Source organism: Astatotilapia calliptera, chromosome 17 (assembly GCF_964374335.1).
Source record: "Astatotilapia calliptera chromosome 17, fAstCal68.1, whole genome shotgun sequence".
Taxonomy (NCBI): domain Eukaryota; kingdom Metazoa; phylum Chordata; class Actinopteri; order Cichliformes; family Cichlidae; genus Astatotilapia; species Astatotilapia calliptera.
Genome location: NC_137438.1, coordinates 16,169,353 through 16,312,286, shown reverse-complemented (window position 1 = coordinate 16,312,286; position 142,934 = coordinate 16,169,353). Strand labels below are relative to the sequence as shown.

General features: G+C 40.5%; 8 protein-coding genes and 2 long non-coding RNA genes across 16 annotated transcripts in view; 3 read left to right on the top strand and 7 right to left on the bottom strand.

Annotated features, from left to right (window-relative positions):
• Positions 1-23,237, bottom strand: part of nfic (nuclear factor I/C) — a 28,889-nt gene extending 5,652 nt beyond the window's left edge. The window contains exons 1-9 of one of the 4 annotated variants that reach the window (XM_080292158.1): positions 22,863-23,237; positions 11,034-11,204; positions 10,442-10,618; positions 8,123-8,306; positions 6,978-7,052; positions 6,489-6,563; positions 5,306-5,438; positions 2,193-2,314; positions 1-1,453 (exon numbers count right to left, since the gene is read on the bottom strand). The exon at positions 1-1,453 is cut by the window's left edge and continues 141 nt beyond it. In XM_080292158.1, coding sequence (XP_080148284.1) covers positions 1-1,453; positions 2,193-2,314; positions 5,306-5,438; positions 6,489-6,563; positions 6,978-7,052; positions 8,123-8,306; positions 10,442-10,618; positions 11,034-11,204; positions 22,863-23,087 — 2,615 coding nt within the window. In that variant the 5' untranslated portion in view covers positions 23,088-23,237. Of the gene's footprint in view, positions 1,454-2,192; positions 2,315-5,305; positions 5,439-6,488; positions 6,564-6,977; positions 7,053-8,122; positions 8,307-10,441; positions 10,619-11,033; positions 11,205-19,959; positions 20,340-22,862 lie in introns of those variants that run through there. The other 3 variants (XM_080292159.1, XM_026146267.2, XM_026146268.2) reach the window with 3 other exon arrangements.
• A 13,826-nt stretch (positions 23,238-37,063) lies between these two features.
• Positions 37,064-38,408, bottom strand: LOC145421620 (uncharacterized). The gene is made up of 2 exons (XR_013902995.1): positions 37,854-38,408; positions 37,064-37,747 (listed from the first exon to the last, which is right to left on the bottom strand). It is a non-coding gene; the product is annotated as an uncharacterized LOC145421620 (long non-coding RNA).
• Positions 38,409-53,786: 15,378 nt separating this feature from the next.
• On the top strand, positions 53,787-64,780 carry lrrc40 (leucine rich repeat containing 40). 2 transcript variants are annotated; one of them, XM_026146837.2, is made up of 15 exons: positions 53,787-54,544; positions 56,047-56,228; positions 56,870-56,943; positions 58,412-58,541; positions 58,701-58,824; positions 60,019-60,158; positions 60,342-60,514; positions 60,801-60,891; positions 61,191-61,236; positions 61,446-61,548; positions 62,367-62,474; positions 62,602-62,712; positions 63,104-63,181; positions 63,906-64,091; positions 64,436-64,780. In XM_026146837.2, the coding sequence occupies exons 1-15, from the start codon at positions 54,403-54,405 to the stop codon at positions 64,539-64,541; spliced, it is 1,794 nt and encodes a 597-aa protein (XP_026002622.1). In that variant the 5' UTR covers positions 53,787-54,402; the 3' UTR covers positions 64,542-64,780. The 2 variants fall into 2 exon arrangements, with proteins under 2 accessions (XP_026002622.1, XP_026002624.1); XM_026146839.2 differs by lacking the exon at positions 63,104-63,181.
• Positions 64,781-66,060: 1,280 nt separating this feature from the next.
• LOC113008911 (uncharacterized) lies at positions 66,061-81,125 on the bottom strand. 2 transcript variants are annotated; one of them, XM_026146840.2, is made up of 5 exons: positions 80,913-81,125; positions 68,863-68,931; positions 68,683-68,764; positions 67,148-67,227; positions 66,061-66,656 (listed from the first exon to the last, which is right to left on the bottom strand). In XM_026146840.2, exons 1-5 carry the CDS (start codon positions 80,955-80,957, stop codon positions 66,618-66,620), a joined length of 315 nt encoding a protein of 104 aa, XP_026002625.2. In that variant the 5' UTR covers positions 80,958-81,125; the 3' UTR covers positions 66,061-66,617. The 2 variants fall into 2 exon arrangements, with proteins under 2 accessions (XP_026002625.2, XP_080148283.1); XM_080292157.1 differs by having other exon boundaries at positions 66,061-66,650; positions 80,913-81,121.
• LOC113008912 (uncharacterized) lies at positions 73,070-78,051 on the bottom strand. Its single transcript, XR_003270083.2, has 3 exons — positions 78,037-78,051; positions 75,148-75,266; positions 73,070-73,592 (listed from the first exon to the last, which is right to left on the bottom strand). It is a non-coding gene; the product is annotated as an uncharacterized LOC113008912 (long non-coding RNA).
• Positions 81,126-87,954: 6,829 nt separating the features above from the next.
• On the bottom strand, positions 87,955-95,505 carry LOC113009519 (prohibitin-2-like). Of its 2 annotated transcripts, none has more exons than XM_026147834.2 (10): positions 95,356-95,505; positions 94,390-94,522; positions 94,022-94,106; positions 92,916-92,995; positions 92,475-92,659; positions 92,157-92,286; positions 91,900-92,003; positions 91,477-91,554; positions 91,218-91,297; positions 87,955-88,499 (listed from the first exon to the last, which is right to left on the bottom strand). In XM_026147834.2, exons 1-10 carry the CDS (start codon positions 95,374-95,376, stop codon positions 88,475-88,477), a joined length of 921 nt encoding a protein of 306 aa, XP_026003619.1. In that variant the 5' UTR covers positions 95,377-95,505; the 3' UTR covers positions 87,955-88,474. The 2 variants fall into 2 exon arrangements, with proteins under 2 accessions (XP_026003619.1, XP_080148282.1); XM_080292156.1 differs by lacking the exon at positions 95,356-95,505 and adding an exon at positions 95,142-95,160.
• Positions 95,506-99,795: 4,290 nt separating this feature from the next.
• pde6d (phosphodiesterase 6D, cGMP-specific, rod, delta) lies at positions 99,796-111,193 on the bottom strand. The gene is made up of 5 exons (XM_026147665.2): positions 110,913-111,193; positions 104,025-104,113; positions 102,208-102,333; positions 100,864-100,969; positions 99,796-100,330 (listed from the first exon to the last, which is right to left on the bottom strand). Exons 1-5 carry the CDS (start codon positions 110,960-110,962, stop codon positions 100,249-100,251), a joined length of 453 nt encoding a protein of 150 aa, XP_026003450.1. The 5' UTR covers positions 110,963-111,193; the 3' UTR covers positions 99,796-100,248.
• Positions 111,194-113,507: 2,314 nt separating this feature from the next.
• Positions 113,508-118,330, bottom strand: rpl36 (ribosomal protein L36). Its single transcript, XM_026147918.2, has 4 exons — positions 117,463-118,330; positions 116,337-116,431; positions 115,942-116,076; positions 113,508-113,625 (listed from the first exon to the last, which is right to left on the bottom strand). Exons 2-4 carry the CDS (start codon positions 116,427-116,429, stop codon positions 113,536-113,538), a joined length of 318 nt encoding a protein of 105 aa, XP_026003703.1. The 5' UTR covers positions 116,430-116,431; positions 117,463-118,330; the 3' UTR covers positions 113,508-113,535.
• A 4,852-nt stretch (positions 118,331-123,182) lies between these two features.
• lmnb2 (lamin B2) lies at positions 123,183-134,080 on the top strand. The gene is made up of 13 exons (XM_026147466.2): positions 123,183-123,866; positions 126,192-126,328; positions 126,473-126,629; positions 126,925-127,050; positions 127,205-127,303; positions 127,701-127,772; positions 127,866-127,991; positions 128,134-128,354; positions 128,524-128,761; positions 128,843-128,950; positions 129,453-129,572; positions 129,670-129,750; positions 131,647-134,080. The coding sequence occupies exons 1-13, from the start codon at positions 123,648-123,650 to the stop codon at positions 131,680-131,682; spliced, it is 1,740 nt and encodes a 579-aa protein (XP_026003251.1). The 5' UTR covers positions 123,183-123,647; the 3' UTR covers positions 131,683-134,080.
• Positions 134,081-136,582: 2,502 nt separating this feature from the next.
• rtca (RNA 3'-terminal phosphate cyclase) lies at positions 136,583-141,880 on the top strand. The gene is made up of 11 exons (XM_026146213.2): positions 136,583-136,791; positions 136,946-137,046; positions 137,551-137,694; positions 137,829-137,952; positions 138,543-138,601; positions 138,679-138,820; positions 140,127-140,248; positions 140,493-140,551; positions 140,772-140,866; positions 140,944-141,048; positions 141,229-141,880. The coding sequence occupies exons 1-11, from the start codon at positions 136,741-136,743 to the stop codon at positions 141,325-141,327; spliced, it is 1,101 nt and encodes a 366-aa protein (XP_026001998.2). The 5' UTR covers positions 136,583-136,740; the 3' UTR covers positions 141,328-141,880.
• Positions 141,881-142,934: the final 1,054 nt, after the last annotated feature.

The window sequence follows — 142,934 nt, the reverse complement described above, 5'->3', positions numbered from 1 at the left end:
TAAGTGTTGTGGTTGAGGTGTCGTATGGCTTGGTGGTAAAAACTGTTTTTAAGTCTTGTAGTCCGAGCAGACAGACTCCTGTAACGTCTGCCAGATGGTAACAAGGAGAACAGCTGATGTGCTGGGTGGCTGTGGTCCTTGATGATGCTGTGTGCTTTACGGAGGCATCGCTGGAGATAAATGTCCTGCATGGCAGGAAGCCTCGTGCCAGTGATGTGCTCTGCTGCCTTCACAACCCTCTGTAGTGATTTACGGCTGCTGGCAGAGCAGCTTCCGTACCAAACTGTGATGCAGCTCGTCAGCAAGCTCTCAATTGCACACCTGTAAAAATTTGAGGTGATGTTGGCGTTCATGCCAAACTTCCTCAGCCTCCTCAGGAAGTAAAGCCGCTGGCGAGCTTTCCTGATAGCAGTGTCTGTGTGAAGGGTCCAGGAGAAGTCCTCTGTGATGTTGACTCCAAGGAACTTGAAGCTTCTGACCCTTTCGACCTTGACACCGTTGATGTGGCTGGGCTGGTGTTCTCTGACTGGTCGTTTCCGGTAGTCCACTATCATCTCTCTAGTTTTGCTGATGTTGAGAGTCAGGTTATTTTCCAGACACCACTCGTACAGTGCCATCACCTCCTCTCTATAGGCCGTCTCATCATTGCCTGTGATGAGGCCTATGATGGTTGTGTCATCCGCAAACTTGATGATGATGTTGGAGTCGTGTTTAGCAACACAGTCGTGTGTGAACAGGAAATATAGGAGGGGGCTAAGCACACAACCCTGTGGCGTACCTGTGTTTAGGATGAGTGATGAGGAGGTGTGCTTACCAACTTTCACCACCTGGGGCCTGTTTGTGAGGAAGCTTAGAATCCATCTGCAGATCGGTGTTCCCAGCCCAAGGTCGACGAGCTTCGTGGCAAGTTTTGAGGGGATGATGGTGTTAAATGCCGAGCTGTAGTCGATGAAGAGCATCCTTGCATATGTATTCCCTTTCTCCAGGTGAGTGAGGGTGGTGTGCGTTGCCAGGGCGATGGCATCCTCTGTGGCTCTGTTTGTCTGATAGGCAAACTGAAGAGGGTCCAGTGTGTCAGGGAGGGAGGAGCAGATGTGACTTTTGACCAGCCGCTCCAGGCACTTCATGATGACGGATGTCAGTGCAACAGGACGGTAGTCATTCAGACAGGAGACCACTGATTTTTTGGGAACGGGAATGATGGTGGATGCTTTGAGGGACGTGGGGACCACTGACTGCCTCAGGGAGAGGTTGAAGATGTTGGTGAACACCTCTGCCAGCTCGTCTGCACACACTCTGAGTAGCCGGCCTGGGATGCCGTCCGGTCCCGGAGCTTTGTAAGGATTGACCTTTTTAAAGGTCCATCTCACAGCTTCTGTTTTCAGAGTTAAAGTTGCAGCCTCACTGTCCTCCTGAGGGTAGAGGATTCTGACGCAGACAACAGATCTGTTGTCTGCGTCAAAACGAGCATAGAAGTTGTTAAGCTCGTCTGCAAGAGATGCAGTGGGCTGAACACTGACTGTGTTGTCCTTCTTGTAGTCAGTGATGCAGCGCGCCCTTCATTGCAATGTATAGAAGGTATCTGCTGAGCCAGCAGCTGATACAGGCTGCCTAAGCAAATCCTATTCTTATGCATAACAACTGTCCAGAATCTGTTCATGACCCTGCCTCTTGATAAAAATACTGATAAAATATATGAATTCATTATTATTTAATTATACTACTGACTAGCTAGTATCGTTTTGGTGAATAACAGGATTTTCCTACATGCTAATCTTAAATATAATAATCCAAATAAGTGCATCACAAGCTTTAGGGCCAGATTTAATAAACAGGGCAAATTAGCATCTGAGCACAATACCCAAATAGGTTAGTTTTAGTTAATAGATTTAGTTGTTAGTTTTGATGAATTAGCAGTAAATTGCACAAATGTACTAACACAAATGTTAGTACATTAGTTTACATACTTGATTTAAATATTCTCCTCACAGAAATAGATATACAACATAGTCAGTCGCATAAAAATCCCGCCTCTTGCATTCAATTATGTCACTGTGCTCTCTTCATAATTACCAACAATATTTTTTTAAATGCCAAAAACCCGTTTGTGATGGTGCAATGTATTAGTAAACCTGGCCCTAATCTGTTCAGCAGCATGACTGTAAATAGGAAAGTCGATATGGTAGTCTTACCTCCTTCCATGTCATCAGTCCAGTTCCTGGAGCTGCTGGCTGGTGAGGAAGGTGAATGGTAATACTCCCCACCTGGACTATCAGCCTCTTCCTCTATAGAGCCAGACTTATGACGTTTACTCCTGAAGACACATAGAGAGATGCTCACACATTTAGGATCCTGGTTTCACTGAGCACCATGTGAGGAGATCAAGCATAGTCCAGTGTTAAAATGCATAAGGTAAGATTACTGTGAGGCCATAAGGACCTGTGTGTGGGCTGAAGTCAACTTGCTTTTTAGCAGCATTACTGTTTCCCGTTTCATTCAGAGACCCAAATCATTTACAATCCAACCCTGGCAGCCCATTTTCATTTAACCATTTCTGGGCCTTTCTGGCCTTTGCTGCATGTCTCCCCCCCCCCCTCTCTCTGCTTTCCTGTCAGTCTCAACTGTCACTATTAAATATTATTAATATTATTAAATAAAGCCAAAAAAGGGCAAGAATCAAAAAAACATTTCTGTAAACTATTGTGTACTGTTATCATGTCAGATAAATTCTGTAAAGAATAAGTGGTGTTTCTTACTTTTCCAACCATATACTGATTTTAGTCCGCACAATAACACACTGCACACTTAATGTTCCTCCTAAGTGCAATTGATTTTCCAATGAATACTTGTTGCAAACTTAAGATGCCTAGTGAATAAAAACATTCAACTGGACACATTCTTTCATCTCCTGCTGAATTTGCAAGTCTGCCCACTTAGAAAGAAATGAACGGTTTCTCGTTTTTATGACAGTTTTGTTCTGATGGAGAGCGACAGAACGTCAAACAGGAAAACACATTAAATAAAAGTTCTGAACGGATTTTCACGTCATTGTGAAAAAAGTATTTGATTCTCAAGAACAACATGACTTAGTACTTAGTGGATGAGTAAACCAGCAAGAATGGTAAATTGTCTGATTCTTATATAGCACGTGTCTACTCTTCCAGAGCACTCAGAGCGCTTTATACAAAATGCTACATTCACCCAATCGTACAAGCACTTTCTTCTATGCTTTTAAGTGCTTACTAACTAACGTTCACACACATTCATGCTCCGATGGATGCAAGAGCAACTTTGTCCAAGGACATTTGGCATGCCCACTGGGGTGAGTCAGGGATCGAAGCACCAACTGTCTTATCAGGAGATACCTCCTGAGCTACTTCTTACTGCTACATGCAGGAAGAAGTTTCTTGTATTTGGTTACCAGGTTTACACACATCTCAGGAGGGATTTCGGCCTACTCCTCTTCACACACTCTCTCTAAATCCTTTAGGTTTCTTGGCTGTTGCTTAGAAACTGGAAGCTTTAGCTTTCACCACCTTAATGTGCTTCATCTCATCAACATCCTGGCTGAGAGAAGGAGGTTCTCATCCAAGATTTTATTGTGAAATCATCTTTAGCAGAAAAACAGGCCAAACTATGATGTTGCCAACTCTGTGTTTGATTGTGCGGATGATGTTCTTTGAGTCACATTCAACCTTTTTCTGCCTCCAAACATGGCGGGCGGAGCTGATGTCAAAGAGGTCAAATCTGGTTTCATCTGACTGCAGCATTTTCTTCCAATCCTTCTTTGTAAGTGAGCAAACTTGCAAATTGTGCAGATATGTGTGTGTGATATGGCCGGGGAAATCAAAAGTTTGCCACAGACGTGTGTTTACCAGGCCGACTGAATGAAAAGCTGACTAATTCTTCACTGTGACAAAGAAGAAATTCTGCCAGTCTTTCCTGTGGTAGTTGCTCATTTATTACTGCCTAACATTAACCCTTCAGCACAGATACAGGCTTGTCTGAGCTTTATCTTATTTTTGGCACAAATGTACTATAGAAAGTTTATTTTTGTATTGGGGTCAATGACTAAAGGTGTTTCTGTACCTACAGTGAAAAAAGTAAGAAAATAGTAAGAGAGCAAAGAGCAAAACATGGCCTTAAAGAAAGACTTTTGCTTGAATAAATTCTTAAAGCTACTTTATCCTATTAAATGTGATTTAAATGAGCAATTCAGAAAACTGCTCTCCAATAAAACAAAGGCTGAAGTGTTAGAAAGGTTAAACAAGGACAGGGAAACTAAAGCAGCAGTGGGCTAAACAAGATGATCACTGAGGTATTTTTCTCAGGGGTATCCTGCCATACCTCACAGCACTGTTTACATGAATCTTACTGCAAACAGACATCAGAGCCTACAGTAACTGCAGTCAGGGGATGAGTCTCTGTACCATTTCTTGGCTGCTCATCCTTCCCAGTGAATCCGTTTTAAAATAGACAGGATTATTGGACAAATGGATTCCCTACTTCCATCTTTTTTCCAAAGAATTAAAAAGGTAAACCTCAAAAACCTACAACTCTCACACATCACTTGTCATCACTTACACTTTTACAGTGTAAGTGTAAACCTCTACCTTGCAGAAGTGCAATTGCTCTAAATATTTATCAGCCACCTTCTATTCAAAAGTTTTTAAAGTTGAAAAGACTTATATTTCAGCAAGTCGGTCCAATCTTTTTGATAATATTTCTGAAAATTTTCAGTCGGCTTTCAGTGCCCAGCCTTACCTGCAGGCATACATAAATGTACAGTACAGTACAGTATATGTGCAGTATATAGGCATCATCCTTTATATGTCAAAAAATCTGACTGAGCAGCTTTAGGCATAGACCCATCTTATGCTCTCAGAGTACATGCCTCCTGGTTGTCCCTTTATTATCTTTCTATGTATTTGTTTTCGTTCTCCTATATTTTAATGTGCACTTGCATTTTGCCTTTTATGTGCTTGAACATTCACCAGAAATTGAAGTCTCCATTTACAACCCTGTTTGTGTGTGCATGTTTAGGCATCTTTGTGAGGACAGAAAATTGTACAGTCCCTTATGGGGACAAAATGCAAACCCGCAGGTTTGAAGACATTTTTGAGGCTCAAAATGTGGTTTAAGTATCAGTGTTACAATTATGTTTAGGCATTCATTTTTCATGGTTAGGGCAAGCGGCTAGGGAAAGCATTATGTCAATTAGATGTGCTCAGTAAGACATGAAAACTAGTGTGTGTGTGTGTGTGTGTGTGTGTGTGTGTGTGTGTGTGTGTGTGTGTAAAAATACCCGCTGGATGAGGTGCTGGCGAGTGATCGTCTGAGACTGACTGGCTGGTTAACAGACTGGTTGAGATCATAGGCCAGATGACCCTGGAGCTCCCCCACAGAGAAACCAGGCCCTACTCCTGTTACAACGGGAGCTACATGGGAAAAAGACAGATTATGAGTTACGCACTTAAAACAGAATATCAGGTACACAAAGTGTGTGGCAAAGCCCAATACTGTGCTAATTGACTAGTCTTTAATTTCCTATCTAGATTTCATTATATCTACTCACAAAGCAGCAAGGAAAGCTTTGTTAATCATGTACATGTAATTCACTGACTTTCACAGTCAACACTTAAGATTTTGCTATGGCCTCCCCCACTTAGTTCAGATCACCAGTCATACCAGATCAGTTTACTTTTAAAGGTCACGAATAAAAACAAAACAAAACAAAAGGCTGTAAATGTTTTCTGTTTGAATATTTTACATGGTTAATAAAAGAGACAGTGTGGTTTGATTCCATATGTTTAGAAATTCAATTTAGAGGAAATGACTTGAGTTGTTCTGTGGGTCCACTTTTATCCTGAGATCAAACTATCCTGATAGGATTGATGTACTCCACCATGACATGTTCTCCACCCCCAGGAGACAAAGGCGCTATAAACAGCTAAATGAGGGTGAAAATCGGATATGGATATCCTGTTGTTACCATATCTTACCAAAAAATAAGGCCAACAAATTAGAAATGCTGTGCTTTTCTACTTTACTTGAGCACTCAAAGCACTTCATACAGCATATCTCACTCACCCTTCTACATATAAGTGCTTCCTATTGAACATTCACACTCTGAGGAATGCATCAGAAAGCAACCTGGGGTTCAGTACCTTGCCCAAGGACATTTGGTATACAGACTGGAGCAGTCAGGGTTCAAACCACCAACCTTCTGATTAATAAACTGCACTGCTGCCTCAATTGACATCATAAAAACAACTTGAAATTGCACTTGCATTTTGTTCTTATATTCTCAAACTAGTCCAAGAATAATATGCCCTTCAACATTTTTCAAATTCAAATATTTAAACCAAATCTGTCAAGACAGAGCTAAAGAAGGGTTGGTGTTACAATGACAATACTAGCCTCTGTAAGAACACTGCCAAAGGTAGCGTAGCTGTGTAAAGGTAAACATAATGGTAAAGCAGGCTTACTTCTCGAGACCTGAACAAGCTCAGTAACACTAAAAACTCCTGATGTTACAAAACTCTCCTGGAACTCTGGACCATCTGCAAAAATAAAACAGCAGCAGTTACACACTAAGAAAATAGATAAACTAAGGTAGTATTTATATAATTACACTTTGGATCTTGATGTTTAATTGCCTAAATAGCTTATTTGGTCTTTGCAGTCCAAAGCAAAAATATAACTGATAGATTGGGTAGTTTTCTTAATTTATACAGGTCCATGTTTCCGCTTGTAATAAATATTAATAACAGCATTTAAAACTTGTAAATACAAGGCACAGCTCAGAATACTGCAGTCTTTGTTGTTACTTTGTGTCTAAGAAGTCAACCCATGCTCTAGCAAATTAGACTGTTTATGTACAAGATATTTATTTTATCTGATCATATTACCTGATAGAGACATATAGAGATATGTAAACAGATTAAAGAAAAATAAAGAAATATACTTTACATTACCCATGGTGGCAGTTCGACTGTCCTCCTGATCAGAACCCACACCAGTGCGACTGGGACTGCTGCTCTGCTCGGCCTCTGAAAGGAGAGAGCGAGAGTGAGACAGTGTTTGTGGATGAGGCAGAGAACAGAACAAGATTTCAGCAATTTCAACAAGCAAAGTAGGTCAGCCAATATATTCTTTCTTATAGGAAAATATAAGAACAAGCATATTTAAATATTGTTAGCTCCATCCTCAAAAAAGTTTAAAGATGCAGTAAAAACACAGAATGGATATGTATTGCATATTGTTTTTTGTTGTTTGTTTGTTTGTTCTTAACTGACATGCTCATCCAAAACCAGCAGAGGGCATATTTTAACATACTAACTGCATATTTTGTGACTGAAAACCATTTTCATGGCAGATTTTCTTGATTTGTTCAATGTGTTAAATAAGATCACTCATGTTCATTTTCTATTTAGCAACACAACAGTTTTATTCAAATACACCAGGCAAACAGGCATGTGATCACCATCCACCTTTTATAACCTGTTTATTAATGAAAGTCACCATTTTGCATTGTTATTCATACATTAAATCTTTAATTTATTCTAACTCAATTATCATAATTATTTTCTTAACATTAGAAAGTGCAGCATTTGTCCTAAATTATAGTACAACATAAAAAAGTCTCTTAAGACTTGCAGAACATATCTATTTAATGTTAAATGTTAATTTAAGGGTTTTTTTTCCCATTTGGGGACTAATGTTAAATTTCACACCAGTACAGGTTCTGACAATGATTAACGTGTGTTTGCATTTAACACAAATTATTCGACATCTGTGGCTAACAGATGAACACTGTTCTGACACTAATACCAAACTAACACATAGAGAATACAGAACGGCATTTTAAAGTGAGGAAAGTTAAACTTTCCAGGATATCCTGAAATCATAAGAACAAATTTTGATATAATAGAAATGTAGAACAGAGAATCTTGAAAGAAAGAAGTTTTTTTTTCTTCTTTACAACAAGATGCACGATGCATCGTCACCATGTAGCAATCTCATATTTTATCTAATATTACCAGAGGTCTACTATATTTAAATGTATACATGAAAGTCAGCATGAACAGCAATGTTGAAGTATGTAGTATGTAGTGCATACCTCTCTCTTGCACATAGTAAGCAAGGTAGAGGTCGAGCTCCTTGACAGAGACAGAGATGTGTCGAGGCTGGACACAGAGGACTGGATTGGAGCACTGGCCTCCTTTCACCAGCCGTTCACCATCTGTGCTTTCCAGTGGGATTCCTTTAAACAGGATAACCATCACCAGGTCTAATCTCCACACCTTGGAAAAACAAAGCAAAAAAACCCCACTTATGTCTGACTAAAAACATGAGTCTCACTTTTGCTATGTTTAGTGTGAAACTGGTCCCCTGAATGGGCCAAGCATCCATCCTTTTCCTTGACCGCTTAAGACACAGAGTTACGGACTATCAGAGACTGACAGGCAGGGTACATACAGAGCCCCATTTTATCACAGGGCGAACAGATTCAGAATTGTAACCAATTTAGATTCACTAATTAACCTTGCAAGCATGTCTTTGGATTGTGTAAGGAAGCCATAATACCCAGAGAGAACCAATACAGGCACAGGCAATGAAGCAAACAGTTAGCTATAAATTTAGCATTTCCTAATTTTATTAAGCCAACTTCAGGGTTAACTAAAATTGTATTACAAGTTTCATAAAGGCTATGATTTTGATTCGCTATTTTGCTTGACTGTCTCTGATTTTAGCGTCATATATCAAATACTTTTCAAGATATAAAATGGTCCATCAACCCACTTTCAGGCCTTTTTTTGAGGCAATGTTTGAACAGGAAGATCACAAATACAATTAAAGATCAGAGCCTAAAAAATTCACTAGCTTTTCCAACCATTAAAATAATGATGATCAACAACTGGCAATCTAACTTTTTAACACATTGACTTGCTCTGACTTCATCTGTTATTAGACTCAACTGGCTTCTTTGAAAATGGAAATGAACCCACCCACCACTTTAATCCCACTAAACATCTTGTTCTGATATATGGTATAAAAACTGTACATTTAACAGTATTCCCTGAAAACCCTCTTTTGTATGATCACAATGGACAACTGTACCCTCAAACACACAATAATAACATGGACTGAACCACCACTCACAACCACTAGCACTTTATATAGCCTCTGTAGGAATTATATCTCACTTATCTTAACTGCACTACTGTATAGCTCTGTGTAAATAATCATTCTGTACATTCGATAATTTTTAATCCTACAACTGTTTACAACTTGCATAGTTCCCATTTCTGTATAGCTGTATATCTCAGATTTCTGTAAAGTTATTTATTTCATATTCTGTATAGTTTTTCATATTTATATCCTGTTCATAGCCTGTTCATAGCTTGTACTCACTACAGCCTGTACATACTTATAGTTATAGAATATTCACAACATACTTCATACCGTGTACATTATAACATACCATAATAGACCCATTTCTGTAATATACTCACATATCTATATTATTGCTAATATATATTGTAATATATCTATATCACTAAAGCACTTCTGGATGGATGCAAACTGCATTTCGTTGCCCTGTACCTGTGCATGTGCAATGACAATAAAGTTGAATTCTATGCTATTCTATTCTATTCTATCACAAAGATAAATGTGTACACACGGGCGATGCAATTCATTACAATATAAAAATAAACAGAAAAAGCTGTAACTAAATTTAAGGACGTACGGGGAGAGGTGGAACAGAGGGTTCAGGGGCACGGACAGTATGGTGATGGTATATTTATAAGACAGTTTCTTAACTAAAAATCAGAAATCTTTAAAAAGTAGAAAGGTTATAATATTTAACCACCAATTTTCAGCTGCTGTGAGTTGTTTGACCTCCTTTAATTAGGCAAGGCAAGTTTATTTATATAGCACAATTCAACAGCAAGGTGATTCAAAGTGCTTTACAGAGACACATAAAACAAACCTCCCTGTCTAAGTCTGGTTCTGCTGAAGGTCACTTTTGTTAGTTCATATATTTTTCTTGCTAGCCTCATGTTTGATGTAAAATCATGAAAAACAAAAACCTGATACAACCTTGCATTGTCACAAAAACCTTTTTAATGAAAAAGTCATGGAAAATAGCATTCATAAGACAAGGAAAATCAGCTGTTAAACCCACTCACAGCAGCGATTGTGCAGTTCAGGCAGAAACAAGCCGGCTACAAGTACAAACAGTAGGTAAATAAACTTACCTTCGACGGCAAAGTTGATGTCACTGCTAGTCTGAGTTAGACTGAGTTAGTTTAATTAATTAAAAACTGCTTGATATTTCACATCTTTGACAGCAATTTTAGTCTGGGGTTAGAAAAACTATCTGCATTTCTATCTCTCCAGCCAAAAGAAAATACAAACCAACTTTTTAATTTACCTTGTCAGCTTGTCGGAGACAGTCTATGCGTCTCATTTTGCCTTTCTGGTCAGGGTTTGATAAGACACAACATGCAGCTTTCTTCCCGGTGATTGATAGGACAAAGTCTTCCCTGCATTCAGGTCTAATATCCTTTCTTAGCTTAGCCAAAAGACGACTGGCCCACTTCTGTTTCACCTAGGAACAGAATAAGAAACAGAAACTCTAACTGAATAAGTCAGCTTTGTTCTAGCATATTCTTAGTGTAATTGGGGAAGATGCAATATAATATGGGTATGATATAAAACATTGATTGCTAAATATAAAAATCAGACTACTGTAATTCATTATTATCAGGGTGTCCTAAAAACTCCCCAAACTCCCCACTGTCACCAGTAAGTGCTTGCTCATAGGGGGTCGTCTGATTGTTGTGATTTTTGTTTTCTGTTTTCTTTGTGTTATTGCAGGGTCTTTACCTTACAATATAAAGCACCTTGAGGCAACTGTTGTGTGATTTGGAATTAAAATTATTAGAATTTAAAAAGTTAAAAAAAAACTTTTTAAAATAAAAAAAAGTAGTGCTTATTTCAGTTATCCAATATACTTATACCACCTCTGCCTTCTCCCCAAGTAGTTCATCTTTGACAGCTCTCTCTTCTTCTTTAGTCATCCTCTTCTCATGTTTTTTGAAGTACTTCCTTTTCCTGGCCTGGAGGTTAAACCACGTGTAGGCAAAGGCACGAACCTGGGGTAGCAGAGCCTCAATGAACGGATGGAACTCATCCTGGATGATAGAGACACACAGTACAGACTCAGCAATCAGTAACTAAACCACTAAAACTCAAACACAAAGAGTAGGACATGTAGCTTTGGATACTAACGATATACTGGTAACGAAACCCTTAACAATGAATCTGCTTCTTGAATATTTTGCCTACATTGTTTAGATTTGACTTGTGCATCAGCAGCAAGACAGAACACTGACATTTTACACATCTGGATAAGACGCACATACTAACAGTCTCTATGATATATAAGCTAATTTTATATGAAAAAATAAGGAATATGGTTTTCTGAGAAATTAAGTGTATCAGATCCAGACATATAAAACGTGCTATTAAAACGTTTAGAGATCCTCTTTCACATTAACAGAATGTAGCATTTGGGTACATTGCAACAGTCAGCCTACAGCAATATCCCAGAGCACAAGCAGCACACTTCACAGTAGAAGACTGCACTCTTCAAGTCATGTCAGTACCAGTACCAGATGACCAAGCCTATAGGTCTGATTCTTCTTTAATAGCCTTACTGCTTTCTTTTCAATGTATCAGAGAGCAGTAATTATGTTTTTTTAAAGGTAAAAAAATAGATGTTTTCAGGAACAATGTAGCTGTTCCAAATCTTGATACAGTGGAAAAACAGGGTCAAAAAAGAGCATGCATGAGACTTGTGTGAAACAGCTCCACTGTTTTGAATGTAATCAGAATAAAAATAATTAACAAAAATAAAAATGAATAAAAATAATGGGACACCGTGTGTCATTGTAACAGTGTATTTATGGCAATTTAGGAAAAAGCATAATAGCTCCACTTCAATTTAAATACTTAGAAAAACAATGTTTTCCATATCTACACATTTCAAAGCGATTCACTCTAAACTAATACAGACTTGTAGGGGTAACCATGTAACTCTTGGAAGGCACACAATGGTAAAAGTGGCCATTCATTCCAAATTTCTCTTTGATATTTGGGCTGACTGGGGCCCGATGAATGTAAAAACAAAGAATTACCAGATTTTTTTTTTACCTGATTTTTGTTTCTAAGAGAAATGAGAGCCACATATGAGGATATTCATTTAAAATTTCGATAGAACAGTAGCAGTATAATGTCCTCGTAAGTGGATATCAGGCCCTTGTAGAGCTAAATTGAGTATTTTGGTCTAAATAACCCAAATGTCCACATATGTGGACGCCAGGTCCTAGGAGGTTAAATAAAAATTATAAATTGAGTTTCAGATCATTGAGTGAAAAAAGCATTTTTTCCCTTACAACCTAGCCAGACAAAGATTGTCTGTGTGCCACATTCAGTCAATTAAATTTTACTTATATAGCGCCAAATAACAACAACACTTGCCTCAAAGTGCTTTATACTGTAAGATAACGACCCTACAATAATACAAGAAAAAGAGAGAAAACCCCCAACAAGCTCCTTGTGGGAAAGAAAAACTCCCTTTAAACAGGAAGAAACCTTCAGCAGAAACAGCCTCAGGGATCTGACAGTGAGCAGATGAAGACAGGACAAAAACATGCGATGAAAGAGAGCCAGATATTACTAATAACTAATAATTAAATGCAGAGAGGTGTATGAACACACAGTGAGTGAAAAAAAGGTGACTGAAGAAGAAAAACTCAATTATTCATGGAAGCCCTCAGCAGCCTACATCTATTGCAGCATAACTACGGGAGGACTCAAGAGTCACCTGAACTATATCATTTAGCAAAAAGGAAAGTTTGAAGCCTGATCTTAAAAGTAGAGATAGTGTCTGTCTCCCAAATCCAAACTGGGAGCTGGTTCCAAAGAAGAGGTGCCTGAAAGCTGAAGGCTCTGCCTCCCATTCTACTTTTAAATACTCTAGGAACAAGTAAGCCTTCAGTCTATGAGAGAAGTGCTCTAAAGGGGTGATACGGTACTATAAGGTTTTTAAGATAAGATAAGGCCTGATTATTCAAGACCTTGTATCAATAACAGACAGTCCTAGTTTCAACTCATTATGTGAATAAAGCACACGTGTCCACAGAATCAATTTCTTCCATTCCAAACGATCCACCACTATGAGCAAGACAAGGGCTGTCAAAGGACATCAGGAAGAAAACTGTTGATGTGCACAAGGCTGGAATGAGCTACAAGAAACGTGGTGAAAAGATGACAGCTGCTGGTGCAATTCTTTGAAAATTGAAAAAATATCAAATCACTCAATTTGGAGTTTCATGGAAGATCTGGCCTCATGGGTGAGGATGATCATCAGGCATGGAAGAAAGCACTGCAGTCAGATAAAACCAAAATCGAACTTTCTGACCTTAACGTGACCCGCCACTTTTAGAGGAAGAGAAATGCTAAGCATGACCCGAGGAACACTAACCATTTTTGTGCTAAGAGTACGAGAAGACCAGCGGGAGAGACCTTTGAACAGGACCATGTACTATAGATTTTCGGACGAGAACCTTCTTCCCTCAGCCAGAACAGTTAAGGTCATGGACCAGTCTTGACAATGACCAAAAACACACAAAAGGCTAAAGATGAAGCACACTAAAGTCATACCTCGGCCAGGCATAGCCTGTCTCTACACCTCAGTCCTATAGAAAATCTGTGGAGGAAGCTGAAGTTTCAAATTTCCAAGCAGCAGCCAAGAAACCTGAAAGATTTAGAGAGATTCTATAAAGTGGAGTCAGTTAAAATCCCTCCTAGGATGTCTGTAAACCTGGTGACCAATTACAAGAAACTTCGTACTGGTGTCTTTGCCAGCAACGTCTCAACCAAGTACTCAGTGAGTATTAGGCCTTTATAACTATACAGCATCAACAATATGGTCAGATCTTGGGGGTCCAGGGCTGGCAGCAAGGTCACTGCGTCCACCCAGCTGAATTCTGCTGATACATTAATTCCTACAATTTGATCATAAAAGACTTAAACACCACCACTGCCAATAAGTTACTGCAGTGCAAGCTCAGTTTAATTGTCTAATTCACAGTAGTTTAGTCCAATCGTAGTAACCAGCATGACTGAGGAGAACACTAAGCAGTTGACCCTAATGTGCACAGTTTGCACAGTACCAGCATGTCTCTTTGAAACTAAAAAGAGGTCATTTAATCTGGTGCGGCTCATTTCAAAGCATGACACCAATCAAAACATTTTTTTTTAAAAGGGAATATGTTGAGGATTTTGTGCGCTCACAAAGAGCTGTGTTGTGATTTAATTGATTTACTTCAGTACTTAGAGAAAATGTCTTTGTTGTCTGCCTCCTGCTTTGCCTATAAGGCAGATATTTTTGCACTTTTATAACTGAGTCTACATTTCACCTTGACTGTAGTTTGTATAAATCATTTTATCCTTTTTTTGCCTTTTTTGTATAGCAAAGTGACTTGATACCAAGGTATCATGTCTGTGAAAGTTCTCAGTGATACCTTGATACCAAGGCTTTCCTACATTCCTACCACAGTTGGTTCACATGGTCTTCTAGCGAGCCAAATGGTTTGCTGTAGTTAATCCAGTTTGCTCAAAGACAACACAAAGTTGCAAAGTTATTGCTATTATTAAATTCTAATTTATTGTTAGGTCCATGGGATTTTGGACACATTCAAGCTCACATTAATTTGACAAAAGTTACATTATTCCATGTCCATGTAAGTTCTCAATCATCCAGGTCATGGTAATCTAAGGAGTTTGGAAAGAATGGCGACTGGACTTTAAGTTTCTTGAAGACGTTTCACCTCCCATCTAAGAAGCTTCTTCAGTTCTAAAACCAAATGGTGCCGAGTCACAGGTATTTAAAACCTAGTGGGAGTTTCCCTTAAGAGGGTCATTAGACCAACTATTGATCACATGAGTCAAGGTGTCAAAAAGGGTGTGGGTTATTATTAGCAGAGGTTTCAGGTGAAACCATTGTGAGAACTTGTGAGATGTGAGTGGCGCCTGAGAAGGGATCTCAAAACTGGATTGTAGGTGGCAGACAGTTTGTGTCCTTAGCCACCCCCTCTGTTCAAGGATGGTCGTTCACAGTGGACAGAGATGGCTTCTTTCACTCCTCTTTCAAACCGACTGTCTCCTCTATCCAAAATGTGAACATTGGCATCCTCGAATAAGTGACCTTTAACCTTTAGATGCAGGTGTAAAGCTCAGTCTTGTCCTGCCAAGGTGGCTCTTCTATGTTTTGCCATGCGTGTATGGAGTGGCTGTTTGGTTTCTCCTCACTGTACTGCAGTTTTGTCCTCAGGATGAACCAGTTTTTGTATGAAGTAGCTTAGGAGGTCATGCTTGTAGAAAATTCTCCTGAGTTTCTCTGATAAACCTGCTACATAAGGGATGACCATGTTGTTCTGTTTGTCCTTCTGATTCTCCCTAGTTGGTGTGCGACCTTCTTCCCAGTTCATCTTTGCTGATTTGATGAAAGTCCATTTAGGATAACCAAATGTTTTAAGAGCTTTCTTTACATGTGTGTTCTTTTCTTTCCCTTCTGCGCACAGCACAGTCCAGAAATGGCAAACTATGACCTTTGTCTCTTCCCTGGTGAACTTTATGTTTTTATCCACTGAGTTGATGCGAGCAGTGAAGGATTCAACTTCTTGGGCAGTGGCTTGGTGCTGTCCTTTTGAAAGAACCAAGAGCTTTACTTTCTACTTCCTCCATGTGAAGGTTGACTACAATGGATGACAGTGGGAAGCCCATGACACATCCATGTTTTTGTCTGTATAAACCCTTGTTGTATTTAAAATATGCTGTGGTAAGGCCGAGATCTAACAGTTTGCACATTTGTTTGGGGGTAAAGCCGGTTCTGTTTTCTAAGGAGCTGTCTTGCTGTAGTCATTTCCTGACAGTTTCCACTACCTCAGTTGTAGGTATGCAAGTAAAGAGTGAGACCACATCAAAGGACACTATGGTTTCATCCAGATCCAGTGTAAGTTTCTGGACCTTGTTGGTGAAGTCAGAGTTTCTGATGTGATGGATATTAAATTTGAAAGGCAGTTTTAAAATTATTATTGAATTGACAAACAAAACAAAAGTTATGTAAACCTACATGGCCCCATGCAAAATAATAATAATTACCCACTAAACCTAATAACTAGCTATGTCACCCTTGATAACAAAAACTGCAAATAAGCATTGCAATTACTCGCAATAACTCTTCCACATCACTATGGAAGAATTTGACCCACTCTTCTTCTGCAAAGACGAGTGGGTCAAGTGTTTTAATTCAGGCACATTAGACGGTTTTCCAGTACGAAAGGCCCGCTTAGGCTAATACCATCTCAATCTGATTTAAGCCTGGACTTTGACTAGGCCACTTTATTTTCACTCCATTTCATTTTGCTTTTTGAGCAACTTAGAAGTGAACTTGCTGGTGTGTGTGTTTTGGATCATTGTTCTGCTGCATAATTGTGCTTGACGATCAGGGCCTGAACTAATGGCTGTTCCTTCAAGATTTCCTTGTAGAGAGTAGAATTTACGGTTTCATCAAGTACAGCAAGTCGTTTAAGTCGTGAAGAAGCAAAGCAACCCCAGACCGACACACTACCACCACCATCTTTGACTGTTGGTATGATGTTCTTATGTAAATGTACTGTGTTAGTTGGATGCAGTTAGTTGACTAAACAAAAATTGGGTTAGTTTCCTTGGATGTTTTACCTTCAGGGTTGGATACTCTGAGCTTAATTAACAATTTCCATTTTATGTGTAGCATGATTGATGACATCACTACTATGCTGTCTACAACCTAGAATGACGAATTTGCAGTTTTCTAAATGATTTTGTTGTAAGCCCTACTGAACAGCTTATGACGTATTGTAATAATTTAACTTAATGTTGGCTGTTTGCAAGAAATAAAAATGAATTCATATTATGAGTTAAAAAAATTATAAAAACTTAATCCATCACTTAACCCAGCTGCCTTGGCAAACTCTAGGCTAATCTCCTACCTTCCTGTCATCTCAGAAATTCTTGAAACTATCTATAAAACTGAAAAACATGCTTACCGAGGCTGGATTATTGGAATTCGTTATTATAAGGCTGGAAAAGTTGTGTATTTCTTCATATTTCTCCAATAGTTGCATTGTTCCATAGTTTTACTGTTAAATCTGAAATTAAATTTGAAATCATTCTCCTCATATACAAGGTCTTGAATAATTAGATTGTATCTCATCTTAACGACGTCATTGTACCATATCACCCCATGAGAGCACTTCACTCTCGGACTGCAGGCTTACTTGTGGTTCCTAGAGTATTTAAAAGTAGAATGGGAGGCAGAGCCTTCAGCTTCGAGGACCCTCAGATAACCTCTATACTTGTAAGATTAGGCTTAAAACTTTCCTTTTTGTTAAAGCATATAGTTAGGGATACTGGGTGTGTTGCCATGATGCACTGAGTGTTTCTTCTTCTTTTGACACGCACTATTCGTTTTTAAGCCACTTTGTATTTAATCATTAGTTATTATTAATCTCTGGATCTCTTCCACACTGTATCTTTTGTCCTGTCTTCTTCCCCTTCCAACCGGCCATGGCAGTTGGCTGCTCTTCCCTGAGCAGGGTTCTGGCAGTAGTTTCTTACTCTTAAAAGGGAGATTTTTCTTCCCACTTTCACTAAGTGCTTGTTCATAGGGGGTTGTGTTACTGTTGGTGTTTTCTCTTTACTTTTGTAGGATCTTTACCTGGCAATACTAAGTACCTTTAGTACATAGCACTGTTTTTAGTGCTATGTAAATAAAATAAAACTGAATCTCTGTCTGATTTCCACACATAGCAGGCAGCATTAGACAGTGCAGCTTTATGGAAATATAGCATTTTTGAAGAGTTAAAAAAACCTCCTGCGTTTGTAGAGTGCATTGACTGGTCAGTAAAACTAGAAAGATGCTATGTAAAAAAGTATCACAATCCTTCCTGATTCCTTTTGTTTTTGCATATTTGTCACAGTCACATATTTCACATCATCAAACAAATTTGAATATTAGACAAAGATAACCTGAGTAAATAAAATTTTTCATTTATTAAACAAAAAAGTTATCCAAACCTGTGCTATACAAAAAAGTAATTGCCCCCTAAACCTAGTAAGTGGTTGTGGCAGCATTCAGAAGTGAACTAGCCTGAGTTTTAAGGCTTGAACTACTCCTTCATGGATTTCTGGTAGAGAGCAGAATTTGCGGTTTCATCAACTGCAGCAAGCAGCAAAGCAACCAAAGGCCATAATACTACCATCACCATACCAACAGGCTTGTGCTGATATGAGGTTCTTTTTATGAAAGGCTGTTAGTTTTATGCCAAATAGTTTTCCAAAGGTCTTGGGGATCATCAAGGTTTTTGTCAAATGTGAGATGAGTCTTTGTGCTCTTTTTGGTCAGCAGTGGATTTCCCCTTGAAACTCTTCCATGCCATTTTTGTCAAGTCTCTTTCTTACTTACATTTCTTATCACGAAACCTGACCTTAACTGAGGTTATCTGTGATTAATCTTTTAATTTTTTTTTTCTTTTTTCGGAAAGCTAAGTTCAATTTCACTAACCACACTCAGGGCTGATTCTTCCAGACCTGCTGAATCAATAAGTCACTTAAATAGATCCTTTCTGAAAAAGTGTAGTAGGCTAAAAGAGCTCAAATACCAACACATCATGGCATAATCTAAACAAACAGATGGGAAACGAAGTCCTTGACATCTAATAGTCTAGAAAGAGTTGCAAAGCCATTTCTAAAGATTGAACATGGAAAAAAACCACAAAAAACATCCTGCTGATCTCCAAGACCTTTGGGTAAATATTCTGTGGACTGATGGGACAAATGCTGAACTTCAGGGAAAGTTTGATTCCTATTACATCTGCCATAAAACTAACACGGCATTTCATAAAAACAACATCATACCGTGGTCAGACATGGTGTAGGTTTGTGCGCTGAAGCTCAACTGTGTTTGGGTTTTGCAGCAGGAGAATAATCCAAAACACATCAACAAGCCCACCTGTGAACAGCTCAAAAAAGATGAAAAAAATGAAGGTTTTGAAGTTGTCTAGTCAAAGTCCAGAATCAAACCTGATTACGATGCTTTGGGAGTTTAAACAGGACGTTCATACTGAAAAACCTTCGCACTCATTGCTTCAAAAGGTGCCACAACCAGTTATTAGATTTAGGACACAATTTGTCTTTCACACAAACCCAGATAGATTAGGATAACTCTGTTTGTTTAATAAATGAAATCCTTGTTTAAAAAATGCATTGTGTATTTACTCAAGTTATCTTTGATAATCTGGAAGATGCAAATGTGAAAAATATGGAAAACACTAAGAATCAGGAAGCAGCAATTAAAATACGATTTTTTAACTTTGTTGTTAAAAAGGGGTTTTTTCCAGAAATGACACCACTGATATGTAAACTACTCTTGTCCACAGATACTGGGAAAACACTTGAACACAGATACACACTTGCAGATGCACACACAAGTACATGTAGGCAGACAAATCTCAAAAAGTTACTGTAGAGAAACTGAAGTCTGTTAACCAGTAACTTCAATGCATTCCAGCTACAAACTCCATGTTAATTCCAGCCCCTGATCAGCAGGTTTGCTGCAGTCTGCAGGATTTGTTTCAGCCTTCGCATATGTGCCTGCTTTTGATCAAGCACGAATTTATATTGCGACACTGTTTGATTGAAGATGTCAGTCACCAAACAGAGTTAGGGCACATATAACCAGGACTGTCAAATCAACAAAGGCTGTCTAGACTAAAGCTTCCTTTCAAAGTGGGAAAGCTTTCCTTTAACAGCTGAAGTGTAACAACTGTGGTGTAGTTTTACCTGAGACAGCGAGAGGGACGAAAACATCATTTTGACGAGATGGAGCTGAATCACAGCAGGCTGTGCGTTAACATAAACATTTAAATCCTCATAGCGTACTTATTTGTTTTTGGAGATATCTGTATGTTCTTCCATGTCGGGATTCAGTTAAGCAACGATCCCTCTGGGCGGGAGAAAACGCTGCATTTCCTGGGCTGTTAAAATGGGCTTTTCCAAAGAATCCACATATGAGAGCGAACGACTGCTGTGTCAACTCCAGAAACGATCACACGCCAGAAAAGTTTCGGCCCCGGAAAAATGTCCCGCGGGGGGGAAAAAGAAAGTTGTTCGGAAAATATGGCCAGAGGTTTAACGGAACATGGGAGTTGTGTCATTTAGAGAGAGAAGGAGATGAGGGGGCGAAGAATAAAAGACAGAGCGCTGAAATGACGTTGTGAATTCAGCCCATCCCAAACTATGAGCTTAAAGCTGCAGCTGCGCTCTCACTGCCCAGCTGCCCTATAACGCGCACAGCACTTTATCTCAATAACAGCTGCACCTCCGTCCTGCAGTCTTAAAAATCATGGATTCAAGGTGTTCAAAGTCCTGACCGACTGCATTCTAGTGAAATGGGAAGCATTAAAAACCTGACCAAGGTTTATATTATAATTGGATATCTCATCCACAAATCGGCACAATGGTTCCGCGATATACAGGCAAATGGTCAATTAGAGACACCAACACCGATAAGTGTCCTATTAATGTGTTAGTAATCCAACCACGTGCACCCAGAACCTTCTGCAACGTACCCCATCACCTTAATAGGTGTTCAGCAATATCATCAACAGGCACAGCATGTGTTTCACAGTATTTTCCTGCTTCTCAAACCATGTGAGTCATCCTGTCCTGTGGACACTTGGAAATATTTCATCACAGTAAAAGTGATTACTCAGAATAAGTTTGTTTGGCTTCACTCGACCCTCTAAGGTGACTGTTGACCAAACTTTCCAAACTGTGGCAGCAAGACTGAGTACTCTCAGGGTAGATAAACCTATTTCTGTTCCATTCGGCTTTAAATGTTGCACTGGTCTGCACATAGCACCTTTTAACCTTAGTGGTTAAACAAAGCACATTACAATGTTATTGTCCATTTTTCCACAATGAGACACAATAATGGTGGCAGAGCTGGCATGCAAGAGAATGGCATGTGATAGCATTGTTGTGCCTACAATTAAACTGTATCCCATATTTCCTGCAATTACTAAGTACTTTATATTGAATTGTATTGATAGTCATAATTATAAGTCAGGGTATTTACAAATGTTTTATATACACATTCAACCAACAATAAGTTCCACTTATAGCCTATAATCATACATTTGTACTTTCATGATATATTTGTATAACACGCATGTACTTCCTTTTCTACACAGAATACTTACTTTTGATATTTAAATATAGTTAGCTCATAAGGACTGGTTTTATTCGTGTGGTACACAGTTTACAGTAGTCGTTTTCAACACTGGATTTACAAGATGTGAATACCTTCACATAAAGTCCCAAGACACAAGAGTCGTGTACTGTGTGAGCAGGGGCATGCCATCTCAGTCGGTTGAATAGGCTAAAGCTTTTCCTCAGGCAGACATTCCTCTGGGTCATGTACCGCATTTAGAGGGACTGATGAGGGGCAGCATCTGACTCTTTTCTACTCTTGAGCGGATTCTCGGATGTTTGCTCACTTTGCAAGTTGAACATGACTCTTTGAGTGTTTCCAACTGATGTGGTTCAGGAGGACTGCCTCCACTAACTGTATTTTTTCTCCCTCTTTCAGGCAGCTCTCTGACTGGGCTGTAAGCCGGGGCAGGAGGCCCTCTGTCGGCCTGTCATTCTAACTCAGCCCGCTGGCTCTAACTGCGGCCATTTTCTGCTGACTAACACAAATGCCCAGAAACATCCACACATCCACAGCCGAGAGGAGGAGGCGGAGGAGGAGGCTTGAGCTGAACTTCAACTTGGCCTTCCACCGTCCCGCGTGACGAGTGGAGCGGTGGCGGAGGGCCTGCTGCTGCACGCGCTTCAACAAAGCCCCTAGCTCAACAACTTTCACCCCCTACTCCACACCTGATACGCACACAGCAGGGCATATTTTCCGCTTAATCGGTCGAAGTCAGGGCCCGGAACCCATAGCCTGTGGGAAGAAGCTTGTGTAACGCTAATACGCCACGTTCAAAACTTCATTCAAAATTACAACAGTTAAAATAGTTTTTGTTTTATCGCTGGCCTAACTAACATTCCGTGTGTAACATGAAATCATTTCGTGTCTAAATACATTTTTGGCAAATTCGGTGCGCATAAAATACTCAGAAAGAGCTTTACGGCAACGAAATTTCCACTTTCATAATCGTAATTGCTGCTGGCTTCCGCCTTGCACTCAGCGTTTGATGGAAAACGTCAGCTGGATAAAAGGGCAACCCGACAGGCAAAGTTAAGATTTTATTGAAGGGTGGGCTTTAACGTGTATCATATGTGTGCCGAATTTAAGGATGGGCCCTGACAGTTCAACCTTGTTCCCACTTATGTTTTGACTGCGTGTATATTTGTTGTCATGCGCAGGACAATTTATTTTGCCATATTTTGAATGTGATTTAGCGGGCAGAATCTCTCCAGGAAAACGCCAGGGATCGGACCGTGTTCAAATGCTGAAACAAACTAAAAGAAAAAATGAGAAATACAGACGCAGGCTTGCTGACATTAGGACGGAACTATCGCACCGCTTTCTGCTCCACTTTCAGCTGCGTAGCCTGCGTTACTCAGTCAACTCCTCGCATTGCGTCTTTTTCGGAAAACACGAAACAGCACACCAGTGGGAAGGGTTGGAAGGGACACACTGCTACATTGTTGTACCGGAACAGGTTTTGTCCTACCATGTCGAAGCTGAGCCGCCACCGGGGAAAGTTAAAGCTGATATCAGTGCCTGCCCATCTCGCGCTGTCGTTCGTTACCATTCCATATTCATGTCTACCATTGTGCGCGTGCCAGCTGGAGTATAACCGCGGTGCTCGAGACCAGAAACGTCCCGCGTCAAGCTTCGGGCTCCACGGCAATAACCCCCCCACCACACGCGCGCGCGCGCACGCACACATACACATACACACACACCGCCTGGAAGGCTGCGGCAGAACAGACCAGTGTTACATTAACCTTCCACCTGTCTTCTGTTCAGCGTTCTCCTCGCTTCTGTCTTCCTCATATTAGCTCTTCTTCCTGAAACTGTGAAACGTTTTATTCCTTCCTTTAGTTTTTTTTTTTCACTTTTTCCTTTCTCACTTTGTTTGACTGCTTTGTGTTCATGTCTCTTCACCCTTTTTCTAAGATCGTAGATGAGCAGATTCAGTCCTTAGAGAGAATTAAGGGTGAGCCTTCATCTACAGTAGTCAGAAATCCTTTGCTTCATAAAGTCTAAATATTCACTTTCTGCCAAGGTTTGAGCTTCATTTGTCTTAGTTTTTTCCTTGGGATACACTCCATAAAGTGAAATGCAGTGTTTTGAGACCAGAGCTGTGATTTTATTATTAAATTAAAAGCTGAACAATTAATGAATCCATCTGCTGTTCCTGCTGTTCGACAGTTCCAATTAAACTACATAAACAGTGGTAACAATGTAAGCTTGTGAAGATTTAACTGTGATCAGACAAGGCTCTCGTGTCTGTGGCATGGTATCTTATGTTTTGACCTCTATGGATTCAGTCAATCTATTGCCGGTACTAAAAAACGCAAAAAAAAACCCCAAAAAAAAATCGGAATCTTTTGGTACAACGTGCCATATTTTATTCCTGTTAATGTTTGGCTTTGTTTAGCATTCACTAAAAATAATAAATTAGTAATAATGCACATAGTAACGTGTTACTTTGTGGAATCTGTATGTAGACTGAGGAGATATACATATAGAAAGCATCAAAGTACTGATAGATCTGCTGCTGGTCACCAGATGTCAGATTTCCCATCTGGGTCCCGACAGTGTGCCTTTCTGGATGAGCAACAATACGGACCAGTCATTAATAATCAATCTATAACTTCACATTAAGCAGTCTGTGTGAACTGAATAACCACTAACAGCAAAACCAAAGCATTTCCCAAAGTGGGATGAATAAAGTATTCCTTTTATCTTTATTATTAATTCAAAGCATCTTTCATGTATTTTTTTTTAAAGAATGCATAATGATTTCAGCTCATTCATTCAGTCATGAATGCAATTTATCATAGAAAGCACTAATGCTAAACTTCCACTAACATGCATATTTCTCAAGTTTACAACACATTTGTTGCACACATGAATTAATGTTTCTTTTACATTCTTTAATAATTATCCAAATATGTATTATGTGATGGATACATGAATTTACATAAATAAACTTAGAGGCATGTAACTGCCTTTAAAGAGACATTTTGCTGGTTTGCAGAACAGTTGTGGATCCTAGCCCTCTTAGGCTCTTCCTGTGTCCGCATGGGTTTTCTCCAGTTTCCTCTGGTTTCCTCCCACAGTCCAAAGGAATGCATGTTAGGTTAATTTGTTACCAATTAGTCTGGCTTCTTGTGTAAGGTGCTCTAAATGGTCAGGAAAATTAGAAATGTGTCATGCACATCATGCCACATCATGTGGTTTGCCTGTTTCGTCAGCATTCGGGTTCTTCTTCCAGGTTCCCTGTTATAACGTAACCCTTAAAACTTGGATCTCTAAAGGTTTTATCTTTATGAAGCTACCTCTAAGCACAAAACGTGGGCTGGGAGGTGACCTTGGAAGCCTGCAATGAAAAGTTGGTTTGTGGTTTGCAGTTTTTTATTTGAGTAAGTGGTATCATAAATAAATTGCCCAACACAAATTGGCTGGGTGACTGGCTCTCTGATAATATTTTTGCTCCTTACAAATGAGAGAAAACTGTTTAGGCTGACCTTTTACAACACAACTAATATATTTTATCTAGGTGACTGACAATGCGACTCGTCAGGGAAGCAAACTGTGTTATCAGTAAAGAAAAGAAAGAAAGGAGATGGAGAGGAAGTGAAGTGAGGCAAATAAGTTGTTAAAACAAAATGCAACTAACAAGTTTAGGTATGAACAGAAGTTAAATACAGGGACCCAGGGTCAGATGCGAAACATATCCATCATCATCATAACCCAGCACAAATGAACACCATGAAACCCATCACTCAGAGAGAGTGAAACAGCATTAGTTCCATCTCCAAACCATATGACACAAGGTGAGCTCAGATAGTGGCAACTAAAGATAATCCCAAGCAATCATTTGAATCAACAGCAGGGCAAATTTTTGAAGAAGCCAGTGTGTTGGATTTGAATCCTCTGGCTGACTGAGGCCTTTCTGTGTGGAGTTTGTATGTTCTCCCCATGCCTATGTGTGTTCTCTGGTTTTCTCCCACACTTCATGCATACATGGGTTAGAGTAAGGCTGAGGAATGAAGGTTAAAATGTCGTAACATTTTAAACCGTGCAGACTTGTAGATATATATATATTTATTACATGGGGTATATGACCAGTAATTACTGGCTACTCTAATGGCCAGACTGTTGTGTACATTACAAGAAGGAAACAGACAGCTTATGTATAGGACTCAGAGTTCTATGCAGCTGTCTATAATGGATACATGCATTTTGATCCTCTTTGAGTCTACTGAGTCTCATCTATGGTAACACATGGTGAGACATCACTTTGTAAACTGTAAAACTGCAACACTATGAAATATTATGCCGATCTATAGCATCTTATACTCCTATACTCATAATACCCTGTACTGCTGAAATGTATTCATACATTTTAGTACATCACAATAACACATATTTTTGTGAAGTGTTGTCTTTGCACATCTTATGCATATTTCATGGTTCTTATTTTCGTCATCACTTTACAAACTGTTGAACTACATAATTTAAAGCATATTTAAAATATTCTTTGCAGATTTTATATTCTTTTCTCTTGTAGCTTTACTATAATCTTTTTCTAATATGTTCTTTGACAATGTTTGCTCTCACTTTCCTATTTTTCATGTTTTTTTGCCTTATTATTCAGAATCAGAAACAGAATATTTTATTAATCTCCAAGGAAATTATGATTGATATGCGCCAACAGTCGAAGACAAATTCCTTTTAGAATTGTCTTCAGTTGTCAGTAGAGACTCTGTAAGCTTCAAACAGCATCCACGTTAGGATCTGCTTTGTGTTTAAATAACTGATCTTCCCTATTGGACCAAACAGGTATCATTATACATGAGTGTGTCCTAGAAAAAAAAAAAAGAGTAGTTGCTGACTCAGCTTACTGCAATCTGCATAGTGCCCCCTGCTGGAGGCATACATGTTCACTCACACAGATGCATAAACTCTCTGCCTGAAGGTCTTTTTACATGCGCAACTTAAAAGTTGGTCATAGTGCTGAAATATGAATAGTAGTAACACAAAGCAGAGAGGAAAGGTAATCTTTGCATAATCCCTAGCAGTTTATAATTTCATGGAGTCAGCAGACAAAATGAGATGTTTTGGCCGCAGGCTGGATCTGCATGACTGCAGAGTGAGCAGGCACAGAATTGCAAATGGGTATGATTGGACTTAATTGTCTGCCCAGTATCACACTTGATGCCCAGTATCTTTTCTTGCTGTACGTCTTTTATGCCCCCCTATCTTTTTTGTGTGTTTGTGTTGCTGCTAGAGGGCAGTGTTTACCTTTTCACTGTAAATCAAAGCAGCTGTGCTTTTTAGTGGGCACACTCTCCATCTAACCTTCTGGAGCTGTGTTTAGGAAGGCTATCTAATGCCTCTCTTAGCATCCAGGGGACAGATGTTGGGGAATTCATTATCTGCTTTAAGACCGCTCAGCTGGACTTTCAGCGCCCAGAACCTCAGTTTTAGTCCAGCATGTTGGACAGCTACTATCAGCACTTTTTTTCTGTAAATGTCAGGTAAGCTATAAACATGTAGAAATCCTGGATGACTCCCTCAAAGTACAAACCGCAACAATGAGAAGACAAGTGTTGTTAGAGATCAACTTTTAAGCAAACAAGCTTGGTTGATAGTGGTGGTTTAGGGTTAAAGGTCATTGTCACCACCTATAAGATCATACCAGGACCCTACAGAAGTTGCACTGCCTGTCCAACTCCTCCAGGTTGGCAGTATGTACCACTGACAGAAGGTTTGCTGTGTCTTTCAGCACAGTCTCAAGAGCATGGAGGATATTCTGGGACATAGGCATACATGTGACAGATATGAAAGGGGTGTAGAGCATGTGTGGAGAATGTTATGTTGCCTGTAACATCGTTGAGTATGAGTGATTTGGTGATGAGTCAGTCATGGTCTAGGGAGGAAATATCCAATGGATGGACGAAAAGACCTCCACAGGATAGGCCAGTGGTTTTCAAACTCCATTGCGGTTTATTTCACACCTCAAACATTTAGCAAACAATTAAGCAAATACAAGTAATCTTCAATAAATTACAGGTAGTGATAAAATACACTACTAACTCTTTTACACTATGTCCACACCTGCACGGGTATTTTTGAAAACGCAGCTGTTTCTATGCGTTTGGACATTTCATCCACACGTAAACGGTGTTTCGAATCACCGAAAACTGAGATTTTTTTAAAACTCCTTTTTGCGTTTACGTGTGGACGAGAAATACAGAGTTCGTCAAAGGTATGTGCCCTTTTTCACGTCACGCAGTGCGCCATGTTATTGTTTACATGAGATGAATTGCAGAATGGCAGATAGAGACAAAATACTGTTAATATGACTGTCTTCAGGTTTTACACCTTACATATACACACGCAGTTACTGTCCCTCTATTTAGAAAGGCAGAGGCGTCACGGTGTGATTATTTTGCGTGTAGTTGTTTTTTTCCTGTGTAATAATTTTCAACATTGCTATCAATGCATTTTTCAAAAAAATGCCTCTCTGTGCAAAATAGGTTCAAAAACATAAACAACTGTGGGATACTGTTTGTCTGTGATTTAGACAGGGGGAACAAATCGTGGCAGGATGAGCCTGATGTTATTTGTATCCAGCTGTAACTTTACTGTATAACGAGCTAACATCTCCAAAATGTCAGGAGTAGTTAGTCATTACAACAAGTGTTTGTGAACTAAAAATCAAGAATGTGCGATACTGTTTGCCCATGATTTGGAGAGCCCAGCGCTGCTCCCGACGCAGGGAAAACCAGTTCTGCAGGGGAGACCTACCGTGGCACTTGTGCAGGTGAAGCCAAAGGGCAGACATGCTTCACCATATTTTCTAGTCTTTGGCTTAGAATGAAGTTGGTTTGGAAACATATTCAGCGATGCTTCATCTGCTGCTTTGCGTTTGTGTGGGCGCCCCGTCAAAAACCTGTCCATTATGCTAGCAGTTTCCAAGCGTTCTTTTTTTTCCCTCCCTTTTCATGGCTACTAGCCTTGTTTTGACTTGTGGCTAATACTCCTCTTCACTGCTGTCATCTAGTAAAGGACAATCCAACTGCTCTTCAGGCAGGTTAAGTTTTGAAGCCCTGGTACTATTGGGTGTTCTTAGCTTGTCAATGGAGCACTTTACTGTCAGACTTGTATTGGATCCGAGCATTTGTGATGGCAACATCAATGAAATGACTGATGACACCTATCATTCATTTCTTTGTTCAGCATTCGGTCACACGGAAACCTGGACATGAGCCTTCTGCTACAAATATCTTCTGGAGCTTTCCCAGACACAGTCAAAGCCATCAGTACTGTTATAGTGTAATGGTAAATGGGCTGGTTCTTGTATAGCACTTTTCTACTCTATCTGAGCACTCAAAGCACTTTTACACACATACACCAGCATAAGTGTATGTAGCATTTCTATGTAGCATTCACACGCATTCAAACTCTGAAGGATGCATCGGAGAGCAACTTGGTTGCCCAAGGATATTGGCTGACAGTCCAGTCTGTCTTATGGCCTCATGGTCTTATGTTTTACGATCATAAGCTAGTTTGCTTGCCGTGAGCAAGCCGTCAAACTATTTGGTGAATGATGGTTCAGGCCTCCTCCAGACAATCATTAGAGATGCTCCCCGACCCTCTTTTCGTAGCTGCTTATCTCCTCTTAGCTAGCATGGCTTTGGTTCTTCAATGTAGTTCCAATTGCTAGAAGACCTTTTGCGAACAAAGTATCTGCGATATTAATTGTTGTGCAGTATCAAGCAAAGAATATGCAAGTTCCTGTCTGAACATATTTAACCAATTGCAAGACAACTCCTAATCTTTTTTTCCTGAATGCATTTTCCCCTTGGTACACAAGGAGAACAAAGACTTTTAGGCCAGTAGGGTTTGGCTTACGAGTGGCGAGGTACACAGGTCACTAGTTTTTAGCAGGGATAACACATAGACAACCATTCACACTCACATTCACACCTATGGCCAGTTTAGAATCATCAGTTCACTGTTCTGTTAATCTGTACATCAGTGAGCATTATACATAAACACACATGCACTCATGCTAGTTAACAGAGATGCAGCGCATAAGATGAGCAAATAAACCAGCAATATGAGGTTTGTTTGTTTTTTAATTAACAATATAGTTTTAAAGGATAGCAAAATTCTAACTAAACCTTACACACACTAATTCCCTATGTTTTAGCAATACCAATCTGACAAAGTAATATAAAAGATATATATAACCAGAGATCCATTTTTTATGTGTATAATTTACATTGTAATTTTGCTTTAATGTAGGTGAAAAATCAGAATTGCTCACCCAAGCTTTAAGATGCCATTTGAGTGATCTGTGCGTTCCTAATGCTCTTTTAAAGAATGAAAAGAAATTAGTTCTGGCAAGCAAAAAGACTTCCTGCAGAAATGGGAGCAGCTCAGAGGATTAAGAGGGGATGTTCTAAGTGCTAAGCACCAATGGCTTCCATTCAATTTGATCACTGTGAGAGAATTTAACTACACAAGTACAAGACATTTGTTAGACTTTTATGAGTCTCCAAAATCACTGATTTCAATTCAAACTTTCAATGCTTAGAATTTTTATTTAACAAAACAGTAACAACCCCCCCCCCCCCCCCCACACACACACACACACACACACCCAGCATTTTAAGTCAACAAAGATACATCCCATGTTATTATTTTCAGTATTGCAAAGCTTCTGTGTAAGTTCAATAAGAAAGATCTATAATCCCTCATCTGCCTGCTTTCCTCTGTTAGGTTGCTTTTCAGTTTTTCAGCCACTTTCTGTTCAACCACTTTGCCATGCTGTCAATCCTAGTACTGCCATTGTTACTCTAGTCCAATCAATTGCCTTCTTTGAGCCTATCAGCCTTCACTTTGCATGGCATAATTCTTTGCTCTCTGTCATTTTCCCTTTCAGACTCATTCATACAACCCACCTCCTCCCCATCTCCACCTCACAGTCACCTCAGTCATAGCTCCATCCAAGCCTCAGTTTTCATCTTCACCTTCTTCTTCTAGTTGCTCAGCAGTCCTGAGCAAGCACTTTAGCAACAGTGGGAAGGAAAAACTCACTTTTAAGCTGAATGCTCTGCCTTCCATACTACTTCATACAACTACTACAGATGGGTTTTTAAGTAATGGTTTAATCACTGCCATCTTATAGGCATGTGGTACTTAGCCCAGTAATAGGAATAAACTGATCATATTTAAAATTATAGTATTAATTAATGGCAGGACTTCTCTGAGCAGTCTTGTAGGAATGGGGTCTAAAAGACACGTTAATGAATTGGAGGAAGTAATTACTGAAGTTAACACTGAAAAATCAATCAGAGAGAAACAGTCTAAAAAAATTAACAATATTACTGAAAGTAGCTGTACGTAATAATATTATAAGTAATTTTTTCTCTAATGTTTATTTTGCATTTTTGAAAAAATTTATGAAATCATGACAATTTAAGGTTAAAGGGATGCTTGGCTCAACAGAGCTCTAACTCTTTGTCAGCCTGGCTGCAGTGCTAACAGAAACCTAGGGTTGTTCTTAATTTCCCTTAAAAAAAAAATAGAGCAATAAACTATTTTTCCAGGCAAAATAAAGATCTTCTTAATTAGTGAGATTTCATTTCCTCCCCACCTTACAGATTATCTGCTTTAACGTGTATGTTTCAGAATTGAATGCTTCTATTAAATTGGTTTTTGGTGAAGACCGAGTCTCTAAATATGCAAGGCCTTTCCTGAAAAAGATATTTTCTGTTTGAAGCACATGTTGTGTATTCCTTTCAGCACTGAATGATGCAGCACTCAGTGGTGAATCGTGTTCAGAGCATGACAGCGCTCTGACCTGCACAGTGAGCTGTGTTCACACAGTGATTTCTGGAAGTATTTCTGAGACCATGCACTGATTTCCATTACATAATCATACCTGGCCTTATAGCAGTGCTGCCGAGGGCCTTAACATTATATAAACATTTATAATAAATAAATTATAATACATTACATTACATTATAATAAAATTTAATATAACATAAAAAATTTTTATAGAGCACTGAACTTTTTTTTGAATTGGGTTTGTAATTTTTATAAACAGAATTTTATAGAATCAGCAGTTCTATTAAGTTAGGATCAAAGATACTAGGTGAATTTTCTTAGACAGTGTAAAGTGGAACCTATTATACTGACATGACAAGGTGTAAAAAAAAAACCTCTTTCAGACATTAGGAAAAAGGTTTTGGATGCTTATTAATCTCCAATGGACTGAAAAATTATTGAAATAAAACTTACAATTATCTACAAGTTGTAAACATTTAAAACAACGTCTGTTCTTTCAAGAACTGATTGGCTCAGCAAATTCAGCCCAGGAGCAGACCGTTGTAGGCAAAAAGAAATTTGAAATTTCTCAACCTTGAGATTTCTCAGTTTTTCAAAAGCAACTGCAACAGATTCTGTTAGCAGTAAACTTTTAATCTATTCACATTTTACCTGAAAGAAGCAAACTTTTTAAATTTCGTTAATAAGCAAAATCCAGATTAACATGACATAGCTGAAAAACTACTGCCGTAATGTGAATGATAGAAACAGAAAACAACCGACTCTCTTATTTATGATATATTTGATGGACACACTGTATCTAGGTCTCTCTTTATACAGCTTAAGCCAAATTTGAAGTTGGCCCATTTGGGTGCAACTCAGCAGGGTTCTTGTAATTCCACTTTGATATAACTGTGCCTGACTATCCTGCGCAAACAACTTTAACTTACAATAAACTGACAAGAGCACTGCTTAGAGGTAAACGAGAACAGGTTTGAACCTTGCTCTCCATGCGATTGATACATATTTGCGTGGGATTTATGTTTTGTTGCATTTCTGCATTTAGAGCACAGTTACCTTCAATGCATGTGCAAATCTCTGGGCAGATAAACAAAAAAATGTTTTTAAATCTGTTCCTTCCATTTACTATTTTATACACTGTTGGTACGATATAAGTTGCAGTATGTGACAGACATGAAAGAACACTTTAATAGTTTTCATCTGTCTGTCTGGGTCTGTTTTCGAGGCTTCTCATGCTATCGCCCTTGCTCCGCGACCACTCCTCTTCTTCCCTTCTTACAAAGATTATTACTGCCAGCTGACCTCCTACACACCACTTGCCACCCAGTAAGTTGTTTAAATACAAATAAGATGGCGGTATAAGAAAACACTGGAAGCAGAGTAAATACTACAATTATCATGCTTTTCTTTTGTTTTGTCATGTCACACAGTAAAAACAATACAATATCCACATCTCTGCAGTATTAAAGTGTAGAAACCCTGAATGCTAGCCATGTCTTTAATAATTCCTGATCTAATCTGAACAAATCCAAAAGGCACATGAAGCTCAACATTATTTTAAAAAAGCCTCAAACTACAAAAACATATCAAAATAAGTGACATTAAGTTACATTAAAGTACCAAGATAATGGACAAAAATGATCTTGGTCATTTTTTATAACATATGGTGTGTTCAGCACATTTGACTGAATATAAACAAGAGGGCAGAATGACACGCAAATTTAATGCCATATGATTATAACGTGATTCATCATAAAACATGAGCTCTTATTCTGACTCATCTCATAAACAATGTGGAAACAGAAAAGGGATTAGAGAACAACAAGCCCTCTGTCTCTCGCTCTCTTTCTCACACACACACACACACACACACACACACACACACACACACACACACACACACACACACACACACACACACAGAGTTCAGCACCCAAACTCCAGCGCAGACCTCACACTCACTGGAGGGCAGAGCCGAAAACAGCAGTCTGCTGTACGTTCATCCCTCATAATTCATAATTAAGATTCAAAGTTTGTTTAAGGAGGAATGAATCCTGTGCAAGCTGTTAGTGTTGTTGCTTTTTCTGTGGGAAAAAAAACTCCAACTTTATTTTATATTAAAATTAAAATACCAAACTCATAAATCTGACAAATAAAATAAAAACAGATTAGCACCATAGTGCTCATTATTATTGTACTCACCATCCACCATGTCTTGGCACTGACATCATAACACAACTGCCACTTCACCGAGCTGTCTGCTTCACCGCATCCTCCTGGTGCAGATGACATTGCCATGACAACAGAACGGGAGCAATCAAACCATCAGTTCATGGCTTTTGAGGAAAACAGAGGACTCGATGATAAGTGATGAGCTGCGCTTCCCGTGCTTTTGTCTGTATTTCTCAGCCTTTTTCGGATGCAGTCCTGTGCTGTTGTAGTTCAGCTCTGGGTCTTTATACAAAGTTCCTGAGAAGAACAGAGCAAGAAGCAAGTGGCAAACTAATGCCCAAACCGTCCAGTATCTAAAAAGAAGGGCTTCGATGTTTGGTTTCCAGTGCAACGAAGATTAATGTACATTTGACATATTCAAGAATCCTCTGACATGTGTCGACACTTTGTATTGCTTGTGTTTGATATATTTTCCCTGCTCAACAAATCAGTCAAGCCTCCGAAAAACAAAAAGTTAGTTATATTTAGTGCAGTTTTAAATAAAGCCTACATTATAAAAGCACAAAAAAACAGCCTTGAACTATATAGGAACCCTGATCCAGCACCGTTTCTCCTCTCTGTCCCACTGGACTCCCACTAAATCCAAAAACTATCAGGCAGAGAATTTCAAAAGTCCCACTCCACCATGGTCCATTTCCAGTCGTCAGCTTCTTGCATTTCTTTCTTCATACAAAAGCCGAGCTGCTTACCTGTCACGTTCTGTCCCCCACAGCCTCGAGGGAAACCTCAAACTTTGAACTCCAAACAAAACTCAACGTGATATTGTTCTCTTGTCAGTTATGCTTCCCCTGATAATTCCCTCATGTGGCTCCTGACAGTCTCTTCATTTTGGAAAATCAAAATAAATAGGCATTAGTTATTTGTAAGTACTGAATATATTCCTGTATTGTTTTTCCAGGTCCTTTCAGCACCTGTCCAAGTTCAGCAGTATCTCTACAGAGAGTCCCATTCAAAAAAGTTCAATCAAGCTCCATTCTTTCTGACAATTTTAAAGTGGAGGAAAAACAGCAGCCAACAACCAAACCGACAAGCCAGCCACCCCCTTTCTTTATTCCACTGAGTGGGCTGTCACTTTGAAGAGGCGGATTAAGAACTAGTAGACACACATGCGGGTACACACATACATCAGATGCTTGTTGCCAGCTGTCTAATCACATACATGTACAAAAACATACACACGTTGCTTTAAAAAACACTAATGTGCAAATAAAACAAAAATGAGCCAAAAACCCTTTAGGTCGAGATGTCCACTGTGACTCAGTGCTCATTTTGAAAAAATGCACTGACCTTTCTCTGTCTCTCACTCGCTCGCTCTCTTTTTATCCAACACCCCCACAGCAGCACGGGCTGGTACAGGGATCCTCAAATCTAACTTCTTCAGTGGTTCATGGAAACGTGAAGTTCTCTAATGTCCTATCATTTCAAATCTTTCTTATGTTAGGAAGAGACACTTTCGAGTTATTCCACAATCAAATTATAAAACTCAAGGTGAGAAGAAAAGATGATACGTGACTCTGAGAAGCTTAAGAAAAAGTGGATACTAATACTGCGAATACTGAGATTGTTAATACCCTAAATATTTGGGAATTCACAACTATATAATTGCTCCTAAATTTGCTCTGATTCTATTGTTTTGTAGTATGTGAGTTTTCTGTTATGATTGTTGTGCTGGAAACTCACACCTGCCCATTCTGCTCTGAGTCTCCTCTGTCAGCATGACAAAACGTGTTAAAATTATACGCCAGGACCACGGGAAGAATCTGGTGCCTCACAGCAAAAAAGTCTTGCGTTCGACTCCACCACCTTGCTGTGGAGTTTGCACGTTCTCCCCGTGTTTGTGTAGGCTATCCAGGTTCTCTGGTTTCCTCCCACAGTCCAAAGACATGCAGTTGGTGAGGTTAGGTTAACTGGTGATTCTAAATAACCATAGGTTGTCTGCCTCTCTGTGTTAGCAGGGTGTACCCCATCCCTCGCCCTATCATAGATGGGATGGGCTGCAACCCTGATAAGAAAGAGGACGTGTGTATCGAGTCAGATGGACATAGCTTTGGCCAATACCCAAGTAACCAGGTGAGTCAGCAGACCCTCAGGCTTTGAAGCTTTGACTCCAGCACACTAAGGCCAGTGTACGTGGGCCAGTTTCTGAAGCGTTCATTCAAACCATACTATTAGTTTTCCTACTCCACTCCCCTCTTTTCACCACCCGTGCATTTTTGTCCCTTTAGGAATTTATGTGCATTTAGGTGTTAATAGTCTTGATCTGCTCTCCCCTGTGCTTTTGTGTTGCCACGCTTGCTAGTTGTTTGTCTCTATATTTGTCATTTCTTTTTTATCTGTCCACAAAGTCCAACCAATTGTGGAAAAGCCCTTTACAGGTCTTCTTCCTGTTAAAGGAACTTCATCCTCATAAGAGTTTGTCTAGTTATTGGCATTTTCTTTATCTTACTTTATAGCTGATCTTGAGATGACTGTTGATGAACTAATGTTATGTCAATTAAAAATAAATGAGCCAAACTGAACTGCTCGGTATTGTACCTCAGCCGAATGCTTCTGGCTTCCCAGGAACACGGGGTCCAACCATTTTGGAGACCTGGGGGCTGCAACAACTCTACAGACCAGTTTTAGCAGAAAAAAACTAATAGTAAAATTGCTGTTTTGGTTAAATGTACCCAGCCACTCACCCACCCACAACCACACACACACAGTCTCGCTAGATAGATAGATAGATAGATAGATAGATAGATAGATAGATAGATAGATAGATAGATAGATAGATAGATAGATAGATAGATAGATAGATAGATAGATAGATAGATAGATAGATAGATAGATAGATAGATAGATAGATAGATAGATGTCATTTCGAATCATACTTCCTTCACAGGGATTTTGCAATTTTCTTTTAAAGTAAATTAACCAATTTACAGTACTACCTCTGCCCTTTGCTGAGCTGCCTTGTCTAGAGGACGGGTGGTTTTTCAGGGTGTGGTGACAGTGCGGTTGACTTAGTGTCTATGTCAGCCCATAGAGTTATAGCCTTACAGCTGAGGGCTTGAGGTCTCCAGATCAGGCCAACCACAGCCCACTGACGAGAAGGTCAATACTCCTCCACCAAATGTCAAACTGCTGTTTTAGGCTTGCCTTAAACTGGCATTATTATTTAGGGTACTATTGTTCTTCCCTGGTCTTTTTAGTAGTTTTTCCCTTTAAATGCCTAAATACTGCTTTAAATACTAGAGAGGATGAAAACTTACTGAGGGTTTAGCAGTATGAAACAGCCCACCTCTCACCACACACATGCACATAAATTTAAAACACAATCTTGTAATTACTAGTTCAATCAATCATCTCTAAGGTTCCACCCCCTCACTTAATTAGACAATTAACCTCCCTCAGAGGTGTAAACATGCAGCAAATCAGGCATAAACACAGCACTGTTGGTCCACAAAAACAACAGGACATAAAGGGAGTAAATTACAGGTCAGAATAAGCACACACACACACACACACACACACACACAGTCCAGTACCCAAACCCCGGAACAGACCTCACACTTACTGAATGACAGAGCAGAACAAGCCTCTCTTTTCTTGACTTCAAAATCTGCTCTACTTTCTTGCATTCATGATCGTTGTCCAACAAAATGTAATCTTATGATTCACATTAAACACGATACTTATATATAATCAGCATAGCTGGGATACACAGTTCAATTTGGTTTTATTTATATAGCTCCAATTCACAGCACCATTCATCTCAATGTGCTTTATACATTTATATAAGAACACTGAATTAAAACAGAAAGCACCCCAACAACAATCTGATGATGTCCTGTGAGTAAACACTTTATAAGAACCTTCAGCATGACCAGGTTTAGGGAGGGGCAGCCGTCTGCCTAGAGAAACAACAAACATATTGATATATATTTTATTTAATAGATATATATATTAAACATATTTGATTTATATTTGGTTGTATTTGAGCAGAAACTGAAGTGGCTATACACATGCCCTGTAGTTTGTGAAGTTCAGACAGTTTTTGATTTATTTATTCAGTGGGGTGGCATGTTGGTGTGGTGGTTAGCACTCAGCAGGACGGTTCTGGGTTCAAATCCAGGCTGGGGCTTTTCTCTGTGGAGTTTGTCTGTTTCCCCCATGTCTACCAGGTTATGTCCATCTATCTTCTTCTCAAAGACATGCATGCAACGGGCTAGCAACTTCCCAAGGTCAACCTTGCCTCATGCCCTGTGACAGCTGGGGTAGGCTCCTGTCCCCCCAACCCTGAACTGGATGAATAGAAGATGATGGGTGGATTAATACACATACCAGATGTTATCACGGGGAACTTATTAAGTTATTAAAGTAAATACAAATCTGCTATTAAACACTCACTTCGGGACAGTGATTCCAGCTCTTAAGCAAGCTACAGTGGAAAACAGCGCTCGTGAAGCACAGTGGGCAGCAGTACGTGATACACAGATGTAGGGCAATGGGGCTCTTGATCTCTGAAGCCATTTAACAGCTTATAAAAGGCTTAAATGCTTTGGCACCACCTGCTGGATGTTTCCAGTACTGCTTTAAACAACATTACTCTAGATCAGGCTTGGCCAACTCCAGGACTCGAGTGCCGGTGTCCTGCAGGTTTTAAATAGTACTCTGGATCTACACACCTGAATCAAATGATTAGTTCATTAGTTCAAGACATGTTGAGGAGGTAATTTAGCCATTTGAATCAGCTGTGATGGATCCAGCAGGACACCGGGCCTCGAGGCCCAATTTTGCCAATACCTGAAGGTTTTCAAACAACTCTTCCTCTTCCTCTCTGGGGGATCTGCCAGCATCCACAACACTGAATTTGGAATAATATGTTGTTTGGTTATCTTTTGAATAGCATAGCTCAAAATGTGTTAAATGTATTTATGTCTGTAGCATTTTTAGCTCCCACTGGTCCACTCCTGCCACCATTGTGCCCTCTTACCACTTTTTTTCCACTATGGTGACTGTGATAAGGAGGGAGCGGTTCAAAGAAAAGAGACGTTTCAGAGTCCTGTCGATGGATGGTTTGATCTAGTGAATAAAAATAGTTCTTTATGGATTAGAGACATATAATGTGCATAGATGACAGCGCTGCATGAATAACTGAGTTTGCAGTAGGAACAGGAAGCTCACTGCTGTGGTTTGTAGCTGACGTTACTGGTTAACAACCTTTAACAGATTCAGCTTCTCCACAGTGACTTTTTGAGTTTACCTTCCTACATATACTTGCATGTCCATCTGCAATCGCATTTCTGTACAAAAGTGGGGGTTTTTTCTGTGGATGAGGCTTGTTTATATATCAGTGGCATAATTGCTGGAAAGAGACTTATTTTATTTGTTGTTGAGGGTTTTTTCCATTTATTTTTTTTTTTAATTGAATTTTGAATCATTGTCTTGCTCTTAAGCTTCAGGGCATGAACTGAAGCCCAGATATTCTCCTTCGGGATTTCCTGGTAGAGAGCAGAATTCATGGTTTCATTATTCACAGCAAGTCGTCCGGGTCCTGAAGCAGCAAAGCAACACACAACCATGACACAATCACCAGATCTGACTGTTGGTATGAGGTTCTTCTTCCCAAATACTGTGTAAGTTTTACTAACAGACAAGTTTTGTTTCCATCATTTTTTTGATTCTTGATCAACATGCATATATTTTCTCAAATACATTTATGAAGGATACAAATTATTTAAAAGCACAGCTTTATGTAGGGATGCATAAAAAAATAAAAAGACGACAGGATATTGGAAAAACAACTTAATCACACCACTTCTTCTTCTTTCATTTATTCTTGATTAACATATGAAGCAGTGGGATTTGGTACATCAGGTGTGAGCTCCCAGACCTAGTGCATCATTGTAAACATAACCTTTAAAACTAAATATATCATATTTTGTTTTATTTTATTTGCAAAGAAAAAACCCAAAGTAAATTGCAACATTTATTTTTAAAGAGCAAAATGTAAATAAATGCCTGATGTTGCAAATACAACACAAATCAAAACTTAATTTGTTTTGTAAAATGTTTAACATAATTTATAATTCAGCAACAGATTCTATATTGATCAAATATTTGATATAAAATAACTCTAAAATGAATTAAGACACTACATGTAGGATTTAAATTTCCAGTTTTCCAGAACAGTTCTTGGCTTTGCAAATAATCTCTCGTCTTCCTCCCGTTTCTTACATCTTTCTCCATCTGTCAGTTTTGCACATGAATGTTTTTTTCCTCTCGCTGGAAAATACAGCAACTCTTTATTTAGCTCACAGACATGTTTTGCGAGAAAAAGTGCTTTTTGTCTTTGGTGATATTTTCTGATATTTGCTCAACCATCAACTTAAAAACTCGATTTATAGCAATATTCACTAAATATGACCATGATAACTTTATTAAATAAAAACAAGTGAGTGAGTGTGATTTAGCAGAATCGTGCTCTTCAGTTGGTCATGAACAGCTACAGACTGGTTTGATGAATTTCAGCTCCATCCGCCCCTGCTGGCTCGTCATAACCATCCTCCCTGCAGAAAAAAGACAGTGATGATCAGACAGGTTATTTGTTTAATCGCTTTTACCTGTAGCTACCTTTGAATACCGTGAGTGACTTCATAATGTAAGAAAGTGCATCCAAATTTATGTCTAATGGATGTGAATACTAGATATTTTTAAAGAAAAACAAGGTTATTAATTTCACCACCAAGTTAACTGGTAATTGTAATGCAGAAGTACAGTTTCCATTGTTGCTGTGGAGGGAGGATGTGGTCTGTGGCTTAGCTGCAGGGGAGAGGTGGTACAGTGGTTTCAGGGGCACTGCCAGGGGAGGCTGACTGACCCAGCTGTCAACGATGGTCTAATCATGCCTTACCTATTTCAGTAGCACGCTGGAGCCTGGCAGAGGGAGGACAACACTGGGCTGGCATTGAGAGACAGAGACAAAACGAAGGCGGCTACTGAGGCCTGAAAAAGCCTTTGTAAATAAGCGTAGCCCATACACGCAGTCCAGGTACCGGTGAAGATGGTTGAGGAGCTGCCCACTCTGCATCAGGAGATTGAGGCAGTGCATCAGCAACAAGATGAGATGCTACAGACCCAGGCCACAAGACGCAGGCGTGCTCAGAGGATCCACCAGGGAGCCCTCAGCCAATGGTGGCAAGACCATGGCTCCTTGCCCCAAAGAGGAGACCCTCCATCACCACCTGAGGGAGAGGAGCTGCCCTGTTCATATCCTAGTAACCTGTTTCTCTCTGCGTCCCTTAATTCTGATTAAAGGATGTGCCAGATTGGACTAGGTTTAACAAACTGATGGGCAATGGCATGATGGGCAATGACATGTGATGTCTGTGCTGCACTCAGGGGGATATCACTTTGTTTTAGTTCTTGTGGATTATGCAGTGAGATGTCTCAAAGCAGCGCTGCTGCTTAGCATTTTTGCAAGGAGTGTAGCACAGATGCTGTTTTAGTTCACCTCCTGAGTCAGCATCCCAAAAGGGATACAGATGGACCACGGCACCTTGTCTCACACTTTAAAAGAACACTATGAATTATTGGGCTAAAAGTCTGTTCGGACCAGCGTCTATCACTTGCGCACTGACAGGTTAGTGGGGCATATGAAGAAGACTTTAAAGTCTACGACTCGTAGGTTCATTTACAAGGATGAACACAATTGGCATCACTGGCTAGACCCACTATTGTGGTTGTGCATGAGGTGCCGCAGGACCCTGCAGGATTTTCTTCCTTTGAGCTGCTGTTTGGCAGGAAGCCATGAAGGTTGTTGGAATTAATTAAAGAAAATGGGGAAGAAGGTACAGGAAGGCTATTAGTGTTAGGTGCATGCCATTAAGCAACTTAATTCATTTAAAAAATAATGTTACAAAAGCTTAGAAATAAAGCACACCCAGGGGGCTTGAGCTCCTGGCATAAACATATAGGTTTACAGTTCATCAGCATATTTTATTTTCATTTCAGTAGATTTTCTATTGATTTGTTGTTGTGTAAAACAAACAGCCATGGATGAAGTACGGCTGCTTCTTCAAGTCAAAGTTTGTTTATCAGGTGCCTGCGAGCTTTTTCCCAGTCAAGGTTTTAATGGTGATTACAGGAACAGTGCTGCTGTTTTGGATGCTAGAGAAATGCACCTGCACTGTGTCTGCAATGGTTCTACCTTTTCACTCTTTGATGTGTGTGTGTGTGTGTGTGTGTGTGTGTGTGTGTGTGTGTGTGTGTGTGTGTGTGTGTGTGTGTGTGTGTGTGTGTGTGTGTGTGTGTGTGTGTGTGTGTGTGTGGCGTTGGCCTCCTTGCTCTAGGCAACGGGGCTAGCTTCTTTCTGCTAGGGAGGTTTTACTGTTTTTACTCTTGTGTTTACTTTTTATTGCTGTTTCGTATTGTTTCGTATTGTAGTAATTCAGTTTTTACATCGTTTTATACATTATCTATGCAATCACTGTGGTAGTTTGTGCTCGTGCAGCACACTGTGCTTCTGCCTAGAAATAAATTAACTTTACCCTACCCTAAAAATACTGACTAATTGTGAGGTTTGGTTTATATGCTGTGACATCGCTCATCACCGTTGCCTCCACCAGTGTGTGAACGTGAGAGTGAATGAATAGTGGAATTGTAAAGCGCTTTGAGGGTCTCGAAAAGCGCTATATAAATGCAATCCATTATTATTATTATTATTATTATTATTATTATTATTATTATTATTGTTTATAAAGTAAGCTATGCTTGCATTCATTTTTGCTACATGAGATTTCATATATTTCATATTTCCTCTTTTTTCCCTAAAACAAACCTTTTCTTAAGTAGTCTTTGAATAACCAGAATAATGAAGACAAGGAGAAGGAAACCGACAACAGCTGTCAGGCCGAGTAGCCAGGGCTGAAGGGACACTGGCTTGGATCCTTCTGCTGCTCTCATGCCATTTTGAACACCTGCACACACACAGACTTGCATTATTATTGGGGGGGTTCTAATCACCAGATGATATTGCACTTTGCACAGATTTCCTGTAAACCTTACCCTAAATGCTTACTCTAAACTTGGGTCTACCATAAGCTTAAACTGATTGTTTAACATCATAGTTTAAAGTATGGGTGCTTCTGTCTGTAAAAGGAAGATGAGTCCTCAGTGTGTGCAGAGAATTATAATGACATTTGTGATATCAATGCATAACTGTAAATAAAGTGAAAGCCAATTTAAATTAATTTGTATGTTTTTAATGACATAATCATTTTTTTAAATTTGACGTTAGGCTCAGAACTGCTCCTTATCAAAAACAGAGCGAGTCAGAAGGACAGAGTTTACATTCTATTCATTTCGATAGACCTGGTAATTATATGTAACCTGGTGGAAGCAGTTTGTAGGAATAATTGTTCCTACAGGTTCACACCACACTGCAACAAGGGTCTCATATGTGACATCTTCAATCATTAATGAACAAAATATGGAAACAAAGTTGAGTAACAAAGAAAACACATTTTATGGTACCACAAAGTGCCATAGTTAGACAGATTAGTGTTTCACAAGAACAAGCATTTTAGCGTTTAAGGACACCAGGTTAAAATAAATCAAGTAACTAAACAATGACCTAACGTCTGAGCTGTAAACAGTATAGCAGATAAAAGAAAATCAGACACACCGACGCACATATATGTAGACAGCAAGACGATATAACCCACACTTGTTTGTAGTAAGAAATACAGAATTACATATGAATTCAAACAGAAGGCGGGACATGTTTTACCTCTGTCAGCTAAGCAGATGGTGGCACACAGCAGCACGCATGACAAAAATATTTTCATTGTGAATTCAGACCAAGTCGATCCAACAGCTCACTAGAAATGGGACTCCAGCTCACCTGACTTTCTGAGAAAACACATGCACCTAACACTAACTGGGGTCAAAGTTCACAGTCCACACAGATAATATCACAGAAAGTTATTGTGCTCTTACATTTCAGCATTTTCACGTGGTTCATGTACAGCCATAGGCCTCATAAGGGACAATAGTTAATTAGGCGAGCACTGCTGAGTAAAAATCACAGGGCCATTACAAAGAATCTGAATATACTGAAATATTTTATAGCTTTAACAGCAGCAGTTTAACTTGATTGCTGAGCCTAGATTATCCAAGTGGTATTCTGGGCAAAAAAACAAACAAACAAAAGCGCTTCTTTCTGCACTAACATAATAATCTGGGTAGGCTATGTAAGAGAATGAAACAAGTAGGAGTTAGGTAAGCAAAGGAAAGCAGAGGACAAGAAAAAAAGGTGTGCCATTTTTATGGAAGTTGCCTACTGAGAATTGCTTTGCTCAACATTAAATTTTACTGCCTTACTTTCAGTTAATGTATTTTGTTTTGCACTATGCATATTTTATATGCCATTAGGTCATTTATTGTGAAAATTCTCATGTAGGAACTATTGTACTGCATTTTGGTTCCACTGGTGCACCTGAGGGAGATGCACGCCCATGTTGATATGTGAGCATGGCAAGTTGAAGCAAGAGAAGCCAATTTAATTCAGAGAAAGTTGTTTCTTAAAAGTATCTGTAAAGTGCTCATTTCTGCCTCAAAGCATGGGTCAGCCAGCGAGGTATGTTTGTATGTTATATAGATCATTTTATGTCTTTAATTCACTCGTCTTACTATCTCATTGGATTTTATGTTATGTTTTAGTTCGACGGTGGCGTAGTTTGTGATCAAGGTGAAGCTGTAACAACCCCAAGATCTTACAACTAACATTAAAGCCAACTTCATGCCATCAGTAAAAGAACTCTTTATTGACTTTAAGAAGAGGTAGAAGTGATAGTCGAACTCGGACCTGCATGATTCCCGGCCCCCTGGTGGCAACATCGTGCCAGTGCACCAAGGACCAAGCTGCTGCAAATGTTAATGGACACACAGGTTCACAGTTGCTTCTTCATAAAGATGTCCAGAAGCCAGACATTAAAGTTTATGTTTGGAAAGATGACACAAGGAAGGAGAAACAATAAGGAACTGTGTTAAGCCTGACAACAACAGCATCACAAGTTAGCAAGAAGGGAATTAATGCACCCAAGTTCACAATTCATTACTCAAGTCAAGTTAAAGGGAGATTTTGCATCAACAAATAAATGCATTACAAGAAAAACAAAATGTCAGACACAAATGAGACAGAAATTGAAGCTCCCAGTGCAGAACAAGCTGCAAGGCAAGTGGATGAAACCTCTTTAGAGCAAACAGTGCAAATAGAGCAACGTAGAAGTGAAAGGTCTCGCATGCTCACAGAAAAGGGAAAAGAATTCCATAATCAAAGGTTACAAGGGTTGCAACGTCGCTTTGACAGTATTTATGACAGATGGAAAGCATTAATCAAGGTGGCAAAAAAATCTGTTATAAAAGGAGATCCACCTGACATTCTTGAAGGTCACATGAACGTTGTACAAAGAGAAGCAGCCGAGCTTAATGATATTTATGATGAATACAGAGCAATGGATGGACCACCTCATGATATGCGTTCCAAGCTAGACAAATGCACATCAGTGACTACAGTAGTTTTGCAAAAGATCAAATGTCACATTAAAGGAGAAACTCAAGAGGAGATTGTATGGCCTGATGCAGGCTCTATATTTACATCCTCTAGCTCTGTTAGTGTCTCAGTTCATAGTCCATTTAAAGCCAATACAGTTCTTTCTAATGGTTCCTCCTCCAAAAGACAAGAAGCTGCAGCAGAGTATGAAGCCACAAAGGCTGTGCTTCAGATAATGACAGAACAAGAGAAGTACAGAGAAAGAATGCAAATGCTTGAAGAAGAAGACAAACGCATATTCGCAGAGCAAGCAGCTGCTGCAATGTCACAACGTCTCCTAGAGGAAAAGGAGGAAACTGAGCGCAAGTTACAAAGAGAAAAGGAGAAAGCGGCCCTGATAAAGAGACAACAAGAGGAAAGTGCTGCGAGGAGAAGGTCAGTTGAGGACTTAAGAAGAGAAATTGAAAGATTGGAAAATCTGAAAGGACTCAAGGCAGCACAGGCAAAACTACAAGTTTATGAGGAAGACTACATTTCAGTAAAGCAAGAAAGAGTCACTCTAAACCCTGCAAACTTACAGGTAACAGAGTCCAAGAATACTGCTAATCAACCCTTACAACCACGAAGAGAGTTAAATGTCACTTATGAGAGCACAGGTGAGCTTGTAAAGGTTTTGGCAGAAGCTATGTCAGCTAATAGACTGCCTATTCCAGAGCCCTCGGTATTTAGTGGGGATCCACTTAAGTTTAAGCATTGGAAGGCGTCCTTTCAGACTCTAATAGAGAGAAAGAACATTCCCACTGCCGAAAAGATATTTTTTCTACAGAAGTATGTTGGTGGCTGTGTTAAGGAAGCCTTAGATGGCTATTTTCTGATTGGCTCTGAAGACTCATATGAGGCAGCATGGAATATGCTCAATGAACGTTATGGAGAGCCTTTTGTCATTGCTAAGGCCTTTAGAGACAAGTTACACACCTGGCCAAAGGTCACAGGAAAAGATAGTGCAGAGCTAAGAAAGTTTGTGGACTTTTTACAAAGCTGCCAATCTGCAATGACTAATAATGAGAATCTGAACATTCTCAATGATGGCATTGAGAATCAAAGACTTGCTGCTAAACTACCAGATTGGTTAAGTAACAGGTGGAACCGAAAGGCTACAGAGTACCAGCTGGAGCACAAAAGATTCCCACGTTTCAGTTACTTTGTAACATTCCTGTCAATGGAGGCAAGTATCGCATGTAATCCCATTACATCATACCAAGCCATAAGACAAAGTGACTTTGACCAACCAAAGACAAAACCTCAACCTACACCCATTCCTAAGAGACAAGATACAGTGAAAATCTTCACAACTAACTCTACTGAAAGAAGCATGGTCTCTTGTGTGTTTTGTAAAAGAGCAGGACACGGCTTACACAAGTGTCGTAAGTTCACTGAGAAACCTGTCGCTGAGAGAGTCAAATTCATTCAAGGTGAAAAATTATGTTTTGGCTGTTTAAATAGTGGCCATCTCTCCAAGAACTGCAGCAACAAGATGACATGCAACACATGCTCAAAACGGCATCCTACATGCCTGCATGAAGAAAGACAAAGACAAGAGGCAAAGAAAGAACCACCTAAAGAGCAACAAGTAAGTGAACTGAAGGAAACCCAGCATCAGGTAACACAGTCACAAGACATAGTCAATGAGACCACATCTAATAGAGTGACTCATGAAAGTAAAAACACACAGACATCCGCAATAGTCCCAGTCTACGTATCCACACAAAATGAGCCAAGTAAAGAAGTACTGATCTACGCTCTGCTGGACACACAGAGTGATTCTTCATTTATTCTTAATGAAGTAGCAAATAACTTGGACACAACCAAAACTCAAGTTAAGCTCAATCTATCTACAATGTCATCCAAGAAAACTACTGTACCATGCACAAAACTTGAAGCTCTGCAAATAAGAGGACTGTTTTCCAAGAAGAAACTCACTGTACCAGTTGTTTACACACGAGACTTTATACCCGCTAATCGTAGTCATATTCCTACTCCAGACACTGCAAGGGCATGGTCACATTTGGAGCATCTCACTGAACATATTGCACCCCCTTTGGACTGTGATATAGGACTCCTTTTAGGGTACAACTGCACACAAGCCTTAATGCCCAGAGAGGTCGTATGTGGTGAAGAAAACCAGCCATACGCTCAGAGAACAGATTTGGGTTGGAGCATCATCAGCTACTGTGATTCATGTGATACAGGTAATGATGTAATTGGAGTAAGTCACCGCATCATTGTAAAACAAGTTATACCAGAGACTGAGTCACCCACAAAACTAAAGAATAAGGTTCATTACATCTGCAAGACACAAGTAAAGGAAGTAACATTTCCAGATGTAATCAAAGCACTTGAATCAGACTTTACAGAGAGAGCAGTGGAAGAGACAAGCATTTCGCAAGAAGATGTCCGCTTTATTACAAAGCTACAAGAAGGAATAAAGCAAAAGCTAGATGGACACTATGAAATGCCACTGCCTTTCAAGGGCGACAGGCCAGATCTTCCCAATAACATGCCAAGTGCAATGCAACGTTTAAGTAGTCTCGAACGCAGATTCAAAAGGGACCAAAGGTACTACACAGACTATGCAAATTTTATGGCGAACATGATAGCATGTGGTGACGCAGAGAAAGTGCCGGAGAAAGAACTCTGTAATACACCTGTTTGGTATATCCCCCACCATGGGGTATACCACCCTCAGAAGCCCGGCAAGATACGTGTAGTCTTTGACTGCTCTGCACAATATCAAGACACTTCGCTGAACATGCACCTGCTTACAGGGCCTGACCTCACAAACACTTTGGTGGGAGTGCTCTGTAGGTTCAGGAAGGGCTCCGTTGCTGTAATGTGTGACGTGGAACGCATGTTTCACCAGTTTCATGTAACACCTCAAGACCAGGACTACTTACGCTTCCTGTGGTGGGAGCATGGTGACCTAAGCGTTCCACCCTCAGTCTTTCGAATGAAGGTTCATCTCTTTGGCGCTGCTTCTTCTCCTGGCTGTGCCAACTTTGGGTTAAAACATCTAGCCACGCAAGGTGAGGGAAAGTTCACTCCAAACACTGTAAGGTTCATTCAAAGGAACTTTTATGTAGATGATGGACTTGTTAGTGTTATGTCAGAGTCAGAAGCCATAAAACTAGTCCAAGAGGCAAGAGAACTGTGTAGCACAGGTAAACTAAGATTACACAAGTTCATATCAAACAGTGAAAATGTGATAAAGTCATTGCCGAGAGAAGAGTGTGCAGAAAGTATTAAGGATTTAGATTTGGCACTTGGAGAGCCATTAATGGAAAGGGCTCTTGGTGTTCAGTGGTGCGTTTCTGCTGATGAATTTCAGTTCAGAATAACTGTAAAAGAGCACCCAATGACAAGAAGAGGAATTCTGCGCACAATAGCATCAGTGTATGACCCACTGGGATTTGTGGCACCGTTCATCCTAAGAGGAAAGCAAATCCTGCAACAGTTATGTCAAGAGAAAGTTGGATGGGACGAGCCACTCTCAAATGATCTCAGCACACAGTGGGAATCCTGGCTCCTAGAGCTTCAAAACCTGTCAAAGGTGAAAGTTCAAAGACATGTCTTACCTGCAAACACAGACATTGCACAGTGTGAATTACACCATTTTTCAGACGCTAGTGTGACAGGCTACGGAGAGTGCAGTTATTTAAGAACAGTAACATCAAAGGGTGATGTTCATTGTGCCCTAGTCCTGGGAAAGGCACGTGTAGCCCCAACCAAGGTCACTACTGTCCCTAGACTTGAATTAACGGCTGCAGTAGTTGCCGCAAGAACAAGTGCAATGTTAAGAAATGAACTGGAGATAAGTGATCTTGAAGAACACTTCTGGACAGATTCCAAGGTAGTGTTGGGATACGTGAATAATGATGCAAAGCGATTTCACGTGTTTGTGGCAAATAGGATTCAAAGGATACGGTCACTCACAGACCCACGACAGTGGCATCATGTACCATCTGAAAGTAATCCTGCAGACCATGCATCAAGAGGACTCAGTGTCCAACAGCTACTCAACTCTAACTGGTTTAAAGGTCCAGAGTTTTTGTGGCAAAGCGAGCTACCTGTTGAAAATGGCAAGTTTACGGAAGTCAAGCCCAATGATCCAGAGCTAAAAACAGTACATGTGTTCAACACCAAAGTAGAAGAAAGGAGAACAATACTAGACCGTCTCACCAAATTCTCAGACTGGAGAAGAGCGGTTAAAGCTATTGCTCGTCTACAGAAATTTGTGAAGGATTTTAAAGGACTCACCCAAACAAAGGGTGAAAACACAAGTGTTGAGGACAGACAAAGGGCAGAACTGTTCATAATAAAACTTGCACAAGAAAACACATTCAGCAAAGAAATCAAGGACTTAACTAGAGGAAAGGACATTCAACTGAAGGATAAGACACACAAGCTGTACAGCCTAAGTCCATTTGTTGATGAGCAGGGAGTGCTCAGGGTGGGAGGACGTTTAACAAGAGCAACTCTGCACCCATATATCAAACATCCTGCCATTATTCCCAAATCAAGTCATGTGTCGTCTTTACTTATTAAACACTACCACGAAAAGGTGCAACATCAAGGAAGAGGAATAACTGTCAACGAGCTGCGCTCCAATGGACTATGGATCACAGGATGCAGCAATGCAGTTGCTTCTCACATCTACAAGTGCACAACCTGCAGAAAGTACAGGAGACATACTCAAGATCAACGGATGTCCGATCTGCCAGAGGATAGAATGGAAGCAACACCCCCATTCTCCTACTGTGGCATTGACTGTTTTGGACCTTTTTATGTAAAAGAGGGTAGAAAAGAACTTAAAAGGTATGGTCTTCTTTTTACATGTATGTGTTCTAGGGCAATACATATTGAAATGCTGGATGACCTTACCACTGATGCCTTTATGAATGCATTACGTTGTTTTATTTCTATTCGTGGACATGTAAGACAAATTAGGTGTGACCAAGGTACTAATTTTGTTGGTGCTAAGGGAGAGTTTTTGAATGCACTAAAGGATTTTGACAAAGAACAGTTGAAACAATATGGATGTGAGTTTGTTCTGAACACCCCCTCTTCAAGTCACATGGGAGGTGTTTGGGAGAGGCAAATTAGAACTATTAGAAGTGTTTTAACTTCTATTTTGGATCACACTTCTAAGAGACTTGACAATTCCTCACTCAGAACATTTCTTTATGAAGTCATGGCTATTGTGAATAGCAGGCCATTAACAGTAGAGAACCTAAATGATCCAAATTTAGAGCCTCTTACACCGAATCATATTCTCATGATGAAGTCCAGTGTTATTCTACCTCCTCCTGGTGAATTTGTGAGCCAGGACCTGTACCTAAGAAGGAGATGGCGCCAAGTTCAGTTTTTGGCCAATGAATTCTGGACTAGGTGGAAAAAGGAATACCTTCTCAATCTTCAACAGAGACAAATCTGGCAAAGAGATAAAAGGAATGCAAAGGTGAATGACATTGTTATTCTCCAAGAGGACAATTCTCCAAGGAACAAGTGGAAATTGGCAAGAGTAACAGAGATATATCCAAGTGCAGATGGAAGAATTAGAAAGGTTAAGCTTTTGCTCAGTGATTCAACCTTGGATAAGGATGGCAAAAGGACTGTCAAACCAGTGTACCTTGATAGGCCAGTACACAAAACTGTGTTATTGCTAGAAGCAGAATAAATGCTAAATTGTAAACATGTTCCTATTATAATGTTTAAGTAGAAATCACAATAGTTTTGTGATTTGGTGGGAGTTTTACTGCCTTACTTTCAGTTAATGTATTTTGTTTTGCACTATGCATATTTTATATGCCATTAGGTCATTTATTGTGAAAATTCTCATGTAGGAACTATTGTACTGCATTTTGGTTCCACTGGTGCACCTGAGGGAGATGCACGCCCATGTTGATATGTGAGCATGGCAAGTTGAAGCAAGAGAAGCCAATTTAATTCAGAGAAAGTTGTTTCTTAAAAGTATCTGTAAAGTGCTCATTTCTGCCTCAAAGCATGGGTCAGCCAGCGAGGTATGTTTGTATGTTATATAGATCATTTTATGTCTTTAATTCACTCGTCTTACTATCTCATTGGATTTTATGTTATGTTTTAGTTCGACGGTGGCGTAGTTTGTGATCAAGGTGAAGCTGTAACAACCCCAAGATCTTACAACTAACATTAAAGCCAACTTCATGCCATCAGTAAAAGAACTCTTTATTGACTTTAAGAAGAGGTAGAAGTGATATTAAAGTTGCTGAGAAAATCTTCAGTATGCCGACATGTCTGTGTCCTGATGGTAGATTTAACATGAACTCGAAGAAATTAGATTTGAACTCATAAATAAACTTTGTCTCTGTTTTCAATCTAATGTCTGATTCGATCATTCAAAAACATTAGTGAATTTTTATTAGGATATTTCCTTTGTGGATGGATGTATACACCGTGTGTACATCTATCTTAGAGTCTCAGAGCTTATCCCAGCTGCTATGTGATGAGAGGCAAAGTACAAACTGTAGCACAGCAATTTAGAGTCATTAATCTAACCTAACTCTAATTACCTCGGGAGGAAGCTCCAGAGAAAACCCACGCTGGAGAGACCCACGGTGAGAACATGCAAACTCCACACAGAAAAATCAGATCATGGTGGATTTGAACCCGAGACCAGGGATGGGAGTTTTGATGCTGACGTTTCCTCACTGTGTCGAGCTCCCAAAGCACAGATGTTTCGAAATACTGCTCTGAAGTGGGGTATCACTGGTGCTCTTATGGTTTTCAGATTGTTTGTGCCAAAAAGCGACAGAGGTGGGACCAAGTCATTGTTTTGCAAGTCTCAAGTAAGTCTCAAGTCTTTATCCTCAAGTCTCAAGTCAAGTCTCAAGTAATGTCAGGCAAGTCAGAGTCGAGTCTCAAGTCACTGGTGTAAAAGTCCAAGTAAAGTCACAAGTCTGAAATTTTGAATTTCAAGTCCTTTCGAGTCTTTAAAAAAAAAACGAAAAAAAGCATGTTGCAGTTATATGCTAAATGTAAATATTAGACCATGTAATTTTTAAATCTGTGTTTTTCTCAACACATGACAAAATAGTGAACTTAGAAAATATACACAAATTGTGAAATTGCACCTCTTTAAAATGCAGCTCAATTAAACCTAGCTCCAAGAATAATTTTCACCGACAGTTCTGAGATAAGCTGCATGTTATTCTTGGATGCGCTTGTAGGACCGGCTTTAAAATCGCATGACAAAAATATCATACATAAATAAATGATATTTTAAAAAATATATAATTTAAAAAAAAACTGCATCACCAACGTAGCCTGGAAAACATTTGCTAGTTAGATGAAGTCAGCTATCTCATCGTAGCATATTTATATGCATATTTATAATCATACGGTTCTTGGAGTGAGTGCATACACTCATGAAGTTTAGTAACTTCCGGTCACTGCAACAAGCCCAGGTACAGTTTACCGACGGATGGGTGCAGGACCTTGAAATGCACCGTGTAGAAAGTAAAGACCATCGTACGTATCATAAGTTTACCAGTCTCACAAATCGTCGTCATAAATACACATTCGTTAACCGTTTATTAATAGGACCTTTGAGCTCAACGGTAGTTAATTAGCAGTGGAAATAATTTCTGGTAGCATCACAGAAATGTAGCAGTGACAATAATATTGTATGCTGTAATCGCACTGGACAATTAGTGATACAAAACAACTGTTTTACCCTGTGAATAAAAGTATATGTTTTTGTCAATGTACCATAATAACAGAAGCGAAACACAATATTCTGTCAGGACAATTCACTATTTATGCACAATAAATAAAGGAGCATAGCGTGACAATTTCTGTTCAGCGCCAGACTTGCTTGTAACCTATATCACCAATTATGTTAAGAAAAATGACGCATTAACTACAACAGCAGACTGACCTTTGTGGAAATGCTTGGAGCAGACTAACCTGTGAGCTGGAGGGTTCTGGGACGTTATAAATGGTCTTTGAATGGCTGCAATCCAGTCGCATCTTTGTTACTTCGGAAACATGGCTCGAACAATTTCTCTTCAACGACGTAATCCGATAACAACCGATCTCTTTACCCGTCGGCTTCCCGTGGCTGTCATGCGACCAGCTATTGCAGTTAATAACACAACAGCTTCTTGACATTTTTGTGTTTCTTTTTATCGCTGTGTGACTGGTTTCAGTTGAAAGCCTGCGTGCGCTAGTACCGCTTGCCACGAGTTCCCAGAATCCTTTGCGGTTCTACCCGTGAATGACGTCACATTTTCAATCTCTATATAATATGCATGTTAAATTTTATATTTGGGGTAAAATATCAAGTCTTTTCAAGTAAACCGGTTCAAGTCCAATTCAAGTCCCAAGTCATTGGTGTAAAAGTCCAAGTCAAGTCACAAGTCTTAGAACATTTTTTCAAGTCAAGTCTAAAGTCATAAAATTAATGACTCGAGTCTGGCTCGAGTCCAAGTCATGTGACTCGAGTCCACACCTCTGAAAAGCGATGGTCTGCCAAAAAGTGATTACCAGTATTTAAACTGCTGAAAGTAATTTGTTGTCTTTAATATGTGAAACATATGTCAAATCCATCCCTCATGAATGACATCAAGTCACAAACAACATTTCTGCCACGAGGTAGAAGCTGTAATCAGTTTTTTTGGCAAAGTGACTTGTATATATTGCTTATTTGTCCAGTTAAAAAGTCTTGTTGACATTAAAAATGTCTTTTTGAAGAGAGACCTGGCCAAGAAAGCAGCAGAAATGGCAACAAGTATAACAATAGTCCTATAAAGATATTTTAAGTGGCCAAACACTAATCACTACTAATCACTACTCAGGACCTTTTTACTGTGGTAACCTTAAATGCTATGTCATAATCAATATAATAATCATAATTTTTTAAGCCTTTCTATTGAAATCTAGCTGGCTAGTATCCATCAGACATCTGTGTCCACGGGTATGTAAGCTCACGATCCCTGTATGTCTGTCACTGAGGCTTTGATGCAATATAACTGCAGCTGGAGCTGAACTCCTGAACATTTAGCGCCCCCTGTTGAACCCTTTGATATGACAGCGTGTGTAACCTGAGTGTGCGAAATACTTCCAAGACCACATCAAGCCAGAGTTTGAGTCGTAGATTTTTAAGTTTTAAATGTCACTTGTTCGTGTTTAAAGGATATTTTATTTCTTATGCCGCATAAATCGATTGATTAGAAGACAAAGTGTGAATAAAGGACTTTTATTCTGAAGGATCGTAAACGGAAACGCTTTTAATTTTGGCGGAAGGCTGTGGGTGGGTGAGGTGCTGAGGTTAAACATCAGCTGAGTTCAACGCGGGTTTATTTCACCATGTCTCGATTCAAAGGGGGGTGTAAGGATTCTCTGGCGGGCTTTAAGGTGCAAACGGCAGAGCCGACTGTTCCGTACGGCCTGCTGAAGGCGGCCCGGAAGAGCGGGCAGCTCAACCTGTCCGGCCGAGGACTGAAAGAAGGTAATTTTATGTTAGCTCACACATACAGCACCACTAAAAGACCAGATCTGCCATTGATTTAATAAAAAAAAGTAACCTAATATATTATAATATATAATAATAATAATAATAATAATATGACTACACGTTTTCTTCCTCGCTGGACTTCTTTCAGTATATATTTTGACTGAACAAACTGAACCTTGATATTCCCATATTGCTCATGTTTGAACACTGACACATGATCCTGCCTGTTTCCAAAAAGTATATTTTACGCCAGTGTAAGTCTCTCTGCTTAATCTACACTGCTTGTTAATGTAATCATGTAATCAACCGGCCACATGACAGCAACCCATTTATTCATGTAGACAGGGTTAAGACGACCTGAGTATAAATAGAGTATGAGAATGGGGAAGAAAGGAGATCTAAATGACTTTAAAAGTGGGAGGATTGTTGGTGCCAGTCTGGCTGGTGAGTATTTCAGACACTGCTGATCTGCTGGGATTTTCCTGCACAACCATCACCGGGGATTACAGAGCATAGTCTGAAAAAGAGAAATGTCTGGTGAGCAGCAGTTATCTGGGGGGAAATGCTTTGTTGATGCCAGAGATCAGAGGAGAATGGTCACAACACTTTGACCTGTTAGGAAAGCAACAGCAATTATAAAAATAAAAAAAAAAAGTTAGCTAACAAAGTCAGACAGATAAGGCTGAAATGGTTTGGACATGTGCAGAGAAGGAATAGTGTGTGTATATATTTGATGGATGAAGATGGAGCTGCCAGGCAGAAGGAAGAGCTTTATAGATGTAGTAAAGGAAGATATGTAGAGGGTTGGTATGGCAGAGGATGCTGAGTGAGATGGAGGCAGATCCACTGGGGCGACCTTCTGAAAGGTAGGCCCAGCCGGACAAAGTTTATTGTTCTTGTTGCTGTTGCAAAGGTTAAGATGAAACCTGGGGTCCAGGAATTTATTGGCTTTGTTACTTTGTGACTCGTACCATGTTGTGCATACCTTCATGGCAATGGTCTCTTTCCACAAAAAAATTACACTGGCCTTTGTTGTGTCAGGTGAATGGTAAATGGCCTTTATTCATGCTTATACAATTTGCCTCATTCATCCATTCACACAAGCATAGGTTTATGGTTTGTCTAAGTAAGCGCTTTCTAACATTTGCACGCATTCATATTCTGATGGATTCATCGGAGAACACACAGGGTTAAACCTTGCCCAAGGATATTTGGCATGGGAGCAGCCAGGGATCGAATTTCAACCTTAGTAGATGACCTGTTCTATCTTGTGAGCTACAGGCACCACTTTTTCTTACTACTACTATTATTTTTATTATTATTATCATCATGGGAGCATAATCCTATTTTTACTTTCATGTTGTAGGCCAGTTATGTGAATGAAAAAGTGTTATGGTTGGGGTTAGGCAAGTAAAAATTAGGCTTGAGTCTCCAGGACATGAAATGAATTTAATGTCACCAATACTGCGTAGAAACCCGACTAACACGTGGCTCAGTTCCCCAGAACGTCTATCGTCTAAACATCGACACACCAGAGGAGGCCCAGCAGAATGTGTCCTTTGGAGCAGCAGATCGCTGGTGGGAGCAGACAGACCTCACAAAACTACTGCTCTCATCCAATCAGATTACATTATTGTCAGATGACATCAGCCTGCTGCCTGGACTGACTACACTGGATGTAAGTAGTAGAAGCCTCAATCAACAAGCTAGCTGAGTGTATGTCTATTATTTGTGTGTGTGTGTATATATATATATGTGTATATATTACTTTTTTGGGGGGGGGGGTTCTCATGTTTTGGGGTTTTTTTCTTCCCCTCAATAATAAGCTAATTGCTAATGCTGTGTTAGTCAGAGACAATACATTCAACTAACCTAACAATGCAGTAAAACTATGTTGAACAAAAGCTGATTAGAATTTGACATGGAAACATTTTTAATCTAAAAATGTTTCCAACATATATTTCTGTTTTTAAATGGTAAATGGACTGATTCTTATGTAGCGCTTTTCTACTCTCCCGGAGCACTCAAAGCGCTCTATACAACATGCCACATTCACCCAATCACACCAGTTCTCACAAGCACTGTCTCTATACTTAGTGCTTTCTAACTACTTGTGATACAGTGCATGAAAGCTACCAGCAAAGATCAAAACCGTTTTATTGTACCAGGCTGTAAACGGGACTGTATGGGCAATTGTCTCAGAATTTAAAACTAGCCTCAAGTGCTGATTAGAGGAAATGCAGTTTCTGTTTTCACCTGTGAAAATTATGACTTGAAATCCAGCTAATAAACAAAAAATGTCAACTTTTGTTTTACCAGCTACATGACAACCAGTTAAGTAGTTTACCCAGTGCTTTGGGAGAACTGCAGAATCTTCAACAGCTGCGACTCAGGTACACACACTCACACACACCATAAGTCCATAATCCTAATGGAAAAGAGAAATCTGAAAAAGTTTGTGCACACTCATAATACTCCAATAAAATATCTTATGTTACAATACTGTGCAACAGCCACCCCAGTTTGTTTACATTTTGCCAGGAAAATAGATGTAGCGGTTTATTGAAATGTGCAGATACACATGGAAATACAGTATGTAAGGTGTGTAATGTGTTTGAAAGTCAGTATGTGGTATGACCACCTTTTATTTTACAGCCCAGCCTGAACTCTGGTACTCAACCACAGTCTGGACTATGGTTCAGTGGGTTAGCGCAAAAGCAATCTCCCTGTAGAGTGTGTTTGTGGCTGGAGGCCGTGTACAGACTGTGCAGTATACCCGGTCTGCTGGCCAGTCTTGTGTCCACTGGAACCACAGAGGGAGTTTGTAATAAGGTTCTGTTAGTTTGTCCACAGTCCAGTTTCCAAGATGTCAGCTTCAAATTCTCTGTGATGATCGATAACGGCTCAAGCTCATTTAGTTTTGGTGAAAATCAGGTTTGGTTGCACCAAATATGAAAATCAGTAAAAACTTTCATTACCCAAAATTAGTTATGTATTGTTTTCAAACTTCACAGTAGCAGACTAGGCCTTGGGTAACATGAATACTTAGGTTGGCTAAGGCGAACTAAAAAACATTTAAAGAAACCATATCAAGTCATATGTCGTGTGAAAGTGCAGGAAAGAGCTGTACACTTTATTTTTTCAAGATGTCACAATAGATCTAAAACTCTCAAGTTTGTACAGCTTATGGAAGCCAAAGATTTCAGCCACGTCTGCTTCAATCATATGGATAAAGCTAAAATACACCATTTTATGATGTAATCCTTCAAGGTCAAAAGTCAAAGTCACACGAGTTAAGAAAAAGCTTTAGTTTCTGTTGGATCAACTCCAAACTTCAAAACAATATATTAGTCATTGGAGAACAAAACCTAGTTTTCTTTGTTTGAGCTCTTTAATGTTTAGTTTAACTCTTCATAATCATACGTACAACAGTACAAAAGAGAGACAAGCAAAACAGTAAATGAAGACTAAATACAGAATTTGCTGGAGCTATCAGTCATTTTAGTAATGGAGTGTCCTATTGATTATTCCACCAGTTCATTGCATAAGAAATACTTGTGCCTTATTAATGAGCAATAATAAATATTCAAAAGAGAAGACACTGCAGGTCTTTCATAAATGAGGTCTTCATTGATTTCTATTTTAGAAATTGCAGTACTTTAATAATTTAAGTGCATTAAACAGCTGTCAAAAAACAAATGATGTATTTACATGCATTTAAGTGTGCAAGTGAAAGAGAGGGCTTGTGTCTGCAGTCCTTTAAAAAGCATGCGGTGGCTGCAGTGAAGAAAAGTGAGCATATCAGCATTCTGAAGTTGGCAATAACTAGTGATCTGTTGTGTTTTTGTTCTGTGTGGCCAGTCATAATCAGTTAGACTCTCTGCCAGTTGAGATGTGTACTCTAAAGAACCTCCGTAGCCTCACACTGCAGCAGAATCTGCTGGAGAACCTGCCAGAGGATCTGGGACAGCTCGCGAACCTCACAGAGCTGGTAACTAATGCATAATGCATGCACTCTAGTGTGTCTTCCTCTCTCTCCTGTATTGGAAATGCATTGATAATCCATTTATTTCCCAATTAAAACAAAGTGGAATGAAAGACTGAAATGGAATGATGGTCAATTTCTGTCCATCCTGTTGAATGATTAAAGGACGCGTCTAGCAACCAGCTGAAGAGCCTGCCCTCCAGTTTCGGGTGTCTCGTCAGTTTACAGAAAGTGAACCTGTGTCACAACCAGCTTAGCGGGCTCCCAGACAGCCTAGCCCGGCTCACAAGTAAGAGTTGCAGAAGTGCTTACAAATAAGTTGTGAATGAGAAAGCGTTTGTTCCGGCGTAACAAATTATTCCATCCATTTATTTTCTTCAAAAGCAGCTCGCAGGTTGGCGACCACACCGAATAGATGTTTATAAAAAGAATGCAATAATATAGATTTGACATAAAATATGCACTAAAGTATAAACATCTATGTATGCATATGACCACAGCCTTATAATTAATAGTCTGATAGACATCAAGATGACCAGAAACAGACGAGGATCAGGAGAAAAAACAGCCACCGGTGACAAATGTATTTGTGGTTTGAGGAGAAACGGTAGAGAACTGGGCAGGTGTTTTGTTTAGTGAAGGACCATAGCTATTGTTAGCTAATGTTGTTTTATTGAATAATAACATAACTCTGTGCATATTCAGATATATCAGAATTGATTTTGTTTACTGTTGGAGAATTGGTGCTTATCTAAAAGATGAAGATCAGCTGCTATAAAGCAAAGCAAAGCACAAGCAAGTGACTAGAGGGAGTGTGACAGAGGGTAATGTTTGATGCTCACATTCACACCTATGGCAGACTTCGATGTTCAGATCAGTTGCATTAAAAAAAACAGCAACAATAGTTCATGCAGAGCCTTTCTTTTGTTTTTTAAATTTCATTGAAAAATAAATGACGGCATCAATGCCGATTTTTGTGGTCGTGCCGGGTGGATTTTGAATGAATATCCAGCAAAGCTGCAACAGCATCATGGCTCCTCCTCTTGTTTCCTTCTTGTAAATTCACTGGAATTTTATTTGTTTGCTTGGGGTTCTTTTACCCCCCAGGTAGAACAATGGTGCAGTAATCAGCACGGACACCTTATAACAAGGTTCTGTGTTTAAATCTTTGTATTTATTTCTGGATAACACAATAGTGTCATTTTATGTCTGCCATAATGTTCCACACAACAGAAAATATTAATATAAGACAAACTCGTGAATGAATAGGTCACAGTAGTACAGCTTGAGCTTTATTTTGGGCAGCTCTCTCTGTATTTTTATGTTTGCTACAAGCTGGCCAATAATTCCCCAAGATGTGGGTGGAGGGACAACAAGTTATTTCTTTGACATACACTAAGGCCCTGTAATAAGATGGGCATGTCAGCAGCTGAAAGTTGTGTTACTTTTTCTGGCTTTTTTGAACTCTGGTTTAATTTGGCAGATGTTAAGCTGCTGGACTGCAGTGACAATCAGCTGACTGAGATTCCTGAAAGCCTATCGGAGATGCTCGCTCTGGAGCAGCTTTACCTTAGACATAACAAGCTCCGCTTCCTCCCAAAGCTCCCCGCACCTGCGCTCAAGGTATTAACAGCAAAATGATGTTCCAGGAATTAAAACTCCTTTGTGGTGTGAGTGAAGCTGACGGTATTGGAGCAATGACCAAATCGCTCTGCGCTCTGTATTGTGTCTGAGACATGCTTCTGTGCATCCATTACTCTGGCAGTGCAGAAAGATGTAACTGTGTGTGTGCGTGTGTGTGTGTAGGAGTTATATGTGGGGAACAACCAAATTGAGCAGTTGCAGACGGAGCAGCTATCCTGCCTGACAGCCATCTCTCTTCTGGAACTCAGAAACAACAAGATCAAAATAGTCCCTGAAGAGATCACTTTACTGAGTACGCTAACGCGCCTTGACCTCACCAACAATGACATTACCAGGTAAGCTTTCAGTATGATGACACACTGCTCAGTAAACCTTTTATACCTGCAAGCAGCCAGGATGCGACTGAATTCAGCTGGAAGGAAATATAATCACTGCTCTACACTGAGAGCAGCTGCATCAAGTTTCTAGTGCCATTAGTCTGAATTTATGCCTAATTTGTATTTTATTCTCGTTTTCTTTATTTCAAGTATTTCTTGATGTTATATCTGAAAAGTGTCCACCTTTTCAGAGTAAATCCTAGCAGGTAGATTTTCATACAAATAATATTTTGTGTCCTGCCAGCCTTCCAGCGTCACTCAGCCTGCTGCCCAATCTGAACGTGCTGCTGTTGGAGGGAAACCCTCTGCGAGGAATCAGGAGAGACATCCTCTCTGTAGGTGACACATGAGGACTCAAATACAGAGTATGCATGGTAAAACAGAGGAAAGGAAGAGAGAAAGGAAACGTGGCAGCTGAATATGTAAAAACACTGAAATCTGCATTTACAGGATTATATGGAGAAGTTGTAATACAACGTGAATTCCAGAAAAGTTGGAATGTTCTTTAAATTTAAAAACTAAAAGACTTTTAAATCACATTAAATATTATTATCTTTGAGTAATTCATTATCTGCAGTACATAATATCAAGAAAATATTCAGAGAATCTGGAGAAACGTTGTCTTTTCTTACAGAAAGGAACCAGTGAGCTTCTGAAGTATTTGAGAGGAAGAGTTAAAGGTAAAGTGGTTTTTTGCCCTACCTGTATATGTAAATGGGATACTAACTAGTAGTTATGCTATATAAATGAACGTGCTAACACCTTATTAATACCTTAATAATGCTTAGTAGTGTGATGGTATTGCTATCAATGCTTTAGTTCTTCTTGTCCTGGGTGCAAATCTACAGATTCTGCTGTCCTTACATGATCTTTTGTCTGTTTTTTGTAGAGGAGCCTGACAAAACAGATGGAGGAGATACAGCTATGATGTTACCCAGCCAGGCCAGGGTCAATGTGCATGACATTAAAACTCTCAAGCTGTTGGCATACAGGTTAGTTATATAGACTGGTTTCTGCATTTTCACAGGAATGTGCATGTACTCCGTCAGGGAATCAGAAAACTATACTCACCAGGCTCTTTGTGCTGGTTTTTGTCTTTGCTTTGTGCTGTTGGATTTGTCTTCATACCTAAATACTAAGAGAAAGATCATATGTGTCTTCATCCGAATAGGGGTTTGTGTTGGTGTGTGGGACTTTAGCCTCAGGCTTATAGTGTTAAATGGTGATTACAGGTCATTTTATGGAGAAACACAAAAGTAATGTAACGAGTAGTTACATTACTTTACATTACTAGGTTTATATCTGGGACTCTCCACCATTTGACCTTAGAACTGAAGAAGCTTCTCGGATGAGAGGTGAAACGTCTTCAAGTAACTTAAAGAAGTCCAGATGCTTTTCTTTGCAAGCTCCTTTGACTGTAACGAGTAGTGTAACAAATGACTGACTCGTGGGAGTAATTAAGTAACGTACGCCATTACTTTTAATGTTCTGTGTAATAATTACTGTTTTGGAGTAATGACCCAACACTGATCCCAACAAAGAGGAGAAATACCCCCAACATGCACAAACATTTGACCACATCATGCAATTAATTTGCAGAATGTAAAGTCTGTGATATGCAGTTTAGTTATGGTGGTAGCTCACAAAGTAGCGCCAATAGCAATCGATGCGAGAATGAATAGTTAATCAAGTGGACAAGGGATCGAGACAATGGGATTGCTAAATTCTTATCAATTCCCATGCCTAATAATTATTGGTTATTACAGTATATTTACGCTAAATACTCCAATGTGAATGTGTTTGTGACCAGTGACAAGCAAGCAGGGAGTATCCCAGAGGAGCTGTTTGATGGTGCAGCTGGTCAGAGCATTGCCACAGTTAACTTCAGCAAAAACCAGCTGACTTCAGTTCCTCCCAGGTACACGCACACTCCCTCGCTCTCTTTCTTTCACACACAGAGCATCACTGTGTGACAGACGGTAAAGCCCCAACAAAAAGCCATTTTAATGCAGATGATTGCAGGCTAATCACACTTCTGTCTGCAGGCTGGTGGAATTCCAATCTTCGCTGTCAGAAGTCAATCTGGGTTTCAATAGACTGATCAGCTGTTCACCTGACATCTGCAAGTTACTCCAGCTTACACACATCGATCTCCGGTACGCAGACACAGCCGACACTCAGATATGGACAGAATCTATTTCAGGAAGCTCCCATTTATTATATAATGTGCAAATTTTGAGTCCAAAGTACAGAAAGGACAGAAATCCACCGCATCATTCATGTGTGTGTGTGTGTGTGTGTGTGTTTGTGTGTTCTTTTGCTTTATTTTTGCCTTTCTAAATCAGACACCACATCATTGCAAACCACTGCCAACATTTTAGCTCTGGAGTCTCCCGTCCTGTCCTGTTTAAATTAAGCTATAATCTGACATTACATAATAATGGGTGTTGTTTTTAGTACTAGTCAGTAAGATGTATGAAACCTCTGAAAAGGGAAGGGTCAGGTGTTAATATTTTATGCTGTATTTGTTTCTTTCGTTTGTTTTAGGAATAATCAGCTGAGTGATTTACCGTCTGAAATGCAGAACTTAACTAAACTACGTTCCATTATCCTCGTTTACAACAGGTAACTTAACTCCACATTGCAGCCCCATCATCCAGCATTTTTTCATCACACCCCGCACACACATACGCAGCTGCTCGAGGGAGCAGCCACAGCAGTCCCAGCGCCTTACTTGGATTCCTCCTTGATGTCTGATCAGCTCTGAGGCGATCCTGACATGGCTTGCACATTACTCCATAAAGCACTTCAGTGCTGTTAGCTTGTAATGTTGTGTGTTGTGATGTTCCATATACAGCTTGTGATCCATTGCAAGACCTTCCCTTGACTGACCTTTCTGAGCACCACATCTAAGCACTAAATAAAGAAGAGTGTGCAGGATGGAAAGATGGAACTCAGTGGGATGTGATCTAAACCTCTGCCCTTAGCAGCTTAGCATGAAGCATCCACTGTTGTCTTACTCGATCTGATTCCACAAGGGATGTCAGCTGACATGTTGATTCCTGCCTACAGTATGTTGTACAGTTTGGACCTCAGAATATGATGCTGTGCATTGAAAATGAAGTTAATCACAGACTAGACAATGATCCTCTGCTCTCATGAAACTAATAAGAAAAATATGTTATCGTCACGGTCTTAGCTACAAATCGCTTCACGTTGTTGTCACGGAGTTCGGCCTCCTCGCTTTGTGGCTCATAAACTGTAGGTAATGGAGCACATGTACAGTGGTTCAGTAAGTTGGCCTGTCTGACCTGTGTTTGTGTACTCGGTGTATTTCTGTTGCTCACAGGTTCAAATCCTTCCCTGACGTCCTGTATGAGACCCTTTCTCTGGAGACTATATTGCTTGCTAATAACCAGGTGTGTGAGGTGGATCCTAGTCGCCTGATGAAATTGACTCATCTGTCAACACTAGATCTGGCAAACAATGACCTGCTCAACATCCCTCCTGAACTGGGCCTGTGTACCAGCCTCAGGTAAGGACCTTACTCATTATTTATTTTATTTTTTTAAGTGAGATCACTTTATCCTGCTGGATAAAGCAGATGCTGACAACGTTTATCTTTGAGGACAGAATTTGAAGTTATAAATGACAATATATGCTTCTGTGAGCATGTCACAAAATGCTAAATGGCAATAATATCGTACCATGAGTGAAGTATCATGATAATATCATATCATGGGCTGTCTGCTGATTCCCACCTCTATACCATAAGTGCATCTACTTAAAATCGCAGCCGAGTTTGGAAACTGTGTAAATTCCTGTAAGATGTACAATAAATTCCTCACAAAATGAGTTGAATTTGGTGTTGTTCCTCAGGTGTCTGAGTCTGGAGGGAAATCCTTTCCGCACACCCAGAGCAGCAATTGTGGCCAAAGGAACAGATGCACTGATGGAGTATCTGCGCAGCCGCATACCAACGTGATTTGTGACCATGTTTGGAGGAGAGCACCGCCACCGTGATCAAGACGTTTAAATGCAATCTTTTTACATTTTTTCACACATCTATGAAAAATGGTGCAGACTGCTTTTTGAAGATGTTAAGGGTAATAAAATTAAACCATTGATCTGTTTTTCTTTTTTCCATGGATGCGAGTCAGAATAGGATTTATATTGTTCGCTATTCTGCGGGCAGCACTTCTCCAAATAAAGTTGTTTGGCTAATTGTGACTGGTGTGAATTTCATAACATACTAAGTACAGCTAATAGCCCACTAAAAGTATGAAAACTAAAAAGTGCTGTTTATCTGAGCTCTGCATAGAGTTTATAGAACGTCTATACACACTACAGTCCATTTGAAAGGTTTTAGGTCCACTTTTCGGTCATGTTGTCAGATCAGTTCTTTTTCCCTCATTAATCACAGTTACATAACAGAAAACACCTTTCAGTGTAAATTCATTTATAAAAACATAGCTGATATGTCCAATATAGTAATTTTTACCCTTCAGCTGTAAAAGACTGATAGGTATTGTTGTCACCCTGCCAGGCCCGCGTGTAATGTTGACATCCAAGTTTATGAACACAATAACTTGAGAAAGACTTTCGATTGATTCCATAGAGACCTTGGTCAAGGTCAAGGTTAGAAGCCAAGTGTTCTGAAAATCTTGTGAATATGATAAGAAGGTGGTCAGAATTTTGAAAATGATAAGATAGGTTTGTCTACTAGGAGGCTGACAACACTGTCGAGAAAGGTGGGACAGAGAGAGATCAAGTCCCCCTGACATCACATCTGATTGGGGATAAAAGGTCTTAACATCCAGCCTCATGTTTAAAATGATCATAGTGCTAAAACAGAGCTTCTAGTAAATCATTGATTTTGATGGTCTGAGAGCAGAGAGTCTCTATGGGGATGCAGTTTGTGGAGGATGACAGAAAACGAGAATCTGCAGAGAGGTGTGTTAGACTGCAACTCTACTTCCTGGTCCCAGCTCTGGATAGTCATGTTTTGGGGAATTTGATACATTTGTTCAGATTTCTAGGAATGAGAGCTGCGCCATCCATAGTGGGATAGATTCCATCTCCCCAGCCACCTCCTCCAAGATTTGGGGGGACACCAAGATGTTCTCAGACCAGCCAAGTGCTCTGGGGCTTCAACCAGGGAAGCATCCTTGTCAGATATCCTGAACACCTCAACTGGTTTGTTTCAGTGTGGAGGAGCAGCAGCTCTAATTTGAGGCTCAGCCACCCTTCTTCTGCAGGACCATTGGGGTCATGTGTTGGTCAGCAGTGAAGGATGGGTGTCCTGGAGGTGTGTTTCCTGACTTTTGAGGCTAGCTACTCTGATATTTTTTTAAATGCTCAGCAGCCTGGCTTATTAATAAACTACCAAAATAATAACACTTAATATACCAGCTTTCATGTCATGAGCACAACCAGAAGGAGTGTTTTGCGACTTCCTGGTTGTCCAAACTTCTTTTTTAATTAAAGCAGAATCAGTCCAAATCTAAAAGCAAAATCAAATGAATTTATTATTCAACCAAATTGCACAGACATTTTAAAAAAAATGATAATCTGGCCATGACAGACACACAGATAGAGACACATGGACAAGAGAAACTACGACTTTGGAATCTCATAGTAACTACCACTAATATATCCCCAGCACTGGGAGAAGAGCCGAGTTATTTTAACACTCCCATGCAACTACAGGTCAACACACAACTTCTAGCATCCTATACGTCTTAGAAAAACAGAAAAAAGGTAGTTGTAGTACGTGTGTGTGTGCGCTGTTGGAATGACAGGCTGGTTGTTGGTCGAGACCGAGTATGGATGGTTGATGTTGAACGTGGATCTAAAAGTCTTCAGAGCACCACTGTATACCCACTTTTGCAAAATGGCCAAACTCCTTACAATATTTACAAAAATATAAAATGTAAATAAAAATACAAACAAATTTTCTTTTTAAACACATTTTTGTTACGAAAGGAGGACTGAGGTGTAGAAGGTTTGCTGGCTGTCTTTCAACAGTGTCGTCCTCCGTGCAGAGTGGGCGCTGCAGACACTACTGATCTGTCTTCTGCTTCTTGCTTTCAACCTCATCCTGAAAACCGAGAAGATCGAGGTTAGAGGTGATGCTGCACAAAATTACAACACCGCTATTGATGTTTTGTTATCCCCCTTTTCACAAGTAAAAATGAAAGTTTGCCAGCAGGTTAACAAAACATATTTCAAAGACGTGCTCTGAACTTTTCTATCCCTCACTAAAAAACGTTTCAGGTAAAGATAACATCCATCCAGATACGTGTTAAACAGGACATTGTTTTATGTTTTTATTATCATTATTATTATTATTATTTAAAGGAATCTTAGATAACTGTTGGATTATGCACTGTAAATCTGTAGGGTTTTTATAATTTGAAACTATACAGAAAACTGAGCTAAAGTTTCAAATATATGATATTTTGAGTATCAAATCTGGGTTCAGGATAAATAACACTGAAGCCCTTCAGTGTGACTGATCTGCTGTAACCCTAACTGTTCTTGCTGTTTTTAGCATAAAAAGCTGCTCCTGTAAGCTGGACACATCCTCACATCGTCATCGTCATCGTCATCAGCTGCTCTCTTCCCCCTCGGTCCATCAATGTCATCTTCTTCATCGTCCTCCTCGTCACCTGAATACAAAAAGATAAAGCTTGTTAGAATGAAACAGTAGAACAAATCGAGGCTTCAGTTCAGTATTTTTCACCCCACCTGGATCACACTGTGACTGCTGTGACTTCTAAACAGATGTCTTGTCAAACTTTATCAATAAATAATGCAGACAAATTTCTATCTATTTACATGAATAATTGGTCTTATGTGTAGTTATCCATCGTGTGTATGATTCATAATTTAGATATGTAGCAAACCCTTGGCCTTCTCTCAATAAGCTTCACGATGTAGTCACCTGAAATGGTTTTCACCTCACAGCTGTGCCTTGTCAGGGTTCATTTGTGGAATTTCTTGCCCCCTTAATGGGGTTGGGACCATCAGTTGTGTTGTGCAGAAGTTAGCTTGCTACACAGCTGAGAGCCCTATTTGACTACTTCATATTATGGCATGAACCAATCCGCTAAGTACAGAGAAACAACAGTCCATCGTTGCTTTAAGAAGTAAAGGTCAGTCAATCTGGAAAATTGCTAAAACTTTGAATCTGTCCCCAAGTGCAGCCGTAAAACTATCAAGCACTATGACTAAACTGGCTTACACGAGAACCTCCCCAGGAAAGGAAGACCAAGAGTCACCTCTGCTGCTGAGGGTATATATTTCTGAGTCACCAGCCTCAGAAATTGCAAGCACCTCAGATTAGAGCCCAGATAGAGAGACTGCAGGTATCAGGCCTTTATGGCCAAATAGCTGCTACAAAACCACCACTCAGGAAAAGCAACAAGCAGAAGAGATCTGTTTGGGCCAAAAACAAGAAGGAATGGCCATTACACCAGTGGAAATCTCTGCTTTGGTCTGATGAGTCCAAATTTGAGATCTTTGGTTCCAACCATCGTGTCTTTGTGTGACACAGAAAAGGTTGAATGTTGAATCCTCACCCTATCTCTAAGAGAGATTGGGTGAGGATTCATTTCCCCCATTTGGATCTGTGATCTCATTCTTTTGGTCACTACAGCTTGTGACTGTGGGTGAGGGTAGGGACGTGGTTGACCAGTAAATTACAGACCCAATATCTGATTTACAAACATGAGGACTGAAAATTTCCAGTTTATCAAACACCACTGAGCAGTCCTTACCTTTAAATCTAACCTTTCCTCTTTCATATCTTTCTCCATCTCGGAGTGAAGTTAGCTCTCTTTCTTTTCTCTCCCTGTGTAATACAGCAGCTGAACCTTTAGCTAGCAACACACTGTGAGACAAGCTGCACACAAGCATCTGTGTTTGCTGATGTTTGTTGAGCTCAAAAACATTCAAAAATGTTGGGAGGTGTTACAAAAATCCAAACTCCTAAAATGACCCCAACACTAAAAACAACGCCACGTCTGCTTTTTCCTCTCACCTCTGCATTATATTGATTGACATGTTTTGTTGTTGTTCTGTTTCATCACCTCTTTGCTCAGCATGGCATAAAAAAAACCTACCTTCTCTATCCTCCTCCTCTTCGTCGCCCACATCCTCCTCATCCTCCTCTACCTCATTGTCTTCCTCACCATTTTCCTTTTCCTGACACGGTGAGACAGATTTATGTTGGTCACCAGTAACACACAAGGACTATCCACGTCCTAAAAGGTGCGAGAGGCGTTAACAGGAGCTGTTCTTACATTTTTGCCATTGGCAGCAGAGTCTTCTCCATTCTCTGTCTCTTCAGTCTGTTTCTTCTCCTTCAGCTCCTGAAACAAAACATATTCTCAGACATGCTGGCCCACTTTTATGAATGCAGGAAGAGCACATGATTAAATGAGATGACCTAATGACCAAGTGTGATCTCAGCATAACTCACTTTATGGTTTCAGAAAATTTTTTAGGAAAGATTATTTAGTTTAGAAAGAGAAAATTGAGCAAAAATGAGAAAAAGGTAAATATAAATTGCATTGACTTAAAGTTTAACTAAATACGACATCTGTCAAAAAACTAATGTAGTTTTGTTTTTTTGTTTTTTTGTTTGTTTTTTTTAATTGAACTTTTAATTGCAAAGCAGGAAAACAGCAGTCACCAGCATATACATACACAGGACAAAGATGCATCTACATGTATGGCAGGACGTGGGAGGCAGAAAGAAAAAGCCAACAGCAATAGTAATAAACAATGAAAAAGGTTAACAATCGTCCCTTTGTTGCCAGGCTAAATCCCGTAAGCCCGATTTCAACCTCTGAGCAGAAGGAGTGTCCAGATAGGCCAAAAAAGGGTCCCGGTAGAAAAGGAAAGGTTTGTCCTTAAGTGCCGTAGAGAAGGCTTCCATTGGCACAATACTTATCACAGACTGTAGCCACTGGTTGACAGATGGAGCCTTATCAGAAATCCACAGTAAATGGTAAATGGCCTGTATTTATATAGCGCTTTACTAGTCCCTAAGGACCCCAAAGCGCTTTACATATCCAGTCATCCACCCATTCACACACACATTCACACACTGGTGATGGCAAGCTACATTGTAGCCACAGCCACCCTGGGGCGCACTGACAGAGGCGAGGCTGCCGGACACTGGCGCCACCGTGCCCTCTGACCACCACCACAGTACCATAATGCACTTTCGAGCGTAGTGTAGCAGTATGTGAAGGAGATCTTTGCTGCGAAAGCCGGCAGGTAGCTCATCATTTAGTCCTAACAAGCAAGTCCTTGGACCCAGATGCAGTCGGCAATTAAATATAACACATAGCTTATCTATGAGTGATCTCCAAAACTGTAGAATAACAGCACAGCTCCACAGACAATGAAAAAAGGAACCAACAGCAGACTGACATTTGTTGCAGAGATTAGGCAAAGCTGGAAACATAATGTGTCTCTTCTCGGGTGTAATATAAAGCCTATTTATAAGTTTAAACTGCCTCTCCCAAATAGAATTAGATGCCAAGGCTTTGAAAGGACGACAACACAACTCATCCCAAGCCTCAGCATCTATAGCGCCTACGTCTGATTCCCATTGGCCCTTGATTTTGTTAGAGTTATCCATTCTAAGATCAGACAGAATGTTATAAATCTTTTCAGTGATACATTTTAGTTGGGTAGTTTTTACCATGAGTGATTCTGTGGGAGAAAGACCAAACCCTCCATTAAAATCCTTCAATTTAGAAGTAATATCGTGCTTTACCTGAAAGTACTTCAAAAAATCCTTATTGGTCAGACCAAACTTGCTTTTCAGTTGATTAAAAGTAAGAAGAGAGTTCTCATGAACAAGATCACCCACTGTATTAATCCCTTTTTGAGACCAGTCCGCAAAACCAGCCCGAAGACCAGGTAAGAAGTCAGGGTTTTCATGAATAGGAGTAAGTAGGGAGAAACAATTAAAATATCCTTCCAGGCGCCTGACTTTGCGCCAAATAATGAGCATATTCTTTAGCACCATATTATCTTGTGTTAGAACTGTGGCTTTACCTGAGGAAATATATAGCAGGTTCCGCAACGGAATGCCCTTTAAAGAAGTGGACTCAGCGCTGAGGTAAATAGAATCCGGATCGTCCATAAACCATTCTGTAAGAAATTTAAACTGTGCAGCCAAGAGGTATTGTGGGAAGGAGGGAGCGGCAAGACCGCCTTTCTGAACAGGCAAACACAGAAAACTGTATCTCAGCCTAGGTCTTTTCTTACGCCATATAAAAGAAATAATTGAACCATTTAATTTTGACAAAACCTTTTTGGACAGAGCAAGCGGTAACATCTGGAATAAATACAAGAGGCGAGGGAGGATATTCATCTTGACCAGGTGAATACGACCTAAGAGAGACAGAGGGAGGCTGCACCACCTACCCAAATCGCGATTGATGGTCTAAATCAAAGGGGTGTAGTTCAGACTATACATTTCTTTTAGATTCGGTGAAATCTTTACCCCTAAATAAGTGAAACCGGAGTAATGTAGTTTTTTAAAGAAAACATTTTCTTAAATGCAAAAATAGATAAATGATCTAAAGTACTGTAATGTCAAATGATATAAGGTATACATGCAACATAATACATAAAATAAAACTGTCTGTTAGGCTTTCTTACGTTAACAGTGGGAAAAGGTTCTGACAGTGTTGTATCTGCTGGATGACATAGATTAGGTATGTGTTCATGAGTATGTGACTTTGTGCAGGTGTGTGTCTGCATGTTTACATGTGCAAAATGATTGAGTGAGTTTGTTTTTAAGCCTTTAAAGGAGCATGTGGTAGCAGCGGTGAAGAAAAGTGAGCATATGCACATTCTGAAGATTTTGTCCTGCTGAACACAACGTTATGATGCTGCACATGTTAATAATTAATGTCAGTAATCATTTGGTGCAACGTAACAGCCCCAGGCCAGTGGCTCATGATCCACAACATTTTTATTAGTCTGTGGGGGAAAAAGCTTTTCATTTTATATTTTTAAATATTAAAACAATTTCATTAACACAATATTTTATAATATTTCACTTTAAATCTGAAAAATAATGTTACAAAAGCTTCAAATAAATACTGTCTAGTACACCTCATGGCCCCCTTTAGACTCAGGTGTTGCAGGTCACCTGCAGCAGCCTAATCTAAACGTGGTATCAGACTAAGTGAACAGTTCATCTGCATATTTTAATGTAGCCGTACGTCTGTAGCTTAACTGTAGATTTGTTGCTGTGTAGAACAAAGAGCCGTGGATGGAGCAGCTACAGGGTTTGCTTTTCTTTACATTGGAGTTTGTTGATCAGGTTCTTTGATGACGGGCTCCTGCCAGCTTTACCCACTGAAGGTTTTAATGGTCATTACAGCTAGAAAAAAGTTTTCACTCCAGCTGAGCTCAATGTGTCGTCTCCTCTTTGCCCTTTGTAGTGCACAGTGTAGACAGACGTCAAGCCAACGTTAACATGTGACATTATCATCACTGCTTCTGTTGTGTTACCAGGCTTTCTGTTGAAACACTGGGCTCTGCGTGGGCTTTATGTTGTCGTACTTTTTACTCACATGCATGCTTCTAAATACGTTTCTATTGCAGGTCTATTTTTTGTTACAAATGTGGGCGAGCGTTACAGTACGGAGGAGTATTTTTGTTTTCTTTTGTTTCTTTTAAACAAAATGTGCAGATTACAGTTGTTTACAGGCTAGCTTCCACAGCTCCTATACCCTCTACAAAATGTCTTGTGTGGTTGAGTTAGTGAAACAAATTGATCGACCAGCTTGTGACACAACCTACATCCTCTGTATTGCACATGGTGTAACCATCGATATCCTTGCACCTGTCCACTGCAGCCACTTCATTTTTTACAAATCTGTCCAACTCTTCCCTGACCAGATGCAGCTTTCTGCACCATCTTTTCAACATTGGAGTGGATAGACTGTAAAATCTAATTAGTTCACAAAACTTAAAAAAATTTAATCAAATATGCAAACTTATTGCCTAAAAAAAATAATAACGAAAAGAAAAACATACAAAAAGCTTATTTAAAATAACCAAGTTAGGGCAACTTATTAATTATGAGTACATTGGTCATAATTAGTTCTTAGAGTTTTAAAAAAAAAAATATGCAAGCTCGTTGCCTCAAAAAAGAAATAAGCGTACTTAAGATCACCAACTTAGGACAGCTTCTTCATTGTGAGTACACAGCACTAAGAATATCTTGGATTTTCTGAACAATAGTAAATGTTTGGTCAATGACAAACATTTCAAGATCAATTATATTAAAAAAAAAAAAAAAAAACTTCTGAAAAAAAAAAAATTGTGGTAAGTTACTATTTTTAATTTGTCTACATACAAACTGAATGCAACTAAAATCACATTGCTTTTTATATTCCTTGAGTTTAAGAGATTTCTAGTTCAACAACACTCAGATATAAACACTGTCAGTATAATTAAAAACACTTCTCGTAATGTAGTTAAAATCAGCCCAACTTTTATTTTCAAACGCAAAAAAGTATATCAGCCAACATACTGGACACTGTTCTGCTGAACAACAAACAAGTATACTGCCGCTATAGTAGCCTGTGTTATTGAATTTTATTTTAAATATTACCAAATGTAAATTTCATATTTATTTGTTACACAATTTAAAGCTTTAATAACCGTATAATGAAACAAAGTCCTAGTTTCAATTTCTGTCTATCTATCAAATGTTCAGTGTAGTCTGTAGCTCTAACACCACATTTGTTGTGCATTTAAACACACAAGCTTGTAATACTTTAAGGATGTGAAGGTCCTGGCATTACTTTCAAAATGACTGTCATAGATTTAGGTGATTCAAATATAAGTGCCTGAAGAAAGTCTTTAACATTGTCCCAACATCCCCGTACAGTGGCAGTGGATGTGGGTTGGAGATCCAATGACCTTGAAGATGCAGGTGACCATCTTCACTGACCACACCATCTGTGACGGAGGACTCATCTCTCCTTGCGTTCTGCAAGGAAACAATCATATTCTTTAGAACTCATTCATTCTCTTCCGCTTATCCTTTTCAGGTTGGCGGCGGGAGGCTGGAGATAATCCCAGCTACCATAGAGAGGCAGGGTACACCCTGGACATGTCGCCAGTCTGTCACAACACATGAGACAGGCAACCATTTACACTCTGATTCACACCCACTTGCACTTTCGAATAACCAATTGACCTGACCACATGTCTTTGGTCGTGGGATAGTCCGGAGTACCTGAAGAGAACCCACGCCAACACGACCATGCAAACTCCACACAGAAAGGCCCTGGCCAGGTGGCGGAATCGAACTAATCACCGCGCTGCCCATTCTTTAGAACACCAAGTTATATTTGCTCTTAAAACATTTTTTCTGCATTTTAGACAATCAAGTTACATTATTACACTGTTTTCAAAAAATGCCGTCAATTTGATATAACCAATTATGCCATCCATCCATTTTCTTCCACTTATCCACAGCTGGGTCGCGGGGGCAGGGGCCTAAGCAGAGAACCCCCAGACCGCATGTCCTGGGTCTGCTCTGGGGCCTCCTCCCGGTGGGACACGCCCAAACCACCTCGACTGGCTCCTTTCGATGTGGAGGAGTAGCAGCTCTACTCTGAGGATGATTGCAGCTGTGGCCCCAATCCATCTGCCAATCTTTTGTTCTTCTCTCTGCTCATTTGTGAACAAGACCCCAAGATACCTAAACTCTTCCATTTGGGGCAGCAACTCGTCCTTTAGCCAGAGTGGACGCTCCACCCTTTTCCAGCTGAGGACCATGGCCACAGATCTGGAGGTGCTGATTCTCATTCCCGCCACTTCACACTCAGCTGTGAACTGCTCCATTGCGAGGCGGAGGCCACCACCTGGCTAACCAAGGCTGGTAGGACTCTTCCTTCAGCTTGATGCCTCCCTTCTGAGATTACCACCACGACAGGCACCAACCACCTACCGGCCGCAGCTCCTTGCTGCAGCAGCATCAGCTATGGAGGTGCAGAACATTGTCCATTTTGACTCAATGTCCCCACCCTCCCTTGGAAACTGTTGAACTGGGATATTAAGATCTCCTGAACTGGGGCTTCTGGCAGGCATCCCATGTGCAGCCTATATGCTTGGGTGTGACAGGTCTGTCCAGCATCCTCCCCCACCACCTGATCCAACTCAGTTGAGTTGATAGCTCAAACGTTCAGACTTCGCTATATACTGTACAGACATTGTGGTACCTCTAAACTAAGTTTGTGAGATATAATCTTTCAAGAAATGCAGCCCAAACTGTTGTTTGTATTTACTTACACAACATGTCTAATGAAATGTACACAAAGTCCTGCTTTAATGCGTCTGAGGACAACAGCATAATGCAGTCATATCTGAGGACTAATAACAGAAAGCACGAAAAGCTTGGTAAAGAAACAATTTCCCAAAGCCAAAGAATAAATTAGAGGAGTAAAACAGGTTGGTCTAAAGTATGATTAAACATTTAGCATGATTGATATAGATGACACTGAATATTACTAATCTACTGGAAAACAAAAAATACTTACCACTCAACTGATGTCTGTCCAACAGCTCCTTTTCTAGACTTGCAAGAGTTCAGTGTAATGTGGGCAATCATTAAACTCTTTCAGTCTAACGACAATTCTGCAAACTCTCTGAGAAATCTCTGACAAAGTAAAAAGAAAAAAGAAAGAAAGAAAACAAGAATAAAAACCAGCAAATTATTCAGAAGCAGATTAGATGCCTAATGGCTGTGCAACCATAGATAACTTACAACATAAAGTTCTGTTGTTTACAACATAGAACTTAATGTTGTTAAAGTTGTTACTTGTTACAGTTTCTTGTTACAGTTTCTAATAAGCAAGATGACCAGATAAAACTTGTGGCTGTGTTTATATCTAACACAGGCTACCCCAAAATGTTTCTGGATGTCTTAAATTTGACTTTCACAACAAAACTTGTATACGAATACAGTTTTTAGTAAAAAGTAATGGTATTAAGACTACTTTTTTAAAAATGTAACTAAGCAGAAATTTTGCTAGTTAAATAGAATAGAATAGAATAGAATTCAACTTTATTGTCATTGCACATGCACAGGTACAGGGCAACGAAATGCAGTTTGCATCCATCCAGAAGTGCTTTAGTGATATAGATATATTGTAATATATATTAGCAATAGTATAGATATGTAAGTATACTACAGAAATGGGTCTATTATGGTATGTTATAATGTACACGGTATGAAGTATGTTGTGAATATTCTATAACTAAGTATGTAAAGGCTGTAGTGAGTACAAGCTATGTACAGGCTATGAACAGGATATAAATATGAAAAACTATACAGAATATGAAATAAATAACTTTACAGAAATCTGAGATATACAGCTATACAGAAATGGGAACTGTAAAAGCAGTAATGTAAAAGCAGTTTGTTTATGTTGATAAAGAATGGCTAGATTTGACATTCACAGATGCCGCAGATGTAGCCATAAAGCATTAAAACAAATGCAGGAATTTGAATACATGCTTGTAAATTATTGTGCTTTTGCCACCTAACAGTTTGTGTGAGGTGAAAACATGACAACGCTGCTAAGAGGCAAGGCAAGGCAAGTTTATTTGTATAGCACAATTCAACAACAAGGTGATTCAAAGTGCTTTACAGAGACATTAGAAACAAGAACAAATAAAAAGCATGATTTAAAATTGAATAAAACAAGTAAATAAACTAACTAACTAATTAACAAACAAACAAACAACAGTATATAAAATCAAAACAGATAAAATCAGAACAGTAGATAAAATCAGTAGTTAAATGTAAGTTTTGAAATTTAAGCTTAAAGTGTGGATTTGGTGCTTTATTCAAATGCAGCTGAGAACAGGTGAGTCTTCAACCTGGATTTAAATAAACTGAGTGTTTCAGCTGATCTGAGGCTTTCTGGGAGTTTGTTCCAGATATAAGGAGCATAAAAGCTGAATGCAGCTTCTCCGTGTCTGGTTCTGACTCTGGGAACTGATAAAAGACCGGATCCAGATGACCTGAGGGATCTGGATGGTTCATACTGGGTCAGGAGGTCATTGATGTATTTTGGTCCTAAACCATTCAGAGCTTTATAGGCCAGCATCAGAACTTTAAAGTCTATCCTCTGACGGACAGGCAGCCAGTGTAAGGACCTCAGAGCTGGACTGATGTGGTCCACTTTTTTGGTCTTAGTGAGGACTCGAGCAGCAGAGTTCTGAATGAGCTGTAGTTGTCTGACTGATTTTTTAGGTAGACCTGTAAAGATGCTGTTACAGTAATCAAGCCTACTAAAGATGAATGCATGGACTAGTTTTTCCAGGTCCTGTTGAGACATCAGATCTTTTATCCTTGATATATTCTTGAGGTGATAGTAAGCTGACTTTGTTATTGTCTTAATGTGTTTTTCTAAGTTTAGGTCTGCATCCATCACTACACCCAAATTTCTCGCCTGGTTTGTGGTTTTTAGATGTATAGATTGAAGTTCTCTGGTGACCTGTAATCGTTTTTCTTTGGCGCCAAAGACTATTACCTCAGTTTTGTTTTTGTTTAGCTGGAGAAAATTGTGGCACAACCAGTCATTGATTTCCTCAATGCATTTACCAAGAGCCTGTACAGGGCCTCGGTCTCCTGGTGACATTGTGATATATATTTGTGTGTCATCTGCATAGCTGTGATAGTTTATTTTGTTGTTGTTTATAATCTGTGCCAGTGGGAGCATGTAGATGTTAAACAGAAGGGGTCCCAAGATGGAACCTTGGGGAACTCCACATGTGATACTTGTCTGCTCAGATGTGAAGTTACCTATTGATACAAAGTATTTCCTGTTTTCTACGTATGTTTTGAACCAGTTTAGTACAGTTCCTGAAAGACCTGTCCAGTTCTCCAGTCGTTTGAGTAATATGTTGTGGTCAACTGTATCAAATGCTGCACTGAGATCCAGTAAAACTAGGACTGACATTTTTCCACTGTCTGTATTCAGACATATGTCATTAAACACTTTGGTCAGAGCGGTTTCAGTGCTGTGGTTCTGTCTAAAACCTGACTGGAAGGCATCGTAGCAATTATTCTGTTTTAAGAAGTAACTGAGCTGTTGGGAAACTGCTTTTTCAATGATCTTACTTAAAAACGGGAGATTTGAGATCGGCCTGTAGTTGTTCATTTGTGTCTTGTCAAGAGCTGCGAAAACGTCTCGTCTCTTATCTAATGATTTATAAGCTCACCTTTCCCATTTCGAATCAACAACAGTTAGTTTCACTGAGAGAAATGTAAACGAAAAAGTTAAAGCTGCAGGGTTTATGTTTTTTTAACCAACAGAAGCCGAGAGGCGGCAGCATGCTACAAGGCTAGGCTAACACTGGCTAGCAAGTTTATAAACCTGACACTGCAAGAAGGCAGAAAAAGTAAATTATTTACTCACCAAATCAGCGCACCTCCTATAAGAATCACAGTAATGCCAACAATAACCACTTAAGCTGAAGCTTCTCCAGCTGCATCCAGGTTTGCTCATCATAGTCCAGAAACAAAAAACATACATGCCATGAAAGTGGAGGAGGAAAGCAGCCACATGGCATTTTTAAACCACATCATCTTATCCTTCCACTGAAGGAAGACTGCCTTTTACAATTTCTCTGCAAAGTCATGCCATGATGAATTAAAACAAAATAAAATGACCATTTCACATGGTTTTAACTGGTTTAGTAGGCATTTGTATGACCTAAGATGCATGTTCTCAATATAGTTCTTTGTTTTTGTGTAGAAACAAAAAAACAAACAACAAAAAAAATACTAGGAATAAAAAAGCAATGAGAAAAAGCAAATCAAAAATGTATAAATTTTTTTTTTTTTTTAGCTGTACAGCTGGGTGACTTTATATAATATTCCAATAGTGATACAAACTGTCAGATAATGAAGTATCTGAAGTACAATTTCATTAAGTCACCTACACAGAGGGTATGGCAGCCATGGCAGTTTGCCTTGAAAACAACAACCGTGATCTCCACATTTCAGCTTTCCTCAAAATAATAAGGAAACACCACAGAGAAAGCCTCTCATCACCACAAACCAAAAGATTAGACAAAAGACTAATTACCGCATCATCATTATTTATCTATGCCTAAAACAAATAGAAAACAAATACTCAAAGTGAATATTTTTGTCAGTATGAGCGCAAAACCTCTCGGGTTTTTCCCTCCTGTCCTCACCTCTGTGGAAATGGGATGCCAGTTATCGTTTACAAACACAGTGCTTCGACGCTTTAAGTTGCAGTTGGCTGGAAAAACAAAAGTTAGTTTTAACAAAGTAGTTTTCGGTGCCTTTCATGAACGCTCACTCTGCTTTCCAGTAGCACGCTCTAAACAGAGCATATTTACATGAATGCAGCATTTCACAGGATTCCTTCTAAACATGGCTGAACAGGACTACAAATCTATTCTTCACTCGTGAAATTGGGGTACATGATGCTCTGTGCTGAGTTTGCATAATAAAACGCGCGTTTGCACCCTGCCACTCCAGGTCTTTGGAGTGGTTTTCCAGTGTCTGTGTGCTAGTTTAAGTGCTTGATGAGTTGTTGGACTGCCTCTGTGTGGTTAAGAGACTGAAATAATCTCCATGTCTCTCATCTTATCTGATTGCCATAAATAGTTCTTAAAACACTGAGCCTTTGCCTTGGGTTTGATAACTAAAGGCTCCACATTAAAACGAGTGGATTAGACTGAAATTTCTACTTACTCTGAATTATTCTTAGACACTACACTAGGTTATCCAACTAATTAGGCTGCTTTTGAAGGTGTAATGATTATTCAATTGACCTGAGGTCTGCTGATGTAAGAAGGGCTGATTACATTTGCAAAGAGCATATTATGAACAGCACATTATGATTGGGAGCTGAGCCCCCCTAAGAGTTTGAACCTAGAATGGCACCTGGTTAGACGAAAGGAAGGCTTCCACCCCTCGTGGAGCGCGCGAGTCGGCTTGCAGACAGACATGCACAGCTTCACGGGCACGGCTCGCGCGCCAGCTGTTTGAATTAGCGTGTACCTGTAGAACACCCTGCGCCGCGTCGCTCGCTGTCAGCCTTTGTTTGAAATAGAGCTGCTCGGAAACAAACTGAGCAGAAACCACCAGCGTCCCCTCGGCATCACTCAGTACTACAGTACCAGCGGGTACACGAGGCGCGAGGAAACTGAGACATTAAAGAAAACTCGGTTAAAGAAGAAGAGAGGCCCGAGGGTCGGGCACAGCAGCCTGCCTCCACCGTGACGACACTGGTGAGAAACACAGGAGCGTGCGCGCTCCCAGCTCCGCTGAGGGCCACAGTAGCAGTGAGGTGGAGCTCCACATGCATAAACTCAGATTATTGCTCGATCGCGTCACTGGAGTTACAGACAACACAGAGCTGGACAGTTAGAAACATGCGTGTCCACACCGTTTCACCGCAGCGGAACTACCATTTGCTTTTGTGAATGATTACACGAATACGTATCAGAAGCACTAACAATGTCTGTCCCGTATTCAGTAAGTGAAAATAAAATAAACAATAAAAGGTAAAAAAAAAAAAAAAAAAAAAAAAAGAAGCACTAACAATGAAGCCGATATTTACTATGTTAAACCAAAACCAGAACAGTAGTTTAACAAGACTAGATGTGGCTCTGTGATAGTCCCGCGGTCGTGAATGGAAACACTCGGTGCCGGGCGGGAGATAACCCACTCTGCTATCCTACCTCCATCCCTGAAGGTCTTTATTTGCTTTCGGTCACTGCTTCGACTTCTAAACGTTCCCCAAACAGTAAAAGTAATAGTTCTGCGCGCCTCAGCCGGTTCAGTTCCCTCAACTATCCGAGAGTTTGGCGACAGATCGGGACAGCCCTCACAGAACACACACCTGCATTGACGAGTACAGCGGCCGTATATGTAGTTTGTGAAATGACAGACAGGCATCCTACAATCTCTGCATGTCTGACTCTAAATGAAACTGGGAGGCGGTATTAAGCTGCCCACCGAGGAAGCTTAGAAATGTTCCCTGTGCCAAAACTAGTACCTTAATAAGCCCGTCTTTATTCCTCATCCATTAGCTCCGATCCTTCAGTACATATGTCAATGGATGACAAATGTGTAGATTTATATTAGAATTTCGTGCATACAAGCAGGTCATAATGAATATCATCTAGAAAACTGGTAGTCTTCTTTTTCATACGCACTGTGCTTAAAATAGAAAAATTAGTAACATGTTACAGTTATAAATGGAAGCAAGAGTTAGAAAAAGCATCGTGCCCTGTCTCCTTCTATTGTCCTTACCTTGGTGCTCAGTTCTCCGCTGCTTTCCACCTGGTTGTCTGCCATATTAGATATATAAAAGGAAATTATTAATATCCAGTCAGAATATAGCAAAAAATAAAAATGAACGTATTGTAATTATTCCAGCTGCTGTGTTAAGATAATCGTTGCGCTGTCAGCTGCTTGTCCGCCAGCTGGAGCTCCCTTCTTTATAGAGCAGTGGGCGGAGAAGGGTGTCCAGAAGCGAACTGTGATTGGTGGTTTGGCTTTGACAATGTCCAGCCTACTATTGGCGAGGGGAAAACAATACCCAGCCCTCCTTGTGAGTGTGTGTGTGGGTCCTGACATTGATACACTATAAATCTCACACATGCTGTGTTGCACACACACACACACAGTGCATGTTTAACTTGAACAATTTCACAAGCTAGAGCCTGCACTTTATACTTCATACTACAATATCGTGGCTCAAGAGTTGGGAGTTCGCCTTGTAATCGGAAGGTTGCCGGTTCGAGCCCCGGCTTGGCAGTCTCGGTCATTGTGTCCTTGGGCAAGACACTTCACCCGTTGCCTACTGGTGGCGGTCAGAGAGGGCCCGGTAGCGCCGGCAGCCATTGAGTCCCTGAGGACATGTCAGTGGAGTGCAAATGTGTAGATTTATATAATTATATTAGAATTTCGACGCTTTACTATACAGACCATTTTACTGTCATACATCTGCTGTTCAGTTGTGTAAGAAGCATCGCCTAATTACGCGTATTGAAAGGAGCGATGCTGAGGTAAAATACCCCAACAGCATAATGGGCAGGCACCTAGATTTTACTTCAGTAAAAGTACTAAAGTATTTCCAGTGTCATTTAAAAAGCTGTCATCATGCTATATTACACTACTTCTATTATTATTATTATTATTATTATTATTATTATTATTATTATTATTATTATTATCATTATTATTATTATCCTTCGGAAGTGAACATGCAATAAGATTTTCTTTGACTTTTTTTAAAGGAATAATGCAATCAGTTTCTCTCAGTACTACATGTATCAATTGTATGTGTAGTGGTTGTTATATATTCTTAGCCTACGTGCCAAGATGTGCCAAGATCGCATTTTATGTTCGTTTTTTTCGTATCTGACTATTGCTTCTATCGTCTTTCTATTTGTTCCCAGTTATAGTACTTCTGTATAAGAATGGGAAAGAGAAAGGCTGGACAAGGTAGCGAGATATAGAGAGGAGGGAGAGGAGGGAGGACGGAAGCTTGGTGGCAGGATTGGAAAGGCGTTATGGATCCAAAGGAGGAGAAAGTGTGAACATATTAATATGAAAATATTCTCTGTGGACAGGGCTGCATTTTTTTTTTTTTGGACATTTTCATAATGCGTAGTAGGTTCTTTACTATTAAAGGAAATATTCAATAATCCTAGTAAGACGTTAATACTGGAACTACAAAGTGAAGAAGAACGCTACACTGATTGAATCTGTCCTGTAATCAGGATAGCTTGCATTAAAAATCCCACAGAGGGCTTCGGGGGCTTCCCTCACCAACATGGCGAGTCTTGGAGTCCGTATTGCGTCTTGAATGTTTAACATTTGTCCTGATTGGTTAGCAAACCGGAGTTAACGTAAAACTGACGCTTTGCGCCATGTGAGTGGCTGACAGAGCTGCCAATCACGCAGAGCCGCTTATGAAAGTGTGCGCGCTGTCGGGCAACAGACAAAGACAGGAGCGAATCGGAAGCAGGTGGACGGGCTATTTCTGAGCTGCTCTCAGGCCTCAGAACTCAAATGAAAGAACCTGAAATAACGCATTTCGTAGTTTTAAATTAAAGTTACGTAATGTTTGAACACATTACAGAGCAAACTATGAACCAGTATGTAACAAAAGGAGAGATCCTTAACACACGGTTAAATTCTTTTGTCTTTTTATATCGTCTGTGTCACTTTTCATCAGAGACATCCCAGAGGTCTTGGAGGTGGAGAAGAAATTCCAAATATGAGCGATCAGATGGTTGCAGTGGGCACAGCAATCCTGGAAGAACCAATGTGGTCGATCTCCATCTCTGCTGAGACTGCAGATGCTTGGCTCAGAATTTGGCTTGAACAGCCCATAGGGCCAACCTGGCCTGTATCAACAGTCTGGCTGCTGTTGACAATGTAAAAATAATAATATGGGTAATGTTTTCTTGGATCATTTTAAATACCAACAAATCATTGTTGCTGGTCTTTACTGCCACAACCTACCCTTTTCTAATGACCACCTGAGTGCCCCTCCAAGTCACAATCATGTAAATAGAGAAAAAATAGTACCAAGCATTCTAACCAGTGGGTGGTATGAAGGAGGATGCAATTGATGTTTCTTTCGGAGTAATTAATGTTTGATTTTAATTAGGGCTATAGAGTAATCCATCGATTAACCAAGAAATCACATAAGAAATACTTTTGTCTTATTAATGAGCCTTTGGAAAGCTTCATCAAATACATATTATATAAATAATATACAATGATTACTGTCATATAGATAACAGAAAGCGAGAAAGACCAAGACTGGTGGGTGAGCTCCATTTCCTCACATCAGCAGAGAGAGCGTGGCACACTGTGATGTATAATAATTCAAATATGTCAATAAAAACCGACTCTGCTTTCAAGAAGAAAAATAACACAGGAGGGTTTTTTAGCTCTGATTCTGTCTGGTCTCTAGTTTTTTTCTTGAATTGTGCAGGGCTTGTCTGCATCTTACACTTGGTATACGTGACGTGACCTGAACATAGGACAAGGACTATCAAAATAAAACAGGAAGCACAACAAATAGTCAGACGTGGACGAAGACACACAACCTTAATGCTGGGAACAGGGGGGCATGACTGATTTGGAGAGACAGAGAGGGCACCTGGAACACGGAGTCAGAAACCTAAAGACTAAAAACTATAACATAAGCACAAAAACAATAAAGAGAACCAAAACAATGACTGACACAAAACCAAGGAATATTAACAAAACTCAAAAAGACATGAACACTGGGTCACCACACCCAGGACCATGACAATTCCTCTGCAGATGATCAGTCAGCTGTTTGAAAATCACTCTTTCAACGATTTTTGAGATAAAAAAGAAGCTTGGAGCTTTTTAAGTAATGGTTTAAATACTGCCACCTTTCATGGTCTGTGGTACATAGACAATTATTATAGATAGGCTGATCATATTTAGGACTGAAACTTCATTAATGGTAGGACTTTTATGAGCAGTCTTGTATGAATGGGGTCTGAAAGACACATTGATGGTTTGGAGGACGTAATTACTGAAGTTGACTCAGATCAACTGGAGGAAAACAGTCTAAATGAATATCAACGCTACTGAAAGTAGCTGTACATAATTTTATGTCTGTGAGATGGTTATGAGTAATTTTGTCTCTAACCTCTTAGGACCTGACGTCCACATATGTGGACATCACATTTTGGGTTGTCTAGAACAAAATACTAAATTTTGCTCTACAAGGGCCTGATATCCACTCATGAGGACATACTGCCACTGTTCTATCGACGTTTTAAACGAATGTCTTCATATGTGGATCTCATTTTTCTCAGAAACTAAAATCAGGTAATTCTTTGTTTTTGCATTCATCAGGTCCCAATCAGCCCAAACAGCAAAGAGAAATTAAAAATGCATGCCATGAAAGAGTTCAGGTCTTAGGAGGGTAATGGTGAAAATGATATCTGGGAAGAAGTTCATGAAGTCATTACAAGTTTATGTTAAAAGGATGTTTGTCTCAACAGCGCTCTGGCTACAGCGATGAAGAGAAACTTAGGGTTGTTCTTATTTTCTTCAATCAGTGATGAATAGTAAGATGTTCTGGCTTTGCGAAGGGCTTTCTTATAAAGCAGCAAAGTGTTTCTAAATGATCTTCTACATTTGTGATACGCCATTTTCTCTCCAGCTTACGATTTAGCTGCCAGGGAGTCAGGTACTTCTGATTTTAAAGCTCTATTGTTCACAGGAGCTACAGTATCCAGTGTCATACGTAAAATTATTAACAAGATAATCAACCTCTGTTGGAGTAGTGTTCAGGTAGTGTTGGTACAAGGCATTGAAGAAGATAACTGTGGCTGAAATATATTCTTAAACTGAGTTAAAGCGCTTTGAGAAAGACATCTGTGATGAACTCTACTCCCCACTGCTGTGTGATCCATTCTTGTAAATTCACGTTATTAGGAAATGATCAGACCAAAGAGGGTTTTCAGGAAACACTGTTAAATGTTCAGTTTCTATGTCATATGCCAGAACAAGATCTTGAGTGTGATTAAAGTGGTGGGTGGGTGCTTTGCCGTTTGCTGATAGAAATGTTGCATTTAAAATTACCTGATGGTTAAAAAACGTGACTCCCTTTATGCTCGCTCGTCTTCTACTAGGGGTTAAAAAAAACAAAACACAGTCCCACTTTAACACCTGACTTCCTGACTTTGAAAACACGGTTCTGACTCTCTCATCTTTTATGCGACATCCCCTGATGATTCATATACAAACAGGACTAACTTTTATGTGTTGCTGTTCCGCAAATTGGTAAAAGTAATGAGCCTGTTTTGAAAATGTAAGGAGTAGAAAGTTGAGATATTTGTTTAAAAATAGTTTTCGTTCCAGCCCAGACCTGAGGAGAGCAGCTGCTGGGCTTTGGGAGGGAATATTGTCCCATTCTCATCTTTCAGAGCACTGCAGCTGTTCAGCAGTCCCTGGTCTCCATTGGCCTTTTTCAGTTGTTCAAAGGTTTGCACTACAGACATGCCAGTTCAGCACCTGGACCTTTCTACTAAAAAGCCATTCTGTTTTCCAAATAGAAATAAACATTTTTATTCTCCTGACTTTAGAGCAGTTTTCCACTTTTCCTCAGTCCATTTTAAATTAGCTTTGATCCAGACAGGATGGCTGTGTATATTTTTTATTTATTTATTTACTGCATATAATTGTACTTTGAATTTGAAAGGCAACAAATGGGTATCAGTGTTCTGCATTTGCTACTAACACATTTACATTGGCTGACTGCACTGATGTTAAAGTTTTACTCATAACTAGCAGCGCATGCATTAATCACTGCTTCACAATTCCAGCCCCTATTTTCAGATACATTTCTACTTCCTTCCTCAAATCTCCTCTCCCTCTTCCACCATCACAGGATTGCTGTAATCCTATTTGAAATGGCGGATGAGACAAACATGGGAGGGAGGGAGAAGTGAGGCGCCGCAGAGGCTGCAGGGAAACCCAGAGTGGAGCTGCAGTGTAAAGTGGAGCTGGACTGACCTAACTGCTTTGAACACAGTTAACTTACTGAGAGTCAGCAACTTCAGCTGTGCCTGTTGAATCAACCGCCCCACAACTGTGAAGCATAAGGATGGATTTTTCCTTTGAATGAAAAAAGCAAAACCATAATGAAATCTAAAGCTTCTTTCTTTCACTGACATTCACTGGTCTTTGAGGGTCGCCACATGGTTGATTTCCAATCCCAGTTAGCATAAAGCTAGTGTAAGATTTAGAGTTTAGCACATTACCTTAAACATCCTAAAAAGTACCTGATGTAACCCAACAGGAGCAACACACCCTGTTAACAGCATCACTGAAAAACTTCACCACAGTGCTGCAAACTAGTTTAGCCTGCAAAACATTTTTTTTTCATGCAAACTTTCAATAGCACAAACTTAAGTTTTGAATGTTTTTTTCCACAAAACAATTCAGCAACACATTGTTTATAGATCTAATATCCAAATATAAACTAAAATAAATTAGAACATTATATGTAAGATTTGCTTTTTCAAATGATAAAGTTTCACTTCCTGAGCAGCCCTTACCTTTGAAAATAATTCATCTTACAGCTTCCTCCATCTCAGTGTCATTTTTCTCAATCACTGGGAAATAGAGCAGCTGTCCATGAGCTAGCAGACACACTTGTGACAAACTGCACAGATGTACTTTATGGTGATGGTTGTTGAGCTCTTTAAAAAGCTGCATCTGAAATTACCTTGCACTAAACCAAGCTGCCATAACTCCCTCTACTGCAAAGTCTAGAGGACACATGAAGTTAAAAAGTGCCAGCAGGGCAAACCACAGATTAAGCCTCCAAATAAATCGTAGGAATTTATTCACGATTAACTTCCACCATTAAAATAAATCGGAGGAGAAAAAGGAAGCGGTTCAATGTCAAGGTCTCCAAGGCCACAACAAAACCTCACTCTTACTAGAAAGTAAAGAAACACCATTCTCAAGATTGAAACCAAAACTCTAAAGAGGCCAAATGGACAGAAGCGCTTGCTGCTCTAGCTTTATATGAGAAACCTGAAAGGAGAAAGTAGCTTTCTTTAAGAAAGGTCAGTGAATGCAACCTTAACCTTCTTCTGGAGCACATCTAGAAAGCAGTATGCTCTCTGCAGCATGTATATGATTGCGTCACCTATTTCCAGATTGGATCTATGTGCAAACTGCTGGTCTCTGGTGGGCATACTCCCACCTTCATCACATGCGATGTCAGGGCAAAACGCCATAAACCTGACTCAGGAATCACACACAGCAGGCTGACACAGATCCATAGAACACACCAGATCCTGCACTGGTGTAGTGCCTCCAGCTGTCCCAACTAGTAATAACAGTCAGTAATACCACAGGAGACATCCATCCATTGAACTTTTCCACTTCTCAGGGTCGCGGTCGGGCTGGAGCCAACGCTAGCTAGACAGCCTGTTGGCACTTGGGTATTTTGGTATATACAATTATATTACGTATTAAGCTGTCCTACAACAAACCTTCCAGTAGGCTGTTTGATATTGCATTTTCCTTTATTTTCCTTTTCTTTAACAGTTGTAGTCAAATCTGTGGAGCCTGCATGTTGTCCCAGCACTTGTGTAGGTTCTCTCTGACTTCCTCTCACAGTCCCATCACATGCATGAGTTGCGTTTTCTGGCAATCCTAAATTGGCCACAGGTGTGACTATGAGCATGAGCGGTTGTCTGCCTCTCTGTCTTAACCCTGCAGTTAACCTTTGACAGCTGGTTAGTAGAGCGGTGTAACTAATAGAAATGAGAACTTTTCCTAATAAACTTTATTAATGCATAAGATGGTCTGCTAGCAGCAGTGGCTGTATTATAAACTCACACACATGTGTAGATGGAGCTAACATTCTCATGTCATAGCTGTAAAGAGGAAACAGGAACATTTATTGATAAAACATGTAAAACGAACATCGGCAGCCAAACTAGACAAGCGGCTTGGAGACGTTTTAGGCCAATGAGCTCCTCCTGACAGAAGTCTCTGATCTTCTTAAGTATCCATATGTACTGTTGCATAAATCCTTCAACACAAAAGTCTCTGGTAAAACTGGATTTTGATCTTTTCTTCAACAAATCTGTTAGACGTATTCAATGTGGATTTTAATAACGTCCCCTTTATGTATCACTAGACAACTCATTGATGAAAGTCACTCCGACACATGAGAGAATTAAAACAAGAAAAACCATAAAGAAATCAAGTTTCCAGTCATGTACGTTGATTTTTCCAGTAGCACAAAGCAAAATCAACAGCCTCTGCAAGAGCTCGTGTCCTCTTCATCACTTCTTTGCACCCATTGTCAAACTGAAAAACAAGGGAACACCACATTAGCGTACACTGTTATACACAGTTAAACTCAGAGTCCCAACTCTGCTGTCGAGCACAACACTGTTCAAATTTCATGTTATCAGGAGTGGAAATAAACTCAGTGGTAAAACGTAGAAATGGAATTTAACAACCTTGTTGAAAAAGCTGAGTCAGAAGAAAAGTGCAACACAGAGCAGAGACCAGATCCTTTAGCGATGAACAGGCAATAAATATTAAACATTTCACTTATTAAATTTAGTTGAACTAAATCTGTATTTACAAAAATAAAGGCACGAGTTTCAGATACGATGCAGATGTGAAGCCCGTTAGCTGTTTTCTTGCTTATGTGTTGTGGACAAAATAGAGACTGAAGAGTGTTCATACATTTTCCAGAGGAAGTAGTTTGTGTTTTTATTTGGTACTATATAAAACTAATGACTGCTGCCAGTCCTGACCTCTCGTCAAGTTGACTCGAACTGAGTTCAAGGTCATTGTGTGTTATTGCATTTACAAACTTCAGTGTGCATGCTGCCCACCTGCCTGGGTTACGACCAGGGATGGGCAGTAACATTACTGTAATCCAATTACTTATTTCAAGTAGCGAGTAGAGTAAGGGATTACTATTGCAAAAAGGTACTGTAATTGTCGGGCTATAAGCCGCTACTTTTTGCACAAGCTTTGAACCCTGCGGCTTTTAGTCAGGTGCGGCTTTTCTATGGATTGTCCATGATTTTTGTGATATCGTAAGACGATTTGTTTTGTTTGTTCCGCTGTTGTACGGCACTACGTTGCCTGGCGGAAGGATCGGGGTTCAAGAGTGGTATGTTGGTCACATGCCCATCCGCCAGGCAACGTAGTGCCGTACAAGTAGCGCGAAAAACAAACTTCAAATTAACGCTACGCGTTCAGCGGGAGGCGTGGATGACGAGCGGCGATAAACTTGCGAAAAGCAAGTTATGCTCAACTCCACCGGTGGAATCTGACAGCGTGGAAAAGTGTGAAAACATCCACGATCACCAACGGATTTCGAAGGGCTGGACTGCTGCATGATGGAGAGGAGGACACCGCCACGGCCCTTCTGAGGGTGTTCGACTCTGACACTGACAACAAAGGAAAGAAGCTGAGAGTGGATGACGAAGCCATCCTGAGCCTGTTCGTTTCCGACACTGGAGAAGAGGACTTTGGTGGTTTTAGTGCGCAGGAAGATGGTGGTGAATGACTGACTTTTCTTCTTGTTAAAGCCGTGTCACTGCACCTGAGCCTAAAAGGTAGTCTGAATCTATTTTTCTGGTGTGCTGTAGGTTATTGTTATGTACTACATTTGTTACTCATTTATGAAGCACAGTACATGTTTCGTACTTGTAATTACCGCTACTTGTACATATACCTAAAAAGTTATGCAAATATGTACCCAGAACTTGTTTTTCAAAATATTAATAAAAGGGGTGTGTCTCCAAACAGCCATCTCTTTCCTGACAATTCCCTTTGTGCATATTCTCTTACATATGATGAGTCAACATTGAAACACCTGCGGCTTTTGGTCAGGTGCGGCTAATGTATGTACAAAACAGGATTTTCCCCTGATTTTAGCTTGTGCGGCTAATATTCAGGTGCGCTCTGTAGTCCGGGAAATACGGTAATTAGATTACTGTTTCTTCCTCATAAGCACGCTGCGTTACTAAACCGCGATTTTGTTTGTGAGAGTGTCTCATGACAATGACGTACGAGCGTGCGACGTGTGAAGATCAACGATGGATAATATAGAGTACGACCATGCACTGTACTTTTGAAAATAAGTCATGAGTAAAGTAATAGGATTACTCTCTTGGAGAAGTAATCAGTAATTAGTAACTAATTTCTATTTTCAACACTGGTGACCACAATAGCCTTTCACAGCTGATGGGGTAAAAAGTGCCATGCTTTGGTGGAGAGGTGTGTTTGAGGGGTTTTTGTTTAGAACGGTTTGTTTTTGAAAAGTTACATAAAGACCAGAAGTTTAATAATGTAAAAGCTCATCCGGCTCCCTCATCATTCGTAGGTCACCGCCCGTAAAGCAACTTTGAGCACAGTTTGTGGGGGAAACCATTAGGTGATCGTCACCTGCAAGTTTTGCTAAAATGTTAAAAAGACTCTACGAAGAGCAGCAGCTGAACTGTGGACAGATGGACACTGGAGGCCTCAACATGGCACAAGTCCTTCAGCTGGATGAGCTAAAAAGTAAAGACTGTGCTTTGTTTTATAAACTAATAAAAGTGAATTTAGTGAAGGCAATAATGTTGCAATTGAATTTATGTTGATGCCAGCAGGATATTTTACAGGAAAAGAAACACTGTTTATACTTTCTGTTAAAGTGATGTAGATTAAGACGGAGGTTCACAGGGATCTGGCTGCTTTACTCACTGAAATGTAAAGTGTTGTTTCACTTTGTAACTACTGAGCCATGTGCAGTCTGCTGATTGTGTGCAGATGCCAACAAAACTGAACGTGGGAGTTGAGCTTCAGCCTCCGATCGTTCACAGTCAAGACAAGTGGAAACTAAAAGAGGATGCAGCGTCCTTTGAAGTGATGCAGATGGAAATTAGCTGACAGCGAAATCTGGTACAAAACTGGTAATCTGTGCATGGTCCGAGTAATAAAATGAAACAATGAAGCGATGCAGACATTTGTGTGTTGGTCTGTATGTTTGTGAGGGACAGAGACTGTGGGTAAACCTACTTGTTAAAAAGTGCCTGGTCTTGTAGGTTTAGGACCAAACTGTCAGCATTAAGATACACCTTGTTCTGAGACGATGCCACCTGGAAGCAGACACAGCAATTATTAGTCACCTCCCAATGTTGGGAGTTAAAGTCTACATTTTCACCTCGGGGAGGAATTCTGCTGATTACTCAAAAGCCAGAGCACGCATTTCTGGGATTTTACTGAGTGTCAAGACAAAACAGAAACGAAGCCACAGGCAATGAAGGAGCGTACTGACCGTCTTAGCAATGTTCTGTGCCGCTCGGATTCTCCTCAGCTTCAGGTAACCAGGATTCTTAGTCACTGCTTGGCCGAGCTGAAGGAAACAGTTTGTGTTTAGATTATTAACGACATTCATACAATATGACAAGAAAGGTAGAGAATGATTACTTTTGATTGTTCTCTATGGATATTTACGTTTCTCACAGTTCATTCTCAGCACTTGTTTTGCTGTCTGACTCGGGTTACATACATGTGTGAAACCGTAGAGGTTTCAGGTACAACATCCCGACTTCCAGTTTGCACGGAAAAGACACTCCCATAATAGAGAACAACTTTATTTCTTGGCTGACATGTAACAGCTTCTCAGAAAAACAGCATTTTGTTGTGCAGTAATAACTGCTGCTAACACTGCACCGAGACAACGTCAGTGTCTGCTTACCATTTTAGCAGCTTCAGCCTCTCCTTCAGCCTGGATGATCTTCTGTCGCTGATCTTGTTTGGCTTTCTCCACATAGAACTGGGCCCTCTGGGCCTCTTGCTGAGCTAAACACAAGACAACAGGCGTGGTCAATGCAACCCAAGCAGCCACATTTACTTCAGAGACAATAATGAAAACTATGGCAACAGCATTTTCGCTGTTTGTTGCTCCAGTGATGCTAATGACAGACTGGAGCAGTCTGATTCACTGAGCCTTACCAACTTGCTTAGCTTCCACAGCAGCAGTGTATTGGTTGCTGAAACTCAGCTCAGTAATGGCGACATCATCGAGAATGATGTTGAAGTCTTTCGCCCTTTCAAATAGCTCCCTGCGCACCAGCAGAGACACCTAAACGAGACACAGCAACACAAGTATGATCTGCACTGTGTGTCAGCTTAGTGGAACGACTGAATCTACAGTCGAATCAGCTGAATATTATAGTTACTGTTCTGGATCAACTTATCAATGCTGATTACAGTAACTGGCCAACAGGAAAAACATGAATCCCCCCCAGCAGTGCGAAGGTGCTGCAGTACCTGTGCTCTCTGTGTGATGAGCTGGGAGGCATTGAACTTTGCTACCACAGACTTTAGGATCTCGTTGACAATAGACGGGAGGACTCTCTCATCGTAGTCCTTCCCCAGCCGTTGGTACATGGCTGGCAAGTTGGATGCCATGGGTCTGGACAACACCCGCACTCCAATATTCACCATCTGCAGATCTACAAACAAACATGCACACACCAAAAATGACTGAATGGTTTCTTTGCCACCTCTCCAACAAGTTTTGTTATATTCGCCTTTGTAACTCTGAACTTAAAACAAATCTTTCGCCTCAGTTATTATACTGGCACATCGATACATTCATCAGCAGCTGTCTCAAGCACGAGCTAGATCACTATTACAAATAACAAATAAAGAATCGAGATAGAGAGTGTGTGACAGAGAGAGAGTGAGAAAGCCCCCCATGTTTGTTACCTTTGCTTCCAGTCAAAGAGGAGATTTTTCTGGGTTTAGCTCTGATATCGTAGATGATAGGGTACTGGAACCAAGGGATCCTACAAAAGATTTGAAAGTCATAGCAAAGCTGATCAAGATTTCGAAGCATACTCACATTTAAGTTATAAATGACTTAGATATCATGTGCTGTGATCACCTTTAATATTCTTAATTCATAATCTTTTTTTAAAGGTAATGTCTTGACCTCACCACAGAGCTCACAGCCCATTTCATGTCTTTATTATATTATATTATATTATATTATTATATTATATTATATTATATTATATTATATTATATTATATTATATTATATTATTAGATGAGTGGCTGAGGCTGAAAAACAACACACATACCATAGGACCCAACACATGCCGATTTGTGGCCACCCACACAGTTTCCGCCATGTTTGGCTGTGGCTCATCTCCTGCACTACGGCAGTACTAAAGCCAATGGTTTTCTTGTAGTTCTTTAAACCAAAGATCTAAAGGCATCAGTACAGCTGGGCCATGAGCCTACACAGAGCTTTGTAGTCACATGCTCTAACTATTTACTGTCACCAGGGGGCAGCATCAAAAATCTCTAGAACCAGCCAAGAAGAGCAAAGTCCAAACCTAAAGCGCTAAAGTAAACCGAGTGTGCTTCTCATCTTCTTCACATTTTTTCCTGCACTTCTCCCCTTTACAGTCAAAGCTGGTGTCCGTTTCTTTTCAGGTACACTTGTCAATCAATCAGCATTTAACCTATGCATAGCAAATGCTGCTGGGCTACGAGCTGTTGGTTTTTTGGAGGACTGCATACAAGGACATCTGTGTAAGTTGCACACACAGAATCCTTCACTCTGCCTAATCATGTACCTCTCAAACAAACATAAAAGTGGTTTGGAAACTGCTTTGGGTGTCATCAGGCAAAATGACTCACAAAAATAATAGTAAAAAGTTGTTTTTTTTTTAATGAACTAAGAGTCAGTTTCTCGGGGAATATTCAGGGAGATTTCATTTAATTGTGCTGAGTGCAAAATCTGTATCATTAATAGATTCACATAAATTTATCTAAAATTTATCTTGACACTAGCTGTAACTCTACCTGAAATGTAGCCCTTCAGCCAGAACTGTGTCCATCTGCACCCCTCCGATCCTGTTGAAGATGATGGCTCTGTGACCACCCTCCACTGCTCTCACACACACACACACACACACACACACACACACACACACACACACACACACACACACTATATTAGCATGACTGAAGTTGTGAAACCTTGCCTTGTCACCATCTTTAACTCGATCAATAAGTACAGTAGTACAGTTCTAGTACACAGCATGTTATTAACAAAATTCATCATTAAAGTTTCTAAACAGGTCTTCGAATCTATTTCTGTAAATAACCATAGCATTACCCAGGCTGCCACAAATTTAAAGCATGGTCTAAAAATCCCACATTGTGTTTACCTGTGTAGGTGGCTTCTTTAATGCCATATGCCAATGCACCAGCTCCAAGAAGCAGTTTCACTCCTAATCCGGCTCCTCTGCCACCAGATGAGGACATCCGACCAGCCAGATCCCTCAGGTGCTGGATGAACCGCTGCAGTTTGTGTTTGTATGTGGTGGCGAGAGTGCAACAACAAAAATACAATCAGTATCTTGGTGCGGTTTATGTTTATGTCAGGTGTAAAGCTTAATTTTTCTGATTTATCATTTAGCTGATGGAGCTATGATGGTGCAGTGGTTAGCACCATCACCTCACAGTACCAAGGTTGTGGATTTGAACTTAAGGCTCTGTGCGTGGAGTCCGCATGTTCTCCTCCCACAGCCTAAACACATGCATGCCAGCCGGGTTATTCATACACATGGATGTGGACATGAATATTGGCTGTGTCTGTGTTAGCTCTGTGATGTATGTGGGACCTGTCCACGGTGGATCACTGCCTTCCGCCCACTGTTAGCTGGCATTGGCATGTTTAGGTAGTTAAGAAAAACGATGAATGCTTGAAAACCATATGTGGTAGTAGAGAAGAAACCCGCTATCCTTAAGCAGAAACAAGGTCTAACAGTAGCTTGCCGGCAGGTTTGCCTGTATAGCCCAGTTCAGGTTACTCTACTAACAGAAGGTCAGCTACATGTAATCTCATGATATTGCCTACAGTGTGAAACATCTGCCTCACAGCGAAAGGTCGCCCTGTCCCACTATCTCCTGCCCTCACCTGTATCGTGTAAAGCCTACTAGATCACATACAGCAGTTGTCGCTGCTAACCGAGCTGTTAGTGAACTACAACGAAACTAGCAAAGCTGCTCAATCTGATGGAGCATGCTAACTTAGCCTCGTCACCAGTCACATTAGTGCCAGATAAACATGTCGCACAACAATAAAGATCATGCTGTCTTCATTCAAAACCAGTCACATTTCAAACACTTACATTCGGCTCCTTATTCGCCATGTTTTAAACGTCAAAGCCCAAGGTCGACACAGATGGAACCCCTCCGCGTGGGCCGCAAACTACACTGGGACATGTAGTCCCCTTTTTCTTCGGCATTTCACGTCATAAAAGCATTCTCACAGAAGTAATGCTGCCCCCTGGAGGTCTCTGTTAGCCTCCAAAATCCAGCCGTCATCTACAGGGTGGGCCATTTATATGGACACACCGTAATAACATGGGAATGGTTGGTGATATTAAAGTCCTGTTTGTGGCACATTAGTATATGTGAGGGGGCAAACTCCTCAAGATGAGTGGTGACCATGGTGGCCATTTAGAAGCCGGCCATCTTGGATACAACGTTTTTTTTTAATAGGAAGAGGGCCATGTGACACATCAAACTTATTGGTAATGTCACAAGAAAAACAATGGTGTGCTTGGTTTCAACGTAACTTTATTCTTTCATGAGTTATTTACAAGTTTCTCTTCGTTCACAGCCATTGACATGTCGAAGAGGTTAACACGTGAGGAGCGGATCGAAATTGTGTTGATATCTGGTGAACACAGTAACCGGGTCATTGCAGCAGATTTCAATGCAAGACACCACCCATCTCCCATGCTACAGTTAGCAAACTGCTTGCTAAGTTTCGTGAAACTGGTTCAGTGTTGGATTTGCCAGAATGTGGACGCAAGAAAACTGTCACTAATGAAGAAACATCAGTGGCTGTCCTAGCTTCATTCAGCAAGAGCCCACAGCGTAGCACTCGCCGCATGTCACTGGAGAGTGGCATTAGTCGAACATCCCTTCGGTGGATATTAGCTACTCACAAATGGTACCCTTACAAACTCCAGCTACTGCAGCATCTCAACGAGGATGACCCAGATCGGCGCACAGAATTTGCAGAACGGGCAAAACAAAAACTGGAACAGGACCCTCAGTTCACGCAGAAGATTTTGTTCAGTGATGAGGCAAACTTTTATGTGAATGGTGAAGTTAACAAACAAAACCACCGCTATTGGTCTGACACTAACCCACATTGGATGGATCCCTCCAAGACTGTTGGAACAACAAAAGTGATGGTTTGGTGTGGTATATGGGGTACAACGATAGTGGGTCCATTCTTCATCAATGGAAACCTCAAGGTCACTGGATATTTGAAATTGCTACATGATGATGCGTTTCCCTCTTTATGCACTGAAGCTGGCACGTTCCCTGAGTTTTTCCAGCAAGATGGTGCACCACCACATTATGGGTGCCAGGTCTGAGCATTCCTAGATGAACAGTTTCCTGGAAAGTGGATTGGTCATCGTGGGCCAGTTGAATGGCCCCCAAGGTCTCCCGATCTGACCCCCTTAGACTTTTATCTTTGGAGTCATCTGAAGGCAATTGTCTATGGTGTGAAGATACGAGATGTGCAGCACCTGAAACTACAGATACTGGATGCCTGTGCTGGCATTTCTCCTGCGGTGTTGCTATCAGTGTGTGAAGAGTAGGAGAGGAGGGTTGCATTGACAATCCAACACAATGGGCAGCACAGTGAACACATTCTATAAGTGGTCAGAAACTTGTAAATAACTCATGAAAGAATAAAGTTACGTTGAAACCAAGCACACCATTGTTTTTCTTGTGACATTACCAATAAGTTTGATGTGTCACATGACCCTCTTCCTATTGAAAAAACAAAAGTTGTATCCAAGATGGCCGGCTTCTAAATGGCCACCATGGTCACCACCCATCTTGAGGAGTTTGCCCCCTCACATATACTAATGTGCCACAAACAGGACTTTAATATCACCAACCATTCCCATGTTATTACGGTGTATCCATATAAATGGCCCACCCTGTAGAATTTACCCAAACAGTGTTTGAGTTTCTTCTGCTTGCTATGTGATTATTTTTTGTCTTTTATCCCAGTGGATCATCTCACCCTGTCCCTAGCATGTGCTTTTTCCTCTCAGCTCCATCTTCATCATCCTTTATCTGATATATCCACTCTCCCTCCTCTGCACATGTCCAAACCATCTCAACCTCGTCTCTCTCACTTTTTCTCCAAACTGCTCAGCCTGAGCTGTCCCTCTAAAGGACTCAGTTCTAATCCTGTCCATCCTGCTCACTCATAATGAAGATCTGAACATCTTCAGCTCTGCTTTCTTTCTTTGTTTCAGTGCCGCTGTCTCCAAACAATACATCATAGCAGGTCTCACTACCATCTTGTAATCCTTCCCTTTCTCTCTTGCTGCTATCCCTCTGTCACAAATAAACACTGAAAACGACCTACAGTATATTAAGTACATTTTTAAACATAATTGTTCAATCCATAAAAAAAAAATCCATAAAAAAATCTGCATGAAACTGAAGAGATTTCCACATCAGTGCACTTAACACCCACAACCTAGGCTGAGAGAAGCTGAGCTGTCAACTGTCAAGGTGGTGTGGGAAGATGCACTGATGTGGAAATCTCAATCAAATGTCCAGTGTGGATGTGGAGGCACCATCTGGCAAAATGCCTGCTCCAAGAGCAGTAGATCTTTGGTCAGGATCCAAATTAGTCAGATGCCACTCCTCTATTTCTGGCTGTAAAGTTGCTGGTACCTGTCTCAATGGTGGACGCCAAAAGTGAAGGGAGCAGGGGAAGCAATCGAGTTCTCTCTCCTCTTCCCTTGGTTTGTTTCTTGGATTCTGGAGCCAGCTGACTAGTATCTGCAGTGAAGTAAATGCTGTGGGGCTGTCTTGGTTGACAAATCTCTGCTGCATTGTGTGGAGGTCAGGGACAGTCCCCTCTGGATTGGCAAACTGGGATGGTGGTCCCATGGGTAACTAGGGGAATGACATTCCTTGGCCTGTGGAAGTCTTTGCCCCAGTACTAGAGAGGAGACTCCACCTGTTTTTTGGCCTAGCCATAGAAGAGCATATCAAGTCTTTACCTGCGATAAGATACTTCAGGGTGCATGGGAATTTTTCCAACAACTCTACATGCATCATTTGAAATTGGGGAAATTGTTTCCCAACCAGGTCGGGGAAAATTATTAATTAATAAAATAAACAGAACGCATCATTTTATTCCAACATCATGTAACTTTAATCCACACCTCCCATTATATTACAACACAAATCTATTTTACAAAGCCCAGATAGGAGCTAAGAAAAACACATAACGAGGTGAATGTGTGAACTACGCAGGAAGCCAAAGCTAAAAATCTAGTGAGAATATGCAAAGCAAAGGTGTTGTAAAAGAATTCAAGCTGCTGTTACCATCTGGATCTAGCTAAGATAAAATGACGCATGTTTTGGTTTCACCCTGATAATGATTTTATTCAAAGTGAAATATCAGAATTAAGTCATGTGAAGGTCAATTAAAACATAAATTAATGGAATAAAAGCTTGTTTTGTTCTACCAATGAATAACAACAGTTTTTAATTATGTCATAACTGTGTGAAGGTTTCATTTTAACAATTCATGGAGGAGTGTAAAAAAAACAAGCAAACGTGTGTAGCCCTCTATCAGACTACATTGAAACCACTGTTGCAAACATTACATTAAGCGGGTTTGTTCCAGTCACGAGTCAGCCTGCTAAGGTTAGTGCTTGTGAAAACTAACAGGGGATGAGCACTGCAGTGTTAGACGGGCCTCATCAACTCATCAAAGTGAAACATTACGAATGGGTTAATGTGTAAAGATTAATATATCCACAAATGTATATTTCTTCCATTTCTCCAATAAAAACCGAGCAATTCTAATCAATGACTAGAAAAAAACAAATTGACCATCTGAGGAGGAGAAGAGTGCACAGGTTGTGCTCCTTCTGTTGCTCAAATGAAGGAAGGAGGCTGCATTTCACCTGCTTTGGAAAGTCACCCTTACTAGTAAAGGCATACCATGTGAGAAATGTGGGCGCTCACAGACAGCCTCTGAAACGGGAGGCAGCCAGAGGAAATGAGCTCAATTCAGTTCAATTTTATTTATATAGCGCCAGATCATAACAACAGTCGCCTCAAGGCTATACTACTTTATATTTGAATTATGTAAAATATGCAGTGCTCATTGTAACAGGTTTATACATTTTATCTGAGTTGTCAATAAAATTTGTAGCACCTAAAATGACAATAAGAGCTTTCATGTCATCCCCGACCCTCTAGTGCAGGAGTGGGGGAACTCCAGGCCTCGAGAGCCGTGTCCTGCAGGTTTTAGATGTATTCTTGATCCAACACATGATTTAAATGGCTAAATTACCTCCTCAACATGTCTTGAAGTTCTCCAGAGGCCACTTCCAGAGGTAGTGAACTAATCATTTTATTCAGGTGTGTTGACCTAGGCTGATATCTAAAACCTGCAGGACATAGGCCCCCTGAGGCCTGGAGTTCCCCCACCCCTGCTTGAGTGCATCACCTTCCCTCAACAACAACAGTCCATCTTTGACCAGCCATGACATGACACATGGAGATTAGAAAACATGATATCTATTCACAGAAGGTTACACATCTGTTCTGTTCCTGAGTAAATGCTACCTGGGAGTGAGATAGGGCAGCACTACAAAAAAGAAAAAAACACAAGAGGGCTTCCCTAGCTGACTTGAGATCAGTGATCACGTGTTTACAGTGAAACAGTCTGAAGGGGAAAACAGAGAGAGAGGTGATCCTGGAACAGGGGAAGCAATCGAGTTCTCTCTCTCCTCTTCCCTCTTCTTCCAAGGTCCAGAGGTTTTCAAGTCGAGACAAAACTAGAGAACATGAGCTCACTTGACTGATTGTGGCGCCACAGCTGGGTTTCACCCCAACATGCTGATCCCACGTCAGCAAAGAGCTCTTTACCGCTGTGAATTGTAGCTAACCTTGGGTATTTACAGACCTTGGCAGGGTGTCAGCATTCAGGAAGGTAGACTTGGGGGGGTTAAATGTCAGACGTAGAAAAGCCGTACCCTGGAAGTACTGACATGCAGGTCATCGTCGAAGAACTTGGTCTCTATGATAACATTACCACTAGAAAACAAAGACAAGTGTCAGCCTTTAGTAAAAGTGAAACATAACAGAAAATTCACTACAACAGGGCAAAAGATACATGAATGCTGCGCAACTTTGTACAGCTGTGACTGGTAGAATAAAAGGAAACTAAATGTGGGACTTGACTTTAATTATGATTAGCCTGCGCTTCCCAAGTCATCTGTTTAAAGACGACCTCCGGGCGCACTGAAAGAAGAATGTAGGGCTGCTGAACGACACTTTGTGCGGTTTGAAGCTCAGCGACTGGATCTTTTATGATTCAGTCGCTGAAAATCCACAAGGCGTCTACGTGCAAATGTTCAGATCATCAGAATAAAATGCAGGTATGTAAATATATTTCAGCCAAGAACATAAGACCACTTGTGTGTTGATGTACACTTTGTATCGCTATGGAAGCAGGCCTGATGTAGCTCAAGGCCAGATAAAAGCCTAGCACAGCTCTATGGCATTAAAACAGAGACGGTCCAAGTACAGAAACACAAAGTACAGGAAACATCTGAGCAGAGACTCACGTTAAAACATTGGCTGGCATCATCTGGGACTCTGGAGCCGCTTCTATCAGAGACTGCCATGTGTTGGTGGAGTTGGGGATAACGAAACCAAACTCAAAGAACCACTCTGGACAGAGAGACAGAGGGCTCAATGCTGCTGCTCTAGCACACACTATCATTGCTATTACTATACCACCATGGCCTAGATATTAGTTCACAGACATTTCTCTTCTCAGGTGGAAAACAGCAGCACAAACATGTTATGTGGGTGTGGATTGTGTGTTTTCTCTCTGGAACTGTGCAGCAGGGTGTCAGGGGGATTACTGTACTGCAAACACAGTGAAACAGGGAAGTGACGACAATGCACAACAGGTTCCAGGGCTGTGAGCTGTCTGTTCTTCTCAAACCGCCTTCTAGTAACCCTGCACAGGTTTTCCTTCTTTCAGATTTCAACTTGCTTGATTATAGAATCTTATAATTAATTTGCTAATGAATTCACAAAAATACATTTTTATTTGATTTTAATTCTGAGCATTTTATCATTTTTGTTTTTTTCATAATACTATGTAGCAACTGTATTCATTGGTTAACCTTCCTAAGACTACCAGGCCTTCATTTGTCCCTACACATGGTCAAAACAACAAAAAGCTGTTAGCCTCCTAGTAAACGCACCTATAGTATCAATTTCAAAATTGTCTTTTTCTCAAGTTCTCACATTCACAAGATTTTCAAAAAAAACAAACAAAAAACTGACCAAGTCCAAGTCACTGAGATTTGAACTTGTCTGAGATTTTTAGTAGACACAGCTATGGTATCGATGCAAAGTTTCTTTTTTGCCTTGTTCTTGAGTTCTTGCATTCACAAACCTGGGTGACCTCTCACCCGCCCACCGTGGTGACGACATAACGCAGTCAGCCGATTACAGCTGAGGGGTCGAGGTTAAGTGATGATGCTATGTGAAAGGGAGGTTTACTTCAAACACGTTAACATCTTCAAATAGCATTTCACTGCTCACTCTGTGGGTAGTAATCACTTTTAAGGGAATAATATTGTATTTTGTATATATTCATTTTGGTCTTTGTTTTTTTTTTTAACAAATTTTAAACACATTTTAATAAACTTGACATAATTTGGAGTAAAATAGGTTTAATCTTACACTGACTATATTATATGAGACAGATAAGATATGGATAACATATAGCACTTTTCCAGCAGTACCTAGTCGACTCCGTTTTTAACATGTTCCGTTAGCTACTGGTCCCTGTACCACATGTGGATAAGAGGATGTCTGTAGAACCAGACAGGAACATGCAGGGCTCCATTCATGTGGAAACGAACACTGATCTGTCAGTTTTCACATATTACCTTCTAAACACTGTCCTTTGAAGAAAACTTTCTGCTCCAGTCTGAACTTCTCCAGCTTCTCTGAGGAAGAAAAGTTGAGCTCTCTGGACACTGCTTTACACTTCAGGATTTTCTTTGGGACACGAGCTGAAGAGACAGATATGCCGTATATAATTAACTCTGCTTACAACAGCTAGGTACGTAACACCAGCATTCAGTGTTTTCATTTGTGGGCCCAGGACCTAAGACTTTATAGACATAATTATACAGGCTACAGGTCAGCATGTAGGATCAGATCAAATCTGTCAAGGCAACTGACCCCTCGTCTGCCCTCCCTGTGCATTCATGCACCTTGTAGAACAGAGTGTATCGTGGAAGAAGTGGCGGATAAAGATGGAACAAAGCAAACAAAAGTAGCAAAGTGGAGCTGAAAAGCTAAGACAGAAATGGTAAATGGACTGGTTCTCTTTTCTACTCTACTGGGGCACTCGGAGCACTTTACATAACATGCTTCATTCACTTGTTCACATCCATTCATACAAGAACATTTTCCATGCTTATGTGCTTCCATCCAACATCCACACTTCGACGAATTGTTAGCATCTTGCCCAATGATACTATGGCATCCAAACCAGAACAGGCAGGGATTGAACCACTAACCATCTAATTAGCACGACCGCTCTAGTTCCTGAGCTATAGCCACTCTGATACAAGAAATGGAAGCAGCAAACTGTGTGAAATTAAGCGACATGTTAGTTGTTAGGGCTGCTGCTACACTGACAGCTGTAGTCCTAGCAACAACTAGTAACCAGCCTTTGCAGTCACAGGAGGCTGCTGCTGCTCACACTTGCTGTGGAGAAGTGCAGGAGGAGAGACCGCAGGCCCAAGAACAGCGCGAGAACGACAGGAAGGTGTAATTACTATGGTTTAAAAAACTGATGGAGGGATATGACGGGGAAGGGAGAGAGTGAAGAATAATGAATGGCTGATTTGCTGTCCACTAACAGACAAAGTTTAGCTTTTTACTGTCACTAAAAAAAAAAAAGTTGCATAACCCATTGATCATTATTTCACTTCAGTAACTGAATTATCAGGTTGAATGGAAACCGAGAACAATTGTGAGTGTAACAAATTGATCAGGCTCCTCAGATTTGCGGGAAAATCTGTGATGACAATGGAATTCATAAAAGACTCCCTGCTGTCAGTGCGATATCGTGCTGTCAAGTAACTTCTTGAACAATAATGGACAAACACATTTTTTCTGCTTGGTCGTCCTGTGTTTTACATTATTTGAAGGCACAATGCCACAAAACATTTTATGATGGATGTGATGACTCCACTCCTGTTTACCTGCAACAGTCGATCCTGATAAACAGTCATTTCCGACCTTATCTGTCATTTACAAAAGAACACATTTATTGTTTGTGCTGCACACAATTTTCACTGGAAGAGTGAAACCAATTTCTTCCAATGTTAACTAGAGGCTGGTTTCTACAACAGGATGATTGAAAACCGCAAAATCACTTTTGGTAACATTAAAAGGTCAATCTGGTGTTTTTTGAGTGGCCCTCACAAACGCCTCTTCAACATTATAATTTTTAAACTTAAAATGATGTGAAAAAACGACTTTGTCTAAATATACAGCCTCTAAATAAACAGAGAGAAGGATACTGCATATATAGAACAATCAGTATTAGCTGACAATGTTGGCTTATGAGATGAGTGGGTTTTATTATGAATTAGTGGGTAAACCATCTGATAAACAGGTCTTGAAGATTTGTATTTATTTGTTCTCTCACAACAGATATGACTTGAGAGTGTCAAAAGCGCAGACATACCTTCGTGCTCTACTCCCGGTACAGAGAGGTCCTCCGTTCCCTGCCACAGCACTTTGCCCGTCTCTGCATCCCGAAGATTCATCCAGTTTCTAGCAGGAAACAGTTAAGTAACAGTGTCCTAACCAAAGTGAACGCACCACTCAAATACACACCGGTAGACTTACTGGGAATTTCTGCTGCAGTGGGAGATCTACAAAGTAGCTATGCTGTAACCTAGCGTGTACCTGACCTACACCTCCCTGTAAAGTCCCTACATGTCAGGTCAGCGCAGTGAGACTTTTCAACATGCATATTTTCAGGCTCTTTCCCTGTCGTGTTACCCCATTGCCAACTTTTTCAAGTGTTTGCTGCCAAATTCAAAATATTTGAAATTTTGTATTCGTATCATTTCCAATTAAAGATGATCTTTTCCCAACAAACAGCGTGTACTGTGAATAAAAATTATGGATCTGGATACTTCTACAACTGGTGTTTTCAAAAGGGACATGCTGCACTGGAGACATCAGCCAAAAACCAGTAGAAGCTTACGTGAAGGAAGTGAAGCTGTTCTTAATGCGCCATGCCCTCACTTAATTCCAATCAAAGCAAAATGAAAACTGGCAGGATATCTGGTGAAGAAACACAACCTCTGATCAGCTCAACAATATTACTGCAACAACAGCAGTACTACAACTTAACACTGGTCAGCCATTAACACCAAAGCATGGTACCCTGGAACAAGTATTCCCTCAGACTTCATGAAGCCTGCATGCTGAATTTCCTACTGTCGTACAGAAGTGCTGACTGCTCACGTTAGAAACAACAGGAGGACAACAGCACAAACCCACAGAACAACCTTAAAACCATCAGAGTACAGATTTAAATTCTCAAGCACTGATGGCTGGAACATGTTGAAAATGATGACGTTACAACTTTTTTTGACAGTGTGTCAAAACACAGGTGAAAAGCAGACCTTTAATACGCTACTATTATTATGAACAGTCATCTATCATACACTGTAATATGACCTTTGAAAATTTTCTCATAATGCACTTTCAACCTATGGTAGCTACAATTAAACCCCGCCCCCACAATAATCAGAAGAGGCTGGATGGATAAATTGATGATGAACAAAAAGCAATAATTTTATATGTAACCTAACCAATAGAATTCTGGAGTCATTTTTGACCAGGATATGTCCTTCAATGCACACAGTAAACAAATATGTAGGACTGCTTTCTTCCATTTGCGCAATATCTCTAAAATCAGAAACATCATCTCTCAGAGTGACGCTGAAAAACTAGTTTGTGCATTTATTACTTCTAGGCTGGACTAATGTAATTTGTTATTATCAGGGTGTTCTCAAAACACCTTAAAAAGCCTTCAGTTGATCCAAAATGCTGCAGCAAGAGCACTGACAGGGACTAGAAAGAGAGGGCAGATTTCTCCTGCATTGGCTTCCCTTCATTGGCTTCCTGTTAAATCCAGAATTGAAGTTGAAGTCCTGCTCCTCACATATAAGGTCTTAAATAATCAGGCCCCATCTTATCTTAATGACCTTGCAGTACCATATCACCCTATTAGAGCACTTCGCTGTCGCACTGCAGGCCTACTTGTTCTTCCTAGAGTATTTAAAAGTAGAATGGGAGGCTTTTTTCAGTTTTCAGGCCCCTCTTCTGTGGAACCAGCTTCCAGTTTGGATTCAGGAGACAGACACGATCTCTATGTTTAAGATTAGGCTTAAAACTTTCCTTTTTGCTAAAGCATATAGTTAGGGCTGGACCAGGTGACCCTGAATCCTCCCTTAGTTATGCTGCAATAGGTGTAGACTGCTGGGGATTCCCATGATGCATTGAGTGTTTCTTCTCCAGTCGCTTTTCTCACTCACTATGTGTTAATAGACCTCTCTGCACTGAATTATACTCATTATTAATCTCTGGCCCCCTCCACTGCATGTCTTTTGTCCCGTCTTCCTCCCCTAACGCCAAACAGTTGCAGCAGATGTCCGCCCCTCCGGGAGTTTTTCCTTCCCACTGTCGCCGAAGTGCTTGCTCATAGGGTTATGATTGTTGGGTTTTTCTCTGTATGTATTATTGTAGGGTCTACCTGACAATATAAAGCGTCTTGAGGTGACTGTTGTTGTGATTTGGCGCTGTATAAATAAAATTGTCCTCCATCCTTACTCCTGTATCTCCTCCATCTTCTCAACACTCTTTTCACTCATTACTCGATTTCCATCTTTATGTTTAGAGATTGAAAGGCTGCTGCACAATCTTTTCAGCGTGATCTCTCTGCAAGTCCTTTGTCCTTCCTTAGTCTCCAGCTTCACAAACTCACTATGAGCCTTTGCCACCTCTTTCTTTGCTGTAAACCTCTCAGTACACCTGTCTATTTTCTTCATCTCTGTGACTATCACACTTTTTCTTTGCCAACCTCATTCTTTGAATATTTTCATGTACTTCCTCATTCCATTACCAAGTATCTTTATACTCTTTCTTAAATACAAGGGATATGTCAAACACCTTCTTGACAGGTTCTCTCACCACTTCAGCTGTACATTCCCAGTCATCTGATAACTTCCCAACAAACCCCACAGCCTGTCCCAGCTCCTTCCTGAACTCTGAGCAACATGCTTCCTTCTTCAACTTTCACCATTTAATCCTTGACTCGCTTCCTCTTCTTAATTTCTAAAATCATCCTACCAACTACCATCAGATGCTGCTTAGCTACATTCTCCCTTGACACCACCCTGGAGTCTCATATGTCTTTCAGACTGCACTCAGGGTGAACATAAGGTGACCTTATGCCACCCTATGTTCCTCTCTTTTCTTGTATGTTTGACAGTCCTTTCCATCCTTTTTGCAAAATCCACTGCCACGTAATTTTCCACATTTCCTCCCCAACACCATCACCTCTGTTCCCATAACCTACATTACACTGAAATTAACAACTCCCACCCGCCATAGGGACACTCTGCACTGACAACCGTTAACGTCACATCTTCAATTTCCATCATCAAACTCATGATCCCACCTCACTCCCTCTTCATCCCCATAACACTGTTCACATCCTCTTCCTTAAAAATTACCCCCACGCCGCTTCACTTCCAATCTAAACCATGGTAGAATAGTTTGAATCCACCTTGAGTGCTTCCCTTGCTTGTTAATGAGCCCCCAGTGAAAAGCTGCTGCCTCCTGCACACACAATATATCAACCTTCCTTCTCTCCGTATCACCCAGCTCTCTCCTTTTACCAGTCGGAGTCCCTACATGTAGAGTTCCTACTCACACTTCTGCATTCATGCCTTTCCTTCTCTCTTACCAATGCCTAAAACACCTTCCCCTTCTCCTCTGTCTTCATCTTCAGACAACAGTAGCACAGTTTCCACCAGCAGCCTGTTGGCCAACCCCCCAGAGGAATGAAAGTCGTCATATTATGGGATTATTCATTAGTCATCTGTGAATAGTGTAATGAATAGTGGATTTCTTATACTGTTTTCGAATTTGCTTGAAGAACACAGTTCTACAAATGTGTAAGCTTTATGTCACAGATGTCCTTAATTGCCAAAGTTACTTTTCTATGTTTCTATAATTGCTATTATAATTTTCAAATTTATTGGATATAAGTACAACATGTTATTATTTTGATTAAGATGCCAAATCAGTTATTTACTTCCATTTTTGAACTGAAAAGGTAGTTTTAGTGGTCACATGTTTATGTGATTAGTAATTCATTTCTGACCTCCCAGAGAAGTCCACTCAATCTTCACTACAGTGAATACAGTCATTTATAGTTTGGAAAAAGGTTTTTGGCCCATTTGTAAAATATTTGTTATCTGTTGAGCCCTGTACATGGTGGCTGTGTGGCTTTTGTCCAAACAGTGTATATAAGAGACTGAGTGGACTTTCACATACCCTCCCTGTGGTTGGGTCTGTGCACAGTTGTCTCCACAGCCACTCCACTTGAAGGGCACCAAATGTACATACCTCCTCCAAGCTAAGTGTCTGCAGTTGACAGCTGTCCGTGGCTGAGTCTGCAAGGGAGTATAATCCCAGCCGTATGGGTCAGATCCCACTGACAGCACAACTCCATTACCTCTACTAGCCCCTCCCCCTTCCTTTGGCTTTCTAGTAAAGTATGCTGAGTTGAACAGTTTCACTAATCCCTCCATGCATAACCAGATCTACACCATCCAGAAGAATCCTCTTTACACACTACCAAAACAAAAAAAAGGCTCAGAAAATAAAAACCATCACCTCCACAAATGCTTTACACCCAATAATGTATGCCCTTATTCAATTTACTTCCAATCACTTTCTCACAGTCTAAAACCCATACACACTTCAGCTCCAATAACATCATACAAAATTATACCATAGCCTCCTGTGGGTCTGCTGCAGGTTGTGTGTGTGTGTGTGTGTGTGTGTGTGTGTGTGTGTGTGTGTGTGTGTGTGTGTGTGTAAATCACCAGGGTGCCTGCACAGACCCGTCAGAACATCGTTAATGAGCCCCCAGTGAAAAGCTGCTGTCACATTTTAGTCTGCATTTATTTTTTAAAGACATGTTAATGGCTCCAAGTACTGGCAACTTCCTAACCCCAACATTTATACAACTACTGACCTTTAAGCCATTTACACCAGAATTCAATAAGATTTGATTGTGGAGCTGCCAAAATAGCTTTTATAGTATTACATGTTAGGATAAACAAAGAATACAATTTTGATGTCCATTTATTTTGAGGTGATGTTCACAGCACATAACTGCAATTTTAGGAAACGGAGAGAACTTTTCTCTTTGCTTGAGGTTTTACCATCAATTACATTAGCTGCTTATATTTTGCCTTTAATTTACAACTAGTAAACCATAAAAAGAAGATGAATAGTGTTTTGAGCTGGCATACAGTTAAAACAAAGGTCATTATTTTACTTTTTTGATATCTAGAAAGATATCAAAAGATTGAAAAGCCAGCTGGAAACACTGAAGTACCAAACACTAGAGCTGTCTGCTTTAGCACAAAGACCGCTGTGTAGCTCTTTTAGTTGTCAGTCTCTCACAGCAGCTTGCTGAAATCTGACTAATCCTTCTAGAAGACTTCCTTCCAGTTCCAAGGTGTCTGAAGGGGTTTCGTAAGAACATCCTGGCCATTTAAAATCATCACATTTCACCATTTACAAATCTGATGACTACTCAGTATGGGACAAAGTGACATAACTTCACAAACACTACTTTAGTATTATATTAGTTAAACAGGGCTGTTGTCATATTGGACTTTATCTGTGTTACCATTACACTAAAGAAGGGAAAAAGAAAATTCTCTTTAGCCCATTTCAATAAGGACAGAAGGCAGTAAAGCTCCATTCCACTAAATCATGGGTTTAACCATTACCACAGTGCATCAAGAGGTCTGACCAAACAGTTAAAGGCATGCAGTAAAAGTGCTGTAGAAATGTGTGTGAATGTATAAATCAAGCCTGCAGTAAAAAGTGCTCACATAAAGCTGGTTCTTAACTGGTCAAGTTAACCCAGGATGTTCTAGTGTAGCTTCAAGCTAATTTACATGAAAGGGTGACACTGGCACAGACCATTAACCATTAAGCACACAATCCCCCCCCCCTTTCTTTTCTGTAGACTTTTTCTATAGTAAGATTTCTAATCTGGACATGCTTTTCAGTTTTTATGTTTTCTGAGCATCAGAAATGAAGTGTATTTGTTTAATTCTGTGCGACACAGGTTATAACATAGTTTTACTCGTGTGTTTGAGTGCTTCTAGGCATGTCCTTCTATTTTACAAGTGTTTTAATGATTGTGAACTGACTCAGCGCTGAGTTCTTATAAGATATAGGCAACGTAAACATCAGATGTGTGCTTGAAACACCTCCTTAGCTTCTGCTTCATGCTTATGTTACAGCATGTGTACACAAGGTGTAACCCCTAAAAATAAGTCTACAATGATAACCTACACATAAGAGACTATTGTGATACTACTCTACCGCACTTTTACTGCATGACTTTAATCACTTTGTCTTTTTTTTTTCCCCTTGGCTAAAAAACAAACAAAACACCAGCTTCAGGTTTAGTTTACAGACTGATGTTCTGACATTTGTCTTTCAAACTGGATGCTACAACTCAGAATTAATGAATCAATCAATGACATGTTGAGCTGCATCAAGCTTAAAGAGACTCCATTTACCTACCTAAATGACTGAGGTAACTTATGCTGAACACTTATCCTGCACAGCATCTCCTATTCTCTAATCACAAATCTGTTGCTCGGTCACTTTCTCAGACATGTGCTGGATGAGCGCTAACAGGCACACCAAAGAGGAATAAAATTGACTCACTACATGAGTACACATTTAACAGGTCATACTGCAATCTCCAATGTTGCTCTGGTGGTTAGCATACAAATCCAGAATAGCTGCGTGGAATCAAGTCTGCCATCGTCACACAGAGAGGCGCACCTGGGTTTCAACTTCCAGCATTACGGAACCATACAGCAGTCAGACTATGCTCAACGCGAGTCACATACCTGTGAGGCGCTTAATAATAGTTACAGGAGGCACAACAGTTACTTCTCAGCTACCTGAGCAAAATCTCATCCTCATCATGTGCCACAGGTACTACAACTGCAGGCGAATTCACCCTCATGTGGAAGCTCATGTGAGCCCACAGGTCGTCATTCAATGAGCTGCTGTTGTGTCCGTTCAGACACTGGAACACAGCAACTATACAACTCCGTGCGCAGAGACTGTGGCAGGTTAGCTTTAGCAACTAAGCTTGTTGTACAACAACATCCATCCTGCTAATGTGGCTGCTGCATCCTGTCCTATGCCTTTACCCAGACAGCTAGCTATTTAGCTCACTGCTGTGTTTCTAACATTCGCGCAACACAAACAGGAAAAAGGATACAGTTTGAAGCCCTTCAAAATTTCCTTGGCCCTGTCTTCGTCTGAAGACATGTCCGAAATGGTTTGTTTTCGCTCCTTACAGATAACCTAGACTTTTCTGAAAAAAGACGGCTGCTGTTCACGTTAGCTTAACTACTTGGCTAACTACTAGTCAGAATTCACCTGAAATAACGTTCACTACTCTGCTGGACTGCAGGCTAAATCTGATCCGATAATGCAATCAGCTAAATATACCCAGCTAGCAAACGGGCTGCACACAGCCTAACCAGTGAAACGCAAGGGAACCACTATCAGCCAATCACAGGGAGAATAGCGAGCAAGGGCGGGACTAAAACGGATAAAGACGCGTCACCAGTGGCAACGCCACACACAAAGTATTACATCATTATTGCGCTGTCTGTGTGCTTACTTCTTTTATCATTTAAGCACTCACTCTCCTAAAACGCAAAACTAGGCGTGTGTTCAAATTCAGGGGCTGCCCTTAAAGACCGGAAGTGAGCGGCTGTTAAACTGGACCGTGTCCCCTACGACGCTCGGCTCTTGCTGCTTAGCAACCGCGACAGTAGACGCTGCATCCGTGATGGACGACCGAAATGGAGAAAATCTTTAATTTATGTCATTTATTTTACTTTTATTGGAGCAAAATTGTATTGTTTCGTGTAATGTATGTGAGAACACCACAGCCGTGCGCGGACTCCCTTTAGCCAACAGTAATGTTAACTTTAGCAAGTAAACTAGTTAGCTATAGTGTAGCTCAAGACACTCATTTCACTCATTTAATTTTGACGGTGCAAAAAATAATAGGTCTTATATTATACATATTTTATTATATATCCTGTACTTACATCAAAACGTAGCTCAGAGATAGAATTTAACTCAGTTGTCCTAAATGTTACATTTCAGTTCAAATTCAGGGTATTTAGTTCTAATTCGTATTATTTTAAACCTGTATGACTGTGTCACAAATAATTATATACTGCGACCCCTACAACTGTCTGAAAGCTTTAGTTATATTGAAGGGCAATATCCCTTAGTGACAGCTAGAAATATGTGATCCTTTTGTAGGTTTTAAATAAAATGCAAGGTAAACGGATGTAGTAAATATTCTTTTATTGGATGAGAAAATTGTGCAGTATAATTCTCTTAAGTTGTTAAAGACGGCTGGAAACTGTGGTTTGCACGCAGAATCCAAACAGGGCTGTCCTTCTCCAGGACCAAACAATACTAAAAACAGACATGTTCATTGTTGGTGGCAAATCTGTGTGTGCATACAATTTTACACAGTACGACTGCACCAGGCTTATGTAGAAGTTTTGAGCACCCCTTATATCTTTATAATTTGCATGGAAAATGGGAGATGGGTGCAGCAATTTACCATTTTTGCAGATGCTAAATCTTTTGATACTTATCTGGATTCATAATTTCATCGATTTTAACAAGATCTCCAACACCACTGGCTGAAATGCAGCCCCAACCATGAGAGAGCCTCCACCGTTTTTAACAGATGCAGGCTGTAAATTTTTTAATTTGGATCCATCACTCCATTGGGCCAGTTGCCACGGATTTTCAGTCCAGTTCTTGTGTAATGTGGCATACTTCAGGCTTTTGTTTGTTTACCTTTCTTAACAATGACTTCTTGAAAGCAACCCTTCCACTGAGACCATTTCTGATGAGGCTTCAGTGAACAGTACATGGATCAGCTGAAGGTGGAGATGCATCTCTCAGGTTCGAACCTGACTGAACCTCCTCAAATTATTTTTCTCTGCACGTGATCAGTTAGCGGTTTACAACTACACTTTCAAGAATTTTTGAAATAAAAGGAAGGTTGGAGATTGACCTATAATGTGCCAATACAGCTGGGTCAAGTGATGGCATTTTAAGTAACGGTTTGTCTACTAAGGTCTGTGGTGCATAGCCAATTAACAGAGATGGAGATGATCAGCATTATTGAATTCACCTGTGAGTGCTAATTTTAGCACGACTGGTGTATGTGTCGCGTTTTGTAGTACTGATCACTCAAATTCTGTAAGACTACAAGCCATACATCAAAACCATGCAAACTCATCAAAGAACAGCCCAGTTGGGATGTGAACCACAAACCCCTCACTGAGGCAACAGTGGTAACCACTGAACTTCCACACCTCAAGTTTCTCCATTTAAATTTGTGAACTCATTTAAGATTTGGAAGTGGCTTGAGTGTGACCGTGTGTGAGACAGAATAAAGTGCTGGAGAATACTCAGCTGATTAAGCATTTTCACACACATGCCAAAGCTTCATGCTCCTTTCAAACAGAAAAGAATGGGCACAAGTCACCATTCTAAAATTTATTTTATACTTAAAGTACACATTTCTATACAAAAATGTATATGCTTTATTTCTGCTGCAGCGGTAATTTTACAAGTTCTTTGGTGATATTCATTCCTTTAGCCACAGTAGGCTAATCTACAGTCTGGTCTAAAGCCAAGCAGCATGTTATGTCTATATTTTGAGATTTCTACAAACATCTTCAGGTGTGCTGACGACCGAGATGGTTGCAGCAACATAAACAGATCTGATGAATGGTGACAAAGCAAAAAGAGAAAGACGAGGCTGGAATGTAGTTTCATGTTTTATTAAATGACTTTTACTCCTTCTTGGCAGCAGCCTTTCTCATGGCAGCCAGTACGTTGCTCAGCTCTTCTCTCTTTCTCTTGGCCCGAATGTGAGTGCCGATCTGTGAGGGGAAAAACAGTATAGAAATATTAGAAGAGCTCTGAGCTTTTCTGTTGTCCAGTCAGTGCATAAAAATCATATCCAACAAACGATCACAAAAAAGCTCAAGTCCTTATAAATGGCCAACACATTACAGATGGCTCATTATAAAACTACCTCACTGAAATTGTGAGAATGCACACATCTCAACTCATAGTTAGCAGTTGGAAGGCTGTGTAACATGGAAAATTATGAGTATAACCTCCAAATCACAAAACATGGTACTGATAACCTCAGTAAATAAACATGTTATGAAAACTGAGCTCATTTTGAATGTGATCGCAGCCACAAATCAGAAATAAGTTGGCGCAGGGTCACATGCAGCACTGTGTAGCATCCCCTCTTCTTCTAACAACAACCCACAAGTCCACCAGAGCAGCTGCGGGACTTGTGGAAGAGGAATGTTAGAAGATTCTTCTTCTCTGTTAGAGGATTCCAGCTGCTCAGCAGTTCTGACCCTGCTTTGTCCTGTTTTTGGTGCAAACTGCCACTTCCAAAGGTGCAGATTTTGATTAATATGACCTCAGCAGTTTTCCACTTTGCCTCAGTCTATCTTAAACTGGCTTTGGTCCAGAGAAGACAGCGGTGTCTATGGATCACGCTCCCATGTGGCTGCCTCTTTGCATGACAGAGCTCCAACCTGCATCTGTGGAGGGCACGCTGATCCTGAGCCCATGCACTGATTTCCACCACACAATCATGCCCGTTTTAAGGGACTGGTGATGCAGATATCCAACAATGATGATATTATGAACTACAGATGATGAATTACTCAAAGTCTTCACATGTTTACATTCAGAGACATTCTGAAAAACAATTTGTAGACGCAGTTTTCTGCAGAACGGTGAACCTCTGCCTCTCTAAGATGCTCTTTTAGACCCCGTCATGTGACTCACATGTTGCCAATTAACCTAAGTGGCTGCTAAATGTTCCTCCAGCTCTTTCTTTTTAGTCCCACTTTTTCAGCTTGACCCTGTTCGAATGTTCTGATACCTGCTGCTGCCATCGAGTCAAAATGAGCTCAGTTTTCTTAACATGGTACAATAATTCAGTTTAAACATAGAGCTGGGCGATAGAACGATAACGATATGTATTGCGAAATAACTTTTTCTCGATAGAAAAGTTAAACTATTGCGATAGACCTCACCGCTCGTCCTCTTAAAAAAAAAAAAAGAAGAAGAAGAAGAACAGCCAATCCAAATTAAGTAGCGCAGAGCCAAACCAATCACAGCGTCACGTCACGTGACTTGTTACGTACAGCACAAGTGCCAAGCTGCACATGTGTATTTGTTTGGGAAGCAGCCGGCCGCCGTGCCGCCCGGGTAATGGAGGGACTAGAGTGCCGACTAGAGAAAAATCAACCGAGCGTGACCGAAGGTTACCGAAGAGAAAACAGATGATGGTTCCAATGCCGGAGAGATTGTCGAACGGAAGAGCCGCAGAAGTTCCGTAGTGTGAAGGTATTTCAGCTATTTCAAGTCTGACAAAAAACAGAGTAGCGTGCACTGTAAATTGTGCCGAAAGCAAGTCTGGAAATACAATAACGCGGTGCATGCTCAATGTCTGACTGGAAGCACTAATTCGTCATTCGGCTTTTGTCAGACTAAAGTAACTGTTAAAACTGTTTGAAAAGCTCAGCTATACAACAAGGAGAGATTGAGAATTTCCTTTTAGTTCTCAGTTCATTTGATATTGACAAAAGTTAGTCAGTTTTGTCTGTTCTTCTGTAAAACAAACTAAGATTTATTTTTAGAATTAATATTTTGTTTCTAAGTGGAATTGACAATTTAGTCTGTTTCGTTTGTTCTATTTTGAAACTTAAACGCTTTAGCGGCTGCCTTTTGTGTAGTTTGCAATATTTGCCTTTATTTATCTGAAAAAGTCTCATGTTCCTTAAGTACATCTACCCTGTTGAACTTATTATGGGAAATAAATATTTAAATCAAAACAAGCTGCTGATTATTTCACATTTTACTTGTGAGCAATGGCATATTTAAATCTTACAAATATAGTTATTTGGCTTATATCGTGATATAGATCGTTATCGCCTGAAATGAAAAAAAACAAACAAACAAAGAAAACCATATCGTGATATGAAAAAAATCTTATATCGCCCAGCTCTATTTAAACATGTAATATGTTTTATAAATATTATAAAGATAATACAACATTTGCATAATCTTTATTTACATTTTACAACTTGTCCTCACTTTTGTGGTTTGTAACCGGGCAAACACTACTGTGGTTTAGGCTGGCGAGTGCTTTGACACAAACTCACCCTCTTCTTGATGAACTTGAGGGCTCTCTTGTCCTTGGACACTTTCAGCAGCTCCATGGCTCTCCTCTCATACGGAGCAAACCCACACACTTCACGGATCATATCCCGCACAAACTTGGTGTGTTTGGTCAGACGCTGGGCAGTAAAGACATAAGTACACGTTAAGTCAAAGCATTTAACACCATTGACTCTATTTGGACATAATGTGATATAGGAATGTTGATGCCTGACAGATTATGCTTATGTGGACTGATTTACACTATGTGTCATCAAACGCTTCAGGTCAAGCCAGTCACAGAGTAAGTACACAAACTACTGTCTGAAGTGCAAATATATTTATCTTAACACTTGTAATATAGTCAAGTCTGTAAAGTCACTCAGCAAGAGATACTCACCCCGCGCCGGCGGCTGTGTTTGGGAGCAGTTACATTTTTGGTGACTGGGTGGCCTTTGTTAAGGCCAACAGCCATAGGATAACGAATAGCCATGTCTGCGGAGGATCACACACAAACATTAAGACAAGTGCAAATGATGAGGCTTTAACTAGCTGCAATCTCACATGATCAACATATCAGAACAAATACTTTAGTATGCAATAGCAGGAAGACCAACACCGACAACAGGCTCTTGTCTAAGCTCTATTGTAAGCAGTGATGGGAATAACGGCGTCCATCGCTTTACTTTACTGCAAAGGTAGCTGTAGCTCAGGAAGTCGAGCAAGATGTAAGGTCAGTGGAATCAATTCAACCTCATTAAATAAATAAAAAAAAGCACTGTGTGATATACACACACAACAGACCAATTACTCTCGTTCAATGGATGCGACCTGCAGATTAGACAATAACTGTGTGCAAAAAGAATGTTAGCAGGAGCTTCTGGTTCTTTTGAGCGAGCCATTTGAAACAACACCATAATTTGGTCTCAAAAACATTTCTTACAGTGCTAACAGGACTCCAAATCTCCGTTTAACAACCACAATCTAAACAGGTCAATGTCGGTGGAAGCTTAACCATCACAGTTACACTGAGTGAACGCTGATTACTAAAATGTGCTCTGCTGCAGCCACCTTCAGTAAAAACTCTTGACTTGGACTCGCCATGTAAGACACGCGAGGTAGCCTGGAGCAATCTGCGATTTCATTTCCAATTTTGAGGGTACAAGCGACCTACTGGCGCTGATCCGTCACATCGGGCCGGTAAAGCTTTAGTGTCCACCAGACTGTGCGACAGCTCCCTATGAGCCAGCAGGTCTGCTCGCTGCTTTAGTTTCTCACTACAACAATATTCAGTCTGCGCTCGGAAGCACCGATTTCTACGCACTTAGGAACATAAGGAAAACGGACACGGCTGACTAGACGCCACATTTTCTTCAACTTCATATAATACGGTGCTACAATACTGAGCTGAGACGTAAAGTAAGGTTAGTAGTTACTAAACAGTTTCAACAAATCTTCTAAAACTCGACGGATGGCAAAGATTAAAAACGGCTTTTGGCTAAAACTTCTCGACATTAAAATCGTACCTGCTATCTTTGATGGCGGTCAGGCCGGAAGGACTGTTGCGTGAGCTAAACGGGGCAATGAAAGCGCTGACCCGGAAAACGCTTCTGTTACGCTGGCGTGACAGCGCGCCCTGCTGCCCGGGAAGAGAAAGCGTTTTTCATTTTAATGGGGTTTTCTCATTTCACTAATCTGTCTCTGGAATCAGTCTATGTACACTATGTTAAAGGTCGTTTTATTCCTAAAATGCATTTGGAGGTTAGAGGATGGTTAGAGGATGGAGGAGGCTGTGATGATGCACAGCTTTATCCTATGCAAAAGTGTTTCTAATCTTTGTTGAGTTTGGTGCATCAGTATATAAAATCTATAGCTCTTAATATTCTAATACAAATACCATTGTTGTTTAGTGAGACTTTTGATTCTTCTTGCCCTAAATGTCTAAATGTTTTTTTCTATATACATTGAAGGAAATAATTATTCCCCCAGAAATCACTGTTGGTGAGTACAGTGAGATGCTTCTTGTAGTTGGTGGAAATGTGAACCAATAGATCCTTTGGGTTTTTTGGCTGCTGACACACAACTTCACACAGACAGACACACAGCTCCTCCTTACTAACAGCTGGATTAGCTAATGCTAATAACACTTAACAAAACGTAAGGAGAAAGTTCAGGGGTCAGCAAAGCTCCTGTTTTCAATAAAGTATTAAACAGTCTTCATGAATGTTAACCTGGCTGACACATATGGTAACATTAGCTGTTTAGTATTAGCATAGTCCAAAAGCAAACCAATCCCCCAAGACAACAAAAGGGGCATAGTCCAACACAAAAAGTTCAGAGGGCCAACCGCAGGTCCAACAGTTCAGCAATGGAACAGTTCAGGTAGGCAGCAACAATGGCGAAAGACTTTTGGTGGCCAGCAACGGCGTGGCATGACAGGTGACCAGCAACGTGCTGGCAGTGCAGATTGTGACTGAACTGGATGTGGCTTGGCAGATCATGGATGTGTAGGCCATAGCTTGGCAGGACATTGATGTGCAGACTGTCTCGCTCAGGCATGGCAGGTCGTGCACGGCAGGTCCAGGCAGTGCGCTGTCTTCCGGCTGGGGTGTGGCAGGTCCAGGTGGCACACAGATCTCCAGCTCAGTTGTGGCAGGTCATACGGTGTGCTGTCCTCCAACGTGGGTGCAGCATGTCCAGGCAGCGCGTTGACCTCCGGCTGAGGAGTGGCAGGTCAGATGGCGTGCTGTCCTCCAGCTTGGGCGTGGCAGGTCCAGGCAGTGCGTTTAACTCCAGGTTGGGCGTGGCATGTCAGGCACGGCAGGTCCAAACGGCACGCTGGCCTCTGGCTCAGGCATGGCAGATCCAGACGGCGCGTTGACCTCCGGCTCAGGCGTGGCAGGTCCAGAAGGCACGTTGTCTTCTGGTTCAGCCGCAGCAGGTCCAGGCAGCGCGTTGACCTCCGGCTGAGGAGTGGCAGGTCAGATGGCGTGCTGTCCTCCAGCTTGGGCGTGGCAGGTCCAGGCAGTGCGTTTAACTCCAGGTTGGGCGTGGCATGTCAGGCATGGCAGGTCCAAACGGCATGCTGGCCTCTGGCTCAGGCATGGCAGATCCAGACGGTGCGTTGACCTCCAGCTCAGGTGCAGCATGTCCAGGTGGTGCGTTGACCTCCAGCTCAGGTGCAGCATGTCCAGGTGGCGCGTTGACCTCCGGCTCAGGTGCGGCAGGTCCAGAAGGCGCGCTGTCCTCCAGGTGGGGCGTGGCAGGTCAGACGGCGTGATGTCCTCCAGCTTGGGTGCGGCAGATCCAGGTGGCACGTTGTCCTCCAGCTCAGCCGTGGCAGGTACAGGCAGCGCGTTGTCCTCCGGCTCAGGCGCGGCAGGTCAGACGGTGCTCTGACCTCCTAACCGGTCCAAATGGCTTGCTGACCTCCAGCTCAGCTGCGGCAGATCCAGGTGGCGCGTTGACGTCCGTCACCGGAAGTTTACCAGAAACCCACACACACAGACCAGTACCTCCTCTTTGACTCCCAACGCCCTCTGGGACACAAACTTGGAGTAATCAGGACCCTAAAACACTGGGCAGAAAATGTTCCCTCTAAACCAGAAGGGAAAAAGAGGGAACACACACTTGTAAAGAAAGCTCTTTTTTGATCATCAAATCAGCAAAGATGCACAGAAAAGAAGGTCAGACAGACAGGTCAACAGGACAACACTCGGCTGTCCATCTGCATCTTAAGGACAAAGGTCACTCTTTCGAGGATGTCGATGTTCACATTTTGGACAGATTAGACAGATTGTTTGAAAGAGAAGTGAAAGAAGCCATCTATGCCCATTGTGAACGACCATCTTTGAACAGAGCTGGTGGCTTATGACACCAGCTGTCTGCCATCTATAATCCAGTTTTGAGATTCCTTCCCAGACGCCTTCTAACTTAGAAGCAAAACCCAAGTTCACTGTTGCCGGTGGCCTAGCACAACAAACAGTACCTGTTTTAATGAGCTGACCAGGCCCAAAACACACAGTATCTGTGGCCACTGACCCCGAAATACACAGTAGCTGTGTAAGGCAGTGAGTTTATTTACAGTGATAAAAAGTGAACAACAATAGGTGACAATCCTCGCACTGTGGGTCCATGCTGATTCTCCATGAATCCCACACAGTGCTCGTGTCCGTTGTGTGAATTGTGACAACTGTAATTCCCGCATTTGGCTGGGCTCCCATAACAAACTCTGTTTCCAACACCTCGAGGAAAACACACATACGTTGTTGATGTGGCAAGCTATGCACACACAAAGTTTTCACAAGCTAATGAATGAACTCAACATCCCAGCGCAGGCTGAAGCTCAGCCACACAGTTGTAGAGAGGCTGCTGACGAAGGCAATACACTGTAAAAAAAAAAGGATTTTGGGGATTATTATATATTTTCAACTACCCTGCTAATCAGTTAATCTGGTTGAAAACATTCACAAAACAAATAAAAATGGTTCTAAAAAAAGCATTTCTGTTTTCTTTTCTCTTCTCTGAAAGTAAACTTCATGTTTTTGAAAATGACAAAATTGGTGAAAAAGATCAAATTGTTACATTAACAGAGTAATTATTGGAGTCCAATATCATCAGTCACGAATTTAGCATATTTGAATTACCTTTTTGGGGGGCTGCCATCTCCCCAGCCAGCATTTGCCTTGCTTTAAACTGTCTTATTTATAATTATTTATGATAAATAATCATGTCTTATTATAATATATAATAATAAGACAAGTGTGGAGTTAAAATGTTTCATCATCCAGTTCTGCCGAGAGTAGTACACTGTTCAAGGTATTGAGCCAACCTACATTTGAAGAGCTCCATACACCTTGATGTTTTAGAGTGAAGGGAATCATTTTGTACCTCGTTTGTGGTTTTGATAATGTCATTGATTAAAGATGTTGACATAATCATTGTTTGCCGTGTCTGAAAATAAAATCTGGTATAAATCTAAAAATCCCTAAATATGTGGGGGCTAATTAGTTAAACTGATCATTTATTAGTAAATATTAAGTAGGTTTAACAACTGTGTACTCATAAATAATAAATTACTCCATTTCTATGAGTCTTTAGTTTCATAATCTACTTATGAGTGTTGGGCTTAAGGATGTGCATGACTGGTCGACTACCTGACTAATCGTCGCTTTCACTAGTTGGTACCAGACTTACTTGTTGTTTCATCATATTGTTAAAATTAGTGTGAATGCTGATTAATTGTTTTCAGTGTAGAGATCATAATCTTTATTATTATGTATTCCATATGTTTTGTGTATGCTATCGCCTTTAAAACCTTCAACTATGAGCCCTCTACTTTTCGACATGGGTGTTTGTCTTTTTCTCATTTCTAACATTTACCCACAAACCATAGTCGCCTTGGTCTATGGTTTGTGGGATAGGATTTACGCCTCTGCCATTAATCTCACCAAAGAGCAACCTCCTCCATCCAACTCTTCCACTGAGAACAAAATTAAAACAGCTCCCAAATTTTGTTTATAAATCAGAAGTGCAGGCTGTCTTTGCGCTGCCACCACATCCACATAATAAACTCTACAGAGTTAAAAAATATTTTTAGGATTTTCTAGGAGGCTGCTTATATTTCCATAAATGGACAATAACAAACAAACATAATTTGAGATTTTTGTTAAAAGTCTTGTTTAGCTTTTTTCAATAGAGGTAAATTCATGTTAATGGATTTGTGTTAATTTCATGTTCAGTATTTTCCATAAAAGCACAAGTTTATATTTAATGTGTCAATTAATTATAATTTTGGCACTTACAAGCGTTACTGTAATCCGATTACTTTTTTCAAGTAACACGTAAAGTAAGGGATTACTATTGCAAAAAAGTAATTATATTACTGTTACTTTCTCGTAAGTACGCTGTATTACTAAACTGTGATTTTGTTTGTGAGAATGTCTCATGACAATGACGTATGAGCGTGCGACATCTGTGGCAGCAACAGATGTGTGTTGCTGGAGAGAGTACGACCATGCAGCGTTTAAAGCTTGGAAGTACTGACATTACTTTGAGTTTGACTCTGAAAAAAAGTGACAAAAACCTTAGCGTCTGCTGTACACTCTGTGTGGGAAGAAAACCTCTTTCTACAGTGAAAAATTAAACTTCAAATCTGAGCAAACCCCCAGATCCCCCCATTGACATGAAAGCTGCGGCACCAGGAAAACCTCCACCGGCGCCACTCCTGCTAAACAGGTGAAAATAGATTTAAGAACAACAGGAGTTAGTGCCGCTGAATCTTTAATTTTATTTATTTTTTGCAGTGTTTTACTTTCATATATTTGAAATAGTGAGTGTAAACACAAAAAAACCCATTTTATTTTATATGCTGGAATATACAGGAAATTTCTTCAAGTCAAACACTATTGCATATCATTTAACTGCAATGCGCATAAAGTTAAAAGATTAAAATTAATAAAACAAGTTTTTAAAAGAGACTTAAATTTTATATGATGGATTATGCTCAAACAATAGAATTATGTTGGGTTTCATGTTTTTAAAAAGTAACTAAGTAATAAGTAGCTAATTACTTTTGGAAATAAGTATTCAATAAAGTAACAGGATTACTTTTTTGGAGGAGTAATCAGTAATTAGCAAATAATTGCTATTTTCAAGTAACTTGAGCAACACTGCTTACAAGTGGGATAATTATGTAATAGAATGTTTTATATTTGTAGCGGTTGTTTTTGAATGCTGACATACTGTATAAAAAGATAACATAAGATAAGATAAGATAGATCTTTATTGTCACTGTTACCAGATCAATGAAGCACAGTAGAACAATGAAACACACACACACACACTATGTTTGGCACTCACAGGAATATAAATATACTGTCATTTACCAGAATAACTGCTTCTATTTCTAAGCATACAGGAAAGGTGAAGTTTGGTTTTATGGCCTGACGTCACAGTCTTTATATGCACCTGTGTAACCCTATCCTATTGCTATCATACGGAAGAGGATTAGGGCCACTGGAAAAAAAATCTGAGAAAAAAGTCAGAATTCTGACTTTAATCTCAGAATTCTGAGAAAAAAGTCAGAATTCTGAGATTAAAGTCAGAATTCTGAGATCAAAGCCAGAATTCTGAGAAAAAAGTCAGAATTCTGACTTTAATCCCAGAATTCTGAGAAAAAAGTCAGAATTCTGAGATTAAAGTCAGAATTCAGGAAAAGAAAAAAAAAATACGTTCCTGCTTTTTTTTTTTTTTCCAGTGGCCCTAATCCTCTTCAGTACTATCAAGTGTGAACAGTTCTTTCTGGTAATTTTTCGAGGGTTTTGGTGGGGAAGCTGTCCTTCATAATGTTAAAGTCACGGGACATTTTCGAAAAAAAACCTCTAAAGGTGCTTTTGTTTAGACAGGAGGTAATGCGTTACGTTACGCCCTTCCCGTACCTCTGCTTTCCCATCAGCCATTGCGGACAGGAAGTGTCCTCTGCTTTTGGCGCGGTCCTGACCGCGGCCATCTTGGAATCACATCACTGTGTAAAGCAAGCGTTCGAGACACTGCGTGGTCCTCCGGCTCATTGATTGCGATATCCTGGCGCTAACTATCAAGAGGAGCTGTTTTGCATCCCGATCTAACAAAGCCAGTAGATACAGTCATTTATTTTCTTTTGCTCGCTGAGTGCTCAGGAAAACTCGGGCAGAATTTTGAAGGAACCGCTATGGCGACTGCAAGCGCTACCCCAAGCCGTGAAGCTGGCCGGTCAGCGGCCTCCACTCCTCTCTCCCCGACTCGGATTTCTCGTTTACAGGAGAAACAGGAGTTGCAGCATCTGAACGACAGGCTGGCTGTGTACATCGATCGCGTGCGGGCGCTGGAATTGGAGAATGACCGGCTAATGGTCAAAGTGTCGGAAAAAGAAGAGGTGACTACGAGAGAGGTTAGTAAATGAAAATATTTCAGTAAACGTAATATCAGCACGTGATCCCTGTCGTAAAAATGTGTAACTGAAAAAAGGCTCGTGCGCGCACATATTTAGTCTTGAACGATAGGGAAAATCGGTCATTATAAGTCACGTTAATTATGCGGCGTAAAATGTGTAACTAACTGCGCTCACATACGGTAAACTCAGCTTCACTGGTGCCGTTGGCTTTGCATTGTTTGCCGTAATGATCCATACTGCATCTGTATTCAAATGTGACCGGACCGGAAGCACTGAGCGGGTGGGTCTGCGCGCCAATCTCTGCTCAGTGATTTTTTTTTTAAATTTTTTTTTTATTTTTTATTTTAATGTATTTTTTGCATTTGTGAATTTGTCCGTTCATTTGACTTTGCCCCCCCCCCCCCAAAAAAAAAAACAAAACAAAAAAAAAAAAAAACTAAACTAAACAAACAAACAAAAAAAACCCTACAGAATCCATTTTTGGGGAATTTTTTTACCATAATGATTGATTTCCTTACCTGGATGATTGTATCAAGACAATTTTGCGCTTCATCAGATAAGCATCGATAGAACCTATCATGGGACAAAGGTGTTTGTTGTAATCTTGAATAGTTGTTCCCCTAAAGTTAAAATTTTAACTTGTGCGTGGTTTCTATTTTATATGTGACCTTTGCATGATGTATGATTTCTGCTTCATCAAAAAAAACACAAAAACCCAACATATTTGAGTAATGGTAGATCTTGTAATCGTGCCAGATCCTTTATTTCTTCGTGCTGTGAGTCACTGTATGCTCACAGGTAGCAACCCTGTAATGGAACTGCTTCTTAAAGGAACTACTATTTCGACACTTGACCTACAACAGATAAATTTTGGTTTTGTAGTGTTTCTACTGGAGTTATAGCAGGTGGTGTTGCAAAGACACGTTGTTGCCCATAGCAGCATCAATTTCCTGTTTTTCTTGTAACGTAGCAACCCCAATCAACACAGCGATGAACGCACGCAATAACCACATTCGTGAAAAATTGGCCTTGTCCACCCTTTTTACACTTTCATATACTATGTTCCAAAGTTCCTTCTTTTATAACGAGTAAAGGAGAGCCCCTAAACGTGTTCTTTTATATTAACAATCACTCAATGCTACCTTTTTCTGCACACTAGCCTTATGATTTTATTGGTTGGCATGCCTAGTGCTAACTGAATTAACAAGCCTGCGTTTGTGACTGTTTTCTGCTGTTTTGTTGCTGTTGTTGTTTGTTTGTTTGTTTGTTTGTTTGTTTGTTTGTTTTAAAAAAAACAGGAGTCATTTTTGTTGTACTGCAGGTATTAGGGAGTAGTTACCAATGTGGCTAACACTGACAGGGTTGCTACTTAATAATGTAATATAAATTCTAAAAATGTTATTTTAAATTCCAGTGACACTAAGGTAAAAAAAAAAAAAGGTAAATTAGATCATAAGCAGGCAAGTTTAAAAAAAAAAAAAAAATTCTGGATCCAGTAGAAGTGTGACGTGCTTGCTGACATTTTTGGAAAGTCTTAAATCCCAAACCTCTCTCCATTGTGTGAATGGTTGTACCAGTCTTCCTTGCTTTGTTCTGTCTTCTTTTTCTTCGCCTTTTTTGCCACTGGTGAAGCAATGTGCGATGGTTGGTTTCTATAGGTTTTATAGATGCCCATGAAGTACTTAAGAGGTATTTTTTTGCTCAAATGCTAATGCACTTCCTCTTTGTTGTTAGTTGAATCTTATTTAGACTCGGAAAGTCCAATGTGGTGGCAGCAGTGAAAGGAAAGCTTTAAGGCTATTTTCAGACAGTAATTACTTTTGTTACATCTTAACATTATATATGGTTACTGAAAACGTCACACAGTGTGTGTAGTTGTGGTAGTTGGATCTATTCATTCAGAATAATTGATACTGAATGAAATTAGGTCAGCTGGAAACGGCTGCTCTGACTGTTGAATTTAACACTGCCCCCAGTGCTTGACTGAAAGAGTTTTATTTATTTATCTTTTTCAATTCATTATTTATTCAGATAAAATTCAAACGGGAATAAATTTAATTTTAAGACATAATAATGGAGCCACAGTGTATATTTAGTTTAGTGTATGTTCCTGTAATAATCCTCTGTCTGATTAAAAGAAAAGAAAGGAGAAAAAAAAGAAATAGGTTGGGGTTTTTTTTTGTTTTTGTTTTTTTTAAGGTGAACTTTAGAAACCTGTCCTTCTGTTGTAATATGCAACCACTCGGAAGACTTTACATTCTGGAACAGTCAGTAGTGTTTGTTTTCTTCACCAGGTAATGTGTTTTGCATCCCTCTCTTTAGGTAACAGGCCTAAAGGCTCTGTATGAGGCAGAGTTGGCTGATGCTCGGCGAGTTTTGGATGAAACTGCTAGAGAGAGAGCCAGGCTCCAGATAGATCTGGGCAAGGCTCAGGCTGACCTGGAAGAAGCTACACGCAGGTAACGCCTTATCAAATACTTTTTAAAAAAAAATTTGAAATCGTGTTAACGTGGCTAAAGATTTTGGATGTTAGCTTGTAAGGGCCATTAAGTGACCACTTAAAGATATTAATTGTGTTCTGCCTCCTTGTCTATTTGTTCCAGTATAAAGAAAAAGGATGGTGATCTTGCTGCAGCAATGTCCAGGGCCAGTGGTTTGGAAGCCCAGCTGAATAAGAATGAAGCAGCTCTTTCAACAGCTCTAAGCCAAAATGCTGCTCTGAGCTCTGAGCTAGCTGATGTCAAGAGCCTGCTGGCCAAGGTGGGAAAGATGCGAGATGTTTAGTAAAAAAATGAAGCCAGAAAAAGAAATATCTAGAAATGGTTGAATAATTAGAAATGATAATATATGATCACCACAATACTTTAATCGTGATTGATATTACAATTTTGTTTACCTTTTTATTTGGGTATTATGTCCCCAAAAGTAAATGTTTCATTTACTTTTTGTATGCCAGACTAACATAACAAATGTTCTCTGCTTGGTCATGAAGAGCCAGCCAATCAGCCTAATGTTGTCCATGTGCTAATAAATGTCCCGGTCTTATGATGTGTAGGCAGAGGACAGCCATGCTGTTGGTAAACGCCAGCTGGAGGCAGAGACACTGATGCGTGTGGACTTGGAGAATCGCTGTCAGTCACTGAGTGAAGAGCTGGAGTTCAGGAAGACTATGTTTGATGAGGTAAGGGTTGTGTCGTAAATACTGTGCCTGTGCACAAGACTGCCATAAAGTTTGCATAATCAGATTTCTTTCCCTCTCTTTTAACGTAGCAAAGTTTTTGGGTTTTCTTTGGGTGACGTTTCTCTGTTACACTTCACTCACTCCTTGTGCTCAGGAGGTGCGCGAGTCTCGCCGTCGACATGAGCAGAGAATAGTGGAGGTGGACTCTGGAGTCAGACAGGACTATGAGTTCAAACTGGCACAAGCTCTACAGGTATGATTTAATTTCTGATGTTGCCGTGTCTGTGGCTGCTACAACCCAGTATATTTACAGGTACAGTTGTGTCATTGAAAAACAAATGTTATCATACAAATAATAAAGGCATTTTTAGTATCAGTCAGTCTTTAGCTCTTTTTTGCCTGTGGCACCATGCGCACATGCACAGGAGCATGGTGGTTGGCTCTGACTGTAAAATGCTGCACAATTTCACATTGCGTGCTAGGGCTTGTTAATTTTCTCTGTAACCATTTTGGCAAGTATATTATGTATATATTATGTCTGTACTGTGTTTGTGTTGATGCTAAATTTCACCTTCACATCTGTGTCAGCACTGCTCAGCAGGCTTTCTGTTGAGAATGAATGTTAATCAGACTTGTGTGATCCCAACCAGGACCTGCGGAGGCAACATGATGCGCAAGTCTCTATTTATAAGGAAGAACTGGAGCAAACGTTTCAGGCCAAGGTGAAAGACACATGTTTGTCTTTTCCCCTTTTCTTTCTTTGTGTTTTATGCTCCTTGTGTTCAAATATGCTATCTGTCTCGTTCTGTCTGCAGTTGGATAATGCCAAAGTGTCCTCTGAGATTAATGACAAGGCAATGAGCTCAGCCAGGGAGGAGCTGCAGGAGTCTCGTACCAGAATAGAGAGCCTTGGGTACCAGCTCAGCGCCCTGCAGAAACAGGTGTGGCTTTATGGACACCAGTACACCCAAATGGAGATCTCTCCTACAGCTTCCACACTTTAAATCCCTTAAACAGCTCAGGATTTCTGGTGGTTTGCTATTTGGTTTTAATTGAGTGGTGTCTGCATGTTTGCTTTTGTAGGTGGCTGCCTCAGAAGATCGTATCAGAGAGTTGGAAGAAATTCTGTCGTCTGAGCGAGACAAGCACCGCCGTGCCATCGAAGCAAAAGAACAAGAAATGGCTGAACTGAGAGACCGGATGAACGCTCAGCTCAGTGAATACCAGGAGCTGCTGGATGTGAAGCTGGCTCTGGATATGGAGATCAATGCATACAGGAAACTGCTGGAGGGAGAGGAACACAGGTGCACATGTTTTATCAAGTACTTTATCATGAGGATGCCATCAGAGCCAGTACTTACTGTAGGCACCGTGGGTAGGATGTGTGGAAAGTGATACTTGGATCAGATTGGGCTGTTGGGATCATTGCAACAGCATTGATTCCAACAGCATCATTTTCTCCTCCTGTTTTAGACTGAAGCTGTCCCCCAGCCCGTCTTCCCGAGTCACAGTGTCCAGATTAACAGGATCTTCATCCTCCCGCTCCTCTAAGAGGAAGAGAGCGGAAGCAGAGGTTAGGGAGATGCCCGAGATTGGAAGAGGAGAGGAGCAGTTGCTGGTGTCAGAAGAGGCTACGGCTACTGGAGCCGTCACCATATCACCGACTGACATGGATGGAAACGCAGTCACACTCATCAACGATACTGAGCAGGTGTGTTAGGTGAAATTTTATATTGTGTCTCCTTTTCTGAACAAAGTGCACTTCTGTATTAAGGCTCCTCATGTCTTGCAGGACCAGCCTCTGGGCAACTGGAGATTGAAGAGACAGGTTGACAATGGGGAAGAAATCATCTACAAGTTCTCACCAAAATACGTCCTGAAAGCTGGGCAGTCTGTCACTGTGAGTAGATTGCGTATGGTTGCATGACCCTAAACGATCAGACACGTATAGACACACATGTAGTGGAGGTGAGACAGGAACACTGATAAAGAGCCCACCAGCAAAGATCATTTGGGCTGTAGCAGCCATCCTCCCTCTCCCTCTGTGCTGAATGTGCTGCCACCCACTGGTGGTCTCATGCTACTAGTATTTGACAAGGACACCAAGAGAAAAATCAGTCGTGAGGGATAAGGAGGGAGGTCTGTGGCCCCCGACTGCTAAACCCTCTGGGGCATTGACTTGTTGTCTCTCCTCTGCACCTGTTGTCATTGATTTGCACCTGTGCAGGTGAAATGGATTCCCAGCAGCTCAGACTTCCTACCTGGACAGACTGATATTTCTCAAGTTTAACAGACTGTACCGTGATGATCATGCTGTGTAATATTGTAAAAATGTAATATGTGAAGCTGTATGTTATACTGTATGTTGTAAACAGCTTTTTTTGTTGTTTACCTGCACCTAGGTGTGGTCTGCCGATGCTGGTATGGCTCACAGTCCTCCAACTGACTTGCTGTGGAAAAGCCAGGCTTCCTGGGGCACAGGAAATGACATAGTTACCTCTTTGGTCAATGCTGATGGCGAGGTAAAGACGTCGGTGCATAGCTAACTAAACCAGTTTCCTTTGCTTGAAATTCGTACATGGTTTTTATTTTTTGAGTCATGCGGTGTTTGTCTCACAGGAGGTGGCCAGGAGGACTGTAACCAACACTCAGGTGGATGTAGATGATGTTGATGGCGAGGAGGAGACAGTGGCACAGACGGTACACTTGGCCAACAATTTTTCTTTTTCTTTACCTTTTTGGTAAAACTTTTTGTTTGGCTCGGTGTAAAGGAGCAGGGCTGTTACTGCAGTTAGATTAGATGTTAAGAAAACTATGAGCTCATTTTGACTCGGTGGCAGGAGCAGGTAGCAGAGCAGTTGGAGAAAGTCAATAAAAGGTTGATGAAGTAAGTGGTACTAAAAAGAAAGAGCTGGAGGAACATTTAGCAGCCGCTTAGGTTAATTGGCAACATGTGAGTCACATGACGGGGTCTAAAAGAGCATCTTAGAGAGGCAGAGGTTCACCGTTCTGCAGAAAACTGCGTCTACAAATTGTTTTTCAGAATGTTTCTGAATGTAAACATGTGAAGACTTTGAGTAATTCATCATCTGTAGTTCATAATATCATCATTGTTGGATATCTGCATCACCAGTCCCTTAAAACGGGCATGATTGTGTGGTGGAAATCAGTGCATGTGCTCAGGATCAGCGTGCCCTCCACGGATCCCTGGAAGTCTATTTTAAATCTGTTGTTACTGACCTTGGTTTTAAGTTGGACAGTGATTTTAAATTGGACAACCAAATCAGAGCAGTGGTGAAGTCCAGTTTTTATCATTTAAGGCGACTGGCAAGACTAAAATCTTTTCTTTCGAGGCAGCACCTTGAAACAGTGATCCATGCTTTTATTTCTTCCCGCCTGGACTACTGTAACTCACTTTATGTGGGGGTCAGTCAGTTATTGCTCTCACGTCTGCAGCTGGTTCAAAATGCGGCTGCACGACTCCTAACAGGAACTCGAAAGAGAGAGCATATAACCCCCGTGCTGGCCTCTCTGCACTGGCTGCCTGTGTCTTTTAGAGTTAATTTTAAAATTCTTATGTTTGTTTTTAAATGTCTACACAGTCTTGCCCCGCCTTACCTCTCTGAGCTTCTTCATCCCCACATACCCTGTCGGTCTCTCAGGTCAGCTGACCAGCTGCTCCTGGAGGTACCGAGATCCAGGAGGAAGCTCAGAGGGGACAGGGCCTTCTCTATTGTGGCTCCAAAATTATGGAATAATTTGCCCATGCATGTTAGAGAGGCCCCTTCACTGTCCACTTTTAAATCACGTCTTAAAACCCACTTTTATTCCTTGGCTTTTAACCTCAGTGAGACTTAGTTTCTTTTTTAATGCAGTAGTTATTTAATTAATGATTTCACTCTTCTTTTATTTGTTTTTTATTTATATCTCATGTAATTTTATTTTACAGTTCCAATGTACAGCACTTTGTGTCAGCTGTGGTTGTTTTAAAGTGCTTTATAAATAAAGTTGATGATGATGATGATGATGATACAGGTTGGAGCTCTGTCATGCAAAGAGGCAGCCACATGGGAGCGTGATCCATAGACACCGCTGTCTTCTCTGGACCAAAGCCAGTTTAAGATAGACTGAGGCAAAGTGGAAAACTGCTGAGGTCATACTAACCAAAATCTCAGTGCCTATGGAAGTGGCAGTTTGCACCAAAAAAACAGGACAAAGCAGGGTCAGAACTGCTGAGCAGCCGGAATCCTCTAACAGAGAAGAATGGGACACATTCCTCTTCCACAAGTCCAACAGCTGCTCTCCTCAAGTCCCACACACTTGTGGGTTGCTGTTAGAAGAAGAGGGGATGCTACACAGTGCTGCATGTGACCCTGCGCCAACGTATTTATGACGTGTGGCTGCGATCACATTCAAAATGAGCTCATAGTTTTCATAACATGTTTATTTACTGAGGTTAAACAGTGTAGAACACATGGTCTGTCTCAGTCAGCACCTGTTGTAGGCTGTTGGATGGAGTCACTCTTTGGAACTTGTACATCTGTACTGCTACACATGGAAGTCTCCCAATAACAAACCTTTTTGTTTCTCCTACAGGGCAAAGTGTCGTCCAGAGAGTGTGCCATCATGTGAAGCCTTCCTCATGAGTAGATGGCTTTTACCCTTTATATACTACTTTTTTTCTTCTAGAGCCATTCAGATATGATCCTGTCCATTGCCTCATTATTTGATGTTTTTACTATTCAAGATCATTTTTGTATAATGGACTTGGTTTTTATAGCTTTCCATATTTCTGCACCTACTTTAATGAGTCAATAAAAATTAGTCAGACGCCAGCAACGATGGATTAGATATGATGGATCCCAACTCCTAAGCACAACAGAACATGGTATATAGACACTATATATGGTATATATACTATATATAGTCTATATGCTATGTACACCCGCTGTATACTGGGTGTGTACTGGGTAAAATGCATCTGTTATCAAACCCCTTGTGACATCAGGGCCTTTCTGAATGTGTTTCTAACTTTAACATTTATTGCGTGGATACTCATGTTTGTCTGCTGCATGTTTTCTTAGTATTTTTTGAAGTCTTCCTTTCACTTGCATCCAAATGCAAATGAAACGATACATTCTTGTTCAGTTACCTTGGATTTCCCTATTCAAAAGGTGGTTTGCAAATTGACCGGATCCAGTTCTTCTACTTTGGGCTCAATCTAACCACCTCTGACCTTTGAGGTACACTCGGTTGATACTTGACCTTCTGGTCACAACCTAGAACTCTTTGTGACTATGCTCCGTACTTTTCTCTTCCTTATTTCTTCAAAGGTGAAGATAAAACGTTCTTAGATTTCTGAAAACTAAAAGCAGCCTCCTTTTTTTTTGTTAAATGTGGCTCCCAGTTGAGCTGCAGACCGAAATCCATAAAGCCAGGAAAAAACACAAGACAACTGCCAAACCTAAAATCACGTAGCTCTCCCGTCTGTGTTCTTACGACCCTCAACAAGACTAGCATGGTCAGAATTATGTGATGCATGTGAACCCTGCTTTCTTGGGGAAATGTGCTTTGTTGAACTCAGTCCTATCCACACCTAAAAGAGCTGCGAGTGCTCCAAAGCAGCTGTGTAAACCCTGACAGCAGACCCAGAGGAGGTCCAGGGCCCTCACACCGCTCCATTACAGTATTTGAATGTTCTTATTTAGCTCTTATTTTTTGAATTACACTGCAACTTGTTGCCTAGACTGGCTTTATTGGTTGCTAATAGTTTTTTGTAGAGATTTTCTTAGTGGGGCCAGCACTTTTTTTTTTTTTTTTTTTGTTTTTTGGACCAAAAAACACTAGTGGTTCATTTTGACTGGCAACGCTTCTGTTAGCAGATGCGTGTCTATGCTGCCCGTGTGTAGTCTGCAGAGGAAGAAATCTGCACTTGTAACAAAAACTGACTGATGCCTCCAGAGAACCAATGAAACTAAACTTCAGAACAATAATAGAACACTTATTACAAGTGCTGACATTGTAGGGTGGGTGGCGTTTTCTTACAGTCTGCTGTTCTGCCTCTTGTTGCCGTTTTCAGTTTTCATTCGACAAAGTTGGAGAACTAACTGGTGCTTCTCAGACTTGCTAAATGTTGCGTCTCTGAGCCAAAACACTCATCCCAGAAACAGGACGTATGTGTGCAGACAGACAGGATATTGGACTCATCTAACCAACATGCCAGGCTGTTAATAAACACCTGGATCTGCAGAGTGGAGCTGAGGCTTTAGGGTTTAGGAACATTTACCATGCAGCGGCCAGTTTTTCTTTGCTTGGGTTTGTTCTTCTTTGGACAGTGCAGTGTCAATTGGATTAGGTTAGATGATGAAATTAAAGTTAAAGCTTTCTCAATCCGAAACCTAAAACTGACAAACTTTTTGAAGTGTGTGGGATAAATGATGGAAGTAAGATTCCTGTTTCCTCAGACTTTTGCAGGTGTGACGTGATATTTCGAGTACACGGTCTCCGTCTGTACTCTGTTTCTGACTTGAGCACACTGTATGAGTTTTTCTCATACCTGCTGTGTGTTATTGTGGAAACGGCTCTCTCTCGTGTGTTTGTGTTGTGTGATTTACTAGTTCTATGTAATCAGTTTAACTTTTTTTTTTTTAAATGTGTGTACAATTCTTAGATTGGCTCTGGTAGGGTTTTTGTGACTTAATGAAACTGGGAAACTCGACTTATATTTCAGGGTCCATGTAAAAAAATAAACAAAAAAATTACCTAAACACTATTCCTGTAGTGTTCCACTAAAAAGTCAAAAGGCTTCACTTCATACGAACAGTTAATATAAAATGTTTTGATTTCTATTGGGAGAAAGTGCCAGTTGCCTTACTAATAACTGAAAAGTAACCAACATTGATGACAACAGAAGTCCGAAAAACCGGAGAAATGCTATTATTCATGTAGGGGTTATGGCATGTATTGTCTGTTTTATCTATGATTTTCTGTCAAGCTACTTTTTGTACACTTAATAAATGTTTTACACATATGTATTTGGTATCAAGAGTCTTCTATGTGCATACAAATCATTAATATTAGTGGGGTGAAGCGTGTTTATAAAGAATGCCTTGAACAGACATCATTTGATAGCTCCTCAGTAAAAACAATATGAGTCAAATAATGGCCTTTGAGGAACTTGTGACAGTTACTGCTGCTGTTTATCTGACAGACTCTGCAGAGTCCAGGGTCGGCCGATTTAAAAATGCCACTTAATTAGAATGATTTTACAAATAACATGGGTCTGTGTGGCCCCACTGCTCAACAGTCTCTGCTTCCATATGTGATGAGACATGTCATTGAAGGCATTTGTACTACAACCAAGTCATTTTAACCTGATATTAGCATTTATTATTAGCTTGAGGTGACACAAATATCAAACATTTGAAAGATTGATGCAAAAAAGTCATATTCAGAGTAGCTCTGAGTCGGCCGACACCCGTCAGACCCTTGACTGAAGGTCGGAGTGACCTTGAACGTCAATAAACTACGTTAAATTAGTGGTGGCCCGTCATTAAAAGAGAGGCAGGCCCTTGCTTCGACCAATGAGAGCGCGGGAGAGAAACACGTGCTGTGGAGCTGTGACACCCCCTCACCTGAAGCCAGAGGTCTGAGAGCTCTCATTTGCCTGACTGAGCTACAGGAAAAGCCTCTCGAGTCTACGAGCGGGGCCTGGAGCTCCTTGGAGAGCGGGAAACAAACAGTTTTAAGTGAGGAAGGGGTTTGACGTTTAGAATCAGTAAGATCTGCGATGTTTCTGGACACTGATTTCTTAGTCCACTAACGGACTGGTAGAGCTGCTACTCCTCCACGTCTAAAGGCCGTCGCCTGCTGGGTAACGTGTTTCAGCCAGGCATGTCCATCAGAAGGGCCGGGGTAGACCCGGGAACAGCTCGATGGCTCCCCGGAGGAGGAGGTGGTTAGAGGGAGGTCCGAGCTTCCCTGCTGCTGCCTCAGCCAACCGATTTAAGATACTTTCAGTCGCAGTTTATTAGTGTTTGTTTACTTTGTTGTTAATTTGTCATGTTTTAGTTATACATTGAAGATCTTTTCTAATAAAATGTCTTCATATCATGAAAGTTAATGTTTTGTATTTGATTAAAAAAAAACAACAACAACAAAAGAAAAACTAAGCTTTCTTTTTACTTTTTTGGACATTTATTTATTATTATTATTTGAGTTTTTAAAAAAGCATAAAGAGGGAGAGTAACAATCAGCCACATTCATCATGACAGTCCGTTTTTAGCAATACATTTAGCTCCAGCAGGGTAAACTTAAATGGCGGTAATCAATCTGAAAACACATTTTCACAAAACAGTGAGCAGCCTGTGATGTAATCTTGGTAATGAGCAAAGAGCTCTGACTGGTTTGTGGCCCATCCCTGCATTTACTTTAGCTTTAGAAAAAGGTTACAAAGTAGCTAAAATCACAGAGGTATGGCATTTCAACAAAGACTGTCCAAATTCCAAGGCTCCTCCAAATGCCCAGATTTGAAGGATGGCTCATGTGTATCCCTTGTGGCCCACCCCATCCCAGCATTCATTTTGGGTCATCTTCATATTCTTGGTGCACCACTCTTTTCCTAAGTACTTTACACAAGAAATGAACTGAAAAATGGGTCTCATGAAGAGTGATGAAGCCACATTTGCAATTTTTGGTTCAAATCTTCATTGACGTTACAGTAAAGCTGCCTAGGATAGTAAGAGAGTATAATAAAGGTGCTCATACCAAATCTTGGCTTTCAAGCTCATTACAAACTCTGTTTTATATGTTCATGCATGTTTGCCCATGTTTCAGCCATTTGCTGCACCAGCTTCCCATTGTCCTAGCAAAATGTAAAAAAACAGCGGATGAAGGGGTCAAGACTTCTGTACAGCTTTTCAATAGGACTGTAAAATAATTTGAAAGGAACTGAGGAGAGTTAATGGCTGGAAAATGTTGTATTCCATAAACTACAGATAAAATATTTTAGTAAATAAACAAAATCATGTTTTCTACTCCACCACTTGGAGGAAAGAAAAAAACTGTTTTAGTGTGGTCACTTTTTTTTTTTCATTTTAGTTTGAAAGTTAATGGAAGTGGTTGCAGTCATTCGGTTATAGATGAAGAAGTGTAGGGAGGAGGAGTAGAGAAGACGCAATCATTTTACGTCTCATATTAAGGTGCACTGGGCTAAATTATACACCATGCATTTTAGGGAAACATTGCAATAAAAATGTAAGTACTGTGGGGGTGCTGAGAGTAGAGCATGTAATATTATACTGTCAGGAGTATGAGAAAGAAAGAAGACAACTGATTCAAAACCCAAATAGAATGAAACTGAAACTAGATTTAATTTGTTTACTTAGAAATAACCCAGGAAGTAAAAGTTATCAGGTCATAATTTATGGCGTTATTTTTGTGCCACTATTCTACAAAAATAACGCCATATTAATTAGGTATCTAAGACAAACCCATTTGTATAATAGCATCCAATCCTGAAGCGTCATTCTAGTTCCCACTCCATACAAGTAGGTGGCGGTAATGCACCAATTCGTTCTTTGTCAACCGCTGATAAAGACCAAGAAGAAGAAGAACAAACACAAGGGAAAAGTACGGGAACCTGGAGTTGAGCTGAGCAACAGCATCCGAGTAAAAAAAATTTTGTTTTGAATGAAGATGGACTCTGAGGCTGTGGAGATAGACGGCAGCGTGATGGAAGGAGTGAGTACTCACTTTATGTTGGGGAGGTGATCACATGAAAAGCTGCCGGCTTTCCCCGCCGCTAATGTGCTAGCACAATGCTAGCGCGGCGGACAGCAGGCGGTTTTTAGCTCGCTGATGTCGCTTCTGTTTCCCCTTCATTTGCTCTGTGCAGGGCGGACAGATCCTGAGAGTCTCGGCGGCGCTCGGTTGCATCATCGGGTCCTCCATCAAAATCACTAAAATCCGAGCCGGCAGAAGCACGCCGGGTCTGAGGTGAGTTACTAGCTCAGTGCTAGCAGGCTAATGTTAGCCTATTCATTAAAGTTGATGCATCGGTTAACTTAAAAGTATTAACAAAAACAACCGATTGTCCGATTTATTTACATTGGTGTTATTTGCTCTACCGTGTGAACGCTGATTAGTTAAATACCTCCCGGTTTGTTTGCGTGCTTTTGTTGAGACTCAGCTGATTTAAAAACGCAGCTTCTGTGTGAAAAGAAGACCATCTGTCACCTTCAGCTTCAGTCTGCACAGCACGACTTTTAGCAGCTTCAGCAGAAACCTTCACGACTCTGTGCCGCAGAACTTCCTCGGCTTTTAATCAGTTATCTTAATTAGATTTTATTGATTACTGTTCGGTGCATTTTATTTGCGACGTTTTCGTGTGCATTTCTATTTCGTTCTTAAAAAGTTGGAGGCACAAGCCCCCTCAAAGTCCCAGTAAAAGAACAGAGTTCTGAAATTTCAAATCGTAACATTTTGATCAATTGTGTGCAGACCACAGCACCTGACCGGCCTGCAGCTGGTCTCAGATCTGTGTTCTGGCAGTCTTCAAGGAGCCAGCATTGGCTCCACTGACATCAGTCTGACTCCTGGTAAAACCCGGGCTGGGAACTACACGGCTGACACGCAGACTGCAGGGTAAGTCTGACCCACTGACTGGATCGCTTACTATGTAACCAGCTGCTATCTGGCAGTAATACAAAAGCTATTGATTGTTTTTGTTTTAAACATTAAACATCTATATATATAATCACTTCTTGTGTGTGTGTCAGGAGTGTGTGTCTCCTGCTGCAGGTTGCTCTGCCTTGTGCTCTTTATGCCGATGCTGCCTCACAGCTCTGTCTGAAGGGAGGAACCAACGCAGAGATGGCTCCTCAGATTGACTACACTATCAAGGTAATCGACATAGACACACCGCAGCCCTATAACAGACAAAGCAATCATCATTGGTACCCCAATACCAAGAACACAGTCTCCGTTTTAATCCAACTCACTGAAGAGTATAATATGTCAGTATGGACCATGATGTTTACCTTTAGAGTGGAAAGAGTCACTTTATTTTGCCTGGACCACGCTGATCCTCCATAGACTGTATTAAAGTTTGATAGAACACAACTTTTTATGCTGTCAGTGGTCATCCACCCAAGTCTAATATTCATTAGATGTTGCTGGAGTTCTATTTGACTTTTAAATCTAGTTATTCAGCAGTAATCTGATGTGGCCTATGAGACAGAAAGTGAAGATCAAATGTGTAGAAAGGGATAAGACAGAGTTTACTGATGGGCTTGTGATATTAGTCAACCAGAGAGAAACTTCGGGTTACCACAGTCTGTTACCCTGCTAACTGACTCAGAGCTTCAGTTAGTGCCTAACTTGATGCACTTCCAGTGAAAGTGAAAGCAGAGAACTTTAAGTGTGTGTTTATAGAGTTTGTTTTTATATTACATTTGATTGTATTTTTTTTTTTTTTTTTTAATTGTCTTCAGGTATTCAAACCCATTGTGGAGAAGTTTGGAGTCCATTTTGACTGTGACATCAGAATGAGGTCAGTGTACCAAGATCTACAGAGTTGAAATGTTACTGGAGTACTTGTGTGTATCTGACTGTGTATTTGTGAATCAGGGGTTTCTACCCTAAAGGTGGAGGTGAGGTCATGGTGACGGTGAATCCAGTCAAAGAGCTGACGCCTGTCACAATGACTGAGAGAGGAAACATCACAAAGATCTATGGTAGAGCTTATGTTGCTGGAGTTCTACCTTTCAAAGTAAAGTTCACACTCACTCACATTACTCATTTTATGGTTTTTACTGCGTCAACTGTTGTGTTTTTCTTGTGTACTGGATTATTTTTCCAGTCTTTCATTAATTTGCCGGTACACAATTTCTTCTTTGTTATTTTTTTTTTTTTTTGATAATACAGTCACTGCTAATTAACTAGTCTTAGCCACATGCTATGTTTCAGAAAGGATTATTTGTGCTCATTATTAGCTCGTTGGCTAATGACTTGTCATTCAAAAATGGCTAGCCAATGAATAAGCAGTTTCACAGTGAGGCCTCCTACTAACGTCAGTTTTTTTGAAACTCTAATGTGATGACCTTGCTACGTCCATCTTTTATACAGTCTTTCACTTTGTTTATATTGAGCTACACAAAGCTCACCGAGGCTTCAGAACAGGATAAGGACTGACATCACCAGCTAGAGTCCAAGATGGCGACTTTAAGCCTTGATTTAAGTCTGTTGCGGACACGGACAGCTGGAGACCCAACAGCCTAGTGTTGGACTTGGTCGTTCGGTCTCCACCTGGCTAAGGAGTGCACTCCACTCCTGAATATATAAACATATCCACTCTTTGCGATGAATTGGCGTTAGGTTTGAGTCCTGTGCAGAACAGCAGTGGGGACAGTGCATAACAGTATAGTTAGCACTTAACTGTCATCTTCCACAACTGCACTGAATTCCTGATGAACAGTGTGCTATTTAACCCTTGTACTGTGCAAAGACCCAGAAATGAATCTACCAGCAGTTTATGGGATGCAGATTCTAGTCAGACAATTTCAGACCATCATGTGACTTCACAAATTTTCCATGTTGTTATGGGGGAATCATTTAGACAATCGTGATGCAAGACAAATTAGCAGTGGTCAGAGAGTTTTGGAGTTTTGGGGAGTGCCAGCCTCTCATCTATATCTCAAGTGCAAACAGCACACTGGATGAGTGTCTGGTTGCTTTAGGAGATGCTGCCCTTTCAAACGGTACATGCCAAGATAACATAATATGACATAAAGATATGGGCAACATATGTGATGCCAGGACAAGTTGTGCCTGGAACATACAGAGAAAATCTGAACCTCTCTGATTTGTTGCCTTCTGTTTAAGAAGAGCCACTGTAGCCAAGGTTGTATGCAGCCAAGGTTTCTGTGGAAATGGATTCACTTTCTTAAACTTAGTTAAGGAACTTTCGAATGAAATGTATTGTCCGGTGCTGCGTAGTCTGTTATTGTAAAACTAAATGTGAAAATGTCAGGTATGCTTTTCTTTATTGAGCTGACTGTAGTTTTTGTTTTCTACAGTTGGCTAAAGACATGTCAGCTGCTGCTGTTCGAACCATCAGGAAGGAAATCAAAGAACTTTACATCAACATCCAGCCACAGCAAGAGAAGGAAAAGGCCTGCGGGAATGGAAATGGAATATTGTAAGCTCTGAACATACGATGCATTCAGCATTGGCACGCAAGGAAGAAAAAATGTTCTGGAACTTTAGAAAAGAGGAAAAGCATTTGGCCAGAGTCCTGATCATTTAAAATCCTCAGCATGAAGAGGAGTTATAGCTTTGTGAAACCTGGTCTAAGAGGCCGTACGCTATGAAGCTCTTGGTTTAAAACTGCCAATGCTCCCCAAAGGATCAGCCCCCTGACTGCTTTTCCACCTCTTTTTCAGAATCATTGCCGAGTCCTCTACAGGTTGCATATTTGCTGGTTCAGCACTGGGAAAGAAAGGTGAGGAGTCACACGAACCAGCAGGTGGCAGCAATGCTGCAGTAATGTGATAAATGTTGACACCTCATTGAGAAATGTAATTTATATGAAGTCATTACTTCCCCATGCCCCCCTCTTTGAAAACAAACATGCTTTGAATGCTTGTTGGGCTGATGTTCTGAAACAGTGACTTTTCTTTGACAGTGCAGATGTTCAAGTACATGGGATTTTTGTTTTTCAGGTGTGTATGCAGATAAAGTGGGTATTGAAGCTGCTGAGATGTTGCTGAAAAACATCAGACACAATGGCTGCGTGGACGAATTCCTGCAGGACCAGGTGAGTGTGAGAGAGAGCGACGCGCGCACACACACTCTGCGACCTTACTCTGACCTTACTCTGACTCTCCTCTGCAGCTCATTATCTTCATGGCGCTGGCAAAGGGAACGTCTCGGATTCGAACCGGTGCTGTGACACTACACACACAGACAGCAATTCACATCGCAGAGCAGCTGACTCAGGTCAGAAACTCTTACAGCACAAGACTGACCCAAATGGTGCCTGTTCTGTTCGCGAGTCACAGTTTCAGTTTTAATATTGCTTCTTTATCTTGTCCTGGTGTCTGACGCAGCACCTCAGGTCATCCTCGGGTCTGAGTCGAGCTGATCAGTCATTAACCTTGTGTGCTGTTGTATTTGCAGGCAAAGTTCACAATAACAAAGTGCGAAGACGAGCTGAGCAGAAACATCACCTACATCATCGAATGTCAAGGATCAGGAGCGGTGAACCCCAACCTGTAGCAGAACACGCTGTGCACACACTGACCCCACGCTCGGTAGCTGCTCCAAACGTGGCCGACCCTCTTAGTTTCTGTCTCTCAGGGTTTTTTCCAGAAATACTGTAATAAATAAATCTCCTCCTTGTGTTCACATGTTTCTGCCTGTTTTTAACTGCTCCAAGGAAAGATTTCCAATGTTTCCCCATGTGCACTTCACTTTCCTGGTTCTTTGGTTGCTCTTTGACTGAAAGCAGATTTGGGATTATGCTTTTTGGTCAGTATCCTCCTTTGTCAAATTTGAGTTTTCTTTGTTCAGTTTTGAAAATTTTCATATATCCATAGCCTTGATTGAGATTTTGGCTTTTTGCATGAGAATTAAACCCTCAGCAAAGAAGGGTCATTGCAATTAAAGGATCAGGACTATTTAACACTTATGTGGAGTGTAGTAGTTAGACTTTTGAGAGGCTTTGTCAGTCCGGTTCAGACATCAGCATTGCTGATTATCTAACAGTGACCACTACATATGAAGTTTTGAGTTGTAATCATAACCTGACCAATAAAATGAATAAACTGTCTTCCAGTTCTATCTTTATCTGCATGCTTTGCTCAAGCTCATCATAAAACTGATTGCAATTCAACTACTGCGCAACCTTCAGTATGATTTCTTAAAAGCAATGGTTTTTGCTCAGAATCTACATTCATTGGAAGCATGCCCACTATGAACCGATGTATCGGGCCTCTACAGATGAGCGTACAGGCTGACTGGGAAGAGATGACTGCTGTGCTTCCCGAACCAAAATAAAATTCATTCAGCAAATGTACGGCATTCCCAGTTTACTTGTCCCACCTACAGGAGATCGGAAATATGGCAAATAGAAGCTTAATACAGATATGGGGATTACAAAGGAGGAAGTTCTCAGTTGGGGTGGTTGTAGAGCAGGTTACCGACTAATGACAGGGTTGGTGGTTTGATCCTGGTGTTCATATGAATAGTAGGAAGCGCTTTGATGTAGATGCATGTGTGTGAATGTGATGTTGTATAAAGTGCTATGTAAGAGCCAATCCGTTTACAATTAGCCCTGTGCTGTGGCTTTATGTTGTTGTGTAGGAGCTGTGAGTGGAGGTTTATAGATATTTGACCACACACTCCTACTGTTTACATGGTTGCAAGATTTAGGCTCAAGAATTGCAGTTCATATGTAACCACTTTAATTTTGGACTGATGACTTAACCAGTTACTACACACAAACACAGGACATACACCAGGACAAGACACTGAGTCAATAGAAAAAAGTTTGTTTGTGTTTACTGCATGTTTTGAGGGACGCCTGTGTGGTTGTGTGCAGATCCAGTGTATAAATTGATATAAGAGAGAAAATCAGTCCACCAAAAAGAAAAACAAAGTTCTATCAGTACAACAGAGCTGTACATGTCTATAAAGTGAGGTACTGTTACGGGCACTGATGAAGTCGTTAATAGGAGGATTTACAGCTGTACGAGGGGCCTGTTTTGGCCAAATCAGCCGTGTTTTTTTATTCTGTGTTCAGCAAATCTTTTGAATTTTTTTTTTTATCTTATGTTGTGGCCTGTGGTGTCTTTCTAGTTATTTAAGTTTTATGTCACCCCCAG

Bases quoted from the DNA above. Each gene is read 5' to 3' on its own strand.
- lrrc40 (XM_026146837.2), top strand. From the start codon at position 54,403: ATGTCTCGATTCAAAGGGGGGTGTAAGGATTCTCTGGCGGGCTTTAAG. The intron at 60,515-60,800 runs GTAAGCTTTCAG...GTGTCCTGCCAG, and splicing joins ACCAACAATGACATTACCAG to CCTTCCAGCGTCACTCAGCC. The intron at 62,713-63,103 runs GTACGCAGACAC...CGTTTGTTTTAG, and splicing joins CTTACACACATCGATCTCCG to GAATAATCAGCTGAGTGATT.
- LOC113008911 (XM_026146840.2), bottom strand. From the start codon at position 80,957: ATGGCAGACAACCAGGTGGAAAGCAGCGGAGAACTGAGCACCAAG. The intron at 67,228-68,682 runs GTAGGTTTTTTT...TTTTGTATTCAG, and splicing joins AGAGGAGGAGGATAGAGAAG to GTGACGAGGAGGACGATGAA. The intron at 66,657-67,147 runs GTGAGGATGTGT...CTCGGTTTTCAG, and splicing joins ATGACGATGACGATGACGAT to GATGAGGTTGAAAGCAAGAA.
- LOC113009519 (XM_026147834.2), bottom strand. From the start codon at position 95,376: ATGGCGAATAAGGAGCCGAAT. The intron at 94,107-94,389 runs GTAAACACAATG...GTGTGAGAGCAG, and splicing joins TAAAGAAGCCACCTACACAG to TGGAGGGTGGTCACAGAGCC. The intron at 88,500-91,217 runs GTAGGTTTACCC...CTTGTTTTTCAG, and splicing joins GACCAGGCACTTTTTAACAA to TTTGACAATGGGTGCAAAGA.
- pde6d (XM_026147665.2), bottom strand. From the start codon at position 110,962: ATGTCTTCAGACGAAGACAGGGCCAAGGAAATTTTGAAGGGCTTCAAA. The intron at 100,970-102,207 runs GTAATATGTGAA...CTCTCTGTCCAG, and splicing joins CAAAGGACAGTGTTTAGAAG to AGTGGTTCTTTGAGTTTGGT. The intron at 100,331-100,863 runs GTGAGTCTCTGC...TTTGTTTTCTAG, and splicing joins ATGCCAGCCAATGTTTTAAC to TGGTAATGTTATCATAGAGA.
- rpl36 (XM_026147918.2), bottom strand. From the start codon at position 116,429: ATGGCTATTCGTTATCCTATGGCTGTTGGCCTTAACAAAGGCCACCCA. The intron at 116,077-116,336 runs GTGAGTATCTCT...TTTACTGCCCAG, and splicing joins AACACAGCCGCCGGCGCGGG to CGTCTGACCAAACACACCAA. The intron at 113,626-115,941 runs GTGAGTTTGTGT...TTCCCCTCACAG, and splicing joins TCAAGTTCATCAAGAAGAGG to ATCGGCACTCACATTCGGGC.
- lmnb2 (XM_026147466.2), top strand. From the start codon at position 123,648: ATGGCGACTGCAAGCGCTACCCCAAGCCGTGAAGCTGGCCGGTCAGCG. The intron at 127,051-127,204 runs GTAAGGGTTGTG...CCTTGTGCTCAG, and splicing joins GGAAGACTATGTTTGATGAG to GAGGTGCGCGAGTCTCGCCG. The intron at 129,573-129,669 runs GTAAAGACGTCG...TTTGTCTCACAG, and splicing joins TGGTCAATGCTGATGGCGAG to GAGGTGGCCAGGAGGACTGT.
- rtca (XM_026146213.2), top strand. From the start codon at position 136,741: ATGAAGATGGACTCTGAGGCTGTGGAGATAGACGGCAGCGTGATGGAA. The intron at 140,249-140,492 runs GTAAGCTCTGAA...CCTCTTTTTCAG, and splicing joins GGGAATGGAAATGGAATATT to AATCATTGCCGAGTCCTCTA. The intron at 141,049-141,228 runs GTCAGAAACTCT...TTGTATTTGCAG, and splicing joins TCGCAGAGCAGCTGACTCAG to GCAAAGTTCACAATAACAAA.